Source organism: Oncorhynchus nerka, linkage group LG24 (genome assembly GCF_034236695.1).
Source record: "Oncorhynchus nerka isolate Pitt River linkage group LG24, Oner_Uvic_2.0, whole genome shotgun sequence".
In the NCBI taxonomy this organism is placed as follows: domain Eukaryota; kingdom Metazoa; phylum Chordata; class Actinopteri; order Salmoniformes; family Salmonidae; genus Oncorhynchus; species Oncorhynchus nerka.
The window spans coordinates 35,819,781-35,959,198 of NC_088419.1; the positions used below are offsets into that span (position 1 = coordinate 35,819,781).

At 42.5% G+C, this 139,418-nt stretch overlaps 2 protein-coding genes across 2 annotated transcripts; one reads left to right on the top strand and one right to left on the bottom strand.

Annotated features, from left to right (window-relative positions):
• Positions 1–6,015: 6,015 nt before the first annotated feature.
• On the top strand, positions 6,016–14,758 carry LOC115107330 (transmembrane protein 121). Its single transcript, XM_029630730.2, has 2 exons — positions 6,016–6,097; positions 12,134–14,758. The coding sequence occupies exon 2, from the start codon at positions 12,916–12,918 to the stop codon at positions 13,879–13,881; it is 966 nt and encodes a 321-aa protein (XP_029486590.1). The 5' UTR covers positions 6,016–6,097; positions 12,134–12,915; the 3' UTR covers positions 13,882–14,758.
• A 33,671-nt stretch (positions 14,759–48,429) lies between these two features.
• LOC115107909 (sodium/potassium/calcium exchanger 4-like) lies at positions 48,430–118,514 on the bottom strand. The gene is made up of 17 exons (XM_029631670.2): positions 117,649–118,514; positions 107,915–108,025; positions 80,162–80,238; positions 67,543–67,617; positions 67,113–67,197; positions 65,518–65,621; positions 63,847–63,921; positions 63,568–63,593; positions 63,326–63,379; positions 62,532–62,629; positions 59,316–59,485; positions 58,891–59,035; positions 55,787–55,953; positions 55,286–55,400; positions 55,063–55,175; positions 52,886–52,951; positions 48,430–49,877 (listed from the first exon to the last, which is right to left on the bottom strand). Exons 1-17 carry the CDS (start codon positions 117,803–117,805, stop codon positions 49,728–49,730), a joined length of 1,788 nt encoding a protein of 595 aa, XP_029487530.1. The 5' UTR covers positions 117,806–118,514; the 3' UTR covers positions 48,430–49,727.
• Positions 118,515–139,418: the final 20,904 nt, after the last annotated feature.

Here is a 139,418-nt window from a genome sequence, read left to right on the forward strand (position 1 = left end):
GCATTAGGAGCAAGGCTTAGGCCCGTGAGGGCCCTGAGTCCTGCAGTTTGCAGATGTGAAGTAAATAGATTGCCACACATACAGTAATGCAATATGGGTAATCCCATTGTATTTGCTTTCTCTGATGTCATTGAACTGTGTTCCACTGAGCTTGCCTGAGCTTGTCTGGTGCAATGGAACCCATGGAAGAGTCCCAAAAGACATGATCCAATGATAACCACCCTGTCAGCATCCTCCTCCCCTTCAATAAGACATTAACAGGGAGGAGAGAGAGCTGTGTGCAAAGTTCCTCTGTGTTCCACTGGGAGGGTCTGAGGCAATCTGCCACCTATCAGCAAAACTGGCAGAGTGTTCACTGCTCAGCCCAAACACAAAAGGACGTCAGAATCAGAAAGCACCTGCTGGGAGGGATAGCGATGGCGGAGAGCCAGGCCGACATATGGATCTCATTTTGGAGACTAATGAAAACAGCGAGACATAAATACAGTTGAAGTCGGAAGTTTACATACACTGAGGTTGGCGTCATTAACACTAGTTTTATACCACTCCACTAATTTCTTGTTAACCAGAAGGGGGTTATGGTACCCATTTGGGAACGAACCCTCCCACGTTCAGCTGGAACGTGGCGCAATGGAACGCAAAAATATTCTTCGAAATATTTAACCTCCACACATTAACAAGTCCAATAGCTCAAATGAAAGATAAACACCTTGTTCATCTACCCAGCAAGTCAGATTTCTAAAATGTTTTACGGCGAAAACATAGCACATATTTATGTCAAACCACCACCAAAGACACAGCTAATTTGAATAGCCAAGTTGAACAAAATATGCAATCAACAAACGCAGGATTAAAAGAAAAATAATTCACTAACCTTTTGAAAATCTTCATCAGATGACAGTAATATAACATGTTACACAGTACATTTATGTTTTTTTCAATAATATGCCATTTATATCCATAAATCTCTGTTTACAATGACGCCATGTTCAAAAAATGCTACTCAAATGTCCGGAGAAATTATGATAACTCCGTCAGATAACGTCAGATAACAAGCAATACACATCATAAACTTTAACTAAATATTGATGTTCTACATATAGATAGAAAGATACACTTCTTCTTAATGCAACCGCTGTGTTTCATTTATTTTTAACGTTACAGAATTCGTTCACTAGGCTATAATATGAGACGGCGCTCAGAAATTAGCATTACGTCTCCTCTATCTTGGAGTCCACAGAAACCCAAATTTACCACATAAATATTCCCTTACCTTTGATGTTCTTCCATCAGAAGACCTGGAAGGAGTTATACTTACCAAAAACATTGTTTGGTTTTGAAGTCTGTGTCTTTAGGTTATCAAACGCGACAAATTCCGGTCGAAATGCAGCCAAAATTCTAGTGGATGCGCACCAAAACTTCAAAATTACATATTATATGTCGACTAAACTGGTCAAACTACGTGCAGAATCAAGCTTTAGCATTTTATAAACGTGGAAAACAATCCTTAGCACGAACAGAAACACCGACATCGTTTGGTCAATCCTGGAAGAAAGAGAGCTCCGGACCCGACGCGCGCATGAAAGTACTTGTTTTTTCGCGTGACCCGAAGGTTTCAGCCCGCCAAAAGTCTCGTGGGCGCGCGATTCTCACAATGGCAAGCCCCATTGAAAGCAGACATCGCGCTGAAGACATAGAAACTGTTCCCAGGTCTGTAGCTGCTTGGGAAGGGTGGGGGCGATGACGTCAAAGTTGGGCCAACTTTTCTGATGACAAGAGAGAGTTTGGGAGAATGGCTGCCCTGAGAGTTCTGCTTTACATACAGACATAATTTGAACGGTTTTAGAAGCTTTAGAGTGTTTTTTATTCAATAATAATTATTATATGCATATATTAGCAATTTTGGACAGATTTATTTTCTGTTTACTATGGGCATGCAATTCCTCCAAAGGGGACAGTAGTCAGCCCTATCCTTAACAGGTTTTAACAAACTATAGTTTTGGCAAGTCTGTTAGGACATCTACTTTGTGCATGACACAACTGTTTACAGACAAATTATTTCACTTATAATTATCTGTATCACAATTCCAGTGGGTCAGAAGTTTACATACACTAAGTTGACTGTTTCTTTAAACAGCTTGGAAAATTCCTGAAAATGATGTCATGGCTTTAGAAGCTTCTGATAGGCTAATTGACATCATTTGAGTTAATTGGAGGTGTACCTGTGGATGTATTTCAAGGCCTACCTTCAAACTCAGTGCTTCTTTGCTTGAAATTGTGGGAAAATCAAAAGAAATCAGCCTAAAATGTTAGACCTCCACAAGTCTGGTTCATTTTTGGGAGCAATTTCCAAACACCTGAAGGTACCACGCCTATCTGTACAAACAATAGTATGCAAGTATAAACACCATGGGACCACACAGCTGTCATACCGCTCAGGAAGGAAACGCATTCTGTCTCCTAGAGATTAATGTAGTTTGGTACAAAAAGTGCAAATCAATCCCAGAACAACAGCAAAGGACCTTGTGAAGATACTGGAGAAAACAGGTACAAAATGATCAATATCCACAAATGAGTCCTATGTCGAAATAAGCTTAAAGGCCGCTTAACAAGGAAGAAGCCACTGCTCCAAAACCGCCATAAAAAAAGCCAGACTACGGTTTGCAACTGCACATGGGGACAAAGATTGTATTTTTTGGAGAAATGTCCTCTGGTCTGATGAAACAAAAATAGAATTGTTTGGCCGTAATGACCATCGTTATGTTTGGAGGAAAAAGGGGGAGGCTTTGCAAGCCAAAGAACAGCTCCTCAGTCACTGCAGATCCAAGCTGTCCCCCCCACTGCAGTGTTTTGAGCATTGAAGTAAGTAAAGTAGTAAAACACAGAATTAAATCAAAACACTGAAGCGAACACTCTGTATATTCCACCTGAGGTATTTTGAGTGGGAGGCGGAAGCTGGTTTGCGGTTGTAGCCAAGCTGCATACTATGATAGTTATTTAATGCATGACAATACATCTTCCCAACAGCATAAACATCACGACTCCGATAAAGGAGTAGGCCGTTTTTGAAGACACCGAGCCACAGGTAAAGAGGCAGATGCTCAAAGCTTTGACATGAGGGATGGAGTTTCTAAGGTGCTGGCGCCACAAACGCACGTCTATCTCAAGGCAACAGTTCACCAAACAAACTTTACGAAAGAAAACATTTACTTCTGTGGAAACTACTCCTAGTAGTTTTCAAAGACTTGAATGCCCTTGGCCACAAAGCTAACATACTGTATACGCCAAACAATCAAGTGTAATGAAAAGTGCAAACGGAAAACGCACTCATCCAACAACAAAGGAAAAACCTGAAATGAAAATGTAAAAAATAACTCAAATAAGCTACCTGTAAATCCTTTTCTAAACCCCTGAAGTCCCGTGTTCGATAAACCTAGATGGCTAACTATTAAAGCTCTGCAACCTTTCTGTCGTCTTCTTCTCCCTCATCACCTGTTACATCTGTCCTGTCTTCCCTTCTCCAGGCAGTGGTGTTTTAGAGCAGTTGGCAAAGAAACAAATTGGTGCTTTACTACCACTGTCTGCCCCGACCTCTGTCACTGGTGTGATGCATAGCTGGGCCTGAGGAAGTGTCTTGATAGGACCCTGGATGTCTGGAACGACAAACAAGATAACAAGGCTGTGGCTGCCATGTACACTGAGTGTACAAAACATTAGGGATACCTGCTCTTGCAATGACAGACTGACCAGGTGAATCCAGGTGAAAGCTATGGTCACTTATTGATGTCACTTGTTAATAAATCCACTTCAATTCGTGTAGATGAGGAGACAGGTTATAGAAGGATGTTAAAGCCTTAAGAGAACTGAGACATGGATTGTGTATGTGTGCCATTCAGAGGGTGAATGGCTAAGACAAGAGATTTAGGTGACTTTGAACAGTACTATATAGTACTAGGTGCCAGGCGTGCCGGTTTGAATGTGTCCAGAACTGCAACGCTGCTGGATTTCATACGCTCAACAGTTTTCTGTGTGTATCAAGAATAGTCCACCACCCAAACACAACTGTGGAAAGCATTGGCCTCAACATGGGCCAGCATCGCGGAATGTTTTCCTCAGTGTAAATAGAATGGGTAAAATAGATATTGTGTTCCATAGTATTGTTGTTGCATGAAGAACAAAGCATTCTGAGAGATGATGTGATAAGCATAGAGATACAGTGCCCTCAGAAAGTATTCATCCCCGTTGACTTATTCCACATTTTGTTGTGTTACAGCCTGAATTCAAGATGGATTGCATTGTTGTTTCTCACCCATCAACACATAATTCCCCATTTTTTTTGCACATTAATTGAAAATGAAATATAGAGTTTACACCCCGAAGTTAATACTTTGTAGAAGGGCCTCCCGAGTGCTGCAATGGTCTAATTCACTGCATCGCAGTGCTAGCTGTGCCACTAGAGATCCTGGTTTGAGTCCAGGCTCTGTCTTAGCTGGCCGCGACCGGGAGACCAATGGGGCGGTGCATAATTGGCCGAGCGTCATCCGGGTTAGAGGAGGGTTTGGCCGGCAGGGATGTTCCTGTCCAATCGCGCACTAGCACGATTGGATAGTTGTTAATTCATCAAACGTTTTAAATAATACACCCAATATGGCTGCCAATCCACATAATGGATCATTGTCCTGGAATGTCCATTCTACTTATTCTAGCTCTATGCTAAACCCCAAGATGGATCTACAGTGGATGAGAGCAACACATTACGGATGTGCTAATAGAATTGATATGCAAAGCGCTGCCACACACGCCTCACTCAACGTTTCTGCAGACTAAGGCGGTTTAGCAGACAATGTGACAGAGTAGATTAACAATCATCCATTACTGCCAAAATGTATCACCATTTTCGGTTCTCGCTTCACTACGTAGCACTGAAACATTGATGACATCTCACGGTTCTCCCCATTTAATTCCTGAAGAGGTCCAAATCGTCCAGACGGGCTCATGTTATCACGAGCATATAGACGCTAATCCGTTCATTAGGAAAACAAATCTCTGACAAAGTTTATAATTAACGTCAGTTAAACTATTATGTGATATATATATATATATATGGGCGCACTGTCCCTTATAGCATGAGAATGACACACAGGCTTCAGCTAATCAGTCAATTAAACAACATTTTATGAATTTAATCTCTCACTTTGGCCCTGTTCTACATAATAGGTATTAAACATTCAAACACTCGATAGGATTACAAACGAGGTGCACAGTGCCCTTACAAGGCTTCTTCTATCCACTGTGTTGTCCAAAACCTACCACATTCCTTTCATTCTGTTACCATGTGTATCTATCGATTTCTTCCAAACAAAAAGAACTAACAAGAAATAGGGCTCGACACAAGGCAAAGTTACTTTCATAAACCACAAACTTGTCAGAAATGAAAGATTAGGGAACTTGGTCTTTGCAATATCAGTCTATCGATTGGAAAATCATAGGGGTTCAACAAATGAATAGTCCTGTCAGAGCCAACTGTCCGAAGATGTATATCAAAACCTGAGCCCTACGTGAACCTCTGGTTGAGGCTTTGGGTCTTCGGTCCAATTAAAAACCATTAAAAAAACGAAGATATAAAGTCAATTATCCAACAGAAATCCAATAGGTCTAATGGAAATGGATAGCTCTGTCTATTTTCCACTAAAGCAGTCTGGAATATGAGAGAAAAGTGGCCTAAAATCACGATTTTTAGCAAACAATGCTAGGCTCACCTTTGCCCCCAAAAATCTGACTTTGATACATATACAGTCTGAAACAAAGCACTGCAAAATAGAGGACATTTTCCTTACAAGACAGAATGTTTTATAACATTACATTTGAACTACCTCTACCGGTTGGTCCTTCAGCTGCTCAACATTTAGAGTGCCAGTTGGCTCAGGTACAAAACCATGTAAGCGCCTGTTAGTATGCATGCATCGCGTGCATGTACTTTGGTCATGAGCAAACATTTTGATTGCCACACACACACAAAGTCAGTTTAATAATACTGAGGATATTGTGTCTACATTTTCGACCAGCTGAAGAATCAACGCCAGGGACAATCGACAGAGTAAGTTCAAATACCTGTATTCAACATTCGTGACAGAGAAGGGACATTTAGTTGGGGGGTTTTCGATGTGAATGTGCTTGGCGTTGCCAAGACAATCGAGGCATCGTGACAAGGCTCTCCTCAAACAATTGGTTGTTACTAGTAACCACAGCCTATAAATACAATTTATCTTCTTAAAATATGGATTTAAACCTAGCCCTTACCACTGCTAACCATATGCCTTACCCTACCCTTAAATTAAGACCAAAAAGGACATTTTTGTTTTCATACATTTTTACTATATAGCCAATTTTGACATTGTGGCTGTGGAAACTACTGACCACCCAAACATTGGGCTTGCAGCCCAATTCAAGATGGCACCTGTGAGTTGGACACACCTCCAACCACATCTATCGCTTCAGCCTTGAAGGCCTACTATTCAACAGGCAATTATCATCACAATACAGTGTGTTAACATATTCTTGGCCAGGTACATACAGTAACAAAATTATTATTCCATTTCTTTTAGGGGCAATGTCTCATTTAAAATGTTCACTTTATCCTTTCATGCCAATGCATGTTACACAGTCAGCTTCAGGATGCACACATTTGTCTGGCTGAATGTGTCCCTAATGATTTGTAGATCAATGTTCGGTTAATACTGCCTGTTGAACATCCCTCCCAGCATTAACACATTCTGATTTTCAAAAGCGCATAGCAGCGTGGCCTTGTGTTTCTCCTGAACAGACGTGAAACTACAGTACTGTCTGTATCACCAGCTGGTCTTGGCTTGAAGCTTCCTCTCGCAAGTGGCAATCTACGTTTGTGTCCAACGCAGCTCTGAGTCTCAACATATAGTGCTGAGATATTCTGTCTTGCAGTGTCAAACAAAGAGGGTATGTTATTGGAAGAGTATTTTATTGATTTATTTATTTTCACCTTTATTTAACCAGGTAGGCTAGTTGAGAACAAGTTCTCATGTGCAACTGCGACCTGTCCAAGATAAAGCGTAGCAATTCGACACATACAACAACACAGAGTTACACATGGGAAAAACAAAACATAGTCAATAATACAGTTGAACAAAAGAAAACAAAAAGTCTATATACAGTGAGTGCAAATGAGGTAAGTTAAGGAAATAAATAGGCCATGGTGGCGAAGTAATTACAATATACCAATTAAACACTGGAATGGTAGATAGGCAGAAGATGAATGTGCAGGTAGAGATACTGGGGTGCAAAGGAGCAAGATAAATAAATAAATACCAGTATGGGGATGAGGTAGGTCGATAGATGGGCTGTTTACAGATAGGCTAAGTACAGGTACAGTAATCTGTAAACTGTTCTGACAGATGGTGCTTAAAGCTAGTGAGGGAGATGTGAGTCTCCAGCTTCAGAGATTTTTCCAATTCGTTCCAGTAATGGGCAGCAGAGAACTGGAAGGAAAGATGACCAGAGGAGGAATTGGCTTTGGGGGTGACCAGTGAGATATACCTGCTGGAGCGCATGCTACGAGTGGGTGCTGCTATGGTGACCAGTGAGCTGAGATAAGGCGGGGCATTACCTAGCAGAGACTTGTAGATAACCTGTAGCCAGTGGGTTTGGTGACGAGTATGAAGCGAGGGCCAACCAACGAGAGCGTACAGGTCGCAATGGTGGGTAGTGTATGGGGCTTTGGTGACAAAACAGATGGCACTGTGATATACTGCATCCAGTTTGTTGAGTAGAGTGTTGGAGGCTATTTTATAGATGACATCACCGAAGTTGAGGATCGGTAGGATGGTAAGTTTTACGAGGGTGTTTGGCAACATGAGTGAAGGATGCTTTGTTGCGATATAGGAAGCCGTAATGTAGGATATGTACAGTATATGCACTTATATTCATTTTCTTGACCACATCATTTCAATGTTGAACAACTTTGTTAAAGAGTAGTTCAGGTATATATTTTTGAATGCTGCATTGTACATGAAATTTAAATGCTACATACAATACATGACTAAAAGTATATGGACACCTGCTCGTCGAGCATCTCATATCATTAATATGGAGTTGGTCCCCCCTTTGCTGCTATAACAGCCTCCACTCTTCTGGGAAGGCTTTCCACTAGATATTAGAACATTGCTGCAGGGACTTAATTCCATTCAGGCACAAGAACATTACTGAGGTTCCGGGGCTGATGCTGGGCGATTAGGCCTGGCTCGCAGTCAGCGTTCCAATTCATCCCAAGGGTGTTCAATGGGGTTGAGGTCAGGGCTCTGTGTAAGCCAGTCAAGTTCTTCCACACTGAACTCAACAAACCATTTCTCTATGAACCTCGCCTTGTGCACTGGGGGATTGTCATGCTGAAACAGGAAAGGGCAGAATCATCTAAAATGTTATTGTATTCTGTAGCGTTAAGATTCCCCTTCACTGGAACTAAGGGGCCGAGCCCAAACCATGAAAAACAGCCCCAGACCATTATTCCTCCTCCACCAAACTTTGCAGTTGACACTATGCGTTCGGGTAGGTAGAGTTCTCCTGGCATCCGCCAAACCCAGATTCATCCGTCGGACTTCAAGATGGTGAAGCGTGATTCATCACTCCAGAGAACGTGTTTCCACTGCTCCAGAGTCCAATGGCAGCGTGCTTTACACCCCTCCAACCGACGCTTGGCGTTGTGCATGATGATCTTAAGCTTGTGTGCAGCTGCTCAGCCATGTAAACCCATTTCATGAAGCTCCCAACGAACAGTTATTGTGCTGATGTTGCTTCCAGGGGCAGTTTGGAACTCTGTAGTGAGTGTTGCAACCGAGGACAGATTATTTTTACGTGTTTAAGTGTTTCAGCATTCGGCGGTTCCATTCAGATTGTGTGGCCTACCACTTCGCGGATGAGCCGTTGTTGCTCCTAGACATTTCCACTTCACAATAACAGCACTTACAGTTGACCGGGACAGCTGTAGCAGGGCAGAAATTTGACAAACTGACTTGTTGGAAAGGTGGCATCTTATGACAGTGCCACGTTGAAAGTCACTGAGCTCTTCAGTAAGGCCATTCTACTGCCAATGCTTGTCTATGGAGATTGCATGGCTGTGTGCTCGATTTTGTATACCTGTCACGGCTGTCGGACGTAACAGTGTGACGACTGACGCTCCAATTATAATTGAAGAAGACACTTCTGCTCGATTAACCCGTTCTGTTTCTTCTCCCTTCTAGCATTTATAAACTGGTGTGTTATTTATGGATAAAGCGACTAAGATCGAGTGGCGTATTCTGGTAATGTTTAGCGCCCAGCATTATTTTTCTTTTTTTACAAAGTGCAGTAAATTTCGGAGCAGACGGTTGACGAGTGCACCTGTGACCTCACCTGTCATAGCGCTCAACGTGCATGTCAATATGAATACTAAGCAGGTCAAACCACACGCACCTTCAAACATCATTCAATAGAATCAGAGGGAAAGCTTGATACATTATCGATATATTAAGTAACACTCTGCAGGATGGCTGAATGCTCTAACGTTATTGACTGGCATTGAGACCTATTGGACTTAGATAGACATATCCTGTCTATTTAACTTGTGAAAGTGTGTATTGAGAAGTCTATTCAATGATATTGTGTACCCACTTCTAATCACTTGGGATTAATGCAGATCCTGTGAATGATCTAGGAGTAAATGGGGCAAAGGTCCAAACAGTTATGAAGTTATTGTAGTACGAGCTATCATCTTTTGTCACAATATGATAGGGGAGACTGAGGGCAATTTTGACAGTTTTTGTATTTTACTCTTTTGCTCAGAGACCACTTGAACAAGTCTATTAACTTTTTACATCTGTCTCCTAATCATTCATACCATTTCTATGTCTATACATAAGACGGTCAGCTCACAGTATTGATTTGAATCAGAAAAGTCCAAAAATCTGCTACATTTGCCCTGGTGCCAGGGGTAGCTGCAGTAGCTGGGTTCAAATGTAGCAACAAAAAAATATGAATTGTCTATTATCATAGACACGTAATGATTTTGTAAGAAATATGAGTATGTCTTTGTACGGAACCAATAATTATAGTAAACACCCATTATTTTGCATGGTCATTCGTTCCTCTGAAAACATCTGAATTCTCTGATGGTGCCCAGATTATATGTGTTTACAACTTCTTTGTCACTCTACAGGACCCCAAGGCTATTTAAAGTTATTATTTGGATAGTTCATGTACAGTGCCTTCAGAACGTATTCAGACCCCTTGACTTTTTCCACATATGCTAGCCTTATTTAAAATGTTATTTAAAAAAAATGTTTCCCCCTCAATCTACACACAGTATCCCATAATGACAAAGCAAAAATGTATTGCAAATGTTTTAATAAAAAGCCAACTGAAATATTACATTTACCTAAGTATTCAGACCCTTTATTTACTCAGTACTTTGTTGAAGCACCTTTGGCAGCGATTACAGCATTGAGTCTTCTTGGGTATGACACTACAAGCCTGGCACACCTGTATTTGGGGAGTTTCTCCCATTCTTCTCTGCAGATCCTCTCAAGCTCTGTCAGATTAGATGGGGAGCGTTGCGGCACAGCTATTTTCAGGTCTCTCCAGAGAGGTTCGATCGGGCTCTGGATGGGCCACTCAGGGACATTCAGAGACTTGTCCCGAAGCCACTCCTGCGTTGACTTGGCTGTGTGCTTAGGGTCGTTGTCCTATTGGAAGGTATACGTTCACCCTAGTCTGAGATCCTGAGTGCTCTGTAGTAGGTTTTCATCAAGGATCTCTCTGTACTTTGCTCCGTTCATCTTTGCATATATCCTGACATCCCCACAGCATGATGCTGCCACCACCATGCTTCACCGTAGGGATGGTGCCAGGTTTCCTCCAGACGTGACACTTGGCATTCAGGCCAAAGAGTTCAATCTTGGTTTCATCAGACCAGAGAATCTTGTTTCTCATGGTCTGAGAGTCTTTAGGTGCCTTTTGCCAAACTCCAAGCGGGCTGTCACGTGCCTTTCACTGGAATGTTCTCCCATCTCCACAGGGGAACTCTAGAGTTCTGTCGGAATGACCATCGGGTTCTTGGTCATCTCCCTGACCAAGGCCCTTCTCCCCCGAATTGTTTGGATGGGCGGCCTGCTCTAAGAGTCTTGGTAGTTCCAAAATTTTTAATTTAAGAATGATGGAGGCCACTTTGTTCTTGGGGACCTTCAATACTGCAGATATTTTTTCGTACCCTTCTCCAGATCTGTGCCTCAACACAGTCCTGTCTCGGTGCTGTACGGACAATTCCTTTGACCTCATGGCTTGGTTTTTGCTCTGACATGCACTGTCAACTGTTGGACCTTATATAGACAGGTGTGTGCCTTTCCAAATCATGTCCAATCAATTGAATTTACCACAGGTGTCCTCCAATCAAGTTGTAGAAACATCTCAAGGATGAGCAATGGAAACAGGATGCATCTGAGCTTATTTTCGAGTCTCATGGCAAAGGGTCTGAATACTTCCATAAATAATGTCTTCCTTTTATTAATTTTAGAACAAGGCTGTAACGTAACAAAATATGGAAAAAGTCAAGGGGTCTGAATACATTCCGAATGCACTGTACAATTGCCCCCAACCCAACAGCCATGACAAAACCTCATATGCCTAGCAAGAGACAACAAAATTGACACCTGTCATTCATGTCAATGTTTGGCCAACATAGAGTGATGAAAGTTCTGGGTATGTACCGTGTGAGTTGTATCACTCTAGCTTGTGTTACACTTGCCCCCTGTTACAATTTCCCCCAGTCTCCCCTACCTGCCATTCTAAGTTATTTTAACATGGTCTTCAGGCACTCCCTATTACACAGGGAGATAGCGATGACATACGGTCTAAAATGATCCTGAGTGATGCAGCATCTTCCTCCCTCCCTACACTGTAACAAACAAGACCCCATCTTAACCATGCTAACACACTTCCTGGCTTCTAGCTTGTGGACAGCCTGCTGTCTTTGGCAATGAGCGCTGCATTATATAGCCCAGTTACACTGACAGTTATCTTTCTTTCTCCCTTTCCCCATCCCCCTCTCTACCTTTCACTCTCTCTCCCCCAGGCAGTGGCGAAGCCGGCACGTGGCGTTAGGCGAGAGGATGTTGTGTCTCTGGCCCAGTGTGAGAGCCTCCCTCCGGGAAATCTGGCGTTGGACGCGGGGCCCAACGGGCCGCTGACCCCCCCCTCCCTTGTCCCTGTGATTTATGGCTACTGGGGATCTGGCCACTGCAGAATCCTCTTTCGCTTTCACATTCACAAACACATACACTGCACCACTGGACAGAGCCACACACACTGCACCACCTTCGCCAGTGCTGCCCCACAGGGTGATTCTGCCACACACTGAATAACAGAATCTCTCTCAGCCTCCACACGCACTGAGGGACTGAGCTGCACAAACACACTGCTTTTTTCTACCCCATAGAACCTCACATTGCACTCTGTGTCCTATACATGCCCCTCACACACCCCTCTGTGTATCTTCCACTCCCCCTCAGTGTGTGGATTAGCATCCCAGTATCAGTCATGGACCGTCAGCCATATAGCACCTCACTGTGGCGCCTGCTTTACTAGCAGGGGGGGATCAATGGAACTGCGCTGAGTGATGAGATGATGTTCCTGTGTTCGCATGGCCTGAGAAATGACCTACCAGCAGCCCTGCAAAGACTGACACACCCTCCCCGCCCCTCCCCCACTACTTCACTGTTTTTACTCACTGGACTGACTCTCAATAGATTAACTGTATGACTCACTGGTGTTCCCATAGGAACCCATTATTTTTCTAAACTCGGACACCGTGAACTGGAGGTGAGGGCCAGCAGGCGGTCGGGTCCAGTCCTCGCCATGGTGTTGCCACCTCCGGACAAACGCCACGTGTGCCTGACCACCATCGTCATCATGACCAGCATGGCCTTCATGGACGCCTACCTGGTGGAGCAGAACCAGGGGCCCAGGAAGATCGGCGTGTGCATCATCGTGCTGGTCGGGGACATCTGCTTCCTCATCGTGCTGCGCTACGTGGCCGTGTGGGTGGGCGCCGAGGTACGCACGGCCCGCCGCGGCTACGCCATGATCCTCTGGTTCCTCTACATATTTGTGCTGGAGATCAAGCTCTACTTCGTCTTCCAGAACTGCAAGGCGGATAGGAAGTCTCTAGAGACTGTGGCCCGGAAAGCCTTGACTCTGTTACTATCCGTGTGCGTCCCAGGGCTTTACTTGGTTCTAGTGGCTCTGGACAACATGGAGTACGTGAGAACCTTCAGGAAGAAGGAGGACATGCGGGGGAGGCTCTTCTGGGTGGCTCTAGATCTTCTGGATCTTCTGGACATCCAGGCCAACCTGTGGGAACCTCAGCGGACCGGCCTGCCAATCTGGGCCGAGGGACTGATGTTTTTCTACTGCTACATCCTCCTCCTCATCCTGCCCTGCGTCTCGCTCAGTGAGATCTCCATGCAAGGGGAGCACGTGTCGCCCCAGAAGATGATGCTCTATCCCATCCTCAGCCTAGTCACCATCAACGTGGTCACCATCCTGATCCGTGGGGTCAACATGGTCCTGTTCCAGGACAGTAGAGTCTCGACCATCTTCGTGGGCAAGAACGTGGTGGCGATCGCTACGAAGGCGTCCACGTTCCTGGAGTACCGGCGTCAAGTGAAGGAGTTCCCCCACCCGCAGAACACCATGGCATTGGAGCTGCAGCAGAACTCTGTGTGCCATGGACATGCGCCCCACACGTCGCACTCACAGACCCTGCCCAACTCCACCAACCTGCCCCACGAACCCTCGCCAGCTCGCGACATAGACACATGACCGCCAGACACATGAGTCACTCCACCGTTGTGATCAGTGACTAACCAAAACCCTAAGTTCTGGCTGGACTTGTTCTATCTATCCAGCCGTGGAGATGTTGGTGTTAAGAGAGAAATGGGTTTCAAGACAGGATTGTATTGTTCTTCCTGTCATACAACTGTGAACAACTGTGGATATAACAACTAGAGGGATATTTATAGCCTAGACTGTCTGTTGAAGAAGGAGAAAGATTCACCTTGATTCTGACAAGAAGGAACTGACATGGTTTTTATTGAATTGTGTATCGAATTGTGTTTTTAAATTAACCGTTTTAAAACTTTATTAATAATATCGGACAATCTCCATATTCTGCAGCTCAGTGATGTACGTATGTTGTGTAACAGTAAATTGGAAAATGTGTTCCTCCCTGAATATATATGGGATTTTTTTCAAATGCCCCTTTTTCGACCGTCCATTGCGTGGCTTTTATTCTTTGTTGTCCTTAGAAACGGAGGTACACCCCTCGCTCTGAAGAAGTGGAGAAAGAGAGGATGGAGAGAACGGGAAGGAGAAAGGGGTCAATAAGAAGGTTTGTTTGAGCCGCGGTGGGGGATGGGTGCCAATAGAAGAGTGAAATTCAGCCTCTGCTTTAGTTCTGCTGAGAAAGGAGCCTGCTGCCTCTGTCAGTGTGATGTTTTATGACCAAATGTCTGATAAAAGCACCAGAGCTCAGCACTATACACTCCACTCAAGGCAGCCAACTCTCTGTGTGTGTGTGTGTGTGTGTGTGTGTGTGTGTGTGTGTGTGTGTGTGTGTGTGTGTGTGTGTGTGTGTGTGTGTGTGTGTGTGTGTGTGTGTGTGTGTGTGTGTGTGTGTGTGTGTGTGTGTGTGTGTGTGGGTGTGTGGGCGGATGGGGGGGATGCGTGTGAAACTGTATTTTGATGTACTGTAAGCGTGTGGCTTAACAAAAGTGGGTGTGAAAGAAACAACAAAGGGGAGAAGAGATGTGTTCATGTCAGAAAAACAGAAGGGAGAAAGATCATGTTGATTTCCCTTACTGAAGTCAAATAATGCAGAGAAGTGCAGACATGGCCTCGTTGACAAACGTTGAAATATAAATGTACCATCCAACCTGAAAACTGCAAACTATTTCTACTTAACTGATGAAGTGAGTGTTAAAGTATTATTCATATGATTAATAGTGTTATTATGTACATTCTTTACAAAAACGTTATGTTGGAGGCAAGTAATGTTTTAATAAAAGTATCCAAAGAATGTGAGAGATTTGTCTTTCTCTTAACCCACAGACTCTGACTTGGAGGCTACATAACCGAGGACGTGTTGTAGTACTCAGCATTATACAGAAGAGGAATGTATAACCTTTAAAGAGCCAGGTTAAAAAGGATCCAAAATGTACTTTTGTCTACAAGAAAATTGATTCAATCTCTTTTCAGTTTTTCTAAAGAGAACCGATGTAAAAAAAAAATAAGACAAATTAACAATTCCACTGAATGCACTTTTTCCAAATAGCACTTTAATATTCCCCCCCCCCTCTCATGTTGTATTCTCTATTTTCTCCTATTGTCTGAACTCTTCCATGGCCCCTGTCAAATCACACTTCAAACGCTATGTGAACTCTGATGTTGCCATGGAAACATTGTCTCATGGGCCAACCCTGGCATTACAGAGAGAGTTCAGCCACGTGAACAATGTACTATTATGTAACCGGAATGATCCATGCACAGGTCAACCACAGGTAACAGCACTCCAAGACACAATGGAGAATCCTCAGGGCCCTTTGACCCTATCAACAATAACTGACTGGAACTCAGTGACTGTGCCCTTTAACCTACGGAAAGGAAAGAAAGGCGGCACCTGACGACAGCAAATGGAAGAATGACAATTCTCTTTTTTCCATTCTTTGAAAATGAGCAGTGCCCTTTCAACTTGACACTATTGCTTTAAGATGAAAGAGGATACATGAACAGAAATACTGTTGTGAAGTTCATTCAGCTTCCTAGAAGGTATAAATGTGGGTTCGTTACATCTAAGCCTTGCTCTCAGTGTGTCTCCAGCTCAGGGCACAGTTGTTCCAATAACACACAACACCACAGATTGCCATTATTGTTTGAATAAATCTTGTCAGAGGGGAGAGAAAGTAAATGGCAAACTTGGAAATAGGAATAAATTACCTGTAGCCGCATCAGCAGGAGCTCACCTTAGCGAGAACTCTTGCAGGGCGAGACTCATTCACAAATCAACCAGGAGCCTGTGCATCTGGAAATTAACTGTGTTCCCTCCATACGTAATAAGGTTTGTGAAGCACTTTCTACCTCTACCTACCTGTGATTTATTTTGCATCCATAACTTTGTGAAATATTCAATTTCGAGAACATTAATTCAGGACGGCGTGCATAGAGGCGATAAGGGGACTCAGGCGAGCTACTGTAGTGCGGGTGTTGTGGGTGTTGACCAACCTTGCTGACTCGACTGTTTCTCCAATCTCCATGCGGCTGGTCTATCCTCTGCTCTACTACGCCCCAAACCCTCGAATCACTTAGCCAGCCACGCTAGCTGCCCTGAGCCCAATACCACTTCCCACTGTGTGAGAAGGAGCCCCATCTATATGGAAATACAGGTACTGGAGCTCTGCCTCTGGTGGGTACATGTCATTCGCACTTTTGCCACTAGAGACCTCATCAACAAATTGAGAGAAAGGGAGGGTTATTCCAAATGACGCCTTGTTCTTTTTATAGTGCACATATTTTGACCAGGGCAATAACACACGCACAAGGGAAATAAACAACACTGTCCCCGAAAAGTTTTCAAAATACATCAAGACTTTACCACCTCACCCAACACACCTTTTCCTCCTGTAGGCCTAGTCAGAAGCCATTTCTCATTTTCAATGCCTTTCTCTGGAGCCTAAACCAATCAAAACAATGCTTGAATCCCCGTGAGCGACACAACACATAACTTTAACACTAATGAAATGTATACTGAAGCAAACATTTCACCCACCTTTCAGATCAAATATCTGCATACCTTTCAGTTATGTCCATCCCAATGAAATAATTCCATGCGCCTGCTTGGCTTTTGTCTTCATAAACTTTCACTCAAAATGCAAAGCACACTACTAGAATTCTGCCCAGACATTCCGTCTAACCTTGCAGAAACCGCTGGAGTTCATCACTCAAGATTAGTTCCTTTCTCGAGGTCGCGTCGGGTTGTCAGATTAGCTCAATCGCCAATTTCTCAGCCTCTGGGTTTCGCAGAAACACAACACTTTTAAATGAATGATGTGACAAATGTTCCTAACAAGTGTCTATGGGTGAAATGCATCAAAATATATTTTCAAAACATGAAAAAATAGACCAAAATGTATATATTTCTTCAACTGCAACAGAGGGCGCCCTAGCAGTGGAGGTATTTTAATGCAGTGGAGCATATTTTCTTGCCCAGAGTGAGGCTTTTATTTGCAAGTGGAGATACTAGCCAGTGACTGTACAATACTTACTAATAAAAACAGAACACGGGAGTATACTACAAAGCAGGTTCAATGACTTAGCCAGCTAACATCAATAGACAGCCAGAAATAACTCTAGATTTTCGGGTTCATTAAGAAAGCTAAACTTGGTTGTTCAGATAACTAGACCATGCCCATTTCATTCTTATCTTTCTGTATCAGTCGTCCGTTCTAAATATTCCATTGCCATACTGGCTGGCAAATGTCTTATCCCTTGCTCGCTAGCTAGCCATCTACGGCTAATTTACAGTCACGTCAAACAGTGCAGACAGAATGACAGTTTAAGCTGTTTTCTAGTGACATTTGGATACATCCATAACAATGAGCTAATAAGTAGCGATTTCTCCTGGCATATATGTACTCTCTCGTCAGGAAGGAGCTAGCCAACTTCAAACTGAAGCTGGAAAGACTGCAAACTAGCTGCACTTTGTTTCATTTTGACCTTTTCTTCCAATTCCATTTCTTTGTATATCCATAAAAAGGATGCCAGCTGATTCATGATTTCGACTGGCTGAAATACGATGCCTGTCTGTCTGTCTTGTCTACACTACCGACGCCGACACGTTCATTACTATGGGACAGCTGGAGATCGAATTTGAATATTGAAACAATGTTGCAAATGTTGGAGAGACAGACAGCAAGGTTTATACAAATCTCTTCGTTGTTGAAAACTAAATGTTAGTCTCAAAGAAATGTGAGATAATGTCTAGATGCTTTTTAAAGTGGAGATCAAGTTTATAACTTGCCTGGTGGGCTGATGAGACAGTGGATTGCGTGTCAGATGGAACAGAGTAAATAGGCATTTTGACGTCATAGATTTAGCCAGTGGTAACTTGTGGAATAGACAACAAATCCACATTCAGGATTAGATCCGCCCATTGTATAAACAATGATTAATTAACAAACAAAGGCAATAATTGTTTTATCAGTAAGAAGTGGTCTTTTGATTGGTATAGTTATTGATATATTTTCTCACAAGCCTTAGATTAGATTTGTATTGGAAGTACATTGTAACATTTGTTACAATGAACCCCTTACCTAAAATGCAATGGTATTTAGACACATTCACATAATGATATAAACTGTCACTTCTTTACATCAAGTTTGCCAATACAACTAAGATAATACCCTAGAAAAAGTATATTCATATTCAAGTCATATTCATACTTTTGAATTGTAAAAGTATATTCGACTACTCTGTTTTAGGGCAATATTACATGCATTAAAGATCAAAGGAAAATACTTTTCTATCAGATTCAAATCAGAGAAGATTTCAATTACCTCTAATTTTTGCCATTGAAGACCGTGTAATAATTAACCCTGCAGCCTGTTACAATTAGCCATGTGAGAAATACATGGGGGCATTTTACCACCACTTTTGGTTGAATTGTAAACGACTGGTATGTCCTAGAAATGTTGTTACAGTGTGTAATGTTGGCTAACACCATACTCAAACCGGCCGCGCGCAAATAGATTTTGTCCCCCCACACCAAACATGATCACGACAAGCACGTTGAAATATGACTTCTATTTAAGCACTTGGCAACACAGATGCTCGTTTTCGCACGCAAGCAGTGTGGGTGCAATAATTGAATACATGTATGTTTAAATGTATTTTGCAGCGCTCACGCACACGACGCGAGCAGTGTGGTCAGCATGTTAGATATGTTGTATGTTGTTTGTGTACAAATATTATGAATCTACATCAAATAATATTTTCTAAATAAGCAAAACCTATAAGTGTTACTTTGTGCCCCGGTCTCATGAAGAACAAACAAGGTAAACATTTGCATTTCTTTAGATTTGCCTTCAAGTTGTAATTGGTAAACAACAACCCTGTGAAACAAAACCTCTGGATAGTGAAGCGCATGGTACATAAACAATTATATTAGTGGGAGACGCACAAGGTGCGGGTAGGTAACAACAACTCCACCCCGCTGATCCTCAACACTGGGTCTCCACAGGGGTGCGTTCTCAGCCCTCTCCTGTACTCCCTGTTCACCCACGACTGCGTGGCCATGTACGCCTCCAACTCAATCACCAAGTTGGCTTGATTACCAACAACTACGAGGCGGCCGACAGGGATGAGGTGAGGGCCCTCAGAGTGTGGTGGCAGGAAAATAACCTCACATTCAATGTCAACAAAAGAAAGTAGATGATCGTGGACTTCAGGAAACAGCAGAGGGAGCAGCCCCCTATCTACATCGACGGAACAGTAGTGGAGAGGGTGGCGTTTTAAGTTCCTCAGCGTACACATCATGGACAAACTGAAATGGTCCACCCACACAGACAGCGTGGTGAAGAAGGCGCAGCAGCGCCTCTTCAATCTCAGGAGGCTGAAGAAATTCGGCTTGTCACCAAAAACACTCACAAACTTTTACAGATGCACAATCGAGAACATCCTGTCGGGCTGTATCACCGCCTGGTACAGTTGCTCCGCCCATAACCAGAAGGCTCTCCAGAGGGTAGTGAGGTCTGCACAACGCATCACCGGGTGCAAACTACCTGCCCTCCAGGACACCTACACCACCCGATGTCACAGGAAGGCCATAAAGATCATCAAGGACAACAACCACCCGAGCCACTGCCTGTTCACCCCGCTATCATCCAGAAGGCGAGGTCAGTACAGGTGCATCAAAGCTGGGACCGAGAGACTGAAAAACAGCTTCTATCTCAAGGCCATCAGACTGTTAAACAGCCATCACTAACATTGAGTGGCTCCTGCCAACATACTGACACAAATCTCTAGCCACTTTAATAATGGAAAAATTGATGTAATCAAATCACTTTATATAATGTTTACATACCGTACATTACTCATCTCATATGTATATACTGTACGCTATACCATCTACTGCATCTTGCCATCTTGATGTAATGTATCACTAGCCACTTTAAACAATGCCGCTTCATATAATGTTTTCATACCCTACATTACTCATCTCATATGTATATACTGTACGCTATACCATCTACTGCATCTTGATGTAATGTATCACTAGCCACTTTAAACAATGCCGCTTCATATAATGTTTTCATACCCTACATTACTCATCTCATATGTATATACTGTACGCTATACCATCTACTGCATCTTGATGTAATGTATCACTAGCCACTTTAAACAATGCCGCTTCATATAATGTTTTCATACCCTACATTACTCATCTCATATGTATATACTGTACTCTATACCATCTACTGCATCTTGCCATCTTGATGTAATGTATCACTAGCCACTTTAAACAATGCCGCTTCATATAATGTTTTCATACCCTACATTACTCATCTCATATGTATATACTGTACTCTATACCATCTACTGCATCTTGCCTATGCCGTTCGGCCATCACTCATTTATATATTTTTATGTACATATTCGTATTCATTCCTTTACACTTGTGTGTATAAGGTAGTTGTTGTGAAATTGTTTGGTTATATTACTCGTTAGATCTTACTGCATGGTCGGAACTAGAAGCACAAGCATTTCGCTACACTCGCATTAACATCTGCTAACCATGTGTATGTGACAAATACATTGATTTGATTTGACAACCAAAGCTTTCGGTGCCAAACACATTGCCGATGCTCCCAACTCAATCTCTAATACATGTCTCTTCTTGTTCACAGGGGATCAACGATCAAAAGACATGGCGTTACACATAATGTTTACTAAAATAAAGGTGCACTCATAGTCCAATAAACCACGTCAGATGTCGGTTATTTAGAGTTTATTGGTACACCCGTTAGTCAATCTATTTAACATAATAAAAACATCCACATCAAAAATCCGTCAGTTTAAACTAGAGATATCTGTTTTTTGCATGGGCTGTGTCTCAATCCACCACATCCGCCTGTTAGCCTTTCGTATCTGTGGTGGAAAGTGGCAGCGATGTTTGTCAGACCAGGAGACATCCGAAAAATCGGTCTTCTAACAAAAATGTCTGTAGCGTCCATACGGTTTGGCCGACTAACTAATATGATATTCGGTATTCTCCGTTTTGGGACTTGTCTGGTTTTAACCCAGTACCCGTTAAAACAATTTGTGGAATATGGAGGTAGTTTAGTTCCAACAAAAAAGGGGTTAAATATGTGTCCCTAAAAATATCCTAGATATAAAACAGACACTTCACAACCTTCCTCCTAATGATTTTTTTGTTGACTCTGTTTTTCCATTGAGGAATGTGCTATCCATTGCATTTTTATGGTCTATAGTAATAAAGCCCAAATTCAACATTTTATCAGATCATTTGTAAATATGCAGTACCAGTCAAAAGTATAATGAGTAGGTGGACACGCCTACTCATTCAAGGGTTTTTCTTTATTTGGACTATTTCCTACATTGTGGAATAATAGTGAAGACATCAAAACTATGAAATAACACATATGGAATCATGTAGTAACCAAAAACGTGTTAACTTCACTAGGGTAGGGGGCAGCATTCAGAATTTTGGATGAAAAGCGTGCCCAAATTAAACTGCCTGCTACTCAGGCCCAGAAGCTAGGATATGCATATAATTGGTAGACTTGGATAGAAAACACTCTAAAGGTTCCAAAACTGTTATGTCTGTGAGTATAACCGAACTGATATGGCAGGCGAAAACCTGAGGAAAATCCAACCAGGAAGTACTGTTATTTTGAAAGGCTGTTATTCCATTGAAAGCCTATCCACCATACACGATCTCTATGGTTTCTTCTACATGTGGCCAGTCTTTAGGCATTGTTTCAGGCTTTTACTCTGGAAAATGAGGGATCTACAGCACTTTCAATGAGTGGACAGTGGAAATTTCCAAACATGAGTCCAGCGTGTGATCGGGAGCGCGCATTTGTTGTTTCTCCTTTTCTATTGACAAAGCTTTTGTCCGGGTGAAATATTATTGATTATTTATGACAAAAACAACCTGAGGATTGATTCTAAACATTGTTTGACATGTTTCTGCAAACTTTTATTGTACTTTTTTAAACTTTTCGTCTGGATGTTGTGCCTTTGGATTATTGAACTAAACGCACCAACAAAACGCACCAACAAAACTGAGGTTTTTGGACATAAAGATGAACTTTATCGAACAAAACACACATTTATTGTGTAACATGAAGTCCTGTGAGTGCCATCTGATGAAGATCATCAAAGGTTAGTGATTAATTTAATCGCTATTTCTGACTTTTGTGAGCCCTCTCCTTGGCTGGAAAATGGCTGTAGGGTTCTCTGTGACTAGGTGCTGACCTAACATAATCGCATGGTGTGCTTTCGCCGTAAAGCCTTTTAGAAATCGGACACTGTGGTTGGATTTACATAAAGTTTCTTTAAAATGGTGTATAATTTTAATTATGGGATTTCTGTAGTTTTGAATTTGGCTCCCTGCAATTTCACTGGCTGTTGTCGAGGTGGGACGCTACCGTCCCACTGGTACCAGAGAGGTTAAACAAATCAAAATATATTTTATATTTGTCAGGTCTACTCCCGCTTCTCCCATCCAGTGTTCGACATCGCCAGTTTTCTAACCACCGGTCCTGGCAACCATCATTACGCACACCTGGCATAAATCATTACGCACACCTGCACTTCATCATGAGGCCCACCTAGACTCCATTACCTCACTCATTACCTCCCTTTATCTGGCACTCCCTTAGGTTCATTTCCCATTGCTTCTGTCTTTCATGTCAAGATGCTACTCCTATGTTCTGATGATCCATGTTCTTTGTTGTATTAAAATTTTCTCATCTCCAAGCATTAAGGTTACAAAATACTACCACAACAAATGGAAGCAGCAGCAAATCAGAACATCTCCCAGATGGTTGACAAGCAGGGATACGTACTTCATCAACACCACGACCAGCTGGCGCAACTGAGGACGGCTTTGGAAGAGGTTCTTCGCAGTGTTCAATGTATCGAACATACCCGAGAGGCATTCCCTTCAACTAGCGGAGGATACTCTACCACCAGTCGGACAGCGAGCCAGCACACCAGCCCATTCAGCAACCCACCCAGGTCAGCAGTGCCCGTTTGTCTGGATTCGTATGAGGGGTTCATGACTCTGTTCAAAGGTATCTTTGATCATCCACCGGAGGGCAGAGAGGGGGGTGAGGGCCTACTCCAACTATGGCAGGAGGACCAGACTGCTGCCGAGTACGCGCTCACCTTCCAGACAGTAGCAGCATCCCAAATGAGCCGGCGCTTCGTACTCTATTCAGAAGAGGACTGTGCGAGGAGGTCCAGACGGAATTGACCTGTCGAGATGACAACCTCTCCTCGCGATGGCCATCTGTCTGGATAACCTACTTTGGGAGCATTGGTACTCTCATTGCTTCTTTCCCTCCCTCAGTGAAAACTTTGGATCAGAGCCTGAACCCATGGAGGTAGGGGTCACACGCCGCCCCGCGGCGCAGCAACACAACCAGAGACAGCTGGGTCTCTATTGTGGTTAAGAAGGGAACCAGCTCCAGCAGTGTCCGAAACGTCCCAAATCACGATCCACGAGAGCAGAGGGACAGCCAAGTGATCTTCCACCTCCTGGGGCAAGTGTGAGTATCCCTTCATCACTTTCTGACAAACCCTTTTGGTGTCAATCACCAAAAAGTGTGTCCCTCATACTGTTTTTACAGCGTCAGTGGATTCCGGTGCCGCGGGGAACTTTCCTCCTCTCTTAACATCACCTCATACCTGCTCTCCTATCCTTTCCCGGTTTAAGCCTTTGATAATCCACTAGGTTCCGGGACCCTTACACACATCACCAAACCACTCACCCTCACCATGGAGTCCATCCATCAGGAGAACTTTCCCTTCTTCAAGCCTCCCTTGGCTTCAACACTCTAACCCCACCATCTCATGTTCAAGGATAAAAATCACGGACTGGGCACCCAAATGCCGGAGGACCTGCATTCCCATCCCCTGTGGTTCCACGTCGGTTGAGTGTCCTGTGGTTGCCCTTCAGCCCAACATCCCGGAGGTATACCATGCCCTGCTGGAGGGATTTTCCAAAACCCGCGCCACCTGTCTCCCTCCTTACCGTCCGTGGGCAGAGAAGTGGCAGTTTCATCAGGAGAATGTAGCCTTCCTAGGCTACCAAATCAGCCCGCAAGGAGTGAAGATGGATGTCAAGAAGGTAGACGCGGTAAGAACATGGCCAATCCCAACCACCATAAAGGGGGTACAGCGTTTTTGAGGGTTTGCCAACTTCTACCTCTATTTCATTGGGAACTTTAGCTCCATCGATGCTCCTCACACCTCTCTCCTCAAAGGTGGTCCCTATAGGTTGGTGTGGAGTCCAGCAGCTGACTAAGCCTTCTGCCAACTGAAGGGATGTTTATTAACCTCCGCCCCATTTCTCAAACACCCAGATCCCACGATACACTTTGTGGTGGAGGTGGACGCTTCAGAGTTGGGTGTGGGGGCAGTTCTGTCTCAACGACAAGGTAATGCACAAAAACTGCATCCTTGTGCATATTATTCTAAGAAAGGGTGTCCGTGGGGCGACGCACAATTGGCCTAGCTTCGCCCGGGTTAGGGAGGGCTTGGCCGGTAGGGATATCCTTGTCTCATCGCGCACCAGCGACTCCTGTGGCGGGCCGGACACAGTGCGCGCTAACCAAGGTTGCCAGGTGCAAGGTGTTTCCTCCGACACATTGGTGCGGCTGGCTTCCGGGTTGGATGCGCGCTGTGTTAAGAAGCAGTGCGGCTTGGTTGGGTTGTGTATCGGAGGACACATGACTTTCAACCTTCGTCTCTCCCAAGCCCGTACGGGAGTTGTAGCGATGAGACAAGATAGTAGCTACTAACAATTGGATACCACGAAATTGGGGAGAAAAAGGGGTCAAAATTCAACAAAACAAAAAACACACAAAAAAGTAGCCACCCTTTGCCTTGACATATTTGCACACTCTTGGCATTCTCTCAACCAGCTTCATGAGGTAGTCACCTGGAATGCATTTCAATTAACAGGTGTGGCTTGTTAAATTAATTTGTGGAATTTCTTTCCTCCTTAATGCATTTGAGCCAATCAGTTGTGTTGTGAAAAGGTAGGGGAGTATACAGAATATAGCCAAGTCCAAATAAGTCCAAATTATGGCTCAAATAAGCAAAGAGAAACAGTCCATCATTACCTTAAGACATGAAGGTCAGTCAATCTGGAAACCATCAAGCGCTATGATGAAACTGGCTCTCGTGAGGACCGCCACAGGAAAGGAAGACCCAGGTTGTGGTTTGGAGAAAGCTTTCAGCATGCCATTTGAATACGTTAATCATTGCTTTAAGCCACACCCCGCCACACCAGACGGTGCAAGCGTACCTCAGTCTGTTCAAGAACATTGGTGAAAATTTGCCCCAAAATTTGAACTGAACGGACAGGTAGTGATGGCTTCCAGATTAATAATACAGATTCATCTGGAAACCAATCTGTGTTATAGGTGTGGCTAAGAAGTGACATGGGCGAAGCCCAAAGCCTAAACACATCTCAAGGAACCATGGAACACATTTTCTGTTGCAGGACGGTTTAAAAACGTTTTCTGTTGCAGGACGGTTTAAAAATGTTTTCTGTTGCAGGACGGTTTAAAAACGTTTTCTGTTGCAGGACGGTTTAAAAACGTTTTCTGTTACGTGCCCTAATATAAATCGAGCTCGGAGAGTCACACACTGCAGTATCATGTATTAGCCTATTAATTCAGTGTCATGGTCATTTCTCCCTGCATGTGGGATCTAAATGCCTAAATTGGAATGTCATAAACACAAATAAGAATTAATATGGCATGTGTCTCTGTTAATCTATCTTTAATAAATCAACTTTTCAAAATGGGTGCCACAATCACTGACCTCAACTGTTTTGCTATTTCTTTTTAATGTAATCTAAATGCAAGGTTCCCATGCAGTTTTAGAAGGCGCTTAAAGGTCAAATTGGAATTTTAAATGGAACAGTATTCAGACCCGGAGACACTTAGGAATTTTTGGAGGTAGTCGAGAGACCTTGAAGGTGCCAGAAAGAGCACTGTTCAGAATACTGAGTGAGATATTGGAAGAACGGTTAAGTCCCTGAGAGAAAATGTACCCTTCTGTCCTTATTTGAACATCAAAGACAAAAAATGTATAGTTCAAAGTCTGCTCTGTAAAATAATTATTTGGGTTGACATTTATATCAGTAGTTGTAGTAGTATCAATCAATCAAATGTATTTATAAAGCCCTTCTTACATCAGCTGATGTCACAAAATGCTGTACAGAAACCCAGCCTAAAAGCCCAAACAGCAAGCAATGCAGGTGTAGAAGCACAGTGGCTAGGAAAAACTCCCTTGAAAGGCCAAAACCTAGGAAGAAACCTAGAGAGGAACCAGGCTATGAGGGGTGGCCAGTCCTCTTCTGGCTGTGCCGGGTGGAGATTATAAAAGAACATGGCCAACATGTTCAAATTTTCATAGATGACCAGCAGGGTCAAATAATAATAATCACAGTGGTTGTCGAGGGTGCAACAGGTCAGCATCTCAGGAGTAAATGTCAGTTGGCTTTACATAGCAGATCATTTGGAGTATCTCTACCGCTCCTGCTGTCTCTAGAGAGTTGAAAACAGCAGGTCTGGGACAGGTAGTAGTAGTAGTAGTAGTAGTAGTAGTAGGTTTCATTGGTTTCTCTCGGTCATAGACTGAATGGTAAACCGATTTACAATCATACAATTATCAAATAGTAAAATCCTAAACTATCAAAACGCTTAATATAATACAACATTAAATATGCAATATAATGTACGCAAAACAACAGTACTACAACAACAAGGTTTGAGGTGGAATTTTAGAAAATACATATTTAAAGTACTTAGGGAGTGTCGTGGAAGGATCAGAATTTGTTGGTAACATTTGTAAGTTGTTTTATATTTATCAAATGTGTGTAAGTTACTTCTCATCAGAATGGTATTTTTGTATAATACTGTGGCGAGGTTGCAGTTATCTGTTCTATGTCAAGACTAAGTTGCATGGGCCGCAGAGAGGGGAGAGGTCAAAGTGTCATCATGTGTAAACATATCTTTTACTCCCTACCTTTTTCTTGTGGGGAAAGGAGGGTGGCAGTGTCTGGAATCATTCTCATGCTCCCTTTTATTTTAACCTATAGCCTCATTCTCCTCTCCGTGAGTTTGTCCAGGTTTGGTTGTATTTAGAGTTGGTTGTATCTAAATGACTATTTGATATATGCCTGTTGATTTGGAGGATTGGTTTATGGTTCTGGGGTTTGAGAAAGGAGACAAAGCTGAACGATGAATTATGTCTATGCTTTCTGACTATGTGTGATCTTTGCTATAAAGGATCCCATTTTGCCATTGTGTGGGGACTCTCAACTTTTTCATTAGAGATACTGAACTGTTGAAAGTCAAAATGCTATAGAGCTGATATAATTAAAGATGGACTTTTATAAACTCTGACTTGTGTGTGTGGTTTGCTCCCATGATTTGGTAAATAGAGGACATTTCCACAACAGGAGGCATTTCTAAGGCCCCTGGGCTATATGGTGTGCATTGATCAGTTTAGTAGTAAACTATGGAAAGGAATTTACAATCTGTTACGGATGAATCTGTATTAATGTAAAGATTTATATAAAACAAAACGTATATCTAATTTTTTTTAAACAGGTTTGAGGAAAGTTTAAAATATATCCTCTGCAAAAAAACAATATACTGTATTATTGTTAAACAGATACCTGGAGGTATCCATTCCTTTTCTCTACTCTCTGACGAGGTTTTCAATACACTTCCAGTCAAAAGCTTTAAAATACATACTCATTCAAGGGGTTTTATTTATTTTGACTATTTATTCATTTAAATATTAATTAATTAAGTATATTTAACATTTTGGTGTACTGCCCCTGTAGATGGCTGTCGTTTTTCAACATAGTACCAGTCAAAAGTTTGGACACACCTACTCATTTCAGCATTTTTCTTTATTTTTATTATTTTCTACATTGTAAAATAATAGTGAAGACATCAAAACTATGAAATAACACATATGGAATCACGTAGTAACCAAAAAAAGTGTTAAACAAATCAAAATATATTTTATATTTGAGATTCTTCAAAGTAGCCACCCTCTGTCTTGATGACAGCTTTGCACATTGTTGGCATTCTCTCAACCAGCTTGATGTGCCTTGTTAAAAGTTCATTTGTGGAATTTCTTTCCTCCTTAATGCATTTGAGCCAACCAGTTGTGTTGTGACAAGGTTGGGGTGGTATACAGAAGATAGCCATATTATGCCAAGGACAGCTCAAATAAGCAAAGAGAAATGAGAGTCCATCATTACTTTAAGACATGAAGGTCAATCAATATGGAACATTTCAAGAACTTTGAAAGTTGCTTCAAGTGCAGTCGCAAAAATCATCAAAGGCTATTATGAAACAGGCTCTCATTAGGACCACCACAGGAATGGAAGAGATGCTTCTGCTGCAGAGGATAAGTTCATTAGAGTTACCAGCCTCAGACATTGCAGCCCAAATAAATGCTTCACAAAATCTAATCAAAATGTATTGGTCATATACACGTTTAGCAGATATTATTGTGATTGTAGCGAAATGCTTGTGTTTTAAAGAACTTTCTTCCTACACTCGTCAGCCAATTCTTGTACAGAGAAATGAAGGCTATTCCATGCGAGAAATTGCCAAGAAACTGAAGATCTCATGCACTGCTGTGTACTACTCCCTTCACAGAACAGCGCAAACTGACTCTAACTAAAATAGAAAGAGGAGTGGGAGGCCCCGGTGCACAACTGAGCAAGAGGACAAGTACATTAGAGTGTCTAATTTTAGAAACAGACACCTCACAATTCCACAACTGGCAGCTTCATTAAATAGTACCCGCAAAACACCAGTCTCAACGTCAACAGTGAAGAGGCGACTCCGGGATGCTGGCCTTCTAGGCAGAGTTCCTCTGTCCAGTGTCTGTGTTCTTTTGCCTATCTTAATCTTTTCTTTTTTTATTGGCCAGTCTGAGATATGGCTTTTTCTTTGCAACTCTGCCAGGAAGGCCAGCATCCCAGAGTCACCTCTTCACTGTGGACATTGAGACTGGTGTTTTGCAGGTACTATTTAATCTCAAATATATTTTGATTCCATTTGTTTTACACTTGTATATGTGCTATTTTATGTGTTATTTCAAATGTTTGTTTTTTATATTTGCTACTTTGAGTGTAGTTTCCCTCAACATCAGCCCAGTATGCCTACCTACCACCCACCATCCATCCATCACTGTGAGCAGATTAATTAGTAGAAACAGTAGGAATGAGTCAGAAATAGCAGGGAACAAACATGAAACAAAATGCTCCAAAATACTAACACAGATGGCTGGAAGAACATAGTTTTTCCTCCAGAACTCTAAAATGGCAGTTGGACTACTAGCTAGATATGTAGGCCAAAACCTGTATAGGCCATTATTTCATGAGTGATATATTCATGAGGTAAAGCAGTCTGAATGGAACACTTGTTAGGGGCATTAACAAGAAGAGGCTCATCAGAGCACAAGATAATGGTTGAGAGAGAAGAGAGGACATTTGGTCCATTTGAATTTTCTCTATCATTTAAAACATCTTATACACAGTGCATTTGGAAAGTATTCAGACCCCTTCCCTATTTTCCACATGTTGTTATGTTACAGCCTAATTCTAAAATGGATTAAATGAATGCATTTCCTCATCAATCTACACACAATACCACTTATTTACATAAGTATTCAGACCCTTTGCTATGAGACCCGAAATTGAGCTCGTGCATCCTGTCTCTGTAATGTAACTGTCACGTCTACTCCCGCTCCTCCCCTCCGGAGTTCGACGTCGCTGGTATACTAACCCCAGGTCCTGGCATCTATCACTATGCGCACGTGCACTTCATCATGAGGCACACCCGGACTCCATTACGTCAGTTATTACCTACCCGATATCTGGCACTCTCTTAGGTTCTTTCCCCAGTCAGAATTTCTTGTGTGTTTATGTGAAGACGCCACTACTATGTTGTCTCGTTCCATGTTTGTTGTTTTATTAAACATATCACCTGCTTCTCGACTGTCTTCATTACAGTATCAACATGTGGGAAAGGTCAAGGGGTCTGAATACTTTCCAAATGCATTCTACATATTTTTTTATTTATGAGTGGGACATACAGACTAACAACATGGAGAAATTTGATAAAACGGAGGGTATAAATGTATTTAGCTTGTTTTCCCACCAAAGAAATTGTGACACTTCCTGAATGTGGTGTCATTGTAGGAAGGGGTTGTTTTCTAAAATGGACGGGGTTGAAAGTGAAATCAGGGACACACAGAACATTTTAAATAAAATATGGTCAATGCAATAATCATGATGGTGTGTTATTGATGAGAGAGAATTTAACTATTGAACTGTAACATAATTAAGAAATATTTTGAATAATAAAAGTTGGATTTCCTGTGGACAGAAAAGGCACAGCATTGTAGGAATGACTCAACTGGCATTTGCCCAGGCACTTTTCAATCAGGTTCATTTCGTTTTCAAAATATTGAAGCGTTGAAAAGAGGGACAATGTAGGCTAGTGTTTTTTACTTGCCTCGTGATTTGTCACCTTGTGCACCATCTATCTGTCCTTCACATTGAAGTCCTGCAGAGTCTGTGTGTCTTTGACCAATCAGATTCACGGAAATCACAGGTCTCGCTAGGCTACCTAGACCTTCAATCCAAAATCATTAACTGGGATGAATCAATCAACACAATATTGATGACATCCCTACATAGGCTGTGTGAGTAGGCTAACTTTTGAATTATAGTTGCATAGACCTGCCTACACGATACAAACCTGCATAAAGCATGATCAGCCCTGCATGGTTTATATTGTCGAATCGCAGTTGTTGTTTCAGTGTCTGTAGTCTGAGTACAAAGAAAGCCCAGCTGTTAGTCTCGTTTTAAAATATAATTCATATGAACAAGTTCGAGGTTGCTGCAGACAGTTTGACAGGGTTTTCATCCTCCCTAACCTGATTAGAAAACTCTAGTCTCATCATAGTCCATATAAAACCTTTTTACAACTGATTAATCAGTCCAAAGAAAAAAAATCACCCCACAACTCTTAAGACCTGTGGTGCCACCTCTAAACAGAAGGGGGGAGAGGGAGAGAAGCTTGTTAACAGTAAGGTGACTTGGGGGAAAACAGCCCTGTATTAACGGGAAATGTATATTTTGTGAAAGAAAAAAAGCTACGTTTGGTCATTTTTACTCAATAAAAATAGAAACTTTAGAAAGGGGTAGTTTTGCCCTGTATTTGTGGTAAACCTGAAGATTAGTCTGCTAAAATCTATTTACATGTTTTATTTCAGCTTTTTTTGGGGGGGGGGCTTCGGAAGCAAACGTCCCATTCTACACTGAACAAAATATAAACACAACATAACAATTTCAAATATGTTACTGAGTTACAGTTCATAGAAGGAAATCAGTCAATTGAAGTAAATTAATTAGGCCATACTAAATGGATTTCACATGACTGTGAATATAGGTATGCCTCTGTTGGTCACAGATATGTAAAAAATGTAGGGCCGTGGATCAGAAAACCAGTCAGTATCTGATGTGACCATCATTTGCCTCATGCAGCGTGACATCTCCTTCGCATAGAGTTGGTAGGCTGTTGATTGTGGCCTGTGAAATATTGTCCCACTCCTCTTCAATGGCTGTGCGAAGTTGTTGGATATTAGTGGGAACTGGAACACGCTGCCGTACACGTTGATCCACAGAATCCCAAACATGGTCAACGGGTGACATATCTGATGAGTATGCAGGCCATGGAAGAACATGAGGTGATGGTGGCAGATGAATGGCACGACCATAAGCCTCAGGATCTTGTCACGGTATTTCGGTGCATTCAAATTGCAATCAATAAAATGGAATTGTGTTTGTTGTCCGTAGCTTATGCCTACTGTTCTGGACCTGTTTTAGCACCCCCTAGTGGTAGTTTAAGCGCAGCAGTGCAGAATTGACCTGTTTGTGTCATGTGACAGGAAGCAGTTCCAGAAGTGAAGCAATTTGAAAGATGTGCAAGTCTGACAGAGTAGTTACAATCCTTCTTTATAAGCTTTGTAAGACAATGTCTGTATGTACATTTGTTTATTAACACAAGATTAATGTTTATCAACCATTGTTTTGAAGGTTCTGGCAGTATTATGAATTTAGTTAGCTACTTAGCATCAGCTTCTGCTGTTTCTCCATAGGGGGGACACCTAGCTTAGCAATATCAAGCATACATTTGCATTTAATAACTTTATTTCATACATTTAGTACAGTTATTGTGTAAGATATTCTGTGCATTATGTCCTTCTGCTTTTGTTGCAGTTTCACACTTATTTAAGTAGACTTGCAAAACGGCACCCTGCTGGAGTTATTGGAATGAGTGTTTAGCCAACTGGATAGCTGGCTAAGAGCTACTGTACATTTAGCGAGTCCAGTATACCTGCCCATACCATAACCCCACCACGACCGCGGGGCACTCTGTTCACAACATTGACATCAGCAAACTGCTCACCCACACAATGTACACGCTATCTGCCCTGTACAGTTGAAACCAGGATTTATCTGAAGAGCACACTTTTCCAGCGTGCCAGTGGCCATCAAAAGTGAGCATTTGCCTACTGAAGTCGGTTACGTTGCCGAACTGCAGTCAGGTCAAGACCCTGGTGAGGACAACAAGCACGCAGATGAGCTTACCTGAGAACGTTTCTGACAGTTTGTGGAGAAATTCTTTGGTTGTGCAAACCCACAGTTCAATCTGCTGCCCAGGTTGCTGGTCTGACAATTCCGGTGAAGAAGCCAGATGTGAAGGTCCTGGGCTGTTGTGGTTGCATGTGGTCTGAGGTTGTGAAGCCGGTTGGACGTGCTGCCAAATTCCCTAAAATGATGTTGGAGGCAGCTTATGGTAGAGAAATGTACATAAAAGTATCTTGCAACAGCTCTGGTGGACATTCCTGCAGTCAGCATGCCAATTTCATGCTCCCTCAAAACTTGACACATCTGTGGCATTGTGTTTTGTGACAAAACTGCACATTTTAGAGTGGCATTTTATTGTCCCCAGCACAAGATGCACATGTGTAATGATCATGCTGTTTAATCAGCTTCTTGACACACCTCTCAGCTGGATGCATTATCTTGAGTAAGGAGAAATGCTCACTAACAAGGATGTAAACAAATGTGTGCACAATTTGAGAGAAATAAGCTTTTTGTGCATTTGGAAAATTTCTGGGATCTTTTATACCAACTCATGACTAAAATGAAGTGTGCTTGTATACATTTTGATATCTTTTATACTTTTTAAACTATTAAACTTTGTCCTTTTTTTTGTCCATCTTAATTTACTTTCATGGCATTTCCTCAAGGTTGTAAGGGGCCCCATTGTGACATCGTCACTTCCAACATTCCATTCACTGTAAATGCAACAATCCAACTTGACGCAAATCAGCTACTTTGACCACTTTGCCAACAACTTTTAAAAAGGTTAATGTATGAAATCTGTTATTCAAATCTGACGTTTGAACAAAAATATCTTATTCCGATAAAAAGTTACAGCTGTTTTAGTAACCGTATTAACAACATTTTCTGTAACTTTCTATAAACATACATTTTGACCATTTCCCCAACCAGTTAGACAAAAAACTGTAGGGTATGACGTCTTCGTCTACTTATCTGCTATTGAAATCTGATCGCAGAACAAAAATACTGTATATCCTACGGGTCTAACGTTACAGCTGTTTTAGTAACTGCATTAACACATTTTCCCCAAACAACTGCCATTTTGACCACTCCCCCAACAAGTCAGCTACTTACTACAACTACTGACCACACAATCACAACTACTAACCACACAACCACAACTACTAAACTACTGACTTTTTTATTTTACCTTTATTTAACTAGGCAAGTCAGTTAAGAACATTTTGTTATTTACAATGATGGCCTACCAGGGAACAGTGGGCTAACTACCTTGTTCAGGGGCAAAATGACAGATTTATACCTTCTCAGTTTGGGGATTCAACCAGCAACCTTTCAGTTATTGGCCCAACACTCTAACGACTAGGCCACCTGCCTCCCCAAATGACCACAACTGCTGACCACAACCACAGCTACTGATCACAACTACTGAACCACACAGCTACTTACCAAACTATTGACCAAGACTACTGACCACAACCACACAACTAGACCAAACTACTGACCAACACTACTGACCACAACCACACAACTACTGACCAACACTACTGACCACAACCACTGAACCACACACCTACTTACCAAACGACTGACCACTACTGACCAAGACTACTGACCACAACCACGCAACGCTGGTTCTGCTCACACTGCCCTACCCTGTGCTCTGACCTCTTTCTCCCCTCTCTCTCCAGATGAAATCTCGCGTCTTGTGACGGCCGGCCGCCCAACAACCTGCCCGCTTGACCCTATTCCCTCCTCTCTTCTCCAGACCATTTCCGGAGACCTTCTCCCTTACCTCACCTCGCTCATCAACTCATCCCTGACCGCTGGCTACGTCCCTTCTGTCTTCAAGAGAGCGAGAGTTGCACCCCTTCTGAAAAAACCTACACTCGATCATGCTCCCTCCGATGTCAACAACTACAGACCAGTATCCCTTCTTTCTTTTCTCTCCAAAACTCTTGAACGTGCCGTCCTTGGCCAGCTCTCCCGCTATCTCTCTCAGAATGACCTTCTTGATCCAAATCAGTCTGGTTTCAAGACTAGTCATTCAACTGAGACTGCTCTTCTCTGTATCACGGAGGCCCTCCGCACTGCTAAAGCTAACTCTCTCTCCTCTGCTCTCATCCTTCTAGACCTATCGGCTGCCTTCGATACTGTGAACCATCAGATCCTCCTCTCCACCCTCTCCGAGTTGGGCATCTCCGGCGCGGCCCACGCTGGATTGCGTCCTACCTGACAGGTCGCTCCTACCAGGTGGCGTGGCGAGAATCTGTCTCCTCACCACGCGCTCTCACCACTGGCGTCCCCCAGGGCTCTGTTCTAGGCCCTCTCCTATTCTCGCTATACACCAAGTCACTTGGCTCTGTCATAACCTCACATGGTCTCTCCTATCATTGCTATGCAGACGACACACAATTAATCTTCTCCTTTCCCCCTTCTGATGACCAGGTGGCGAATCGCATCTCTGCATGTCTGGCAGACATATCAGTGTGGATGACGGATCACCACCTCAAGCTGAACCTCGGCAAGACGGAGCTGCTCTTCCTCCCGGGGAAGGACTGCCCGTTCCATGATCTCGCCATCACGGTTGACAACTCCATTGTGTCCTCCTCCCAGAGCGCTAATAACCTTGGCGTGATCCTGGACAACACCCTGTCGTTCTCAACTAACATCATGGCGGTGGCCCGTTCTTGTAGGTTCATGCTCTACAACATCCGCAGAGTACGACCCTGCCTCACACAGGAAGCGGCGCAGGTCCTAATCCAGGCACTTGTCATCTCCCGTCTGGATTACTGCAACTCGCTGTTGGCTGGGCTCCCTGCCTGTGCCATTAAACCCTACAACTCATCCAGAACGCCGCAGCCCGTCTGGTGTTCAACCTTCCCAAGTTCTCTCACGTCACCCCGCTCCTCCGCTCTCTCCACTGGCTTCCAGTTGAAGCTCGCATCCGCTACAAGACCATGGTGCTTGCCTACGGAGCTGTGAGGGGAACGGCACCTCAGTACCTCCAGGCTCTGATCAGGCCCTACACCCAAACAAGGGCACTGCGTTCATCCACCTCTGGCCTGCTCGCCTCCCTACCACTGAGGAAGTACAGTTCCCACTCTAAAATGCGCAGCCCAGTCAAAACTGTTCGCTGCTCTGGCCCCCAATGGTGGAACAAACTCCCTCACGACGCCAGGACAGCGGAGTCAATCACCACATTCAGTCGGAGACACCTGAAACCCCACCTCTTTCAGGAATACCTAGGATAGGATAAAGTAATCCTTCTCACCCCCCTTGAAAGATTTAGATGCACTATTGTAAAGTGGCTGTTCCACTGGATGTCTTAAGGTGAACGCACCAATTTGTAAGTCGCTCTGGATAAGAGCGTCTGCTAAATGACTTAAATGTAAATGTAAATGTAAAAAGCATCAATACAGGACTAAGATCGAATCCTACTACACTGCCGAGAGCTGCCCAGTGACGCAAGCCTACCAGATAAGCTAAATGCTTTCTATGCTCGGTTCAAGGCAAGCAACACTGATTGAGAGCACCAGCTGTTCCGGACGACTGTATGACCACGCTCTCCGTCGCCGATGTGAGCAAGACCTTTAAATAGGTTAACATTCACAAAGCCACAGCGCCAGATGGATTACCATGGCGTGTCTGTAACCCAGTCTGTAATACCTACATGTTTTCAAACAAACAACCATAGTCTCAGTGTTTAATAACACCAAGGTAAAACCTGTCTAAATGACTACCACCCTGTAGCATACACATCTGTATACATGAAGTGCTTTGAAAGGCTGGTCATGGCTCACATCAACACCATCATCCCAGAAACTCTGGAACCACTCCAATTCACATACTGCCCCAACAGATCCACAGATGACGCAATCTCTATTGCACTTCACACGGCCCTTTCCCATCTGGACAAAAGGAACACCTACGTGAGAATGCTTTTCATTGACTACAGCTCAGCGTTCAACACCATTGTGATCTCCAAACTCATCGCTAAGCTAAGGACACTGGGACTAAACACCTCCCTCTGTAACTGGATCCTGGACTTCCTGGCAGGCCGCCCCCAGGGGGTGAGGGTAGGCAACAACACATCCACCATGCTGACCCTCAACACGAGGGCCCCTCACAACTGCGTGGCCGCTCACTACTCCAACAGAGGAGAAAATAATTAACTTTCTGTTTCATCTACTGTTAGTTTGATAATGTTCACTTAAATACGTTTTTCCACATATAATTGATGAAATTAGATTTTTATTCTATAAAGATTGTAATTGTGTCAATATGTTGTGAATATTGTAGAAAAATCCTCCATGTGAAGTACAACCTTGTGCGCACCAGCTTACCATGTACAATAAGGCCAACTTGATGTGAGTCATCAAAATTACGATCTTGCGTTCGGGCCTTTCTGGCAGTTTTCGTGGTTTTCATATTTCAGGGAATATAAATTGTACATTGTTCAAGTTAGAACCAATGTATATTAGTTAATATACAGCACCAACAACACAAATGTGTGATAGGGTCCATTATCTGCAACCTGGACTATAACAATCCCTTGAATACGGGCATGTAGCGAATTGTCAATCATTTCAGCGGAGCTGGGGGTCTCCTTTTCCCCCAGCAGCCAAATCAAACGCTCTGCACCATATTCTGATGTTTAATTCATAACCTATATTCAAGGACTTTGAGAGAAATGTACAGGAATTATTTTGCCATTTAATTTTTTTTCACATTATTGCTTTACAGTAAAATGCATCGGTTGGATATGTCCAGTACAGCAAGACAATACATTCATATAAGTTATACAGATGTCCTCGATAATGTTTTATAGTAACTAACTTTACATTAAATATACACTACATGACCAAAAGTATGTGGACACCTGCTAGTCGAATATCATGGACATTAATATGGAACTGGTCCCCGCTTTGCTGCTATAACAGTCTCCACTCTTCTGGGAAGGCTTGCCACTCGATGTTTGAACATTGCTGCAGTGACTTGCTTCCATTCAGACAAGAGCATTCGTGAGGTCGGGCACCGATGTTGGGCGAATAGGCCTGGCTCGCAGTCGGCGTTCCAATTCATCCCAAAGGTGTTCGATGGGGTTGAGGTCAAGGCTCTGTGCAGGCCAGTCAAGTTCTTCCACACTGATCTCGACAAACCATTTCTGTATGTACCTTGCTTTGTGCATGTGGGCATTGTCATGCTGAAACAGGAAAGAGCCTTCCCCAAACTGTTGCCACAAAGTTGGAAGCACAGAATCGTCTAGAATGTTATTGTATGCTGTAGCATTAAGATTTCCCTGCACTGGAACTAAGGGGCCTAGCCCGAACCATGAAAAACAGCCCAAGACCATTATTTCTCATCCACCAAACTTTACAGTTGGCACTATGCATTGGGGCAGATAGCTTTTTTCCTGTCATCCACCAAACCCAGAATCGTCTGTCGGACTGCCAGATGGTGAAGCATGATTAATCACTCCAGGGATTGTGTTTCCACTGCTCCAATGGCGGAAAGCTTTACACCACTCCTGCCATCGCTTGGCATTGCTCATAGTAATCTCAGGGTTGTGTGCAGCTGCTCGGTCATGGAAATCCATTTTATGAAGCTCCTGACGAAAAGTTATTGTTCTGTCATTGCTTCCTGAGGCAGCTTGGAACTCGGTAGTGAGTGTTGCAACCGAGGACAGACGATTTTTACGCACTTTAGCACTCGGCGGTCCTGTTCAGTGAGCTTGTGTGGCCTACCACTTCGCAGCTGAGCCATTGTTGCTCCTAGACATTTCTACTTCACAATAGCAGTAGTTACAATTGACCGGGGCAGCTCGAGCAGGGCAGAAATTTGATGAACTGTTGGAAAGGTGGCATCCTATGACGGTGTCACGTTGAAAGTCACTGAGCTCTTCAGTAAGGGCATTCTACTGCCAATGTTTGTCTATGGAGATTGCATGGCGGTGTACTCGATTTTATACACCTGTCACCAACGGGTGTGGCTGAAACAGACGAATCCACAAATTTGAAGGGGTGTCCACAGACTTTTGTGTGTGTGTGTGTGTATATATATATATATATATATACACACACACATATATATATATATATATAATAGTGTATTATCATAATAATAATAATAATTAATATGATTATTATTATTATGTTTTCCCATTTTTATTGGTTGACAAATGACTCCCACATCACATTGAGCTCACAGTGCATCTGGTCGCATTCATTCAAGAGAATTACATATGGTTCCACTCCGGTGTTCAGTACTTATAGTTATTAAACGTTTGTGTGTGTGTGTGTGTGTGTGTGGGCAACATTTTCATAGCGCAAACAAATTGTGCAAAGAGCAAAAAATACCGTAAACCTCAATCGAACAGCGTGACAAAGTGAAAAGTGAAACTTCTTCACCATCAAGTGACATTTTGACCCTAATAAGAAATGATTCATTAACAATCACAGCAAAATATCACCTTATTTATTATCAAAACATCATTAGACATGTCATTAATGTTATCTGGACTATTATTTTAGCAATATTACAGTTAATTTACATATTTTGCAAAAAGAAAACGTATTTTTCCTTCATATAATGTGCAGCTTTTTTCCAAAGTACAATTAGTACTGAAAAGCTAATTTACCATTTTACTATAGTATCATTTAGTTTTCAGTTTTTTGAAGAAAATATTAATTTGTGGTAGAATTGACTGCCATTTAAAGGGGTCAGTACACCAACATTTGAAATAATTTAACCCTGAGAGACATTGACCAAAACAATGGCTTAGTTTTCTTTATCTACTTACCCCACAGCCAGCGTTAGCATCTATGTTAGTGAAACAATGGGAGTGGTAGGGGCTATGGCAGCATGCTTCAAAAAGCATGCCTGAATCCTTTCAGTTACTTTAAACCAAAGGGTATAGCATCTAGAATATCATAACAACTTGCACATAAAGTATATTGGTTATCATAGGAATTCTGGTATTTATAATATTTTCAGTATAATAGTTTTTGGGGGAGAATACACACCAATAGGTCATTATTAATAAAACCTCACAATAAGATGCAGAGCATTCAATTTGCCTGCTGGGGAGGCAAGGAGACCCCCAGTTCCACTCAAACCATTGACAACTGAGCGCCGTTTCAAAGGGATTGTTAAATACATGTTAACTATTTGGTTGTAATATCATCACCTTTTGAAGAGCATAGTGAGAACTACACATTTCAGATTATTCCATGCAAAACAATTGAGAACATTTTAGCTCTATCATCAGAGCTATACAGCAAGTAGCTGCCTGCTTTTCATGATCAGTAAACATCAATTGATCATGACATTTCAGTTACATGAGGTTAGCCTCACAATATCTCTCAATATTGGCTACCATTAATTAGATATAACTGATATAAAATATAAGTGAACTATACCTGACAAGTATGAGTGGTTAAGGTTCATCCTTTGTGGGGTCTGCCTGGCAAGCAGCAGAAGGGTACAATTGCCAATGTACTGTCAGTTAGCTGATCATGTTTACTTTGCAAGCTACCGGTAGAAACTTTGTAGTTGGCTAAACAGTGATAAGTATGTACTTTTTTCTCCAACCAACATAGACCTACCTAGCGAAGTTGGCTAGCATTATCCCCTTTTCAACATTGTTTTTAAGTGTTTAATCACGATTGCTGCTGACAGACAGGATAGGCTATATTAATGGATGGACCACGTCAGATTGGCTACCTAGCTAAGAATAGTTCACGTCAATATGGCTAGTTAACAAGCTAACTTTCAGGGGATAAACTTGATGGCTGTGTATTCAAATATGTGACTTGTTTCAGTAAACTAGGCATATGTCGTGCGTCACTGCTTCCCAGGAGAAGCATTTGAACATAAACCTAAAAAGAAAAATCAAAACCTGTTTTTTGGTAGAAATGCCTTCTGGAACTTCTGCAAACTTGAATGTGCCTTAATAGCAAACTTGTATGCTATCTGTAAACACAAATAAAATTGTTAAATTACGAGCCTAGTTGGTTTAGCCACAGAAAAAGGCAAGAACCTTCCCGCTAGCCATGATTGGCTGAGATAATGGATGGGCTGGACATGCCGAGAGATGAGTTTGGATTGGTCTGCCATGTAGCACCCTTCTGTCTATAACATGAGCTGGTCAGTATGTGTAGGTAATCCTTTCCAACACGTCTTTAAAATATATATATCACGTAGTAGAATTGCAAAAGTATGTGTTTAGCATAAACAGTAATGTGAAGAACATGACCTGCACCAAAGTCAAATTAGTATTTAACGTTAGGCCAAAGAGACAGTGTCCAAGTTCAAAAATTATCTGGTAGAAAGATATTTTTTGTAATTGGCTCACCATTAACTTATAAATAATGATATTGTTGCGAGTTTATTTTCCTGTAATAATGAAGACAAATGAGCTAAAGTGAAGACATTGTCAGCTATATACATATATATATGTTTAATTGTTTAGAAAGTTGCTTTAAGTTGCCTGGTTTGCTAGATTGACATATACTAAATAGATTTTTTTAAACGGGTGGGTTTATTGGTGTTAAACTACATTAGTTATGCTATTTTGGACCACCAGGCTGCTGATGTCATGCAGCTTGTAGTTTTTGTGCTCATACTTTTTCACAACGACAAGTTTGATGTTAAACAACAATAGAATGTTCACGATGTCACTGTGACCACTGTCGACAGACGTCGTATAAACTAGCCTTTAGTCTTGAACTCTTTGGTTGTTTAGCACATGGCCTGACATGTGAATCCTTAAAGAGATGGGTGGGGCTAAGGCTTAAAGAGGGTGTGGACGATGCTGAATGAGTGTAGACAAAGAACAGCTCTCCAGTAGGTTTACCAAAACATTCAAGGGCCATTTTCTCAAAAGTGAGCTTACAAGTTTATCAACTTTCAAAGCAGAATTACTTTCCCATTGTTCCTCAACTGTAGTGTATGATATACAATTTTCTAGCTCTGAGTCTCTATTTTTATCCAATGTAAAAAAATTAAAAATTAAAATTGCTACACAAGACTGAATCAAGCCGGTCGGTCACATACTTATTGATTTGCTTACCATCTATAGTGGTGATGACAGTAGTCTAATTGACAACTTTACCAGGACAGGGACTTGCCAATGTCAAGCTCTTTCCAAAAGCCTAATCTCTGATGAAGCAAGCTAAACTACACGTTGTTTGCTTATCTAGCTACATGCCAAATGGATAGGCTCCCCTCACGTATCTGACAATACATGATCAATTGATGTTTTCTGATCATGACAAGCATGCAGTTACTTGCTGTATAACTCTGATGATAGAGCTACATGTGGAATAATCGGGCATGTGTAGTCCTGACTATACTCTTCAAGAGGTGATGATATTAAAACCAAATAGTTATAAAATGGATTAAACATTCCCTTCAAAACAGAGCGTAGTTGGTTTTAGCGGAGCAGGCAAATCAAACGCTATGCACCTTATTGGGATGTTTCATTGATAACGGCCTATACAGCACTATGTGTACATTCAGAGGGTACCTGGTTTATATTGAAGTTAATTTTGATTTTGTACACGGTCATACCTAGTTATAACCATAGGCGAGTGAGTACATAAGGCCCCCCTCCACCCTCTGATGATATGTGGAACTTCATGTTTGCAGAGAAACCTGGATTTAAATAAATACGTTAGATTTGCCCTAGAATAACAACTTTTCGGAGAATACACACCAATACAGCTCTCTATGTAGATTCAGAGTGTATCCGAGTTCTGTATTGTTACCTCTGGCAGACTTTGTATACCATTGGCAGATTTTTATATGCACAAAAAGAAGGTCATTTGGGTTTTGTACAGTCATACGATATGTGGTATAGAAAAGTACAATCTTAGGTGAGTACATGGGAAGCTATATGTCTGCAGGTGATCTGTCTATCTGGTCAAAATCCATGATAAAGGTCCCCCTCCACCCTTTGGTGGTGTGGATAACTTGTTACCATGTCTCCAGAGAAACCTAGATTCAAATAAAGGTCCCATTTATCAAATTACTATAAGCAGAATAGGGTGTTTTTGCCTGGGTGTCTTTAAAAAGTCCATATTCATACATAAACACGAAACAATGATTTAGATTTGTTAAGAACATGTTGATCGACAGTCCTGAAATATTCGACAATGACCCCAGTCAGTAGCTTGAGGGTTAAACAATGCGTGTTATAAAGAGGCGGTTATTTAACTAGAGTTTAGTTACCCGAGCAATACATAAATAGGGGTCTCTTTATACACACATTGTTGAAGAAAAGTTTTTAAAATGTCACTCAGATTATAACGAGGTGTATGGTATTTTTTTTGTCTTTGCACAGCTCGTTTGCACTATGATACATTTCAAATTAAATCACACTACCAGATTATAATTAACACGGCCTGAGAGAGTGTGGTATATTAGCCAATATACCACGGCTAAGGGTTGTTCTTACGCTTGACGTGAAGTGGAGTGCCTGGACACAGCCCTTAGCTGTGGTATATTGGCCATATTCCACAAACCCCCGAGGTGCCTTATTCCTATTATAAACTGGTTACCAACATAAATAGAACAGTAAACAAGTATTTTTACCTCACTCCCGTGGTATATTGCCTGATATACACACGACTAAATGCTGTTTAAGCCAATCAGCATTCAGGACCCAAACTACTCGGTTGATAATGAGGTTTACGGTAATTGTTACACTTTTTATAATTATTTTGCACTAAGTAAATGTTGCCCTGGGTGTATGTGGCTGTGTGTGCTCTTTTATTTTGTACAACATGGTTTCCATGTATTTTTAATGCAGAGCTATGACATGATTTATGGTATCTGAATTCGACTTATTTAAAATTAAAATATTTGATAATAAACGTTTGCGGCAGATAAACTGGTAATGTGTGTGGATGTGTGTTGGGTGAGTTGAAATAGTCAAACAGTAGGAGGAGTGTGAGCTGCTGTGCCGTTGTTACTTTCAGGACCTGGCAACCGGTGCCCAATTCCAAGGCAACCCCTAGACCCTATGCTCTCTTCACTTGTGGAGACCCAAGGATTTTATTGGTATTGTTACGTTCCCCAAAAAATAAATACAAATCGTTGCTCAAAAGAAATAGGGCACGAACAACTGACCCGCTGACAACCAGAGCGAAACAGGTTTGGTTTCAAAGTGTGTTTTGAAAGGCATCCATGTGGGTGCCTACTGACTGGTGTGCTGGCCAAGCAAACCACCCGAGTAGCGTCTTAGTACCCGCAATGGACGCCCACTAGACTTGCCTGATATCAGACAAATTAAAAGGAAGAAAACGCACACAACTTAGGTGAGACACAAGATACAGTAAAAAGCTTTGTTTACAAACTTAAAGAGGAATAGCAGTGGAGGCTGGTGGGAGGAGCTATAGGAGGACATTGTACTGGCTGGAATGGAATAAATGAAACGGTATCAAACATATAGAAACCACGTTTGAAACCGTTCCATTCATTACAATCCAGGCATTACAATGACCCAGTCCTCCTATAGCTCCTCCCACTAGCCTCCACTGCTAAACAGCCGTACAGCTCTTCCAAAATCTCCATTTCCACTGGAACACTGTGCCAGCACAGGTGAAACTATTGGCTGATTAACAAGGCGACAGGTGCAACACATCCTGACCAACAAGGATGATTCAATCAGGGCAAGCCACACCCAAACAGAATCAACCCTCGAAATCGAGCAAAACCTCAAAGCCTGTAACAGTATTGGCCCAATATAGTGAAACTTGCACTGAACCTGGACGTCAGGTGGCTATGTGGAGCTATTACTGATTGCTTACACCTGTCGAACCCTCTCAGATCTCCACAAGTGCATAATGCGTAGGATCTAGGGGTCCATTTGGGATTGGTCCAAGGACACGACCACACAGGTGTTAACCCAAACCCACCACTTAAAACCAATGACTAACACAAATGTAGAATGGAAAACAACAAACCCCCAATAACGTTTGACATTCTGAATCAACTCAGGTATATGCTTGTTCCTTTGACCCAAAAAGCTGTTCAAAAATGTACAGTTCAAGTCGGAAGCTTACATACACTTAAGTCATTTAAACTCATTTTTCAACCACTCCACAAATTTCTTGTTAACAACCTATAGTTCTGGCAAGTCGGTTAGGACATCTACTTTGTGCATGAAACACGTAATTTTTCCAACAATTGTTTACAGACAGATGATTTCACTTATAATTCACTGTATCACAATTCCAGTGGGTCAGAAGTTGACATATACTAAGTTGACTGTGCCTTTAAACAGCTTGTAAAATTCCAGAAAATTATGTCATGGCTTTAGAAACTTCTTATAGGCTACTGCACATGGGGACAAAGATCATACTTTTTGGAGAAATGACCTCTGGTCTGAAAAAAATAGAATGTTTGGCCATAATGACCATCATTATGTTTGGAGGAAAAAGGGGGAGGCTTGCAAGCCAAAGAGCACCATCCCAGCTTTGCTGCAGGAGGGACTGGTGCACTTCACAAAATAGATGGCATCATGAGGGTTGAAAATGATGTGGATATATTGAAGCAACATCTCAAGACATCAGTCAGGAAGTTAAAGCTTGGTCACAAATGGGTCTTCCAAATCGACAATGACCCCAAGCATACTTCAAAATGTGTGGCAAAATGGTTTAAGGACAACAAAGTCAAGGTATTGGAGTGGCCATCACAAAGCCCTGACCTCAATCCTATAGAAAATTTGTGGGCAGAACTGAAAAAGTGTGTGCGAGCAAGGATGCCTACAAACCTGACTCAGTTACATCAGCTCTGTCAGGAGAAATGGGCCAAAACTCACCAACTTCTTGTGGGAAGCTTGTGGAAGGCTACCCGAAACGTTTGACCCAAATTAAACAATTTACAGGCAATGCTACTAAATACTAATTGAGTGTATGTAAACTTCTGACCCACTGGGAATGTGATGAAAGAAATAAAAGCTGAAATAAAATCACTACGCTATTATTCTGACATTTCAAATTCTTAAAATGAAGTAGTGATCTTAACTGACCCAAGACAGAGAATTCTTACTAGAATTAAATGTCAGGAATTGTGAAAAACTGAGTTTAAATATATTTGGCTAAGGTGTATGTAAACTTACCACTTCAACTGTACATATGTACCACGGGGTCTGAAATGATTGACACCCTTGATAAAGATGAGATAAAAATACTGTATAAAATAAATAATTAAATATAAGCTATATTGTATGCAAACAAATAATTTGGAGATTATGATTTTATACTGATATACTACCAATTGCTCAGAGAAAGAGATTGTTTAATTAACAAAAGTCATATTTTTTGATGAAAATAGCAGGGGTCCGATTTCACAGTTAATAAACTTAGTTCCTTCTAACAGGAGGCTGAAACTTTGCCGCAAGTGGATGTTCCAGCAAGACAATAACCCAAGCACACAAAATCCACAAATAAAATGGTTAATCGGCCCCAAAATCTACATTTTGCAATTGCCATCTCAGTCTCCGGACTTGAAACCCCATTGAAAACCTGTGGTTTGAATTGAAGAGGGCCGTCCATAAGCGCAGACAAAGGATATCAAGGATGTGGAAGGATACTGTATGGAGAAATGGTCTATGATTCCTCCCAATGTGTAGAACAATTATCAGTGCCGTTATCCTCACAAAGTGAAGTATTGAAAACAGGGGTGTCAATCATTTTGACCATTACTTGCATTACTTGCTAAACAAAATCTCTTTCTCTGAGCAATTATATTAGTATAAAATCACATAATATCAACTTTTTTTTGCATACAATTTAGCTCAGTATTTGAATGATTTATTTTATACTGTCATTTTTATCAAGGGTGTCAATCATTTCGGGCCCCACTGTATGTACAGTTAATAACAACAAACGAAAAGATTGAGAATGCGACAATCGTTAACAAGAAGGAAACAATGAGAATCAAATCCAAATGGCACTAGTAGAGAATACTTTTACACTCTTCTACAGGGAAAATACCCACTGGGGGGGCCATTCTGTGCAGTGAGGGTAACTGCTATAAATTGACAGTCGAGCAGGGTGGAGGACACACGATATGGGTAGCATTGATGGCATTGGGATGTGATGAGGAGGATGGGGAGGGGGGGGGGGGGGTTGAGAGTCTTGAGGACCTATGTGGTCACCTCCTTCCAAGAGAACGCAGCTAATACCTCCCCCGGGAGTAGCAGCTTAGGGGTCCAACTCCTAAAATGTCTGCTACTCAGGTTCATCACTCACACACAGATGAGATCTCATCTCACAAAGTTGTCTTTCCTGGAGGAGAATTTCCAGAAAGTTCAGAGTACACTGGACTAAACCATCTGTAGCCTGGGGGTGTTTCCCAGCTGGTGTCCTTCCCCTCTGGTCTGGTCTTCAGGTAGAGTTGGTGGTTGAATAATGCCCTTGTGCCAGGAGGGTCGGACTCCCCCGCACACACAGAATCCCCCATTCCAGAACGTTCCATCAATGTCCTCTGGCTCGGTTCCTCAGCTGTCATTCACACAAGCGAGCTTAAATGTTCCCCTAACATTATGGCAACCTCCATAGGGGCCCTTCTAATTCCAACACACAGAACGCATAACATTGAGATTGCATATACAAGTACCTGCTGCCAACACAAAAAGGGAAGGTCATGTTTTTGGCATTAACACTCCCCTATTAAAGCAAATTTTTCCAGCTTATTGTAGACTCGGTCTCCGCAGGTGTTTTTGCATGATGTCTAATGTTTCAGATTGCAGTAGCTTGTAGCTGCCGTTTTTTGTAAAGTGGGTCGGGGGGTGGGGGGAGGCATGCACGCACGCACGCCCCTCAGCCTATCACTTTTCGTACAGCTGAGGAGCCTGCGTTTATACTCCCAGTAAGTACAATGCACTGCAGACAGACTGTTGTGTGCTCACGGGTGTGTCCCCACCCCACGCACGCACACTCACATATAATGTACATACATACACTCAAAGGAAGCACTAGTTGACTCAGAATGAGAGGACGGCTTTGCTTGTTTTAAAGTGCAATATCTACATGTAATTAACATTGAGCGAACACCACCAATGGCGCCACCTACTGGAACTTCAGAGGCTCCAAATATTCCCTGATAACCAAACAGCTGTGGTTGCTTAAGACCCCTGCCATGCACAGACAGATCAGAGTGAGGGGGCAGCATTGCCCCCTAGTGGTCAAAGGGGGGTCAATGCCAGAAGATGAGAAGAACAGACCGATTCCGATCATCTGTGATACAATACACATTTCTCCATGCTGCTGTGCGAAGATGTCCTAATATGGACACCATTCCAAAGATGACACCGTACCCCCCCCCCCACCCCCACCCCACCCACCCACCCACCCATTCAGTGACGTATCTGTCACATCTCCCCAAGATCCGGAGTGAGTTGTTTCTCTCTTTAGTGTTTTGCAGTTGGAGGGTGCGTGTGAGAGATATCAGTCTCGGATCGAGGGAGAAAAAAAACAACAGCTGAACTTTCAGCACAACGGCTTATAGAGTCGCCTCCATCAGCCAGACGCCCTGCCTTTCGAGGAGGGCCAAATCTCCTTACAGCAAAAAGCAAGAAAAGCATTTTGTCTGTGCACAATTCCTTACTGTGAAACAGGCAACGTCCTTTATGATTGCAACAAGCGCTCCTCTACATATTTCAGAGTCCTTTTTAAACTCCCGTTTGAAAAACAAAAACCCACACGGTACAAAAAGAAAATGGAAAAAAAAAAAAATACATGTTTACAAGTTTAACACTGTGCAGTGCTGCAAATATACATCATATGCGCTCTTCTTTCAGTCTCAGCTTTGAGTTGACTCATTTTACATAAAGATTCCTGACAAAATGTCCTTCTTAAGAGGTGATGGGGAAAAGTGAAGATGAGTGTCTGGTGCAATGGGGTGGGACGTAGTGATGTGGAAACAGGAAACTATCACAGCCTGGACCATGTCAGAGGGGTCCAGGCCAGAACGAGTAGAAGTAGAAAAAAAGTTCCTCCTCCAAAGGGTGGGGGCACAAGCGGGATTTGGGGGAGAGGTAGAGATTGAGGGCGGGGTTGTGTTTTTTCTTCCTAGGGTCTTTGGGTAGATCTGTGGTGTGGGGTGGGGAGGTTAAGAGAAGAGGTTTTGATGGGGGAGAGTGGGAGAAATGGTCGAGTGTCAATGTTGGGGTTTACGACTAACCCTAACCTGAGGTATGTGTGGGTTGTTGTGAGAGGGAGACTGTAGGTATTGTAGGATCCCCTTAATTCTAAAGCCTTTGATGGAATGCTAATGAAAGCACAGTAAGACTAGAGATAGTTGGAGGGGTTAAATGGAAAATAGAGTAGTCTGACACTGGGTCCAGTCTGTTGGATGAGAGAGGGGAGGAAGTTTGAGGCATGGAGAGGCGTCCATCCACTCCTCAGAACAAAGCCTCATGGGAAAGTGAGTCCAAGCACAGGGAGAGACAGATTTAAAGACAATGAGCAGATCAAGAGGTCAACAGGTCTGTTATGACAATGAAAGATGGAGTCAGACAGACAGGAGATTCAGTTACAAGGGTTAGTAATGTAGTGGATGACGGCGAAGAAGGTTGATTGTGATTGGTTGCTCTCTGGGATTGAGGGGATGGAGCATCCTGGTTCAGAGGTCAGCGTGGGTGGGCAGGGTCTAGCTACTCCTCCATGCACATCGGCAGGTTGACGAAGGTGAACACGTTGTACTCGATCATGATGGAGAAACACAGGAAGACAGCGTAGAGGACCAGCGTGTAGATACCCAGCTTCAGATCCAGCTTCCAGTGGTTCACGTGGATCCCCCCCACCTGCAGAGGTGGAACACACACACAGCACACCATACTTAGGGTGTGTTCCTATGCCCAGGCGTAGCTGGCGCATGCCAGATCTTACAATGCCTTGATGCCTTACAATGTCTTATCTTACAATGCTTGATATCATGTATCAGCTAACCACATCATATGTTATAGCAAACTGGTGGCCCGACTGTTGATGACATGGCACGCAAACCTTGGTTGATGCATGCAACGTCCGAGCAGGGGAACGCAACCGATAGTCAGAGGTACATCAGACCTCTGTATGTACACCTGAATAGTGGCTGATGGTTCATCAAGAAATGACTGGCAACACTTTTGTTCATCTGTCTCTGCCACACACACACACACACACACATGTGCAAGAAGGCAAGCGCGCATACACACGGTTTAGAATGGGACAGAAATATTTACATTTATAAAATGTTCTAAATTCTTAGACCTTATTTCAGCATATGATCATAAAAAAATGGGAAACTATTAGCTAATTAAATTAAGACACCTGTTCATGTAAATAATCAAATGATGATGATTTCCATTCGTGTAATTGAGCTTATTAGACACCTTTTTCAATAACACCAATTTAGCACTTCAAGCTGCAATATGTCACGTTTTGGGCGACCGACCAATGGTGTTACAGATCTGCCATTAACATTGAAAAGGAGGTCTAACAACCGGTAGATATGTTCTATGTTTCTATGGGTCCTGTTCTTCAGTTTCATTTTTGTGTCTTTTGCTTTTGTACACCAGCTTCAAACAGCTGAAAATACAATATTTGTGGCTATGGAAAATATCACAGCGGTTTAGACGGTAGAATGATTATCTCCACGATACTGGCTTGTTTTGTCACATACTGTAGAGTGCCGTGAAAAGGTATTCACCCCTTTCTCATTTTCTCTACTTTTGCATATTTTTAATACCGAATGTTATCAGATCTTCAACCAAAACCTCATTTTAGATAAAGGGAACCTGAGTGAACAAGTAACACAACAATTACATAATGATTTAATAAACAAAGTTATGCAACATCGAAAGTCCCTGTGAAAAATTTCCCCATAACACTCACTAACTGGTTGTGCCACCTTTAGCTGCAATGACTCCAACCAAACACTTCCTGTAGTTGTTGATCAGTCTCTCACATCAATGTGGAGGAATTTTGTCCCATTCATGCATGTAGAACTGCTTTAACTCAGCAACATTTGTGGGTTTTCAAGCGTGAACTGCTCATTTCAAGTCCTGCCACAGCATCCCTTACAAAAAAAAGATTGCCGTTTTGCAGAATAACTGCAGTTATATTGTAGTTGAACAGCAGTTATAAACTCTAACTGCAGTTACAATGCAAAATTACTGCAGTAAAACAACGTTGGATGCAGTATTTGCAGCATACTGCAGTTACACTGCACTTTGACTGCACTCTATTTTCGTAATGGATCTCAATTGGGATCAAGCATGAACTGCTCATTTCAAGTCCTGCCACAACATCTCAATTGGGATTAGCTCTGGACTTTGACTAGGCAATTCCAAAACTTGCTTTTTAGCCATTTTCATGTAGACTTGTGTGTTTTGGATCATTGTGTTCAGTCATCAGCTTCAGCTCAATGAAGGATGGCCTGACATTCTCCTGTAGAATTCTCTGCTACAGAGCAGAATTCATGGTTCCTTCTATCAGGCAAGTCGTCCAGGTCCTGAGGCAGCATAGCATCCCCAAACCATCACAGTCTACATGAAAATGAGTAAAAAGCAACACATTTTACGTTTTGGAATGGCCCAGAGCTAATCCCAATTGAGATGTTGTGGCAGGACTTGAAATGAGCAGTTCATGCTTGATCCCAATTGAGATCCATTACGAAAATAGAGTGCAGTCAAAGTGCAGTGTAACTGCAGTATGCTGCAAATACTGCATCCAACGTTGTTTTACTGCAGTAATTTTGCATTGTAACTGCAGTTAGAGTTTATAACTGCTGTTCAACTACAATATAACTGCAGTTATTCTGCAAAACGGCAATCTTTTTTTTGTAAGGGATGCTGTGGCAGGACTTGAAATGAGCAGTTCACGCTTGAAAACCCACAAATGTTGCTGAGTTAAAGCAGTTCTACATGCATGAATGGGACAAAATTCCTCCACATTGATGTGAGAGACTGATCAACAACTACAGGAAGTGTTTGGTTGGAGTCATTGCAGCTGAAGGTGGCACAACCAGTTAGTGAGTGTTATGGGGAAATTACTTTTTCACACAGGGGAATTGGGTGTTGCATAACTTTATTAATTAAATATATAAAATATGTATACATTTCTTTTGTTATTTGTAAACTCAGGTTCCCTTTATCTAATATTAGGTTTTGGTTGAAGATCTGATAACATTCAGTGAGAAAATCAGAAAGGTGCAGGTACTTTCAGCAACCAGGAAATGAGCGATTTATGTATAGTGCCTCTTTAAATCGAACACACACACGGAAGAGTTTGAGACAAAACAGTAGCATTATTCATATCCACAAAACAGAACCGTTCCAATAAATATCTAAGGCCACACAGATGTATATGCGTTCATCAATTGTCCGTTTTTGTCCGTCAACTCAAACTTGCATATGTACATTAAAAATATATATATTTTATTTATTTAAACTAGGCAAGTCTGAACAAATTCCTATTTACAATGACGGCCTGAGTGTTTTTTGTTGGACAATCTTCTCCGTCGTCTATCATCAGTCAACTGATGACTCCCTTTGAAAAACCATTGGTTCCATAGCCGAATACACTGGCAGACTGTTCAGTGGCAGAGACATAGATACTGTGGTCTCTATACAAAGTAAGACTCTGGTCAGTAGTATAATGTAATACATGTATAATATATGCCATTAAGCAGATGCTTTTATCCAAAGCAACTTAGCCACGCGTGCATAACAGTTTTACTTATGGGTAGTCCTGGGAATCGAATCCACTATCCTGGCGTTACAAACATCATGCTCTAACAACTGAGCTACAGAGGACAGACTCTTCTCACCGTTAAAGCCACAGAACCCAGCAGCAGCACCACAGAGTAGAGAAGTCCTCGACTGTTGATAATGACCTAGAGGGGAAGTCATAGTTAACATTACATGGGGAATATTTAAAAATATAATTAACTTAATGTACAGTTGAAGTCGGACGTTTGCAGACACCTGAGCCAATTACATTTAAACTCAGTTTTTCACAATTCCTAACATTTAATCCTAGTACAAATTCCCTGTCTTAGGTCAGTTAGGATCACCACTTTATTTTAAGAATGTGAAATGTCAGAATAATAGTAGAGAGAATTATTTATTTCAGCTTTTATTTCTTTCATCACATTCCCAGTGGGTCAGAAGTTTACATACACTCATTTAGTAATTGGTAGCATTGCCTTTAAATTGTTTAACTTAATTGTTTAACTCAAACATTTCGAGGTCAGGGCTTTGTGATGGCCACTCCAATACCTTGCCTTTGTTGTCCTTAAGCCATTTTACCACATCTTTGGAACTATGCTTGGGGTCATTGTACAGTTGGAAGACCCATTTGTGACCAAGCTTTAACTTCCTGACTGATGTCTTGAGATTTTGCTTCAATATATCCACATAATTTTCCTACCTCATGATGCCATCTATTTTGGGAAGTGCACCAGTCCATCCTGCAGCAAAACACCCCCACAACATGATGCTACCACTCCCGTGCTTCATGGTGGGATGGTGTTCTTCGGCTTGCAAGCGACCCCTTTCTCCTCCAAACAGAATGATGGTCATTATGGCCAAACAGTTGTATTTTTGTTTCATCAGACCAGAGGACATTTCTCCAAAAAGTACGATCTTTGTCCCCATGTGCAGTTGCAAACCGTAGTCTGGCTTTTTTATGGAGGTTTTGGAGCAGTGGCTTCTTCCTTGCTGAGCGGTCTTTCAGGTTATGTCGGTACTACTCGCTTTACTATGGATATAGCATCTTCACAAGGTCCTTTGCTGTTGTTCTGGGATTGATTTGCACTTTTCGCACCAAAGTACATTAATCTCTAGGAGACAGAACGCGTCTCCTTCCTGAGCGGTATGACGGCTGCGTGGTCCCATGGTGTTTATACTTGCGTACTATTGTTTGACAGATGAGCGTGGTACCTTCAGGCGTTTGGAAATTGCTCACAAGGATGAACCAGACTTGTGAAGGTCTACAATATTTTTCCTGAGGTCTTGGCTGATTTCTATTGATTTTCCCATGATGTCAAGCAAAGAGGCACTGAGTTTGAAGGGAGGCCTTGAAATACATCCACAGGTACACCTCCAATTGACTCAAATGATGTCAATTAGCTTCTAAAGCCATGACATCATTTTCTGGAATTTTCCAAGCTGTTTAAAGGCACAGTCAACTTAGTGTATGTCAACTTCTGACCCACTGGAATTGTGATACAGTGAATTATAAGTGAAAAATTGTTGGAAAAATGACTTGTGTCATGCACAAAGTAGATGTCCTAACCGACTTGCCAAAACTATAGTTTGTTAACAAGAAATTTGTGGAGTGAAAAACTAGTTTTAATGACTCCAACCTAAGTGTATGTAAACTTCTGACTTCAACTGTATAGATTAAAGCAATATTCAAAATTATAAAAGTTGGAACAACTATCTAAATACATGGCTGTGGTCATAGTTAACCTACGGGGTGCGTCTCAATAGTCTTATGTGGCTTCCTCTCTGGCCAGGAGTATGCTTTATACTATTGAGATGCACCCCTAGTTGAAGTGTGGGAGAGGAGGAGAGAGCTGGAGAAACAGTAGGGTCAAGGACTCAATCACACAGTACTGAAACACTTGTTGTAGTAGTCCTTAAAAAATGTGTTATTCCCTCTCCAAAACATGACTGATGAACACTTCCAACTCAAGTGCTCAGAGTCAACATCACTTGACCTCATTTCAGTGTATACGCCTCCTGAAAGATGACTACTAAACTACACGTATTTACCGTGCACATGGAGTTACAAAGTCGTACGTCAAGCAAAGCAGTAATCTCTCAATGCTCCCTACAAGGAAAGCTGTTCCCTATGCTCCAGGGTGAAGATACAGATCTAGGATCAGCTTCCCATCCCCCTATTCTAACCTTAAACATTTGTGGGGGAAATGCTATACTGATCCAAGATCAGCGCCAAGGGGCAACTGAACCCTACTCCGTTCCCTATAGCTGTTCTTACCTCAGAGCCATAGTTGACCGCCATGGTCTGTAGCGCCCAGGGCAACCCCAGTCCAACCAGGATATCAAACACATTACTGCCGATGGTGTTGGACACTGCCATGTCACCCATTCCTAAACAGAAATAGTTGTCATTCAAATACAAGCATTGTACTTAAAAGCAACGCCCAGAATTTACTTTGAAAAGCCTTAAGACAAGATTATTATAGAAAGTAGAGTCGTACCTTGCCGAGCAACGATGAGACTGGCGATGCAGTCTGGTACACTGGTGCCCGCTGCCAGGAAAGTTATGCCCATAATGACGTCTGGGATGCCAAGGGTGTAGCCGATGATGGTGACCTGTGACCACACCCACATTACAACTAATCAGTGACCAAAACAGCCAGACACAACTCCCACACACACCCCTCCTCCACACACACACCACACCACACACAGTCTTGTTAAGCTAACCTTGTGGGGACATTCAAAATCCTATTTTCCATAAACCTAACCTGTACTCTCATCCTAACCTTAATCCTAACCTTAACCCTAACCCTAGCTCCTAACCCTAACCATTAATGTAATTCTAACCTTAACACTAAACCCCCTATAAATAGCATTTGACCTCGTGGAGACTAACAAAAATGTCCCCAGTTGGTCAAATTTTTGTTTGTTTACTATTCTAGCGGGGACTCCTGGTTAAGAATAATTAAACACGTCCACTACTGTACCCTGACACTCACCATCCAGACCATGAAGTAAGAGAAGACGGCGATCCAGACAGTGGAGAGAATGAAGGAGAGCATAAAGAACTTCTCCCATCGAGGCTTGGCACAGTTGGGGATGGTGAAGAACAGGAGGAGCAGCAGGGGCCACGCGATCAGCCACTTACACTTGCTGCTGATGCCCGCTGTAGGATTGAAGGGGCAGGTAAAAATCAACCACATGTATTCATAAGGCCCTATTAATATCAAGTCAAAGTGCTTTACTGTAACAAAGCCCAGAATTTCAAAGAGCAAAGCAGAAGCACAGTGGTGAGGAACAACTCCCTAGGAGAACGTACGACTCATTCTAGAACAGCTTTCTGGTCCTGGAAAAACTAGGTCAAATCTCATTTTACTGGTCACGCACACATGTTCCTGTGTGTTCCTAGCTCCAACAGTGCAGTAATACCTAACAATACACGCAAATCCCAAAAAAATGAAAAGGAATTAAGAAATATTAGAATGAGCAATGTCAGAGTCCGGAATATAAATATACATATGCATTTGATGTTGTGTAAAGGCATTATGGACAGTATATGAATAGAAAAGGTGTACAGCAGTAGTTATATGGGATGAGCAATGACTAGAATACAGCACATACAGTGCATTCGGAAAGTATTCAGACCGCTTGACTTTCTCCACATTTTGTTACATTACGCAGGGGTGGGCAATTCCAGTCCTCAAGAGCCTGATGTCACAGTTTTGCCCAAGCCAACACACCTGACTCCAATAATCACCTAATCATGATCTTCAGTTTAGAATGCAATTTGATTAATCAGCTGTGTTTGCTAGGGATGGAGAAAAAGTGTGACACCAATCAGCTTCTCAAGGAATGTAGTTGCCCATCCAAGCTTTACAGCCTTATTATGAAATGTACTAAATTATTTTTTCCCTCATCAATATACCCCACAATGACAAAGTGAAAACAGTTTTTAATTTTTTACTGAAATACTTTATTTACATAAGTATTCAGATATTTCCTATGATACTTGAAATTGAGCTCAGGTGCATCCTGTTTCCATTGATCATCCTTGAGATGTTTCTACAACATGATTGGAGTGCACCTGTGGTAAATTCAAGTGATTGGACATGATTTGGAAAGGCACACACCTCTTTATATAAGGTCCCATAGTTGGCGGTGCGTGTTAGAGCAAATGAGGTCAAAGGAATTGTCCGTAGAGCTCAGAGACAGGATTATGTCGAGGCACAGATCTGGGGAAGGGTACCAAAACATTTCTGCAGCATTGAAGGTCCCCAAGAACAAAGTAGCCTCCATCATTCCTAAATTGAAGAAGTTTGCAACCACCATGACTATTCCTAGAGCTGGCCGCCCAGCCAAATTGAGCAATCGGGGGAGAAGGGCCTTGGTCAGAGAGGTGACCAAGAACCCGATGGTCGCCCTCACAGAACTCCAGAGTTCCTCTGTGAAGATGGGAGCACCTTCCAGATCAGTCAGGCCTTTATGGTAGAATGGCCAGACAGAAGCCACTCCTCAGTAAAAGGCACATGACAGCCCGCTTGGAGTTTGCCAAAAGGCATCTGAAGGACTCGTAAGAAACAAGATTCTCTGGTCTGATGAAACCAAGATTGAACTCTTTGGCCTGAATGACAAGCTTCACATCTAGAGGAAACCTGGCACCATCCCTACGGTGAAGCATGGTGGTGGCAGCATCATCATGATGTGGGGATGTTTCTCAGCGACAGGGAGACTAGTCAGGATCGAGGGAAAGATGAACGGAGCAAAGTACAGAGAGATCCTTGAAGAAAACCTGCTCCAGAGCACTCAGGACCTGACTTGGGCGAAGGTTGTTATTGAAAATCTTGAGTCAAATATTTGCACAGATACCGGAACCTGTAGATTCAGTTAGACTTTATTACAAAGTAACAGAGCCGAGCAATTCCATGAAACAGGTACAATCTGTTATCACAGAGCCCTGCCTTTATAGTATTCTGTCTTTGCATAACGTATTGAGTCCCCTCCCTCTATATGAAAATAACTCCCCGTGACCTTTCATCACCATTGTCTTTCAGTCTCAGTTCTTGCTTGTTAACGCCCACATCTGACAGCTGTATAGGTTATAATGGTAGCGGGGCCCTGGTCCTATATGTTCCATTCCTTATGTAGCCATTCTGTCTCAGCACTTTACAGTGGACAGTCTAGATGCTGCTAATAATGGAAATCTTATCATAGTCATGAGTTTAGTTCCCACAAGGTTCCCCTTCCAACAGGACAACGACCCTAAGCACACAGCCAAGACATTGCAGGAGTGGCTTCAAGACAAGTCTCTGAATGTCCTTCAGTGGCCCAGACAGAGCCCGGACTTGAACCCGATCGAACATCTCTGGAGAGACCCCATCCAACCTGACAGAGCTTGAGAAACTCCCCAAATACAGGTGTGCCAAGCTTGTAGCGTCATACCTAAGAAAACTTGAGGCTGTGATCGCTGCCAAAGGTGCTTCAACAAAGTACTGAATAAAGGGTCTGAATACTTATATATTATATATATATATATAATACAAAAAACTGTTTTTGCTTGTCATTATGGGGTATTGTGTGTAGATTGATAAGGGAAACAAACAATTGAATACATTTATAATAAAGCTGTAACCTAACAAAATGTGTGAAAAGTCAAGGGGCTTGAATACTTTCCGAATGCACTGTACATATGAAGTGGGTAAAACAGTATTTAAGTGACCAGTGTTCAATGACTGAACATTGGGCAGCAGTCTCGAAGGTGCAGGGTTAAGGTGCCGGTATTTGGTCTAGCCCAGCACTAACACAACCAATTTAACTCATCAGCTACTTCAATCATAAAGCACTTGGAGGTTTCATACACACATTGGAGCAGTGTCTGTCATGTACATAACTCTCTGTCAAAGATCATTAGAATTAGTCATGATATGATAGTCACTGGATAATTTGGGTAAGGGCACCGCGTCTACTGAAGTGCAAGCACATGTTTAAATTTAATGAGCCATATCCACAATAATGTCCAGCTCTGTCTGGATAAACAACACACACACAGCAAATGCAAATACACACACACACACACACACACACACACACACACACACACACACACCAGGGATATGAAAGGGGGAGATTGTCTCATTTTCGGCCTCCTCCTCTGCAGGCTTGTCCTCGGGCACGTTGCCGTTCTCAACATCCACCTTCCCCTCCAGCACCTGGGTCTCCACTCCGTTGGCACCCTGGACCAGCTTCTGACGCTGTCACAGGAAGAGGCAAAACAGGGAGTTGTTCATTAAGGCACACGTCGGAAAATGTTGTTCAATGAAAAATGAAAGGGAGTGTTTGGTATTGGACCAAGTCCAGATATTCCCCCCTGATTCAGTCTGTTTTTTTCTCGTTTGATGCCTAATGAACACGACCCAGGTAGTCAACAGTACAGCAATGACAGCACTATCAAATCTATACAAATGAGATCATTGCCTTCTCTAACATTGAAAAAAACCATCTTCCTGCAGTTGCATCACTCTCTATCCATACCTCAGTGATGATGAGGCGACTGGCCATGCGCAGTCGGGTCTTGGGTCCAAAATGGCTGGTGATCATGATGCGGAGGCCGGCCTCGGGGAAACGCATCTTGGGAGGGTTGGCATGCATCATCTCATCGACCATGACCACAGACCCACGACTGTAAGCCTTACTGGGCTTGACTGGAGGTGGACAGACATGTTAGACATTCAAAACTGACACACACACACACACACACACATACCAGGGTTTCTGTTAGGAAAGTGTAGCGCTGGACATTTGAGAAATGTACCGGACCCATATGCATTGGGTGCATAACAAGATTAGGGCGTTCACCACGGTGCTCAGAATGACAGAAATCGCAATTAGATTATGGTAATTCAGATGAACAGAACATGCAAACCGAGGATGCAACGATGTCCTTCTTACTGAATTCTGATGTGCACTTTGAAGATGAAGAATAACTGTCCACATTTGGTTTCCTCAGCCAACAAGAGGAGTAAAATCACTACCCTATGTCAATATACTATCCCCCATAGTAGAAAAGTTGACCTATTCTATTTGTCAGCTTGTCGAGAAAGAAATAGCCTATTCCAAACAGACTCTGGAAACAGTTGTGGGAGGATAGATACCAAATTCATATAACCAGGAGCCAAAGCTACATGAAAAAAAGAAGTTCAAAAGCAATGAGTCTGATGCAACAGATCAGAACGTTTAGCTTAAATATGTTGACCACCTATTATTTCTTCACGTTATAAGGGCGGCAATGCTCACAAGGCCGTAGGCTACGTGTGAATGTTTGTTCCATCATGCAATTAACGGGAAAACCCCGTCGACAAAGTGCACCGCACAAGCCAGCGCTTTCATGTGACAGAGATGAAAACACTGTTAGAAATGTAAGAAAGAAGGGAGATCTGAGGAAACAACTAGGATGGGTTGTTAAAAAGACTAGGATTGTGCCTTTGGCTACTGGACAATGAAAGTCTATAGAAAATAATTGCCTCCACGGATATGGTCTGATTTCGTCTAGGCTGTTTTGAAGGTAAGACATGCCTCATAATATGTCGTAAAACGTTCGGGTTTCAAACAATTAGGTATATGTTTTCAAAATGCATATGCTGCCTCCAGCTCATTGATAAGTGGTGTTGAAGCATGCCTGCGGTTGGCTATTCATTTTCTGTTTTTTTATTTTTTATTTTATCTTTATTTAACCAGGCAAGTCAGTTAAGAACAAATTCTTATTTTCAATAGCGGCCTAGGAACAGTGGGTTAACTGCCTGTTCAGGGGCAGAACGACAGACTTGTACCTTGTCGGCTCGGGGGTTTGAACTTGCAACCTTCCGTTACTAATCCAACGCTCTAACCACTAGGCTAACCACTAGGCTCTGTCTGACAGATTTTCAGCTCAAAGGTTCTGTGTCTGTATGCTGTTCGCGTGTGATTAATAAGATGCATAACGAAAGTACTGTACACGGACTCATTTATTTCCACAGAATTATGCAAATATACCTATAGACCGATAAGCATGACCAGTCATGTATTTACATCGACTGGTATTTCCATCATTGAAGAGGCTATAAAGCATTATTTCACAATGTGATTTTATCTTCTTCTCCCGGACAATTGGCCAGCAGCAATTATCTTAATCTGCTTTTCAATTAATTCATTTTATTAGCCAAATGCCGGCTATTACCAGCTAACAGAAACCCTGACTCACACACAAACATGCTAGCAAAAAAACATCAAACACCAAAAATCCATTTCAGGTGTAAAAACACCTTGCAGTGAGAAGTTTCCTCTTGTTTTTGACACCTATTTCTGGTCAAATGGCCCGAATTCAGAGTCTGATAAGTGTTCTATATTCAACTCTTACGTTTATGAATTATATATAAATTGACATGCATACTAAGAAAACAAAGCTGACATAAACATTCCCTATATTTTGATATTCATTTACCACAAGTTACCTCAAGAGGCAAGCAGAGAAACACTGCAATCTAGCGTGCAGAAACACAACACACATTAAGCAACAGTCGGTTTGGTAAGACTAAACAGACAGGCGCTTTGACATTAGTGGAAAGAAAGTGGAAGATATGGCCGCATCTATACAAGTTACTGATCTGACCTTTGAACTGTTTGTTTGTCTATGTCTGACTGTTATTTTCATGTGTTTAGTTGCTGACATTAATACCAACGATAAGGCGGCCAGGAAGAGAGAGAGGGGTAGATATCAGAGGCGGCTGGCGGGAGGGGCCATAGGAGGACAGGCTCACTGCAATGGCTGGAATGGAATAAATGGAACCGAGTCAAACGTGGTTTCCATATGTCCGATACGTTCCACATTTCCATTCCAGCCATTACAATGAGCCCATCCTCCTGTAGCACCCCCCGCCAGCCTCCTCTGGTAGAGATAGAGAGCCAAGTGCTGTGGTTGAGCTGAAGGTTACCTATTACCCATTGTCAATCGGCACAGTACAATGGAGATTGTGGAACTGCAACACCTCCACCACACTGACCGAGGAAGTCCTACCCAACTCCCATGGACCCACAAGTTCATATTCCTGCCCAATTTATAGACTTAGCTCCAGACATATAGTGTCCAAAAGCCTGTTAAAGCATGGGCAACCGCATGGAGGACTTATACCATGTTGAAGTAGTCAACTCAAAGATGGTGGTTAATGAGGATGTTGCATAAAGACCGCCATTGAATAAATGGCCGCGGTTCCTGTCTGTATAAGTGGGCGTTCCCTCTTTAGCTTGCTGTCATTCCATAACTGCAGGTGGCAGTAAATTGCCAACCTTGGCTTTATACCTGTTCAAACAACATACTCCAGGTGGCAGTATTCACCCTTTCAGTTGGTTTGTTGGAAGGAGTAGCAGAAGAAATTTGACTACTTCAAAATGGAGATCGATTCAATGGCGCTGCCCGTGCTCTCAGATGCCAGAATGGGACAGATGCAAAGATAAGTCAAAGTTAATGACATTTGAACTAGAATGCCCGCCATTCCCTCAACCCTATTTGATCAGAAAGGACCAATAGTTCATTTTAGTCTTCTTCAACTTTTGGGGTTAAAAGAAGACAAGTAAAGAGACAGAGAATAAGCCCGTGTCTCGAGAGAAGCCTTGGTGTGTACTACAGCCTGCCTGGTTAGCCTTACCTACTGCCGTGCTGAGTATAGGCAATGACGGGCTCGGCATCCCACACACTGTCATCATAACTAGCATTACCATCCTGCATCTCGCTGCTGGCCGCTGCGTTACCATTGGCCTGATTCTTGTCCTTGTCGTCTTTACTCGCGAATAACTTCTGCAAGCTCTGGTTAAACCTGGGAGAAGAGCGGAGAGGGGGACACCGGTTAATGTTTTTCATCAACACCCAATAAACAATAACTGAACTCTATGCAGTGGTCTGTAAACTCTAAGGAACAGTTTCCTGAACACCGATTAACAAACATACTTCATCTCAATTCAAATATCTTTGTATTCAACCACGAGGTTAAATCTGGGTCCGGGAAACTGTCCCCGTGTATACGGTGAACTGCAGCAAAACGTTTGCGATTGTTCACGTGTACAATAACTGTGGCAAACTCAGTCCTGCAACTTCCGGTAAATGTGAAACCACGCTGTGTATTTGACATAATACCGTATGTATGCACACATAGGTTATACAGCGAACCGTATGGGCAAGGTAGGATGATATCTGAAATGGTCAGCGAGTAGTAGGCTATTCTCTGAGTGGCATCATAACGGGTCATAGAAGGGCGGTCGGAGCACAAGGGGAGTGACCTGGACGAACCAGGGCAGACACACGGCCAGACAGAGACAGACAGGTGAAAATCTTCCACCCCACAGAAACTCAGGGGGCACTCAAATTCAATATCATTGCATTGAGTCTATGTATATTTCTTGGAAATATAGAAGATACCTTAATGACGTCAATCGGTCTCCCCCACCAGATCAATGTCATTGGGCGTGACGCCTTGAGTTTTGTAAAGTCCCTGACTCAGTAGTGCAGCACTTACTTCATGATGAGGATGTATCCGCAGTACATGACCACCAACACCAGGCTCTCCCACCTGAGACGGACACAACGGAGAGACAACCACTGAAATCACATCGTATCCCAGTTACCCAATGTAGCCCAATTAAATCCTATCACATCACCCAATAAGGAGCCCCACAGTTCAGATAAGCAACTAATGCAAATTCCATCACATCAAGGTATTATTTAAGGACCAATCGAAAAGAGGTGGGGCTCGCTTACCATACTACCTTCCCATCGTAGATAAACTGGGGGGGAAGAGCACAGGCAGAAATGAAAATAATGGCAGTTCGGAATTATTCAACATGTACTTCTGTCCTTGAGCTGTTCTAGTCTACTAATGTTCTGTATTATGTCATGTTTTATGTTTTGTGTGGACTCCAGGAAGAGTAGCTGCTGCTTTCAGAAAAACTAACGGAGATCCTAATAAAATACTTAAATAAATATATCGTTTATGGTCGCATACAGTACATGTAATGTGCATTCTACTTTCAGACTTACCGCAATAAGAGCGAGGATCGACAAGACGTAGTAGAATGAATCTCGGAAAACAGACCACCAACCCAACACTACAACCTAGAAAGAGAGAGAGAAACAGTCAGTCAGGAAAGAGATCACATCCCTGCAGATACACTACATGACCAAAAGTATGTGGACAAAAGTTGGTCCCGCCTTAGCTGCAATAACAGCCTCCACTCTTCTGCGAAGGCTTACCACTAGATGTTGGAACATTGCTGCGGGGACTTCAGCCACAAGAGCATTCGTGAGGTCGGGCACTGATGTTGGCCGATCAGGCCTGGCTCGCAGACGACGTTCCAATTCATCCCAAAGGTGTGTTTGATGGGGTTGAGGTCAGGGCTCTGTGCAAGCTCAGTCAAGTTCTTCAACACCAATCTCGATAAACCTTCTGTATGGACCTTGCTTTGTGCACGGGGGCATTGTCATGCTGAAACAGGAAAGGGCCTTCCCCAAACTGTTGCCATAAAGTTGGAAGCACAGAATCATCCAGAATGTCATTGTATACTGTTGTGTTAAGATGTCCCTTTAATGGAACTAAGGGGCCTGAACCATGAAAAACAGCCCCAGACCATTATTCCTCCTCTACCAAACTATACAGTTGGCACTATGCATTCAGGCAGGTAGTGTTCTCCTGGCATCTTCCAAACCAAGATTTGTCCTTCAGACTGCCAGATGGTGAAGCGTGATTCACTCCAGAGAACGCATTTCGACTGCTCCAGAGTCCAATAGCGGCGAGCTTTACACCACTCCAGCTGACGCTTGGCATTGCGCATGGTGATCTTAGGCTTGTACGCAGCTGCTCGGCCATAGAAACCCATTTCATGAAGCTCCTGACAAACAGTTATTGTGCTGACGTTGCTTCCAGTGGCAGTTTGGAACGCGGTACTGAGTGTTGCAACCAAGAACAGACGATTTTTACGCACTACGCGATTCAACACTCGGCGGTCCCGTTCTGTGAGCTTGTGTGGCCTACCACTTCACTGCTGAGCCGTTATTGCTCCTAGATGTTTCAACTTCACAATAACAGCACTTAGTTACCCAGGGCAGCTCTAGCAGGGCTGAAATTTGACAGACTGACTTGTTGGAAAGTTGGCATCCTATGACGGTGCCACGTTGAAAGTTACTGAACTCTTCAGTAAGGCCATTTTACTGCCATTGTTTGTCTATGAAGATTGCATGTCTGTGTGCTTGATTTTATACACCTGTCAGCAACGGTGTGTTAGAAATAGCCATATCCAATAATTTGAAGGTGTGTCCACATACTTTTGTATATATAGTGTATAAAACATCTCAGACTAGAAATGCTGATCTAGGATCAGGTCCCCCCTTTCCATGGAATCTTATTCATTATGATCTAAAAGTCTAAAATGATCCTAGAGCAGCACTCCTAGTCTTCGTGAATACAGGACCAGAAATATGCTTTCCAGAGACTAACGACAGCTGGGAGAGATTGCTAACTATCAGACATGTAGACATGGTTCCCCATAGGAGAACTCAATCTTTCAATTTACTTCTCAGCCCATAAGTGACCTAAATGCATATGCTGCACTAAACGAGACCCACATGCACGCACACACACACACACACACAGACACACACCCACAGAAACAGCCACGTGTATGTGCATGTGCATGTGCACAGAAACACACACACCTGTCCGGCGAATATTCCGCATACGCCGATGATGCACAGGATATTGAAGACCGCTGAGCCGACGATTGTCCCCACCCCCACGTCACCGTGGGTGATGAAGACACCTGTACAGGGGGAGTTAGCCAACCACAATCAGCCTCGACAACAACTATCTGGGAGAGTGTGTGTGTGTGTGTGTGTGTGTGGCAGGGCTGGGGTCAATTCGAATTGAAAGCAGTCAATTCAGGAAGTAAACTTAAACACCAATTCAAAATAACAAAAAAACTGCAGCTATTTTCAATGACTTCTCAATAAACTGAAGAGTAGCTATTTATTTCATATGTTTTTGCATTTTGGAATTTTCAATTAAAATATCTTCCCGAATTGACTGCCTTTAATGTTAATTGACCCCATCCCTGGTGTGTAGGTTTGTCTGACTTTTTGTTGAATGTTGACGTTGGTGTGTTGGTTAATCTCTAGTGGACAGAAATAGGGTGCCTATGGGTACCATTGTGTGCACACTGCCTGCCCTCCAGGACACCTACAACACCAGGTGTCGCAGGAAGTCCAAGAAGATCATGAGGGACCTAAGCCACCCAAGCCAAGGCCTGTTCTCCCGCTTCCATCACTCAAACGTGGGCAGTACAGGAGCATCATGGCTAAAACTATCAGACTGGACAATAGCTTCTACCCTCAGACCATCAGGCTGCTGAATAGCCACCATAGTCAGCGACCTGCTCCGACTGTCCCCCCCCCCGGACTTCCTACACCTGCACTGTTGTAGCTCGGAGCTTAAGAATTTCACTGTATACTGCAACTACATTGTGTATGTGACCAAATAAATGCTATCGTAGTGTCGGTCAGCAGACTGTGGGATGTGAAGACTAAAGACAAATATTTTTGTCACTGGTCATTTGGACAAATCACACATTCGCAGGTGTTCACGTCTTTTAAAATGTCGGGCGTGGATGGGACATGCTTTGGCTGAATATCCATTTAGGGAGGTGGAGACGTCGTTAGTCTCGTTAGTGTCTTTTATCATACATCTCCCCCAGAACCAAATCAAGCATCTGATGTAATTACACCCCCACACAAAACAAAACCGACACACACTACACACGCGCACACACATACACGCACATCAGCAACACAAACACAAATACATACAATTCTTACACTCATCGTTTGCTGCTGCTACTCTGTTCTTTATTTCACTCTTATAATTATCTATCCTGATGCCTAGTCACTTTACCCTGCCGTCATGTACAAATCTACCTCAAATACCTCGTACCGCTGCACATTTGTACTGGTCCTCCCTGTAATATATAGTTCTTTTCTTGTGTATTTTATTGTATTCCTTGTGTTACTATTTTATTTTTGAAACTCTGCATCTTTGGCAAGGACTGGTAAGCAAACATTTCACGGTAAAGTATACACTCGTTGTATTCGGAGCATGTGACAAATACAAATCCGATTTGACAGGATTTTAATTCTGGGTTTCCAAGTTTTCTGTGTTGTGTAAAGGTGCGTGTGAGTGTGCCGGTGTGTATTGGTGTGTGTGTGTGTGTGTGTGTGTGTGTGAGTGCGCGACGGCGTTTGTGCGTGTCATATCTTACCAATGACGGAGGCAAACAGCTCGGGAGCAGAACTCCCAGCTGCCATAAAAGTGGCTCCGGCAACATCCTCACTTAGGTCTAGTTTCTAACAGACCGGAAGAGAGAACGAGAGAGGAGACAGGAGTGGTTAGTTAGGCTGAGCTTCCCAAAAGCTTTGTAGGTTACTGTGGCCCTTTTGTCATCATCTTGACAACCAAGACCACTCATAGAATAGCAAAGTACTTTGTTAGAAAGATTTGACTCAGTTCACGCAGAAAATATTGATTATCAAAAGCATTGCTCGAGAGAAGCAAAGTGCCGTCCTAGCTACTAAGTTGGCAGAAAACTCACCCGTGGTAAGGACATAATGCTAGAGCCACGGTGGGCCTATGCTAATATCTCAGACCAGTTTCACCAGATTAGATTGTGTGTCCTGACAAGAGTCTCTCACCTCACAGATCTTCTCCAGCGACGGTACAAAGTAGTCGTCACAGATTATAGCGAGGGCCAGGAACATATAGAGGGCCTGTCGAGACGGGAGAGAAGAGTCAGTGTGTATGTGTGTCTGAAACGTTAACTTGGCTGAACAAATAGGAACGTTGGAAGATCTCAATGAAGGAATAAAGGAGAGGAGAGGATGAACGTAAAGAGAACTAGATCAAAGAAGGTGAGATACAGAAGAGCACTAGATCAAAGAAGGTAAGATACAGAAGAGCACTAGATCAAAGAAGGTGAGATACAAAAGAGCACTAGATCAAAGAAGGTGAGATACAAAAGAGCACTAGATCAAAGAAGATGAGATACAGAAGAGCACTAGATCAAAGAAGTTGAGATACAGAAGAGCACTAGATCAAAGAAGGTGAGATACAAAAGAGCACTAGATCAAAGAAGGTGAGATACAAAAGAGCACTAGATCAAAGAAGATGAGATACAGAAGAGCACTAGATCAAAGAAGGTGAGATACAGAAGAGCACTAGATCAAAGAAGGTGAGATACAGAAGAGCACTAGATCAAAGAAGGTGAGATACAGAAGAGCACTAGATCAAAGGTGAGATACAGAAGAGCACTAGATCAAAGAAGGTGAGATACAGAAGAGCACTAGATCAAAGAAGGTAAGATACAGAAGAGCACTAGATCAAAGAAGGTGAGATACAAAAGAGCACTAGATCAAAGAAGGTGAGATACAGAAGAGCACTAGATCAAAGAAGGTGAGATACAGAAGAGCACTATATCAAAGAAGGTGAGATACAGAAGAGCACTAGATCAAAGAAGGTGAGATACAGAAGAGCACTAGATCAAAGAAGATGAGATACAGCTATGATTAGATACATCAAGTAAGAAATGTGGTGAAAATGCTACCTATCATATCTGGCGGAAAGATGGAACAGCTACTACTGGATTAGGTAGAATAATACCCTTCCAATCCTCTCAGATCTAAACAACTGACTAGTTGGGTAGGGGCTAGTTTAAAAATATATATATATTTCACCTTTATTTAACCAGGTAGGCTAGTTGAGAACAAGTTCTCATTTACAACTACGACCTGGCCAAGATAAAGCAAAGCAGTGTGACACAAACAACAACACAGAGTTACACATGGAATAAACAAACATACAGTCAATAATACAATAGAACAAGTCTATATACAGTGTGTGCAAATGAGGTAGGATAAGGGAGGTAAAGGCAATAAATAGGCCATAGTGGCGTTATAATTACAATATAGCAATTAAACACGAGTGATAGATGTACAGAAGATGAGTGTGCAAGTTGAGATACTGGGGTGCAAAGGAGCAAGATAAATAAAATAAAACACAGTATGGGGAACACCGGGTTGATCTGGGATTGATCCCATCACTTTGAAAACTGTATTTATTGGTTAAACATTTTCTGCAGTGCATCGTATTCTCCTAGCCTGGTGCCAGATCTCGGTTTGTGCTGTATAGCCAACTCCTATGATCATTGTCATGCCAAATAACCATGTCAGTTGGGAAGACCACACAAAGAGATCTGGGACCAGGCTATTGTTCCTTACCATTGTTTGAGAGAATATAATCCTATTTTGGTACACTTGACGTGATAAACTCAGCATACTCAGCATACTCAGATAACTCAGCAAAAAAAGAAACATCCTCTCAGTGTCAACTGCATTTATTTTCAGCAAACTTAACATGTGTAAATATTTGTATGAACATAACAAGATTCAACAACAGACATAAACTGAACAAGTTCCACAGACATGTGACTAACAGAAATGGAATAATGTGTCCCTGAACAAGGGGGGCGTCAAAATCAAAAGTAACAGTCAGTATCTGTAATGTAAGAGTCAGTGTCTGGTGTGGCCACCAGCTGCATTAAGTACTGCAGTGCATCTCCTCCTCATGGACTGCACCATATTTGCCAGTTCTTGCTGGAAGATGTTACCCCACTCTTCGGACCAAGGCACCTGCAAGTTCCCGGACATTTCTGGGGGGAATGGCCCTAGCCCTCACCTTCTTATCCAACAGTTCCCAGAAGCGCTCAATGGGATTAAGACCCAGGCTTTTCGCTGGCCATGGCAGAACACTGACATTCCTGTCTTGCAGGAAATCACGCACAGAACGAGCAGTATGGCTGGTGGCATTGTCATGCTGGAGGGTCATGTCAGGATGAGCCTGCAGGAAGGGTACCACATGAGGGAGGAGGATGTCTTCCTTGTAACGAACAGCCTTGAGATTGCCTGCAATGACAACAAGCTCAGTCCGATGATGCTGTGACACACCGCCTCAGACCATGACGGACCCTCCACCTCCAAATCGATCCCGCTCCAGAGTACAGGCAGGTAGCTACCTGGGGCAGCAGGTAGCCTAGTGGTTAGCGCGTTGGACTTGTAACCGAATATGTCGTTCTGCCCCTGAACAAGGCAGTTAACCCACTGTTCCTAGGCTGTCATTGAAATTAAGAATTTGTTCTTAACCGACTTGCCTAGTTAAATAAAGGTACAGGCCTCAATGTAACGCTCATTCCTTTGACAATAAATGTGCACCCAACCGCGACTCATCAGTGAAGAGCTATTTTTGCCAGTCCTGTCTGGTCCAGCGACGTTGGGTTTGTGCCCATAGCCGATGTTGTTGCCGGTGATGTCTGGTGAGGACCTGCCTTACAACAGGCCTACAAGCACTCAGTCCACCCTCAGCCTATTGAGCACTGATATAGGGATTGTGCATTCCTGGTGTAACTCAGGCAGTTGTTGTTGCCATCCTGTACCTGTCCCGCAGGTGTGATGCTCGGATGTACCGATCCTGTGCAGGTGTTGGTACATGTGGTCTACCACTGCGAGGACGATCAGCTGTCCGTCATGTCTCCCTGTAGCGCTGTCTTAGGCATCTCACAGTATAGTATGGACATAGCAATGGCCACATCTGCAGTCCTCATGCCTCCTTGCAGCATGCCTAAGGCACGTTCACACAGATGAGCAGGGACCCTGGGCATCTTTGTTTTGGTGTATTTCAGAGTCAGTAGAAAGGCCTCTTTAGTGTCCTAAATTTTCATAACTGAGACTTTAATTGCCTACCGTCTGTAAGCTGTTGCTGTCTGTAAGCTGTTGAAGAGGCACTGTTGCGCCCTCTTCACCACACTGTGTGTGAGTGGACCATTTCAGTTTGTCTGTGACGTTTAAATGTCTTACTCACATCAGCCAGGGAGAAGGAGGGGGGAGGCACTATCCTTGTTAGCAAGCCGCAATGGTGGCACTGTATTTATTTATTTTATTTATTTGTTTCACCTTTATTTAACCAGGTAGGCTAGTTGAGAACAAGTTCTCATTTGCAACTGCGACCTGGCCAAGATAAAGCATAGCAATTCGACACATACAACAACACAGAGTTACACATGGAATAAACAAAACCTAGTCAGTAATACAGTAGAACGAAAGAAAACAAAACGTCTATATACAGTGAGTGCAAATGAGGTAAGTTAAGGAAATAAATAGGCCATGGTGGCGAAGTAATTACAATATAGCAATTAAACACTGGAATGGTCGACGTGCAGAAGATGAATGGGCAAGTAGAGATACTGGAGTGCAAAGGAGCAAGATAAATGAATAAATATAGTATGGGGATGAGGCAGGTAGATAGATGGGCTGTTTACAGATGGGCTATGTACAGGTGCAGTGATTTTTGAGCTGCTCTGACAGCTGGCACTTAAAGCTAGTGAGGGAGATGTGAGTCTCCAGCTTCAGAGATTTTTGCAGTTCGTTCCTGTCATTGGCAGCAGAGAACTGGAAGGAAAGACGAGCAAAGGAGGAATTGGCTTTGGGGGTAACCAGTGAGATATACCTGCTGGAGCGCGTGCTACGAGTGGGTGCTGCTATGGTGACCAGTGAGCTGAGATAAGACGGGGCTTTACCTAGCAGAGCCTTGTAGATAACCTGTAGCCAGTGGGTTTGGCGACGAGTATGAAGCGAGGGCCAACCAACGAGAGCGTACAGGCAGCAATGGTGGGTAGTGTATGGGGCTTTGGTGACAAAACAGATGGCACTATGATATACTGCATCCAGTTTGTTGAGTAGAGTGTTGGAGGCTATTTTATAGATGACATCACCGAAGTTGAGGATCGGTAGGATGGTCATTTTTACGAGGGTATGTTTGGCAGCATGAGCGAAGGATGCTTTGTTGCGATATAGGAAGCCGATTCTAGATTAAATTTTTAGATTGGAGATGCTTAATGTGAGTCTGGAAGGAGAGTTTACAGTCTAACCAGACACCTATGTATTTGTAGTTGTCCACGTATTCTAAGTCAGAGCCGTCCAGAGTAGTGATGCTGGACGGGCGAGCAGGTGTGGGCAGCGATCGGTTGAATAGCATGCATTTAGTTTTACTTGCATTTAAGAGCAGTTGGAGGCTATGGAAGGAGAGTTGTATGGCATTGAAGCTCGTCTAGAGGTTAGTTAACACAGTGTCCAAAGAGTGGCCAAAGGTATACAGAATGGTGTCATCTGCATAGAGGTGTATCAGAGAATCACCAGCAGCAAGAGCAACATCATTGACCACTACCTTGTATCCTTTTCCCTCTCGCTCTCATCCAACACTTCCCACACTGCCCCTACTCGGATGGTATCGCGCCGTCCCAACCTTCGCTCTCTCTCCCCCGCTACTCTCTCCTCTTCCATCCTATCATCTCTTCCCTCTGCTCAAACCTTCTCCAACCTATCTCCTGATTCTGCCTCCTCAACCCTCCTCTCCTCCCTTTCTGCATCCTTTGACTCTCTATGTCCCCTATCCTCCAGGCCGGCTCGGTCCTCCCCTCCCGCTCCGTGGCTCGACGACTCATTGCGAGCTCACAGAACAGGGCTCCGGGCAGCCGAGCGGAAATGGAGGAAAAATCGCCTCCCTGCGGACCTGGCATCCTTTCACTCCCTCCTCTCTACATTTTCCTCCTCTGTCTCTGCTGCTAAAGCCACTTTCTACCACTCTAAATTCCAAGCATCTGCCTCTAACCCTAGGAAGCTCTTTGCCACCTTCTCCTCCCTCTTGAATCCTCCTCCCCTCCCCCTCCTCCTCTCTCTGCAGATGACTTCGTCAACCATTTTGAAAAGAAGGTCGACGACATCCGATCCTCGTTTGCTAAGTCAAACGACACCGCTGGTTCTGCTCACACTGCCCTACCCTGTGCTCTGACCTCTTTCTCCCCTCTCTCTCCAGATGACATCTCGCGTCTTGTGACGGCCGGCCGCCCAACAACCTGCCCGCTTGACCCTATCCCCTCCTCTCTTCTCCAGACCATCTCCGGTGACCTTCTCCCTTACCTCACCTCGCTCATCAACTCATCCCTGACCGCTGGCTACGTCCCTCCCGTCTTCAAGAGAGCGAGAGTTGCACCCTTCTGAAAAAACCTACACTCGATCCCTCCGATGTCATCAACTACAGACCAGTATCCCTTCTTTCTTTTCTCTCCAAAACTCTTGAACGTGCCGTCCTTGGCCAGCTCTCCCGCTATCTCTCTCAGAATGACCTTCTTGATCCAAATCAGTCAGGTTTCAAGACTAGTCATTCAACTGAGACTGCTCTTCTCTGTATCACGGAGGCACTCCGCACTGCTAAAGCTAACTCTCTCTCCTCTGCTCTCATCCTTCTAGACCTATCGGCTGCCTTCGATACTGTGAACCATCAGATCCTCCTCTCCACCCTCTCCGAGTTGGGCATCTCCGGCGCGCCCATGCTTGGATTGCGTCCTACCTGACAGGTCGCTCCTACCAGGTGGCGTGGCGAGAATCTGTCTCCTCACCACGCGCTCTCACCACTGGTGTCCCCAGGGCTCAGTTCTAGGCCCTCTCCTATTCTCGCTATACACCAAGTCACTTGGCTCTGTCATAACCTCACATGGTCTCTCCTATCATTGCTATGCAGACGACACACAATTAATCTTCTCCTTTCCCCCCTCTGATGACCAGGTGGCGAATCGCATCTCTGCATGTCTGGCAGACATATCAGTGTGGATGACGGATCACCACCTCAAGCTGAACCTCGGCAAGACGGAGCTGCTCTTCCTCCCGGGGAAGGACTGCCCGTTCCATGATCTCGCCATCACGGTTGACAACTCCATCGTGTCCTCCTCCCAGAGCGCTAAGAACCTTGGCATGATCCTGGACAACACCCTGTCGTTCTCAACTAACATCAAGGCGGTGGCCCGTTCCTGTAGGTTCATGCTCTACAACATCCGCAGAGTACGACCCTGCCTCACACAGGAAGCGGCGCAGGTCCTAATCCAGGCACTTGTCATCTCCCGTCTGGATTACTGCAACTCGCTGTTGGCTGGGCTCCTCATTAAACCCCTACAACTCATCCAGAACGCCGCAGCCCGTCTGGTGTTCAACCTTCCCAAGTTCTCTCACGTCACCCCGCTCCTCCACTCTCTCCACTGGCTTCCAGTTGAAGCTCGCATCCGCTACAAGACCATGGTGCTTGCCTACGGAGCTGTGAGGGGAATGGCACCTCAGTACCTCCAGGCTCTGATCAGGCCCTACACCCAAACAAGGGCACTGCGTTCATCCACCTCTGGCCTGCTCGCCTCCCTACCACTGAGGAAGTACAGTTCCCGCTCAGCCCAGTCAAAACTGTTCGCTGCTCTGGCCCCCCAATGGTGGAACAAACTCCCTCACGACGCCAGGACAGCGGAGTCAATCACCACCTTCCGGAGACACCTGAAACCCCACCTCTTTAAGGAATACCTAGGATAGGATAAAGTAATCCTTCTCACCCCCCCTTAAAAGACCTAGATGCACTATTGTAAAGTGGCTGTTCCACTGGATGTCATAAGGTGAAAGCACCAATTTGTAAGTCGCTCTGGATAAGAGCGTCTGCTAAATGACTTAAATGTAAATGTAAATGTATTGATGTATACAGAGAAGAGAGTCAGCCCGAGGATTGAACCCTGTGGCACCTCCATAGAGACTGCCAGAGGTCTGGACAACAGGCCCTCCGATTTGACACACTGAACTCTATCAGAGAAGTAGTTGTTAAAGCAGGCAAGGCAATCATTTGAGAAACCAAGGCTGTCGAGTCTGCCAATAAGAATGTGGTGATTGACGAAAGCCTTGGCCAGGTCGATGAATACGGCTGCACAGTATTGTCTCTTATCGATGGCGGTTATGATGTTGTTTAGAACCTTGAGCGTGGCTGAGGTGCACCCATGACTAGCTCTGAAACCAGATTGCATAGCGGAGAAGGTACAGTGGGATTCGAAATGGTCGGTAATCTGTTTGTTAACTTGGCTTTCGAAGACCTTAGAAAGACAGGGTAGGATAGATAGAGAGGTTGAACTGGCTAGTAATAGGGGTTGCAACAATTTTGGTAGATAATTTTAGAAAGAGAGGGTCCAGATTGTCTAGCCCGGCTGATTTGTAGGGGTCCAGATTTTGCAGCTCTTTCAGAACATCAGCAATCTGGATTTGGGTGAAGCAGAAATGGTAGGGGCTTTGGCGGATTGCTGTGGAGGGTGCCGGGCAGTTGACCGGGGTAGGGGTAGCCAGGTGGAAAGCATGGCCATAGTGGATTTATCGGTGGTGACAGTGTTTCCTAGCCTCAGAGCAGTGGGCAGCTGGGAGGAGGTGCTCTTATTCTTCATGGACTTTAGTGTCTCAGAATTTTTTTGAGTTAGGTTGCAAATTTCTGTTTGAAAATGCTAGCCTTAGCTTTCCTAACTGCCTGTGTATATTTGTAATTAACTTCCCTGAAAAGTTGCATATCACGGGGGCTATTCGATGCTAATGCAGAACACCACAGGATGTTTTTGTGCTGGTCAAGGGCAGACAGGTCTGGAGTGAACCAAGGACTATATCTATTCCTAGTTCTACATTTTTTGAATGGGGCATGCTTATTTAAGATGGTGAGGAAGGCACTTTTAAAGAATAGCCAGGCATCATCTACTGACGGGATGAGGTCAATGTAATTCCAGGATATCCCGGCCAGGTCGATTAGAAAGGCATTTGGGAGCGTTTGACAGTGATGAGGGGTGGTCGTTTGGTCGCAGACCCATTACGGATGCAGGCAATGAGGCAGTGATCGCTGAGATCTTGAGTGAAAACAGCAGAGGTGTATTCGGAGGGCGAGTTAGTTAGGATGACATCTATGAGGGTGCCCATGTTTACAAATTTGGAGATGTACCTGGTAGGTTCATTGATAATTTGTGTGAGATTGAGGGCATCTAGCTTGGATTGTAGGATGGCCGGGGTGTTAAGCATGTCCCAGTTAAGCATGTCCCAGTATAGGTCACCGAGTAGCACGAGACTTGATTCTGGAAAGGTGAAAATTTAGAAGTAGAAGCTCGAATTGTTTGGGTACAGACTTGGATAGTAATACAGAACTCTGCAGGCTATCCTTGCAGTAGATTGCAACACCGCCCTCTTTGGCAGTTCTATCTTGGTGGAAAATGTTATAGTTAGCAATGGAGACTTCAGGGTTTTTGGTGGTTTTCCTTAGCCAGGATTCAGACATGGCTAAGACATCCGGGTTGGCAGAGCGTGCTAAAGCAGTGAGTAAAACAAACTTAGGGAGTAGGCTTCTAATGTTAACTTGCATGAAACCAAGGCTTTTACGGTTACAGATGTCAACAAATGAGAGCACCTGGGGAGTGGGAGTGGAGCTAGGCACGGCAGGACCTGGATTAACCTCTTCATCACCAGAGGAACAGAGGAGAAGTAGGATAAGGGTACGACAATGCTATACGAAATGGCCGTCTAGCACGTTCAGAACAGAGGGTAAAAGGAGCAGGTTTCTGGGCACGACAGCATAGATTCAAGGCATAGTGTACAGACAAAGGCAAGGTAGGATGTGAGTACATTGGAGGTAAACCTAGGCATTGAGTAATGATGAGAGAGATGTAGTCTCTAGAGACATTTAAACCAGGTGATGTCATCGCATATGTAGGAGGTGGAACAACATGGTTGGTTAAGGCATATTGAGCAGGGATAGAGGCTCTACGGTAAAATAAGACAGTAAAATCACTAACCAGGACAGTAAAGGACAAGGCATATTGATATTAGAGAGAGACATGCATAGCCAAATGAAAATATGGGTCCAGTGAGTGGTTGGGCTGACTGGGGACACGGCGATTCAGACATTTAGCAGGCCGATGCTAACACGCTAACAGTTAGTAGGCCGGGGCTAAACAAGCTAGCAGTTAGCAGACCGGGGCTAGCAAGTTAGCCTATGGGGGACATCACGATGGGGGTAAGTCTGTTTTTGCCTCTTCGTGCGGTGGCGTCGATAGACCAGTCGTGGAATTAGTAGGGTTCCAAGAAGCTCTAGGTAGCTAGCAGGCCTAGCAGGTTAGCAGAATGGGCCTTCAGCGCATGTCGCGCCTGAGGGGGCTGTTGGAATCCTGCCCGGAACATTTCCCAGTCCGCGAGATCAAAACCATCTTGACGCGTGGATTCCGATTGGTCAGACCAGCATTGAATGGTTCTAGTCACAGGTACTTCCCATTTGAGTTTCTGCCTATAAGACAGTAGGAGCAAGATGGAGTCGTGGTCGGATTTGCCGAAGGGAGCGCGAGGAAGGGCATTGTATGCATCGCAGAAGTTAGAGTAGCAGTGATCGAGTGTATTGATAATGCGAGTGCTGCAATCAATATGCTGATAGAATTTAGGTAGCCTTGTTCTCAAATGTGCTTTGTTAAAATCCCCAGCTACAATAAATGTAGCCTCAGGATATATGGTTTCCAGTTTACATAGAGTTCAGTGAAGTTCCTTGAGGCCCGTCGTGGTGTCTGCTTGAGGGGGTATATACACACAGCTGTGACAATAACTGACGAGAATTCTCTTGGGAGATAATATAGCCGGCATTTGATTGTAAGGAATTCTATGTCAGGTTAGCAGAAGGACTTAAGTTCCTGCATGTTGTCATGATTACACCATGAGTCGTTAATCATGAAGCATACACCCCCGCCCTTTTTCTTCCCAGGGAGGTGTTTATCTCTCGGTGCGACGCATGAAGAAGACTCAATAACGCATTGAAGCCAAATTAAGTCAGTTAAAGATGGCATCTCAGAGAAATAACATGCACAGTTTGAGTTGACTCAAGTTGAAGGTCAACCAGGGTACTGCAGGCTCTCATTAGCAACTAAATTATACTTTTACAGTAAAACGTCAATTAAACATAGTCTCAAATAAGTGCCTGTCCCTTTTAATTGCCGTGCAAAAAAGTGCATTTTTCTAAATAAACGCAGGGTCTAAATGAATTGTTTACAAGGTTACCATGTATTATTTACGAGGTTTAATGTTTAATTTGTGACATAAAAAAAATTCAGCAATGACTTGAAAAAATGGTAATTATACATTTTTATTGCCAGGAAGAAACTGCTTGCCATTTGCTGCTAACAGCTGAGAACTGCTGGCAAGCACAAAAACAGTCAACAACTTCAGGAGCACAGACCCTTAGAAATAGCCTGAACTCCATCTAGTGACCAAAGTAAGAACTGCCTGAAAATGCACAGTCAAATAGGAGAATCATTATTCTGTCAAGGAAAAGTGTTGTTAAAAAAAATAGAGGCATACTAAGATGAAAGAAATGTGACAGCGTGTAAATGACAACACATTAGTGCAGGAAATGAAGAAATTGATTAAAATGCATGTAATTAAACAATTAACTATGCAATTGGTATCATGATTGTTTTCCAAAAAAAATTCATTCACTACAATGGGGGATTGTGTTTTCTGCTAACAATGCCTGGAGTACCGCGGTCGGCCTTGAGAGGGGGAAAAGGGGGAAGTAGTTCTCCCCGGTGTGAGGTCAAACTGAGGTGTATTGTTGTTAAAGGAGTTTGAGGTATGCCAGGCCAAATTCAAACCTTAGCCTCCTACAGAGACACCTCTTGATCATACTTGTACATCTGAAAGAATGTGTGGGGGGGTACTAGATTGAAACCGAGGGGTCCTATGACCCTTAAATATTTTACATTTTCATTATATGAAAAAAATATTTTTAAAACTATTAATGTGAAAATATTGAATAATGCCATCAGTGCCCCCACAAACATTTGTTGTGCATGACACCACTGGTGGAAACTCCAGGACATTGTCGTGCCTTTGGCTATGCCGGATTAAGTGATATGACATGCTATTCTATAAAATAATTTCTCCGTAATTAATATCACCTGATTGAGCTAATCATGTAAATGTAATTAACTAGAGAGTCGGGCACCACAAAATAATATTTATAGAGCCATTATAGCAGTCAATATCAATCGTCATCTTACTTCAGTCTCATTTGAAAGTTGTACATTTTTGGTTATCTGCACGAACCCTGGCTAACAATTTGAATCAGCAATACAAAAATTGGGTTTAATTATTTATTTACTAAACACCTAACTAATCACACATACACATAATTAAATCATAACTTGATTACAAATTACGTCATAAAGGAAAACGTCCCTAGCGGGCGGACCAGATATGACAGCTTGTTACACAAAAGAAAAGGGGCTGGGTTTGAGTGAAGGAGCGGGAAGACTGAGGGACAAAGGGAAGAAGTTGGGCTATCGTAAATACAGTATCTTATGCATTCTAAATTACCGCCCATTTGGAAAAGGAAAATGCAATAAATATTTACTCTGAGCTGCGCTTCGGTAGGTTGGTGGTAGATGGAAGGCCGTGTTGCCAAACCGAGTCCTTTGAAGAATGTCTCTGGTTGTCAATTGGATACGTTGTAGTAACGTCGTTGGGTGATAGACGGGATACTCTGTCTGTTCCTTCCTAACCCTCGTTGCATCTGCTGTTGCTAACTCAACGGCTAGGAGGTATCACTTCTGTAGTGAATAAGAGTTCAAAGTTCATACCATTCGCAACCAAAGCTCACGCTGATGTTGGCTTCGTTCTGTAGTTATTATCTGAACTATTCTGACATAGGACCGTCGTCCTCACATCTTTGGAACCGATAGTAATATTGTCGTCAAGGGCTTATATAGGAAGGCAGAGGAGGGCGTGTTCGAAAAGTTCACAGGGCTGATTGAGCAGAGCCATATCTTATGAAAACCCAAATCTCACATTTTAGAAGCTAAGATCACATTTCATCCCATCACGAATAATTTCATCTTCAAACATTTCAATTGAACAACAATTCCATGTGAATCCGATAACTCTGATGTGTAGACTTTCCACTGTAGAGTTTGTCATCTTATCATTGATGAGAATGTCTCAGATGACAACCGGACATCATATTCATTTAATTACTACCGCATATGTTCAATTGTTCGGATTACCAGCATATAGTTAATTTCCCCCCACCTACTGATGTTCCCAGAATCTCTATGTTAACAAAGGGTTTTGCAAATGTAACCTCAGTAGGTTGGAGAGAGGAAAAGGGGGGGGAGGTATTTATGACTGTCATACCCCCCAGGCCAACGTCATGACAACATCATTCTAAGAGTAAGGTCTAGGTGGAGTCATTCTTATATTGCTTACACCTTTCATACCTACAGTATTAGGAGCAATCAATAAGTGTCCACTAACTAGGTGTGGCAACAAGAGGTTGATTTTGACTGGGCTAGTGATAAAAGAGTTGTACCTAGTAATAGAAGCATTCAAAGCGCTCTCTTACCGCCACGATGTGCAGCAGGACGGCCCCACTCTTGCGCTCGTAGTTGGAAAACATGTCTTCAGGGAACTCCTTGATAGCTGAGAAGAGAAAACAACATCATCACGGTGTGTCAGTAATGTGACTGATGTCCCAGATTCCCCCTTGTCCACAACCAAGGATGAGTTCACCTTGTGTGGTGGCGGCACTGACAAAGAGCTTGGTAAGACTTTTAAATGTTCAAGTCAACATTACTTCATTTGCAATACGTCACCAAAGGATCCTCCTCAACCCCTAAAAAAAGACAGTGAGGTAATACTTAAAAAGCATGAACCGGGTCTTGTGTTCAGTAGGGAGTAAACGTTTGGAAACCTATAAAGCCGGGATGAACTACCTGAACTTGTCCAATAGGGGGCGGATTGGCCATCTGGCAATTCTGGCAAATGCCAGAGGGCCGGACCATTATTTGTTGGGTGGGCTGGTCGAAATTGACACACAAATAAAATGTTATATATATATTCAGAGTACCAGTCAAGTTTGGACACTCACAGTTTGGATACTCATTCCAGAGTTTATTTCCTTTGACTATTGTCTACATTGTAGAATAATAGTGAATTGTTAAATAAATCAAATATATTTTATATTTGAGAACCTTCAAAGTAGACACCCTTTGCCTTGATGACAGCTTTGCACACTCTTGGCATTCTCTCAACCAGCTTCATGAGGTAGTCATCTGGAATGCATTTCAATTAACTGGTGTGCCTTGTTAAAAGTTCATTTGTGGAATTTCTTTCCTTCTTAATGCCTTTGAGCCAATCAGTTATGTTGCGACAAGGTAGGGGTGGTATACAGATGATAGGGCTATTTGGTGAAAGTCCATATTATGGCAAGGACAGCTCAAATCAATACAGACAAATGACAGTTCATCATTAAGACATGAAGGTAATTCAATGCAGAACATTTCAAGAACTTTGAACGTTTCTTCAAGTGCAGTCCCAAAAACCATCAAGCGTTATGATGAAACTGGACCATCACAGGAAAAGGAAGACTCAAGAGATACCGCTGCTGCAGAGGATAAGTTCATGGTAGTTAACTGCACCTAAGATTGCAGCCCCAAAAAAATGCTTCACAGAGTTCAAGGAAAACTTAACCAGCATGGCTAGCACAGCATTCTGAAGCGATTTTCCATCCCATCTGGTTTGCGCTTACTTGGACTATCATCTGTTTTTCAACAGGACAATGACCCAACACACCTCAAGGCTGTGAATGGGCTACTTGACGGAGTGCTGCATTGGATGACCTGGCCTCCACAATCACTCGACCTCAACCCAATTGAGATGATCTGGGATGATTTGGACCGCAGTGTGAAGGAAAAGCAGCCAACAAGTGCTCAGCATATGTGGGAACTCCTTCAAGACTGTTGGAAAAGCATTTCAGGTGAAGCTGGTTGAGAGAATGCCAAGTGTGTGCAAAGCTGTCATCAAGGCAAAGGGTGACTACTATAAAGAATCTCAAATATAAAATATATTTTGATTTGTTTAAACACTTTTTTTGGTTACTCCATGATTCCATGTGTTATTTCATAGTTTTGATGTAAGGGAAAGGTCTTCGCTATTATTCTACAATGTAGAAAATAGTGAATATAAAGAAACACTCTTGAATGAATAGGTGTCCAAATGGTACTGTATATATATATATAAAATCACATTTGTGGGAGGAAACCCGGATTACAGGCTGACCGCTGACTCTATTGACCCCAGTACTGACCCCTGTACTGCCCAAGACCGTGGTCACTCCTATCAGCATCTGGCCGCAGCAGAAAGAAACAGACTGGCCCTCCATGGGAGCCGCTAGTGTCTGTATTAGGAATGGTGTTAAGTCCACCAGAGGTCAGATGTACACCTGCATGTGCCTTCTCTTCCTATCTCTTACATAATGTACAACAATGTGGCAGGCAGCAAGGATACTAGAGCATAAAGTTATATAATCATAGATTGTCCAAAATACACAGTAGGCTACATTTAGATCAGATAGACAGTATGGATTTGTTTTGATGTACTGGTGCATTTGCATGTGGCTTGAAAAAAATGCTTACCACAGATAATTGGAAAAGAAACTGAAACAAAAATGCATTACCATTCACACAGAAATACTATGCACAGTATAACACAGAACGCACCGATGCATTTTGATCTTCTGACGCATATGGACCCATGAAATGACAATATACGCCTGAGACAACGAACGCCTAATGCAATCCACCGCCTATTAACATTAGATGGCGCTCATGACTGATTTACGAAACCAATTTCGGACTCCTCCTTGGCACCGCTGCTTTGGCCCAACTCTTCAAAGGGACATCATATGAGATGTACAGTTTGACATCCCTTCCCCCAGTAGGCATACCGGTAAAAAGAGGGACGAGGTAAAACATCTTTTAAAAAGGACCGTTAACTTCCATGGTAGTGACTCTCCACTAGCAGCGTGATTTGTTTATATTAGCACAGGTATCGGTCCTTTGCCACGTGACACCACACCCCCTCTGAAATCTCTGTAAGGCAGGGAGCCTTATACAATCTATGGAGAGTCTTCCCAAGGTCAGATGCTGCATGTCATTACAAATATAAGCAAAGAAAGCAATATGTGGAATTCAGTGTGGAAAAACATTTCATCGTGCATTATATTTTGCTCATTTTATTTATGAAACCATGTCATGTGGCAAAAGCGTTGCGTAGGCTCCACTGCTCACGAGATCACAGGTGCAATTACTTGAACATGACAGCTGCGCACAAGTGTCTTTAGGCAACTTGAGCGACATGCAACGTAACAATAATACACTGTGTTTTCACAGACAGCCCAATTCGGATCATTTTTCCACTAATTGGTATTTTGACCAATCACATCAGCTCTTTTCACATCAGATCTATTTCAGGTCAAAATACCGATTAGTGAAGAAAAAAAACATCAGAATTAGGCTGCCTGTGTAAACATAGCCTTAAATAGGCCTATGCTACTTCAGAAAATACAGTAGGTAGCCTATCAATCGCTTGACTCATTCGGCAATGATGACTAAAAAGCTTAGAGGAATCGAAAAATAGAGCTGCCAACCAAGTAAACAAGAATATTTTCCCCTTTCTTATAGTGCACTTTAACCCGCTCTGTTGCCTAATCGCCCACATTTTCCCTTCCTTGTCTGATGCATCTTTTAAATTACAGACTCACGAGATCTGTGAATCAATCAATAATTGAATGGCTCTACCCGCCATCCCGCTCGGTCCCTTTCTGTAGTTAACGTCACAACCCCTTAGTGATACAACACAATCAAGTCTGGCTGTGTGCGTGGTATAATGCCACGATCAAAACAACTGGGAACCATGAACTCGGAAATTTACGACTTCCGACTTCAGTGTGTTCAAGAGAACTGGGAACTCTGGGGGGGAAAACAAGCTACGACGGGGAGCATTTTTTGGAACCGTCACCCAATTCGGAATTACAAATCGGAAACTCGTCGAGTTCCCAGTTGCCTTGAAAGCACCCACCCAGAAGTATGATGGCAAAGGTACTAAAAGCCTTATTCACATTAGCAGTTTGAAGTCAAATCCTATCTGTTTGCATATCTGATTCGAATCTGTTATTTTTCCTGTAGTCTGAACAGCCAAAAAGCACATGGGTTTGGATATTTCAAGCATGTGGTGGTTTGAAGTCAAATACAAATCTGATTCCTGGCCATGCAACTTGTGTCTGAACAGTCAAATCTGATTTATTTGCCCTCAAGTGGTTTATAGACTGTTATTTAGCATATATTGTTGCTTGCTAGCTACACTGTTGACAGTTTGTCAAGAACATGTGGAAAGTAATTAGCTTGATAATTGTTTACAAACAAATTAGTGAATGCTCTAGAAAGCTAAACAGCTACCTAGCTAGCTAGTTGACTGCCTTGGCTAGCCAAAAAGGACACATTTTAAAAGTTGGATAATCTTATCTCTTAAGGCTTTAAAAGTGTTCTTACACTATGATTTTGAACATTCAAATTAACTGGGAAAGGTCCATGGCAGGCATTGTGGTCACCTTACATAACTTCTGAGTGATAAGAAACAGGAGCACCACCACCAATCAGCCTACACCACTGCGCACACACTTGTTGTTACTATGACAACTAGCATAGCCATGCCAGAAAATGACTGCTGTCTCAACACACACAAATCCGATTTGGTCACATGTAACATGCTGTTTGGACAGTCAGTATTCCAAAAGGCTTTAGAGCACTCAGAGAACTGGGAGCCAGCGCACAGTTGGCGGGCAGAGGGGGTCTGGTCACCTCTCTCCCGCTCTCAAAGCGGTGTAAACAGTGAACCAGACACCATCTGCACACAGTTTGCCCTTGTACCTCCCTGCAGAGGTCTGTCCAGACATGAACATGCTTCAACAGACGTTTCCACACGGGGATAGGCAGGGAGATCGCTTGATTACCACTACAGCAGGCAGAGCACAGCAGCGGCTGAAGGAGGGTGCTCCAGTGCAGCTTGATTAAATGTCGCGTCCCAAACCTAGCCAAAGAACTGAATCATATAGACAGGTTAATTGACGTTTTCCACTAGTGTAGGCTTGAGGTTTAAAAAGGTGGCACATTTGACAAGTCAGTGGATCAGAGTTGATGGTATTTTTGCACAGGAAAGTCTGCTGCGTTCTGCACGTTGTTGCAGTTCCTTAGTGTGAAACAATGCGTCAGTGTGTGTCTGTGTGGCAACCTTGTGGGATACCTTTGAGAGTAGGCTATGTATCATTCAGTTTCAACATGAGTCAACCTTGAAATAGCCTAATGTTCTTGTTGGATTGGAATCAACATTCTTGAACATGGTCAACAAAAATCTAATCTCAGTCTCTCACCACCTAGCCATACATAAAATAGGAATATCTGGGTAGCACCTAAATGTCCAAAATTGGCGCTGATATAAATGTCATGTGGCACACCATACATTTGTGTATTGCCATAGTGTAACTTCAAATCACATACAGTGAGTCAACTAGGCCCCATACCAGACCTGGGCAGAACATTTTTGTATTTTTTAGTTTATTTGAAAATACCAACTTTTCAAATACTCATGGTAGTCGAATATAGTTTTTATAGAGTTTCAACTAAAAGGTAACCATTTTCTTTATTCAAATACAGGTCTCAGAATCAAATATTATTTAAGTGTTTTGAATACCTCTCAGAAAACCCAATTATATTTGAAGGTATTTGAACATATGCTAGTTATTTGAAAACAAAAAATATGTATTTGATGGCTGCCAAATATTTGATTAAGAACCAAAAACTACAACAGTTCGTTGAATTAGTCTAACAACGGTTTGGAGGGCTTTCAGATATTAATCTTATAATAAAATACACGAGGGACATGGAATCATCTCATCATTCGAGTAGACCACTTGCGCAGCTTCAAAATGACTAACAAATATATTTTCAGAATGAGTGGCATAAGGTAAAACTAACACTTTACATCAAGTTCTTATACATGTGTATTAACTTGGTTACATTGCAACATTGTTACATTGCTTTATAATTGCATAATAATCAAGTTATTACATAAGTGGAATAAGTAACAGTGACTATTCCTTGTGTACAGTAGTTACAAAAACTCAGCTCATTGCTATGCATTTAAAAATGCAATTACCAAAGTATTATGTAACAACACTAATAAAATGTTGCTCCAAAACTAATGACTAATGACACAGACACAATTAACAGTTTAATGTTATGTTACTGAGAATACTGACAGTAACAAAATATGGCTATTAAGTTTCAAAGGAAACAATATCCAAAAATGGCGTCTTAAATAAAGCCATACATAAAATAGGAAGAAAGGTAGAAAATCATGTTAGTTTGTATTCTGATAAACTATCCTTTTAAAGATGGTATTGTGCAGGGGTATTCAACTCCTACCCTATAAGGTGAGGAGCCTGCTGGTTTTCTGTTCTACCTGATAATTGCACCCACCTGGTGCCACATCCCTGATTAGAGGGGAACAATTAAGAAAATGCAGTCCAGAGTTGAGTTTGAGGGGTATAGTGATTGAAACAAGAACACTTTCAAAGTTGTTTTTGCTGAGCATCCAGCTAGCTGTTTGCAATGGATATCATAACATTAATTGCAGCTTTCAACCTTTTCAGTGGCATGTTGATAGAGTCATTTAGAAGTAAAATTTTAAACAAATCAGAATATATTTTGTATTTGAGATTCTTCAAAGTAGCCACCCTTTGCCATGAGGACAGCTTTGCACACTCATGGCATTCTCTCAACCAGCTTCATGAGGAATGCTTTTCCAACCATCTTGAAGGAGTTCCCACATATGCTGAGCACTTGATGGCTGCTTTTCCTTCACTCTGCAGTCCAACTCATCTCAAACCATCTCAACTGGGTTGTCAGGTGTTTGTGGATGCCATCTGATTCAGCACTCCATCACTCTCCTTGGTCAAATAGCCCCTACACATCCTGGAGGAGTGTTTTTGGTCATTATCCTGTTTGAAAACATATGATAGTCCCACTAAGCGCAAACCAGACGGGATGGCGTATCGCTGTAGAATACTGTGGTAGCCATGCTGGTTAAGTGTGCCTTAAATTCTAAATAAATCCCAGACAGTGTCACCAGCAAAGCACCTCCACACGTAATAGTCTTCTCTATTATTCTTCAATGTAGAAAACAATAAAAATGAAGAAAAACCCTTGAATGAGTAGGTGTGTTCAAACTTTTGACTGGGACTGTATATACACTGCTCAAAAAAATAAAGGGAACACTTAAACAACACAATGTAACTCCAAGTCAATCACACTTCTGTGAAATCAAACTGTTCACTTAGGAAGCAACACTGATTGACAATCATTTTCACATGCTGTTGTGCAAATGGAATAGGTGGAAATTATAGGCAATTAGCAAGACACCCCCAATAAAGGAGTGGTTCTGCAGGTGGGGACCACAGACCACTTCTCAGTTCCTATGCTTCCTGGCTGATGTTTTGGTCACTTTTGAATGCTGGCGGTGCTTTCACTCGAGTGGTAGCATGAGACGGCGTCTACAACCCACACAAGTGGCTCAGGTAGTGCAGCTCATCCAGGATGGGACATCAATGCGAGCTGTGGCAAGAAGGTTTGCTGTGTCTGTCAGCCAGAGAACACCAAGATTGGCAAATTCGCCACTGGCGCCCTGTGCTCTTCACAGATGAAAGCAGTTTCACACTGAGCACCTGTGACAGAGTCTGGAGACACTGTGGAGAACGTTCTGCTGCCTGAAACATCCTCCAGCATGACCGGTTTGGCGGTGGATCAGTCATGGTGTGGGGTGGCATTTCTTTGGGTGGCCGCACAGCCCTCCATGTGCTCGCCAGAGGTAGCCTGACTGCCATTAGGTACCGAGATGAGATCCTCAGACCCCTTGCGAGACCATATGCTGGTGCGGTTGGCCCTGGGTTCCTCCTAATGCAAGACCATGCTAGACCTCATGTGGCTGGAGTGTGTCAGCAGTTCCTGCAAGAGGAAGGCATTGATGCTATGGACTGGCCCGCCCGTTCCCCAGACCTGAATCCAATTGAGCACATCTGGGACATCATGTCTTGCTCCATCCACCAACGCCACGTTGCACCACAGACTGTCCAGGAGTTGGCGGATGCTTTAGTCCAGGTCTGGGAGGAGATCCCTCAGGAGACCATCCGCCATCTCATCAGGAGCATGCCCAGGCATTGTAGGGAGGTCATACAGGCACGTGGAGGCCACACACACTACTGAGCCTCATTTTGACTTGTTTTAAGGACATTACATCAAAGTTGGATCAGCCTGTAGTGTAGTTTTCCACTTTAATTTTGAGTGTGACTCCAAATCCAGACCTCCATGGGTTGATAAATTTGATTTCCATTGATAATTTTTGTGTGATTTTGTTGTCAGCACATTCAACTATGTAAAGAAAAAAGTATTTAATAAGAATATTTCATTCATTCAGATCTAGGATGTGCTATTTTAGTGTTCCCTTTATTTTTTTGAGCATTGTATTTTATTTTCTTACTTGCTTGCTTATGTACACCTGAGGCAATGGACATTCAGGAGAATGCAAATTTACAGAATGTTCAGATATAAATGTGTTGTGTAGATCAAATATGACTGTCAGATATTTGTGTTCTATTAATTATATTTCTATGTTCAACATGCAGTTCCAGATACAGTGGCTTGCGAAAGTTTTCACCCCCCTTGGCATTTTCCTTAGTTTGTTGCCTTACAACCTGGAATTAAATTAGATTTTTGGTGGATTTGTATCATTTGATTTACATAACATGCCTACCACTTTGAAGAGGCAAAATATTTTTGATTGTTGAAACAAACAAGAAATAAGACAAATTCTGAAACGTTGGGCGTGCATAACTATTCACCCCCCCCCCCCAAATCAATACATTGTAGAGCCACCTTTTGCAGCAATTACAGCTACAAGTCTCTTGAGGTATGTCTCTATAAGCTTGGCACATCTAGCTAATGGGATTTTTGCCCATTCAAGGAAAAACTGTTCCAGCTCCTTCAAGTTGGATGGGTTCCACTGGTGTACAACAATCTTTACGTCATACCACAGATTCTCAATTGGATTGAGGTCTGGGCATTGACTAGGCCATTCCAAGACATTTAAATGTTCCCCCTTAAACCACCCAAGTGTTGCTTTAGCAGTATGCCTAGGGTCATTGTCCTGCTGGATGGTGAACCTGCGTCCCAGTCTCAAATCTCTGGAAGACCAACAGGTTTCCCTCAAGAATTTCCATGTATTTAGCGCCATCCATCATTCCTTCAATTCTGACCAGTTTCCCAGTCCCTGCCGATGAAAAACATCCCCACAGCATGATGCTGCGGGGATGGTGTTCTTGGGGTGATGAGAAGTGTTGGTTTGGGCCAGACATAGCGTTTTTCTTGATGGCGAAAAAGCTAATGTTAGTCTCATCTGACCAGAGTACCTTCATCCATAAGTTTGGGGAGTCTCTCACGTGCATTTTGGCAAACACCAAACGTGTTTGCTTATTCTTTTCTTTAAGCAATAGCTTTTTTCTGGCCACTCTTCCGTTAAGCCCAGCTTTGTGGAGTGTACGGCTTAACGTGGTCCTATGGACAGATACTCCTATTTCCGCTGTGGAGCTTTGCAGCTCCTTCAGGGGTGTCTCTTTGTTGCCTCTCTGATTAATGCCCTCCTTGCCTGGTCTGTGAGTTTTGGTGGGCATCCCTCTCTTGGCAGGTTTGTTGTGGTGCCATATTCTTTCAATTTTTTAATAATGCATTTGATGGTGCTCTGAGAATGTTCAAAGTTTGATATATTTTCATAACCCAAACCTGATCTGTACTTCTCCACAACTTTGTTCCTGACCTGTTTGGAGAGCTCCTTGGTCTTCATGGTGCCGCTTGCTTGGTGGTGCCCCTTGCTTAGTGATGTTGCAGACTCTGGGGCCTTTCAGAACAGGTGTATATGTAATGAGATCATGTGACACTTAAATAAAGTCCACCCACGTGTGCAATCTAATTACATGACTAATTACATGACTTCTGAAGGTAATTGGTTGCACCAGATCTTATTTAGGGGCTTCATAGCAAATGGGGGGGGGATACATATGCACACACCAGTTTTCTGGGGGGGGTTGTTTTGTTAGCTAAAACTATAGTTATCCCAGGTGTGCCCAGTAACCATTGTGCAGTGTCTCCACAAATCCTGTGTAACATTTATTGTACAGAAAAACCCTTTGTGTCACAAGACACAACTCTTGGGTCAAATGTGTTTCACATCAGTTGCACAACTTGTGTGTACAGGGTCCTAGAGCACAAAGTTATACTCATGCAAATCCATTTCAGTTGGAAGACCTTTGTGTTGTTTTGTCATAACAAACCACAAAGTAGTTGGCTAAAAGAGACACAGTCTTAGTGACATATAGAACACATGCAAGGTTAAAATTGTATGGTTCCCTTAAATAATATGTTAACTATCATATTACTTTACATGCCAACAATAGTAGCAGTTCATGCTGTCACAGTTGCGTTACATCACTGGAGCTGAGCCGTCTGACACAGCAAAAAATGTAAAAATAACGCAGGAGGTTTTTATGACCTTTTAACAGCCGATTAGTATGGGGTGGTAGGTAGCCTAGTGGTTCGAGCGTTGGGCCAGAAAACGAAAGGTTGCTGGATTGAATCCCCTTTAGTTCTGCCCCTGAACAAGAAAATGCAGTGGAACTGGCTTTCCCGGTAGGCTGTCATTGCAAATAAGAATTTCTTTATAACGGACTTGTAATTTTTGTTTTGTTTAAGTAAGTCTACAAAATGAGCATTATATTGACATATTTATCCAAAATGTCAGTCGGCGTACACCTGCACTACAATGTCTGGCATAAACAAGCAAGCTACATTCTACTTAAACCAAGTAAATACATCCTATGTTCAAAGGACATTCTGAAAAGGACAACAGTAGAATAACTAAAAAAAAGTCACTCCTCCTTTCTCACATTTGCTTGGGATTGTTTCTTTGGGAAGTCTAACTGATAGGCCAGAGATAGAGAGAGGGAGAAAGAGAGAGAGAGAACCACAAAATCATCTAAAGAGACTAAACTACACATCTATAAATAAACCACTGGATTCTCTGTTTGGACACCTGACTAGTGGCGTCTACTTATGCAATAAATGGCAACACTTTTGTTCATCAATCTTCTCTATGCACACACACACACATAATCAGCTCCAGGAGTAATCCACGAAGTCCAAGCAGAGGAAATGTTGGAGGGTTTACCAGATAAAGTCTCTGCCTGCTAGTGCTAACCATGTGGACATTAGGGCATCCTAAGTTTCTGAGTCATAAACCAACCAACTGATAGGTCAATAAGGTCGTTATCCAACAATCTCCTGCCGCATACTAGATCCTATAGGCCACAACTGTCTGGGCATTAGGCCTGTGATCCTAGGTAGTGCTCTCCTCACTCCCACATCTCTCTTTCTCACATGCACAACAACTCCATTTGTCAAGCTTGGACTCATATGCATTAGTACATCAACATACCTGAATAGGCTACAATATGTGTGTATATCATGGATGTTTTGTGCATATGGTCTGCCCTCTCTGCCAAATTTATGGGATCCAAAGATGTCCCCCCTAGGAAACACACATGCCATGTTCGGTTTCAGAATCCAATTTACGGGAGATTCGGAAACAATTATAGTAATGCATGCATTTTATGTTTTATACTGGCGCACCTTTCATAATATTCAACTGGAAAATATAAATGATTAAACCTGCAAGTAACCGATCACGAAGCAGTGACTCATTATTTGTAGATTTTTTTTGTAGATAATTACTCATTGTGTCACCAGACAGACAGCATTGGCAGGCATGACGAATGACATACACTCCTCCGTATTTATTTGGACAGCTAAGCTAACATTTTTATGTTCAGCTCTACATATATTATGATGAATGATTAGTGAGAAAGTTACAGAATCATACCCCCGCAAAAAATGAAACCAATAACCGGAGAGGTTAAGAGGTTATTTTCTGGGGGGTATGATCTTTGACCCTCTAACTTTCTCACTAATCATCATTCATGATTGATTATCGATAACCATGGTCGCATCCACATTAATGTAGAAGTATCGTGAAACATTTTCTATTCTTATTTACAATAAAGGTGACTCTAAAATGATAATACATGATTCACCATTCAGTTCTTATTGGGCAAAAATGAAAATACCCTCAAATAAAAGGTGACAAAAAGTTGCTGGTCAGGGTCAGGCCTCACATTGAGTATGTTGCCGTGACACCCAGATACCATGTCAATAACGCAGTGCTTCCAAATGTTGGCATGTGGCAGTTGACGTACCAGTCCAAGCTGTGCCTCTGTCACATTCCAACCTTCCCTCAACCTCCCCACCACATGGCTGGGTAACACACACACACACACACACAGCTCAAGTACAGTGCCTTCAAAAGGTATTCACACCCCTTTATGTATTCCACATTTTATTTGCGTTACAGCCTGAATTCGAAATTGATTAAATATATTTCTCACTCATCTACACTCAATATCCCAAGTGAAAACATGTTTAGCAATGTTAGCAAATTTATTAAAAATGAAATACCTCAATTACAGTTGAAGTCGGAAGTTTACATACACCTTACCCACGGCGCAATCTGTTTTCAATACAGGAAGTAAACAAACCATGCTCCTTTTTACGTCTTGCGCAACTCTCAATAGTGTAACGTTGTTCCTGGATGTGTTTCTTCTTCATTGCACAAATGAATAACCTCAACCAAATTCCAAAGACTGGTGACATCCAGTGGAAGCGGTAGGAACTGACAACAGGTTCCCAATAAATATCCCATGGCAATGACAACACAGGGAACAGTCAGAGGCAAAAAAGAACAGTTAGTCCTCGGGGTTTTGCCTGCAACATAAGTTCTGTTGTACTCACAGACATGATTCAAATAGTTTTAGAAACTTCAGTGTTTTCTATCCACATCTACTAATAATATGCATATCTTATATTCCTGGCATGAGTAGCAGGAAGTTGAAATTGGGCACGCTATTTATCCAAAAGTGAAAATGCTGCCCCCTATACCTTAACAGGTTAATGCATTCAGTTGTGCAACTGATTTGGTATCCCCTTTCCCTTTTACCCTCTTTTTTTCAGCGGAAGAGATGGACCAGGAAACCCTCTTACTTTTGGATGGCTTGACTATGGCCTGAAGTTAAAGAACATAAATGCCTTACAAGCAGTGAGTATTCTATAAACAGCACCTTTTTTATACACGAGGAGAGGTCCACGGGACACACACATGAATACATAGGACTGTGGACACACCAAGCGACACACTGAGCTTGAGCAGTAGAGGGGTCTTGCCAGGTATATGTTGAAAGATTTGGGTATTTTGAAAACACATTTTTGAAATAAATGTATAATTAATTGAATACTTCGTGCTCACAACAGTCAAATGTGAGACGGCAGCCCACGTGACCAAGTGGCACAACAACATCTGGCCGGCAAACAAGGTTGCGGAGTACCTGAAGGAGTCCGCAATCAGGAGTTCAGTGGACCAGCCCGAATGGGGCCAAGCCAGTCGAGATAGTCTGAGAGTATCCACGTTTGTTAATACAATATTTGCTAAAATATTATGCTATTGGTTCTCTCAAATGCTGTTTTTTCCTCTTAGGGTTGAGACCTCTGATTGTTTGGATTTTAAAATTAGAAACAGCATTGGGTGTGGCTACTGTGTGAACATGTGGATCTGAGCAAGTGTGATGTCATACATTTTTGTGGATATGTACTGTATGTAAATGTTAAGTTGTGTATTGTTTTTGTCAATGTATGTTTTTGTTTGTCAAAAGAAAAAGATAAATAACATATTACAAAAAAAGTAATTATCTGTCACTACAGATTGCTCAGGACTTCTACAATTTAAAGCCGGACTGCACCAGGAAACTGACTAATAGCTGGATCGCGGTCTACAAGGACAAAAAAAAAACTTCGCTTCGCCAGCCCAGAGAGAAGCAGGCTCAAGATCTTCTCTTCGAAGTGCAGGTATAGTTTGAAATTACCCTGTTGGTGGTGCCTCAGATGCTAATTTATTTATTAACTATAAGTTATTCACTAAACATTCTTCTCTTCAGATACACAAGGTGATGTGATGGAAAATGTTATGAAGCGTGAGGGAAATTTCCCGTCTGACCAATGAGGACATGTAACGGAATGGAATGCCCCGCTGACAGCTGTCTGTGGGCATTCATAAGAGAAGTGTTTACATGGTCTGCAGCCACTGATCATAGCACGAGGTGTATATAAAGATATATATTGTGCATAGGAAGTAACAAAAGGAGAATCGTTGAAGATGCTCATGGGGTAATAAGGGAGATTACCGAGTGTGTTTGGGAATAGTACTAAGTGAATGTGGATGTGAGAGTTGTGTGCATGTGAAAGTTCTGTAACCTGAGTTTATCTATAATGTTAGAGTTATTATATGTATAGGAAGTAGCAGTAAGCTAGTCTTAGGCGAAGGCTGTGAAGGCTGTGTTTCTGTATGCATGTTTGTTTTGGGTGTCTCCAAATCCTTTATACCAGCGTGACAATGATAATTATCACAGATTGAGTGATAAGAGGACGAAATGTGATGGAACATATTATGTTGGTGCTTTTCTATTAACCAATTTCTGTGTTCATGCAAGTAACTAATGGAACGAATCCTCACTATCAATATCTGCAATTTGGTATTACGCCCTGACCCTTGTTTTGATAATGAAAGATCTCAGTTTCAAGGTCTCAGATTAGAGAGAAGAAGCATCATGAGGTATTGGTCTGTCACATGCATGACCCAGTATTGGTCAGTCACATGAATGAAGCAAATGTTAATTATTAATTCATTATGAATGATGAATAAGCTAAATCATGCTAATGTAACTTGTCTGTATATAAAAGATCTAACGGGACTGCCCCGATAGAGCTCCTGATCGACATGTGTACTTGGTGCATTGAGTTGGTTGGAACCACTCCAGTGTGCTGATAATAAACAATGATTAATTTAAGATTTACTTCTTTTTTTCACCTTTATTTAACCAGGTAAGCTAGTTGAGAACAAGTTCTCATTTACTGCAACTGCAACCTGGCCAAGATAAAGCAAATCAGTGCGACAAACAACACAGAGTTACACATGGAATAAACAAGCGTACAGTCAATAACACAATAGAAAAAAATAAAGTCTATATACAGTGTGTGCAGATGGACACTTCAAGTGTCCCTCTAGAATTTCCACAACAGTGACATTGCTTTAAGACTTCTGCCAGTGGTCATCCCAACACCAGTCTTCAAGATCGGCTGGAAGTAATTCACATAGGGAAATTTTTGGGATAATTAGAGCATGGCATTTTGTAAACCTTGAATGAAAGGAACAGCATTCCAAAATCTGTTGTGCATTTTCCCACTGGAGATGTTTCCAGCAAACTGACTTTTGCGGAGAAAAGGCTGTGCTTGATGATGTAGTGTACATAAAAATGTATGTTGCCGTTAAATTCCCATGTATCGAATTTCCATCATTTTCAACTCTACTGGTGGTTTTGTCACAAACTGTTGCATTATATAGCGAATGTGCCCACTCTGGTCTTGACACATGAGCTCTAGTCAACAGCTCGCACATACAGTTGTGGTAGGCTATCTACATCATGAGATTATTACGGATAAGAAAGAGATTTACATTGTCAAACGGCCACCAAGCATCGATCATCATGTCACCAAAATTAGACTCTCAATATTTATTGGAAAGGTGCATCAAGCTCATCACCTTGCACTTTTACGATCCTGCGAAGTTCATAACTTATTTCATCTGTAGCTAATAAACTGCTTCCACTGCCATTTCTCGCATAATTCATTTTAACTACACAAAAAGATCCCACCATGTCAAACAAACAAATTGTCTGTAGGCATTTATAAAATTGCACCAGCATTTCATGTTTCCACCAGCTCTGACTTTTTTCATGCATCAGGTAATTCATCTGCATGAAATGGTTGGATGGAAACATGGTTCGTGTTGTGTAAATGAACCTATGAGCTCCAGCCCAAAATGAATGGAAGGTGTAGGCTTTAAAACAGGGATTGGGTGTTGATTGACGTAAATTGCAATATATATATACACAAAATACAATGTGTGATGGCATTGTCAGTGTGCCTCCATGATTTGCACAAGTCCTCATATTGTAAAATCAAATGATTTCACCAACAGGATAGGACCAACATGGTTGAGTACGTGCACCAGGCGGAGGTGTCCTGACCCTAACCATTTGTGTTGACTCTTGGGGACTGCTTACAGGTGTTTTTGATCATTAGTGGACGGGCATTGGAGCAAGGTACACTGCTTGTGGCACTGGATGTGTGCTTCAAGCCCTATTATGTGCTTCATAACAACTTTCCCACTGTGCCCCAGCATGGGACCTCCTACAGACCACAGTGTATTGGCTACAGAATAGCTCACAGGAACAGAATAGCTCACAGTACGATGGCTGCGCGCATGTCTTTTTTCCACTGAACAATAGTGTACACTTTTCTGCTCTTGTATGTAGTGTGAGAAGTGACAGGAGGAAGCACAGCCCTCCGGCTGATGTGTTCCTGTGAATGATTAGATCGATGGCTGGATGAGCCAGAAGTGTCTCGTTCCGATGCTAATATGCACTTAAGGCACTATTTATAGCTCTGTTGAATTGACTTTTATTTTGTTTTTTAATACATTTGTGCCTGCTTTTTGCTTACGATATTGCTTATGATATTTGTCTCGTTTGCCTTTAGTTCAAATACTGAAGTGCGTTCTGGTACACGTTCATTCTATTACAATTAATTTTAAATACAAATGTTACATTGCGGATTGTGAAAAGTGCTTTATGAATGAAATACAGTTATTAAGTAATGACTCATTAGTCCAGGTCCTTAGTAGTGACCTTCAAATGTTTATTTTACACTTGTGCTGTGTAAGAATGGTTTTAACTCGACCCAAATGTAGACCATTATTGTATGGCAAAACAGCATGGTGTGTGTGTGTGTGTGCTGTCACCTAAGATAGCTGTAGTGTGTCAATGAATGTGAATATCCATTGATTAGCTCTGGCACCGTCTGATAGACAGATCTGTGTTACTACCACCTAAAACAGAGAGTGTCACACGCATGCAAGCTTTGTTTTTCGGAGATTGCAATCGAAGTGTTCACATCAATTTCAACTGAGGCTTTATTCTGATGTTTGAACTTTTCGGGGTTCATGAAATAATCAAAATCAATTATAATAAACAATCCTATCTTGTGAATTAATACATATTTAGACAATAGGGCTTTGTTTCAATGTGCTATTTAAAAATATATTCTTGTACATTGTCTGACATGATGTATGCTAGGGAGTTTTTCCTAGCCACTGTGCTTCTACACCTGCATTGCTTGCTGTTTGGAGTTTTATGCTGGGTTTCTGTTACGGCACTTTGAGATATCAGCTGATGTAAGGGCTATAGAAATACATTTGATATGTTCTGAAATGCAGGCAATAGAAATTAATTATTTTAAATTCAACATTGTATCTTAAGTGTATGGGATGGTAGAGAAGGCTAAAATATGCCTGCAAAATTGAAATTAGAATTACCTCTGGGTCAATCCCCCTACCCAATGTGCTGGGTTTGTCACAACCCAACACACTGGGTTGTTTTAACCCAGCAATAAAGTCTCATTTGTTGGGTTAAAAGCACAACCCAAGCCTGCTGGGTTGAATTAACCCAATGCTGTGTTTGCCCAATATTGACCCAGTACTGGGTTGTCAAAATTACCCCACATTTTTTGCACTCTGTTAATTAGGTTAGTATTGTGGAGTAACTGCACTGCTGTTGATCCATCCTCAATGTTCTCCTATCACAGCCATTAAACTCTGTAACTGTTTTAAAGTCACCATTGGCCTCATGGTGAAATCCCTGTGAGGTATCCTTCCTCACCGGCAACTGAGTTAGGAAAGACAACTGTATCTTTGGTAGTGACTGGGTGTATTGATACACCATCGAAAGTCATTAATAACTTCACCATGCTCAAAAAGGATATTCAATATATGTTTATGCTTTATTTTTATCCATCTACCAATAGGTGCCCTTCTTTGCGAGGCATTGGAAAACCTCCCTGGTCTTTGTGGTTGAATCTGTGTTTGAGATGCACTGCTCCACTGAGAGACCTTACAGATAATTGTATGTGTGGGCTACAGAGATGAGTTTGTCATTTAAAAATCTTGTTAAACACTATTGCCCACAGAGTGAGTCCATGCAACTTATGTGACTTGTTATGCAAATTGTTAGTCCTAAACTTATTGAGGCTTGCCATAACAAAGGGGTTGAATACTTATTGACTCAGGACATTTCAGCTTTTAATTTTTATGAATTTATAAACATGTTAAAAAAATATATAATTCCACTTTGACATTATGGGTTATTGTGTGTAGATCAGTGAAACAAAATCAAAATGGAATCCATTTTAAATTCAGGCTGTAACACGTGGAGAAAGTCAAATGGTGTGAATCATTTCTGAAGGCACTGTAGGTAGGGGTAAAGTGGCTAGGCAAAAGGATAGATAATAGACAGGCGCAGCAGCGTATGTGGTGAGTGTGAAAGTGTGTGTGTGAGCGTGTGTTTGGCGTCAGTATGCATGTGTGCGCATGTGTGTGTGGGCGTATGTAGTGTGTGTGTTGGGGTGTCAGTGTAAATAGGTGTGAGTGTGTGGGTAGAGTCCAGTGTGTGCGCATATAGTCAGTGAAAGAGAGTCAGTGCATAAAAAGGCTCAATGCAGTTAGTCTGGGTAGCCATTTGATAAGCTATTTAGCAGTATTGCTTAGCAATCTTAAGGCTTGTGGGGTAGAAGTTGTTCAGGGTCATTTTGTTTCCAGACTTGTTGCATTTGTATGGCTTGCTATGAAGTAGCAGAGGACAGTCTTGGGTGACTGGAGTCTTTGAAAATGTTTTGGGACTCTGAGCTCTGACACCATCTGGTATAGAAGTCCATGATGGCAGGGAGCTCGGGCCCAGTGATGTAGTGGGCCGTACTCACCACTCTCTGTCGAGCGTCGCAGTCGGTTGCCTTGCAGTTGCCGTACCAAGTGGTGATGCAGCCAGTCTCAATGGTGCAGCTGTAGAACTTTTTGAGGAGGGCCCTTGCCAAATCTTTTCAGCCTCCTGGTACACTCACTCATTCACCCATTCTCTCTACTGGGTTCTGTTCAATAGAGCACCCAACATTTTAAAACGTTTTGCAACGGAAAAAGGAAATGAGCGTTTGCAATAGAGCAATGTTTTGTTTATCACACTAACGCTGATGCCGAGACCTTGACAAACTTAAGTGACAAACATGAAAACACTAGAGAATAATAGTTATAGCTATGTTCAACAAGTACTCTAAGTGTACCAAACATTAGCAACAACTTCCTTGCCATCTTTCTCGGTACTCAATCCTCAGATGACATCTGCGATCTGATCACGTGTTTGTTAACTTGCATGAGCTGGACTTGAAGTTGCACGTGATCATGTCCACTGCTAGGTAAACAACGAGATTTCTGATTACGAACTGCGTGCGCAAACTTTTGCTGACGGGGCCGGGAAATGATTCCGTGTAGCCACCTTCACGGAATCGCTGCAGTCCACTTTCTCCCGTTTGGTGGCAAATGAACAAGGTCCTGTATTGTTTTTCCTGTTGGCTTGCGAGCAAGAAGCAGAAGCAAGGTCAGGTTCCATTACGCGGTAGCAGCATAATCCTCTGCTTGTGTAATTCCCCTTTTAAAATGCCTTCTGGTGTTTCCCCAAAATGGACAAACCTGCATGACTCGCCACCAAGGGAGGGTGAGCAGGGAGGGTGGGCTGGAGAGCAGACTACGGCTTCTCACCGCCACACGTCTCTGGCTCTGGCACTCAACCCTTAAATCAATTATCCCAACACTACAGCCTCTACAGTACCTCATTTTCTCCAGCCCTGTCTCTCTCGCAGACACACACACACACACACACACACACACATATATATATATATATACACACACACACATACACACACACCTACATATATACAGTGCCTTCAGAAAGTATTCAGAAACCTTTACTTTTTCCACATTGTTACATTACAGCCTTATTCTGAGGAGTGGTTTCTGTATGGCCACTCTACCATAAAGGCCTGATTGGTGGAGTGCTACAGAGATGGTTGTCCATCTGGAAAGTTCTTTGATCTCCACAGAGAATCTCTAGAGCTCTGTCAGATTCACCATCAGGTTCTTGGTCACCTCCCAGACCAAGGTCTCTTCTCCCATGATTGTTCAGTTTGGCTCGGCGGCCAGCTCTAGAAAGAGTATTGTTGGTTTGCTCTGACATACACTGTCAACTGTTGAACCTTCTCTTGACAGGTGTGTGCCTTTCCAGATCATGTCCAATCAATTGAATTTACCGCAGGTGGACTCTAATCAAGTTGTAGAAACATCTTAAGGGTGACCAATGGAAATAGGATGCACTTGAGCTCAATTTCGAGTTTCGTAGCAAAGGGTGTGAACAGTTACGTAAATACGGTATTTCTGTCTATTAATTTTAATACATTTGCAAACATTTCTACAAACCTGTTTTTGCTTTGTCATTATGGGGATTGTTTGTATATTGCTGAGATGTTTTATTTTATTAAATCAATTTCAGTAAAAGGCACATGAAAGCCCATTTGGGCACTTAAAGACTCTCAGACCATGAGAAACAAGATGCTCTGGTCTGATGAAACCAAGATTGAACTCTTTGGCCTGTTCAGGAGTCTTATGGCTTGGGGGTAGAAGCTGTTAAGAAGCCTCGTGGACCTAGACTTGGCGCTCTGGTACTGCTTACTGTGCGGTAGCAGAGAGAACAGTCTATGACTAGGGTGGCTGGAGTCTGACAACTTTTAGGGACTCCCTCTGACACCGCCTGGTATAGAGGTCCTGGATGGCAGGAAGCTGGGCCGTACACACTAACCTCTGTAGTGCCTTGCGGTCGGAAGCCGAGCAGTTGCCATACCAGGCAGTGATGCAACCAGTCAGGATGCTCTCAATGGTGCAACTGTAGAACATTGAGGATCTGAGGACCTATGCCAAATCTTTTCAGTCTTCTGAGGGGGAATAGGCTTTGTCGTGACCTCTTCATGGCTGTCTTGGTGTGTTTGGACCATGATAGGTTGTTGGTGATGTGGAGAACAAGGAACTTGAAGCTCTCAACTTGCAATTAACAAGTGTGCCTTGTTAAAAGTTAATTTGTGGAATTTCAAATCAAATGAATTTCTTTCCTTAATGCGTTTGAGCCAATCAGTTGTGTTGTGACAAGTTAGGGTTGGTATACAGAAGATGGCCCTATTTGATAAAAGACTAAGTCCATATTATGGCAGGAACAGCTCAAATAAACTAAGACAAATTACAGTCCATCAGTACTATAAGACATGGTCAGTCAATATGTAAAATTTCAATAACTTTTAAAGTTTCTTCAAGTGCAATCGCAAAAACCATCAAGCGCTATGATGAAACTGTCTCTCTTGAGGACCACCACAGGAAAGGAAGATCCAGAATTACCTCTGCTGCAGAGGATAAGTTCATTAGAGTTACCAGTCTCAGATATCAGCTATTAACTGCACCTCAGATTGCAGCACAAATAAATGCTTCATAGAGTTCACATATCAGACACATCAACATCAACTGTTCATAGGAGACTACATGAATCAGGCCTTCGTGGTCAAATTGCTGCAAAGAAACCACTACTAAAGGACACCAATAAGAAGAAGAAGAGACTTGCTTGGGCCAAGAAACACAAGCAATGGACATTAGCCCGGTGGAAATCTGTCCTTTGTTCTGTGCATCAAAGCTGGGACCGAGGAGACTGAAAAACAGCTTCTATTTCAAGGCCATCAGACTGTTAAATTACCATCACTAGCACAGAGAGGCTGCAGACTAAATACACATACTTGAAATCATTGGCCACTTTAATAAATGGAACACTAGACACTTTAATAATGTCACTTTAATAATGTTTACATATCTTGCATTACTCATCTCACATGTACAGTTGAAGTCGGAAGTTTACATACACTTAGGTTGGATTCATTAAAACTCGTTTTTCAATCACTCCACAAATTACTTGTTAACAAACTATAGTTTGGCAAGTCGGTTAGGACATCTATTTTGTGGATGACACAAGTTATTTTTCCAACAATTGTTCATAGACAGATTATTTCACTTATAATTCACTGTATCACAATTCCAGTGGGTCAGAAGTTCACATACACTAAGTTGACTGTGCCTTTAAACAGCTTGGAAAATTCCAGAAAATTAAGTCATGGCTTTAGAAGCTTCTGATAGGTTAATTGAATCATTTGAGTCAATTGGAAGTGTAGCTGTGGATGTATTTCAAGGCCTACCTTCAAACTCAGTGCCTCTTTGCTTGACATCATGGGAAAAGCAAAAGAAACCAGCCAAGACATCAGAAAAAAATAGACCTCCACAAGTCTGGTTCATCCTTGGGAGCAATTTCCAAACACCTGAAGGTACCATGTTCATCTGTACAAACAATAGTATGCAAGTATAAACACCATGGGACCATGCAGCCGTCATACTGCTCAGATGTCCTCTGGTCTGATGAAACAAAAATATAACTGTTTGGCCATAATGACCATAGTTATGTTTGGAGGGAAAGAAGGGAAAGCACGGGGGTGGCAGCATCATGTTGTGGAGGTGCTTTGCTGCAGGAGGGACTGGTGCACTTCACCAAATAGATGACATCATGAGGCAGGAAACGTTTGTGGATATATTGAAGCAACATCTCAAGACATCAGTCAAGAAGTTAAAGCTTGGTCGCAAATGGGTCTTCCAAATGAACAATGTGACAAAATGGCTTAAGGACAACAAAGTCAAGGTATTGGAATGGCCATCACAAAGCCCTGACCTCAACCCTATAGAAAATGTGTGGGCAGAACTGAAAAAACATGTGCAAGCAAAGAGGCCTACAAACCTGACTCAGTTACACCATCTCTGTCAGGAGGAACGGGTCAGAATTCACCCAACTTATTGTGGGAAGCTTGTGGAAGGCTACTCTGAAAAGTTTGACCCAAGTTAAAACATTTAAAGGCAATGCTACCAAATACTAATTGAATGTATGTAAACTTCTGACCCACTGACAATGTGATGAAAGAAATAATAGCTGAAATAAATCATTCTCTACTATTATTCTGACATTTCACATTCTTAAAATGAAGTGGTGATCCTAACTGACCTAAAACAGGTAATTTTTTACTAGGAGTAATTGTGCAAATCTGAGTTTAAATGCATTTGGCTAAGGTGTATGTAAACTTCCGACTTCAACTGTATTCTATACGATCTACTGTATCTCAGTGTATGCCGCTCTGACATTGCTCGACAATATATTTAAATATTCTTAATTCCATTCCTTTACTTAGATTTGTGTGTATTAGGTATTTGTTGTGACATTGTTAGATATTACTGCACTGTCGGAATTAGAAGCGCAAGCATTTCACTACACCCGCAATAACATCTTCTAAACACATGTATGTGACAAATAAAATGTCATTTGAGATTTTTGGTTCCAACCGCCGAGTCTTTGTGAGACGCAGAGTAGGTGAACAGATGATCTCCGCATGTCTGGTTCCCACCATGAAACATGGATCAGGAGGTGTGATGGTGCTTTGTTGGTGACGCTGTCAGCGATTTATTTAGAATTCACAGCATACTTAACCAGCATGGCTACCACAGCATTCTGCAGCAATAGTGGGACTATCCTTTGTTTTTCAACAGGACAATGACCCAAAACACACCTCTAGGCTAGTTGACCAAGAAGGAGAGTGATGGAGTGCTGCATCAGATGACATGGCCTCCACAATCAACCAACCTCAACCCAATTGAGATGGTTTGGGATGAGTTGGACTGCAGAGTGAATGAAAAGCTGCCAACAAGTGCTCAGTATATGTGGGAACTTCATGAGGTGAATACCTCATGAAGCTGGTTGAGAGAATGCCAAGATTGTTCAAAGTAGCCACCCTTTGCCTTGATGACAGCTTTGCACAATCTAAAATAAAAATATATTTTGATTTGTTTAACACTTTTGGGGGAGTTGCTAGATGATTCTACATAGTTTGATGTCTTCACTATTATTCTACAATGTAGAAAATAGTTTTTTAAAAATAAGAAAAACCCCTTCAATGAGTAGGTGTACTAAAACTTTTGACCAGTAGTGTATATATATATGTATATACACACACGCACACAAACACAAATGCAGACACAGCCGTATCAAGGCTGCCAGCGCCATAACGTGTCAATTTTGGGGGCAGTGTGACTCACCTTCTCCTCTCGCTCCATGCCAAAAACACGCAACATACACTCACCTCTCCCCCTCCACATCCCTCCCTCCCATGTTCCTTCTTCCAGATTAGTGTGATGCAGTATCTAAAACCACTGTAATCAAAAAATCCCCCAGGGGATTATTACATACTAGAAACTAAAGCCATAATAACCTTTGCTTTATTTTTCAGTTCTACTTTGCTTTTTAGCATTCAAATCTTTTATATATATATATTTTTTTTTTCATTCCAGATACAAACTTAAACGAACAACAACTTGCGGAGACGCACACAAACAAGGACTCATCTGCCTAGACCCGCATGTTCACACCCCCACCCCCTAGTGCTTGAATTATTGTTTGCCACTTGGCCTTAAAATTGTACCAATTTGTTTTTTCAAATAAATAAATCATTAGATTGTGTCATTGATGCTTTTAGTGTATGCTTTTTTCAAGTTGAGTGACGAGAAGTGAAGCGTCCAACCCATTGGGTATCTCACTACACTCCCATATGCCATGTCTTGAAATATGCAGACTGGCAGAATAAAGGTTTACATTGTAATACTTCTAACAGCCAACTTTCTAGCCCCGCCCATAACTTTTGGACTTTATAGCATTCCCAGAAAGCACGGATTATTGAGTCATTATTGGTTTTATACTTAAGACATGACTCTGCCGTTGTGCTGTAGAATTTGTGAATTTTGTCTCTTGTATAATAAATTCTGTAGTTTATACTGGATTAAGTGTATATTTTTGTTAACTGTAATTTATGCTTCAACTTTCCCTCCATCTTGTGCCATTGTCAGTTCTTTTCAAGTCTTAATTCCAATAGTTAAAAAAAAGTCTAAAACATTGTCCGTTGGATAGGCTCTCTGTAAGGTTTTATATATCTTCCCTATCATATGAACACCCTTTTCTGACTCAAATAAGATTCCCTCGAGGTTTCTCTTATTTCAAAAATATATTTTTAATTTGCATGTATTTGAAACTAGCATTCAGTTCTAATGTACCATAGAATATTAATTATGCTACTGGAAAAAAAAGAGTAAATGTACAGTATTTGGCCAATATATTCCTACTGCGATTTAACCTTGCATTCCTTCTCCCCCCACACAAAAACAGTGTCAAGTCTGCAGCTTTAAATTAGCATTGGGGGCCTGAAAGAAATTCAATCGTTTAAAAGACCCGCAGCATTTGAGTAAGTGCCTGTAACAAAGTACAAGTGACAAACAAATTGTTCCCTCGCCAATTTGGATCACGTCACCGTGTAAAGGCTAATAAAACATGAGTTTTGCAATAAAACACTACTGCTTTCAAATTAAGCAGAACTACAGCTACAGCAGTACAACAGTTCGCATTCCTCATTAGGACAGTCAAAGGAGAAATTACATCTCTAAAACACACGTTTTAATTAGATCAGAGTGAGGGTTAATGACTCAAGTGAGTGACGGGTCAAAAAAGAAAAAATACGGAAGCATTCCAGTCCATATAATGATTCTGTGAATGAAGTAAAATATCATTATATATTGTTTTTTATTTGATCCCTGTGCTTCATAGTCTAGTGTACCAGCAACATAATTTGTAGCTTTTTGTTATAGAAAAAAATGTATTTCTAAGAACGTAATATTGCTGAATGGCCAATAAACCTAATTTACGACAACGGTCATCATTAAGCGTCATCCAGCTCTGATCAACATTAGCACCTCTGGTGAACCCAGAACTACTAAGCGAAGAGATAATGATGAGGAGGAAAGAGAAGACCAAATCAGGCGGAAGATAATCTATGCATCTCACAAACACTGGCCTAATTACGTGCAACTTTAGATGGGGTACATACTCAGGATTTTTTAAAAACTAGAATAATAATAATTAGCATCCATCCATATAGACTAACCTGGTGCCATCCCCAGCCCACATCTCCATGCTCTGCCCCAGGTGGCCGAGGCTGAGGAGGAGCGCATGGGGAGACTCTAGGAGGTTAGGTGGGCGTCTCGGTCACACTGAGCTTATTCCTGGAAACAAAACTGTGCTCTCATATGAGCAGAGCATGTAAAATAGCCATGATTTTAGATTATAAAACATATTGTTTGCCAGGAGAAGGGTAGAACAAAAGGAATGGGATGGAGAAAAGAGGAGAGGAGGAATGAGTGGGGCAGTCTGCCTGCAGTGGGCAAGAAGACGTAAACAAACAAAAAATTAAATAATCCCCCTCTGGATTAGAAATCGTAACATTTTCAGCACATAATCTTGTCAACTGGCACTCGTCTCAAAAGGACCCTACTGCATTTAAATTAGTTCATGCTCTAAATGTTCAAAGTGCTTGACAATACAAATCCAGTATACTTTGAGAGTTAATATAAAAATATAAATAAATTACTCATCCTCAAATTATAGATAGGAAAAGGGGAAACACTTGTAGAGTTAAAAATGTGTTATTTTTAACACTAAGTGTTAACTCATATTCCAATCATGGAGGCCTAGATTGAAGTAAACACTTCCAACACTTAACACTGACAAAACTTCCTCTTATAAAACGATGCTTCAACCCTTAACACTTTCAGTGAGGCCCCCAAAGGATTCTGCTAGCTGTGGCTGGTAATGAGAAACAGACACTCAATCTCCATTGGGCCAAATGTGTCACAAAGAAACTATAAATAGCCGGAAACACAACCTTCCAAAGTGTCTGTTACCTTGTGTCACCCTCAGAGTGTTTAAAGATGCAAAGTCCCCTGTTTTAGGGATCTGCGTTTTTCTGTTACCGGTTCCGACTGACATTTTCGCTTATAAATTCATCTGTGAACACCATAGATGGAAATGGCTTGCTTGAGCGTTAGCCCTGATTCTCATGGACCCAGGAGTATGTCTCTTCTGCCTTTGTGAAGCAGGATGGGAAATCTGACACCATTTGAAGCTGGGATGTCCCTCCTACCATTTCATTCACTCTTCCGACTGTTCATTAACTACTGGCTGAACCCTTCATCACAGCCACTAACATCGCAGCGCAGCAGGAGAGCGTGATTTCGTCGCTGTAACACATTCAGGGGTTAAAGTAAGGGGGTACGGTTCGGTACGGCGTCCCGGTAAAATAAATAGAGGGGATATGCTGTACCAGTAAAACGTGAGCCTGTCACAATTAATACAACACCATTATTTAACATTATGGCATGTCAGCAGGGATCCTCAACTAGATTCAGTGAGCGTATGGTCAGGTTGCCGGAACATAATTACAAATCATTTGTAGACTGCAAGAATCACAAATAGATAACATTTTTGACAAACACATGATCATTTCAAACTTTGCTTACATTTGTATATGATCATGTGTCTCCATTTAGAATGGGAATAATTGGGAACAGATTTGCTAAATTAAAATAACTGGTGTTTTTACAATCTTTTATGTCCAGCGAGGAAAATTAAAAAATATATATATATATACACACATCACTTTTTGTTCAGAAGACTTGGTGGGGACAAATAAAACGGCCACAAGTTGGGTAACCCTGATGAATACTACAGCAAAGCCTGCAAAAATACTACAGTGAATACTATAGTATTTATACCATAGTATACGAAAGCATTTTTCCATGTGGGTATGTTATCAAAACAAGAACATAAAGCATAAAGGCTTCATAATTCATAAAGATCATGTTAACTGACTGATATTCTCTCAGATCAAAACGTAAAAGATCTCCTAAGCCTGTGTTAACCTCAGACCTTATTTTCTGTATTTATCCCAAAACCCCATTCTTTCCCCATGAATTTCCCCCATAGGAATGGCTGAACGAACCAGAGGTAACTCATGGTAACTCATATAACAGTAATCAGGGTTCAAATAATAAATACAAAAGTATTGCCATGGTCGACAGTAGTTTTCTCCAGTGATGGGAGCAATACCTGGCTCTGTGCAGTTCTTCGACTCGGTCTCGTTGTCGGGTTCATGTCCCATGAGCTTCCTTCCCCAATGTTCATGCTTCTCGTGTCCATTTTTGAATGTTATTCCGTACCCTGGAAGAAAAGAGGCATCCTTGCTCACAGAAAATCATAGCCATGTTACATAAAGAAGTTGAGTAACATCAGTGTTATTAAGTACTTAATTAAAAATACTTTAAGATACCCCAAAAAACTGCTTAAGTAGTATCTGTACTTTACTATTTATATATTCTACTCCGCTACATTCCTAAATGACATGTTTTACTCCCATACATTTTCCTTCACACCCAAAAGCCCTTTTAACATTTTGAATGCTCACGCAGGAGAGCAATATGATTGTATTCACACACCTAGCAATATAACGTCATCCCTACTGCCTCCGATCTGGCGAATTCATCACTAAACACAAATACTGCCTTTTTGTAAATAATGTCAGAGACTTCCCCTGGCTGTCCGAAAAAAAACAACGTGCCATCTGGTTTGCTTAATATAAAGAATTTGATGTATAGCATTTACTTTTTACACCACTGTACTTAAGTACATTTCAAACCAGATACTTTTACAATTTTACCCAAGTATTATTTTACTGGGTGACTCTGAATCATTTTCTATTAAGGTATCTTTACTTTTACTCACGTATGACAATTGAGTACTTTTTCTCACCACTGAGTAACATTGAACAATGTATCTGTGAAAAAGGTGCTGAAAAATACAGATGCATTCATGGGGCGGCAGGGTAGCCTAGTGGTTAGAGCGTTGGACTAGTAACCGGAAGGTTGCAAGTTCAAACCCCCGAGCTGACAAGGTACAAATATGTCGTTCTGCCCCTGAACAGGCAGTTAACCCACTGTCATTGAAAATAAGAATTTGTTAACTGACTTGCCTAGTTAAATATAGGTAAAATAATAATAATCATGACAATGATTGTAAAATTGATCATTTGAAACTAAATGGATATGCATGGAAATTCTACCACAAACTAGATTGATAACTAAATGCATTGTAGGATGGAGTAGGCTTCAATACAAAAATCTCTGAAACTGGAAACACTTACAGTGGGGCAAAAAGGTATTTAGTCAGCCACCAATTGTGCAAGTTCTCCCACTTAAAAAGATGAGAGAGGCCTGTAATGTTCATCATTGGTACACTTCAACTATGACAGACAAAATGAGAAGGAAAAAAATACAGAAAATCACATTGTAGGATTTTTTATGAATTTATTTGCAAATTATGGTGGAAAATAAGTATTAAATACTTTTTTGCCCCACTGTATCTCCCTCACTAGCTTTACGCACCAGCTGTCAGAGCAGCTCACAGATTACTGCACCTGTACATAGCCCATCTATAATTTAGCCCAAACAACTACCGCTTCCCCTACTGTATTTATTTATTTAGCTCCTTTGCAACCATTATTTCTATTTCGCACATTCTCCCACTGCAAATGTACCATTCCAGTGTTTAACTTGCTATATTGTATTTACTTTGCCACCATGGCCTTTTTTTGTGCCTTTACCTCCCTTCATTTGCTCACATCATATATATAGACTTATTTTTCTACTGTATGATTGACTGTATGTTTGTTTTACTCCATGTGTAACTGTGTTGTTGTATGTGTCTAACTGCTTTGCTTTATCTTGGCCAGGTCGCAATTGTAAATGAGAACTTGTTCTCAACTTGCCTACCTGGTTAAATAAAGGTGACATAAGTAAATACAATGAATTTCCCCCATCCTTTCAGGTTTGAATGTTAAGTGTTTCAAGTGGGATGAATACAAAATGAGAACTGTTTAATTCCCGATTACTGGATGCAAATCACCCATACACAGGGCCAACTTGCGACGCTTCTGGCTTTCCATCAGTCATTTCTCGAAGGTTTTCAATGAGATTGGAATGTGCAAAGAACCCAGATTTACAAACTGTCAGTGTTTGTAACCCCAGTTAGATTATGGGCTCACTGATTTCAACCACCAACAGAAAAGGATTAGCGTCTTAACTGAATGACTGACTAACCTTTCCCTTGGGCTATTGATTTTTGGTCAAGTCACGGTCAAGAACTGAACAGGCCATTCAGACTCGAGCTTTGAGTTAAGACATTAAGATGTGTTACGACATCTGAATTCTATAAGAGATAGCAGCCTCGGGATGAAACCATGATAATTGCGAGGCAGAACAAGCTAGGTGCTTGAAAACCAAAACGAATTTGCTTCCTTGAAGCAGATGAAGACATTACCCTATGTCAGTTTGACATGGGTAATTGGGTAATATTTGGTTGAGACGTTGATCAATGAGATGACAACCTATATTCACCCACTCAAAAATGTAGTTAAATCTCCAATGTGTTGTCACTATGCTTTCAACCATCTAAAAAGCACAACCAAATTCCAATGGAAAAACAAAAAAAGTCTGATTTTTGGTGTAGTTGTCACCCAAATGTCTATCACTGCGTTTCAACCATTTAAAAGCACAGCAAAGTTCAAATGAGAATACAACGTCAGATATTTTGGTTATTTATACAGATATCACAGGGCTTCATCTAATAAGAGAAGCAAATGTGTATTTTTCTATCCTTTATTTAACTAGGCACGTCAGTTAAGAACAAATGCTTAATTACAATGATGGCCTACCCCAGCCAAACCCTAACAACCCTGGGGCAATTGCAAGCTGCCCTATGAGACTCCAAATTGTGGCTGGTTGTGATACAGCCTGGAATCGAACCAGGATCTGTAGTGGTGCCTCTAGCACTGAGATGCAGTGCCTTAGACCACTGCACCACTAGGAAGTTTAAAAAAAAAAGCAATTTGTTGTGTTTCAAAAGTGATGTTGAATTGTGTTTGGTTGTCAACGCAACCAAATATCAACATTTGAAGGAGATGTATTTTCTGCTTGAATAGTTCTCTGTGCCACTGATTTATTATGGCATTAATTCCAGTTTGACTACAAATTAATAAGTTATAGAGTAGGACTAAATCAAATCAAACTTTAAATGCACTTTTAAAACAGAAGTTTGATTTGATTTAGTCCTATTCTTTAACTTCGATTTTTGGTTGAGATGGAGATGTGAATCCAACATACACACTGTATACAAAACATTAAGAACACCTGCCATTTCCATAACAGACTGACCAGGTGAAAGCTTTGATCCCTTATTGATGCCACTTGTCAAATCCACGTCAAAACAGAGTAGATGAAGAGGAGGAGATCGGTTAAAGAGAGTTTATTAAACCTTGAGACAATTGAGACATGGATTGTGTATGTGTGCCATTCAGAGGGTGAACGGGCAAGACAAAACATAGACGTGCTTTTGAACGGGGTATGGTAGAAAGTGCCACACGTTGCGGTTTGCGTCAAGAACTGCAACGCTGATGGGTTTTTCACACTCAACAGTTTCCTGTGTGTATCAAGAAGGGTCCACCATCCAAAGGACATCCAGCCAACTTGATGACTGTGGGAAGCATTGACGTCAACATGGGTCAGCATCCCTGTGGAGCACATTCAACACCTTGCCCCGGCGAATTAAGGTTGTTCTGAGAGCAAAATGTTGATATTTTGTTGTGTTGACAACCAAACAACTCAATAATATCATTAAATATCATCAAATTTGAAATCAACCAGAGCTTGAAGCCCTAGGCCTATTGTATTGTCCATTTTTAGTTGATTTCTGGGTTGAATTCAAACAATTGCTGTTGATGACGTTTCAAATGCTACAGTATATAGGCCTAAATAGCATCATTGATGATTGATACAAGTGTGGAGAAATTGAATTTGCTCTGTTAAACTTATTACCCTTGAGGATGACTTTGATAGTAGCAGTGAATCTATTTCGTTTTTAAGTGATGATCTCTCAATCACTCTCACAATAGCACATTGGTAATAGTCAGTAACAAATGTCATAGCCAAGCAGAACTGAGCTTGGTTAAAACCTTGAATGGGAGACCAAAGGGTAGCTGTAGATCAGGTATAGGCAAATGAGATGGGAATGTAATTCTGTGCGTTTTGCTGCAATTTTACATATTTTGCAACAGTGCGAAGAGATAAAGTAGCAGTTTTACAGGTAATTTCCTGCAATTCTACACATTTTGCCAAAGGGTGGAGACAAATGTTTGCAATTTTTTTACGTTTTTAACTTAGTAAGAAAAAAAACTAAATACATTGAAGTTATTCAAAAGGTGCATTCATTTGCTCAAGTTAATCATAATGCATTAGTGATTCATATTTACATGCAACCTTCTGAAACGGAAAAGGAATGCCCCCATCGGTGTGTTGTGCGAGGTGTTTGCCTGCTTATGTCTAGTCTTCACTTTGTGTAGCCGTTAGCGTCAATGCTAATGATAACTGTCTGCTGGTAGATGGAAAAGCTTTCCCAAAAACCTTCTCAATTAAATGCTAACTACAAAGTAGCCCATGTCTATATGGCAGAATGATATCATGACTATTTGCATCAGTCCAGTGGCCATTTGTTTTGCAAACTCTGCAATCACATGAGCGCTACAGAAACGCTTGTCTCTGGCTGGTGCTCACGTACATTAAAGGGTAACTACACTCAAAATTCAACATGTATTTTTTTTCCCCAGACCTCAAAGGTGGTCTCCTGATCTGGTTTAAGCATTGTTTTGGACCTAGAACATCCAATTGTTTTGTTTTTCTCAAAATGGTGTCAGCAAAAAAGCTGACAATACTAGGAAAACTGAAACCAGGGAAAAACAAAACGGAATTTTGGAAAAAGATTCACAGAATCAGGAAAGAAATCGAACAGATTTTATAGGGCCCTATTAGGACTACAGAGAGAGAGAGAGAGAGAGAGAGAAACAGAGGGCATAATCATCCTGCAACTCAGTCCAATTAGCTGGCGAGTGAGATGAACCAATGACACCCATCAATCTCTGCCAACTTCCTGTGCCACGAACGGCTCCCACACAAACACGGCTCCTCTCTGCCTTCCTGCCCTGACACTGCTGAGACATCCCAGTGCCATCTCCCTCACCATCACCCTACAACACACACACACACCTGTCAGACCAGGCCCTAGCTCTGTAACCACCTGGCGTACTCTCAAAAGTACTCAACCTTCCCCATCTCCATTATGGAGACATATCCTGCTCCAACCAAAATGGGTGAGAGAGACATAACCCTTAAGTAATCCATCACTCAATTCCCATCCATCTGGCCATATTCTGTTGGCACTACATTTGTCACAGACAAACAACCCCAGAGTACTCCCATCCATAAAAACAGGAGTCAGAAAAGAGACATGGGCATATTATGACATTACGAATGCCTGGTTCCTATTCTTATGGTGATTTGGGATTGAGAGCAATATGGAGAGCAGTCAGATGCGTTCAGAGGGGATTAGGGAGGGGGGAGAATTAAAGAGATAATGGAGGGGAGGTGAGGGGTTACACCTGTATTTCTCTTTGATCAAACACCTGCCTCCAACATCTGCCTCGCCTCACAAAAGGTGATGGTCAAACATGAGACGTGTTCAATCATGGTAGGGATTCACACAGCATGCTCTCTTATCAAATACCCTCTTATGGTGACAATCACAGCACACGGTGCACAGGTCATTCAACCTTGATTAAATGCAAAAAAAAGGCAAGCCATTACTGACCATAAAGCTTTAACTTTGGTCCCCTTAGAGCCCGCCTTTTGGAAATAAGAGATTTGCGGCAAGCTTGTCTGTATATCACTCCAGAATAATCTTTTAAGCCTCTTGTTGTTTTTAATGTAATTAATAAAAACTCCAACATATCAGTGCAGTCGGACATAGGCCTAGAGTACATAACATAATGAGGCGATTTATGGTGGGTTTCTGCGCTCAGGGGCCTGAGTGGATGCAGATGGGCATGTTCCACTACTGGGTTGGAGAGGTGGAGGGTCACGGCAGAGAGGAAGAAGCGAAGGGAGAGGTTTCTCCGCCCAAAATCTGTCGACAAAAAATAAGCCCACGAAGTAAGGAATTTTTGAATGGAGGTCAATGAGAGTGTTGAATTTGGACAGCAAAATATGTCATTACTAATTTACTAGGTGAGGCTTATTTGATCGAATAGAAGTTTCAAAATTGTTAGGACTGTTGTCGCATTCAAAATAACTAGGAACTACAGTAGGAACTCTGAACTAGGAAATCTCCGACATCCGACATCAGTGCGTTCAAGACAACTGGGAACTGTCTTTCAACTCGGAATTCCAAGTCAGAAACTCTGGCATCTTTTTAGAGCTCAGATTTCCGACATGAAGATCACTGACGTCATGATTTAACCTAGTTTTTTTGTTGTTGTTCCGAGGTGTCTTGAAAGCACCATTAAGGCTCATGTGGTGTTATTGTGAAGGGTAATGTCACTCTACAGGACTCCAAATGCTACCAATTACCCTAGGCCACACCCCTTCCGACCACACCTGTTCCCACTCTCTTAATCACCTGTCCTCTACATGTTTCACTCTCCAGTTCCCTTTGTAAGCCGCATGCTTTAGTTTGCCCTATCCTTCCACCGGCCATGACTGATAAAGTGCCTTTTCATTTACAGTACCAGTGAATAGTTTGAACACACCTACTCATTCTATTGGTTTTCTTAATTTTTACTATTTTCTACATTGTGAAGAAAATAGTGAAGACATCACAACTATGAAATAACACATGTGGAATCATGTAGTAATGAAAGAAAAGTGTTAAACAAACCAAAATATATTTTATATTTAAGATTCTTCAAAATTAGCAACCGTTGCCTTGATGACAGCTTTGCACAGTCTTGGCATTCTCTCAACCATCTTCATGAGGCCTCCACAATCACCTGACTTCAACCCAAGTGAGATAGTTTGGGATGAGTTGGACCGCAGAGTGAAGGAAAAGCAGCCAACAAGTGCTCAGCATATGTGGGAACTCCTTCAAGACTGTTGGAAAAGCATTCCTCATGAAGCTGGTTGAGAGAATGCCAAGAATGTGCAAAGCTGTCATCAAGGCAAAGGGTGGCTACTTTGAAGAATCTGAAATATATTTTGATTTGTTTAAACACTTTTGGGGGGGGTTACTATATGATTCCATTAATGTTATTTCATAGTTTTGATTTCTTCACTATTATTCTACAATGTCTAAAATGGTTTTAAAAATAAAGAAAAACCATGGAATGAGTAGGTGTGTCCAAACTTTTGACTGGTACTGTATATATTTATTCTCTGAGAAAAGTGTTGAATACAATGTATGTTATGCTGTTTAAACTGGTCATATCCCTTATATCCATGCGAATGCTCATTTGTTACGCTTATCCTGCCAGTCTCCTAGGTTATATGTTAAGCCTATTCCCCATAATCACTTGACACTACTTTGTCATGTCTGCACCTTTTATATTGTGTTCTTAATGTTACCCTTTTGTATCTCTATTCCAGACCCTCACATCCTAACTTTTCTCCAAGGCCTCACAAGACACTTCCTAACACATTATTCCTATCCAACCTAGAGGCCTTACAATCCCAACACTTAACCTCCATCCAACCCCCCCCTCCATGTGCCTCTGTTCAACTGTGTATACTAATTACCCTTAAAACTGCATTTCTCATCTCTCTCTCCTTTATTGCATTCTGACCGATGTGCCAAGGTGACAGCAGAAATCCTAAACCAGACAGTCCTTCAAAAAAAACTTCCAGTCCTTTGTTTAAGTTGTGCTCTCAGAGCTTAGTGTCAATCCTAAACACTACTGCCCATAGAAAGGATGACTGACATCCATTGGTCATTTGTAATTGATCGAGGGTGAAATCTCTATTGCTGTCATAACAAAATGTCAGTGACAGTGCTCATCAGTCACATGTTCTGTTCAAAAGCAAACGGACAGGGCTACTTGTCTGATTACATATTCCTAATGTGTTGGCAACTCATGCTGAATGTTCACACGTGCCCGAGGTGATTTATGACAGGTGCGTGGGGACCCATGACCTTTGGTTTTTGGGCATGTCACACACATGGTCAGCCATCCAACTTAAAGAGCGACTGAACACAACTAATTTCAGTCTTGGGTGTGGTTTGATGTGGCAGTTAAATAAAGGTTTGTCTCTCATGAGACACCATATGAAAAAAGACAGTATAATTTCCACAAAACAGTCCATGAATATAGGATAACTCCAGAAATGGAGTATTTTGCTGAAATGTAATTTGCACAATTTTACATGAAGGTGTTTGGTGCAGTATTTCTCAAGTTAAATGCATGATGTGTTTATGTATCTGTTGTGCTGATGAGCAAGTCTGCCTCACACGGTTCTGCAGTAGGATTGGATAGAGTCCAATCATTTCAGCTGTGTATCCCGTGAGTGGGCAAATGAGCTATGTCCAACTAAACCTACCCCTCAAGTCAAGTCATGACTAACTCACTAAACTCTTTTGGACAAGACTGACTTTCTGAACAAAATTATCCTATTTACACTTGTCTCTTTTGACACGAGAATAAATGTGTCTAATAATCAATGCCACAGGCTAAATTGCCACGGTGTACAGCCTACCATATAGCCCAGGAATGGGCAACTCAGTCGGGGTCTAAACTTACTATTGAGTTAGAATAGTAGAATACACAAGGTGCAAGTTTTGAAATGTGGTTGTGCATCAGCAGATTCTCTTATTTCACTCACTCAAATAGTCAATGTCAGCTAACATTTTTTTAGATTGTTAAATTAGTCTAGCCAACTATCTAAACTTGTAGTAATCACATCCAAATTAACGACCAGGCATGAAGGGCAAGAGCCCAGGGGCCCAGACCCCCATAGATTTTGTTAGTCACTCGCTCAGATAATTTTAACTTGACATAAGTCATGGCAAAATGTGTAGAATTTCAGGAAATGTTATAAAATTGCTAAATGTTCTCGCAGCCCCATGGTAAAAATATACACAATTGCTGTAAAGGAGGGCCCAAAAGGCTAGAGCCGGCCCTGTCCAGTGTGCAATGAGGTGTGAAGCCCAGGGCGAGACACGATGATGCCAGCATTACCACAGCCTACGCTCATTCTCTCTCAAACGCTGAGCGACTGATGCGCCAGGTTGGTTGCTCTCGTTTTGCCATAGGGTGACAACGCTCAAACCAAATGTTACCAACACACACAATAACATATTGTTGAGGTTCTATGACAGCCTACATCCGAGGTGATGTATATGGTTGTCGAGGTGTAAACCACCTTGCACGTTTCTTAACGTGTTGCAGCCGCGCACACTGCGGCATACGGAAAGACCAACGCATAATCGTACACGATGAAGAAAAATTATAGTGACCCATATCACAGAGGTATCCTCACAATTAATATGAGTGTTGTCATGAGAGCGTTGGGTCATAATGCCGAGGCAAACAGCCACTGCGTCGACATTGAGACTAAATGCAGAGTTTTTCAAAACCTCTCGACATTGTTATAAACCATCACTTCACTAAGCATTTTGCACTGAATAATTATGAGCAATAACCATGCACTTTATCAGTGGTTCCAATTTTATCTCAACATGGTTTGATGCAGATGAATATCTAGAAATGCTGGGGGGGGGGGGGGCACCATAAATGATTCGGACAATGCTTTGCTTGCATGTCCTTGAAAATGTATTTTTATAAGCGTGGTGAAAGACAATTCTCGGTATATAACTAATGGCTAGCTGGCTAGAGGGTGCACTATTACACCGCAGAATTCTCAGCTGTCCTCCCTGCCCCGCGTTTCTCAGCAGTTTCCCCGGCTCACACTCACCTGTCTTTGTCAGCAATACTGACATGCTCCATGCCATGCAGAGGACACTGCAGAGAAAACACACTTGCACGAAAAGCATCTCTCTCCTCCTGCGAACTTTGAAAATCTTTGTGATTATGGTCTTTTTCGAGACGCTCTTGTTCTCGTCCCGGTCCATGGCTGCAGCACGGCCAAACGGGGACTTAATGTCCTTGCCTCACTGCGGACGGGAGATACGGAAGGAATTGCCCGTTTTCGCGGCTTCACACAGAACAGGCTCGGGACGCGGTCCTCATTTCAAGTGGCCGGGGCGCAGATGCGAAGTAGTGGGGCGGTCAGTTTGGATGAGCAACCTAGACAATGTTGTTCAGCTGTTGGATTGCTAGAACAGCGCGTGAAAATTCCGTGCCTACACAACAGGCAATGAATGACAAGGCGGTCAATTCCGAAGGTCTCCAATCAATTCAGCATGTATCTCGCAAACCCCAGATTCTGACCTTTACGTTTAAGCAAATAAACTACCATGGCATTTGAAATTAATTGGGGGCTATTCCGGGTTGCCTTCAAAGTAGCCTTCAATGTTCTACTGAATGTACATTTAAAGCATCCTCTTCAGTTAAATGATTCAACTACATATGGCCGCAGAACTGTGCGCACCCGAGTGGTTCCAATTAATACACGGCGGAAGAGCGCAATCGGATTTCATCAAGGTTAGACTAATTGTTACATTCGGGTAGCAGTCATGTCACATCGTTCGAAAACCTCCCCTTATTTTCGTAGAGCAGAATAATAAGCGTGCGGATGATGGGACTATCGTCAACTCCGTCGCTCCAGGTGCAGTTTTCCTTTAAGCTACAGTCTACGGTCCATTTAAAACACCTCGCCGGATTCCTCCAACTGCAACTTTTCCGAGGGTGTCATGTGCAGACACGTGATAGTTTGCGGCAATGGATAATATTATTGTCTTTTGCTCGGTTACAACTGAACTGAAAACACTGGACTATCGACCTTGAAATCCTGACAGCAGCTCATCGACCACTCCGAAATAAAACTTATGTTTCTTTGACCAAAAAAAACACCTTTATAATGAATCATTGCATGCGTATCATCGTATTTGCGTAGTGGAATTGAGCGGTAGCAGTGCTTACAGAAGCTGCGCATCTTTAGTAGCCTAGGTCCAGGAAAGAAATGGCTTTTTTTCAATGAACACATTTCATGCACTTCTATGTAAATTTGCATAACTGGAGACTTTGGCATAATATTTTTAATAGCCTACTGCACAAATTATTGTAATGACAGGCTACTTTGACAAACTGAGATCAAACAAAACAACCTCCTCTTGAATCCATCAACAGCCTACTGTAGGCCTAGGTGTGTGTTGACAATTATTGTACAATATGAGGAAGAATGTATCATCCCAAAAAAGCTTTCCAGTTTCACTGACTCGCCCAATGATGTGCTGCTAACTGGCCTTACCGATGCGCTTTTCCAAAATACTCTCATTTGAAGACTAAACAATGTTCGCTCAATAGGCCTATTTGGATGTTGATAAAATAATTTGGTAGCTTACATCAGACAGATTCACATTTTATTTTCAGCAGGAGTCATTTCCTTTCCAACCTGTGTTTTCCCTTCAATTGTATTTGAAATATTACGAAAGGCCTGTTTTGTCAGAATGCTGCTCACTGACAGTTTTAAGGTGCAATCCCGACTGCAGGATATGCCTTGTTATTGGGAGACAGGCAATCCACAGCTAGGCTATTTTTAAAAGAAGCTATTGATCCTCTGTGGCTAAATTATTGCCCTACATATGGTGTAGTAGGTTATTCCGAATTATTACATTTCTTTCAGACTGCAGTTATTCTATAATTTTGACACATTTATTTCAATTTATCAGGGGTGCTGCAGCACCTCCAGCCCCTTTCTCCCGCTATGATTCTATAAGGAAATCAATTATGAAGCGCTGCTGTGCATAGGCTATCAGCCAACCAGACCGAATGATGTAAATCGAATGTTAATCATATCTTATGCTGCTGTGGCAGTACTGTTTATATTTAAACTAGATAGCTTGCAACACACACACACACACACACACACACAAACGGTGACCCGCGTCACAATGCATGTTTGGATACCAGGCTGCAATCTCCATTCAGGGCAGACCAACGGACGGGATAGGGGTAGACTTTGGTGCAGTGAGTTCAGAACAACGGAACAAAGAAATGTATACCAAAAATATATAATTATATCACTACCCAAAAGGGCACTTGGCGAGTGGGAGAGCGAAAGTGGAAGGTGCCTGCCCGATTACATAGTGCTGAATTTGAAAAACCCAATCTAATTTCTGTCTGCATCTATCCTGAGCAGCATCCACCCTTTACTAACTGACTGACCCTGGCCACTGGGATATTCACAGTTTGATATACTAAACTCAGCAAAAAAAAGAAACGTCCCCTTTTCAGGACCCTCTATTTCAAAGATAATTGGTAACAATCCAAATAACTTCACAGATCTTCATTGTAAACAACGTCACCTATGGGCACAAACCCACCGTCGCTGTACCAGACAGGACTGGCAAAAAAGTGCTCTTCACTGACGAGTCGCGGTTTTGTCTCACCAGGGGTGATGGTCAGATTCGCGCTTATCGTCAAAGGAATGAGCGTTACACCGAGGCCTGTACTCTGGAGTGGGGTCGATTTGGAGGTGGAGAGGGGCGGTGTGTCACACACAATCCTGACCCCCGGGGCCAGGACTGAGCAGCTAGGAGTTGCCTAAATAGGTGTCTCCCCTGACGTGGGCATGTTTAAAATAGAGACTGCTTTTGATGTACAGTATTCCATATGAAGGCAAAATATAAAGTGTGCCTAACCTAGAATATTACATTTTGGCATTTCTCTTACATTTCAAAGATGATTTTTTTAAAAACATGTTTACTTTGTATTATCTTTTACCAGATCTAATGTGTTATATTCTCCTACATTCATTTCACATTTCCACCATCTTCAAAGTGTTTCCCTTCAAATGGTATCAAGAATATGCATTTTTTTATGTCTCAAGGGAAAGGTTTGGAAAACAAAAGTTTAATGAAAACACATACACCTTCATATTAACACACAGAAACAGTTCACCCTCCATAGAATTCATATCATAGGCCTAATAGTACTGTAGAGTTCTTTTGACTTGCACACAATATACAGTGGGGAGAACAAGTATTTGAAACACTGCCGATTTTGCAGGTTTTCCTACTTCCTACTTGCAATAAAATGCAAATTAATTACTTAAAAATCATTCATAAAAATTCTGGACTTTTGTTTTAGATTCCGTCTCTCACAGTTGAAGTGTACCTATGATAAAAAATTACAGACCTCTACATGCTTTGTAAGTAGGAAAACCTGCCTAAATAGGTATCTCCCCTGACGTGGGCATGTTTTAAATAGAGACTGCTTTTGTTGTACAGTATTCCATATGAAGGCATCCAGACCTTATGAAAGTTGGACACTATATCCCCTAATCTTAAAACAAATCTAGTGATGCTATACAGAACTTGACGTCTTCCATCCATTGTGGGAGGATAACCATCCTTACAATGAATGGCAATGCATTTATTAGCCACTCTAAATGCTAGGTTACACAGTTTCTTCTGATAACAGTCTCCAGTATCAACATTTCCAAGCAAACAAAAACAGGGAAAAGGGAGAATCTGTAGACAAGCCCCAAAGGAATAATACAATTTCTGAATGCATGATATTCAGTTTCACTGGCATATAGTATGTTCTATGGTGCAACACGATTTTGATTATTTAGTTAACATGGATCTAGTTCAGTCTTATCAATTGCCTAAACATATTTGATAATCTCTTACCTAGCTTGATGACTGTGGGCATTTTTGCTTACTTTTTGTTGTTCTAAAGAGAGATGACTAGAAGGGCCATGGGTCATATTAGATTGTGTAGAAATTATCTTTCGATGCCCCAGAAAATGTGAGGACCACCAGACCCCCTGCCAAGTTATGTCCACCTCTGCAAATAGCACTGATGGGTGATTTAAAAAGTCATAGTCAAATCGATCAATAATATAATAATACTCTTAGCAAAAACATTTTTTAATTTTTTATTTACAATATGTAGAATCTATGAGAATAGAAGTGTTCAGAACTTTTGTGAAACATCACAGCACAAAACTGGCTGGTGTTCAGAGATAGATGGGAGGGGTTGTGTGGAGCTGAAGGATGGGACTGGATGGTGTTCAGAGATAGATGAGAGGGGTTGTGTGGAGCTGAAGGATGGGACTGGATGGTGTTCAGAGATAGATGGGAGGGGTTGTGTGGAGCTGAAGGATGGGACTGGATGGTGTTCAGAGATAGATGGGAGGGGTTGTGTGGAGCTGAAGGATGGGACTGGATGGTGTTCAGAGATAGATGGGAGGGGTTGTGTGGAGCTGAAGGATGGGACTGGATGGTGTTCAGAGATAGATGGGAGGGGTTGTGTGGAGCTGAAGGATGGGACTAAAAACAAACAAAAGATAACTATTGTAAAATATACGGTGTCCGTAAAATGTATATAGTATATATAAGATGAAAGTGGAAGCCTAAGAGTTGTTGTCCATTCGTTCATCCCATTTAGGGGAGGGATGGTAGGGTTAGTGGGAAAAAATGAAGGTAAATATATTTAAACAAAACAAATATGGGTGATTGGAAATGATGCAGACAATTACATTGATGGAAGCCACAATCTATCTGCAATATTAAAGCTGATCTACCCCCTACACTTCTAAAACCAAACTTGTGCCCCTGGTAAATAATGTATGACGGTGTTTATGTGCATGACAAAATCATTTAGGAAGTGTGTGTTACTGAATGTAAAGGGGTGTGCCCAAGCATTTATGTGCACCTGTGTGCTTGCCTGATGACTCAAACTGAATTCTTCCGCTGCTACATGTTCACCACATACTGTACTTCTGTCTGAGTCTGCCGTCGCTGAAGTCATTTTTGGTAATGTCCAAGTGAGGGGCCTTGTAAAAAAATAAAAAAAAGTCATCAGCAATTGGATCATCCCGTAACCACACACCATACAAACTTGTCTCATAAGGGTAGACCGCCATAGACCGCAGCCTTGATCTTGAGGCGCTGAGGGATGGAGATTGCGCCCCTCCCACTGGGCCCCACAGGTCACCTCAACTACCAAGATAACAGGCAGGAGAGGAGAGATGCCGCACGCAGCCACAGACCAATCCGCAAGGGGGCAGGTTGACATGTCAGAAATCAGCCTGTCAGATTTCAGCTTGTCAACTTCCGCCAGGACTTACTGCAGCCGCCCACTTAGTCGAAAACACCAAGGAGGATATAAAGATCAAAGGGTCAAGGCACTCGCCTCACAATATCTGGTGGACATGCATTATGTCAGATCACCCTCAACCTCCAAAACACACTCTTTGCATTAAGGGATGTACTGCAATGCCATGTATGTTTTCTGAGGGGCCTGTGTCTGTGCCAGCTGGTCAAGTGTGAATGGAAGGCATCTCTGTCATTAGCGAGGGCTTTCTAACCCTGTGAGACCAAAGCATAGATCCAAATTAGAGCAAGAACATGGATTACCCTTCATAAATACTTACTTGGCCTCTGATTATGAAAATATGTTTTTTTCAATTTCAGGTTTGTAGAACAATTTTATGGAATCGTTGCAAAAAGGCCACATGGCTTCAATGGTTTTACAATTGTGCTAAAAACAACTGAAATGATATACAAATCCCATTCAAATGGAGCAAAAGCATTGACGTGATGGGAAATATTGTCTAATGGTATATACACATCTGAAATGGCAAAATGTACCAACTTGACCAATTCAAATGTTTGTATTTCGCTACCAAAAATGTATATTTATGAAAGGATCAACTATTTGGGGTGTTTTCTACGTATGGAGAACATCTGACTTACTTTTAGTAATATTTGGTTGTCCTGACCTCTTTTAGCATACATTTAAAAATATATTTACTTTTGGTCATTTGACATGTCTGTAAGACAATGAAATACATTTTATATTTTGCCTGTAAAGGATGCAATTTAGGTAACGTGGTTCTCACAGGGTTAATCTGGCCCCAGGTCCTTCCATCCTGCAGCATGGGTCACCAGCCAGCCAGCAACACACACATGTCAAGGGAGGCCACGGCCCACAAAGCAGGCAGGCCACGGCCCACACAGCAGGCAGGCAATCGGGGAGCCGTGCCAGGGCTTGCTTACAGGACTTTATCCACTGTGCTACATCTACACATATCGCCTGCTTGCTCCCTCCTGCTACTTTTTTTCTCCCCAATTTTGTGGTATCCAATTGGTAGTTACAGTCTTGTCCCATCGCTGCAACTCCCGTACGGACTGGGGAGAGATGAGGGTCGAGAGCCATGCTTCTTCCTGAAACACGACCCAGCCATGCCGCACTGCTTCTTGACACAATGCCCACTTAACCCGGGAACCAGCCGCACCAATGTGTCAGAGGAAACACCGTACACCTGGCGACCGTGTCAGCGTGCATTGCGCATGGCCCGCCACAGGAGTTGCTAGTGCACGATGGGACAAGAACATCCCTGCCGGCCAAACCCTCCCCTAACCCGGACGACGCTGGGCCAATTGTGCACCGTCCCCATGGCTTTCCCGGACGCGGACGGCTGCGACAGAGCCTGGACTCAAACCAGGATCTCTAGTGGCACAGCTAGCACTGCGATGCAGTGCCTTAGACTACTGCGCCACTTGGGAGACCCCTCCTCCTGCTCCTTCTGTGGGACCCATCGCAGTGTATCTGACCTGCAGCAGAGAAATAGAGACAGAGAGAAAGCTGTGTGTGTGTGGACTTGGATGCAAAAGCAACAAAAAATACTAACCTCATTGTGGGAAGCTTGTGTCATGTCCTTACCCGGGAAAGACAAGTGTTGAGGGCGTTGACAATGGACTGAGTGACACACATAACAATACAGCAGTTTCTCCCCCTGCCTACCTCAGCAGTGGGGTGATTCATGCCCCACTATTCACAATTCAAATGAGCAATGCCTGCATCGTCATGCTACATTATTTAGCAATTCTAAAGTTGGTAGCAGGCTTTACGTAAACTGCATATGTAGTGTGGAGAAAGAAAAAGGATGACGGTGATATGTTCTTTTGGATGGGTTCAGATGTCAAGTTGCTAGGGTGAGCTGGGATATCCCATACTGTACATGAGTGGCAAATTCTGCTGAGGCCACCAGCAACACACAGACAGCCGAGCGAGCATACGTGTCCATCTCTCTAGAGGGGGCAGGGGGGGCGGAGGAGAGGCTGCCTGGGCCTGGGTGTCACAGAGCTGAAGGAGGAAGTCTGACACCTTGCATTAATGCCTCGCGGGCATTGTAAATTATATTTTTCTAACTGTTTGGGAGCTGGTGGAGGAGAGAGGGAGGGAGTCCGGTCTGAATTAGTCTCCGCTCTGTATTAGTCTCCGGTTCTGTAGCCACAGGGTTCAATTCTCAGGCCGACTTTTTTCTCTGTATATATCAATGATGTCACTCTTGCTGCTGGTGATTCTCTGATCCACCTCTACGCAGACGACACCATTCTGTATACATCTGGCCCTTCTTTGGACACTGCGCTAACAAACCTCCCAACAAGCTTCAATGCCATACAACACTCCTTCCGTGGACTCCAACTGCTTTTAAATGCTAGTAAAACTAAGTGCATGCTCTTCAACTGATTGCTGCCTGCTCCCTCCCGCCCAACTAGCATCACTACTCTGGACAGTCCGGACTTAGAATATATGGACGAATACCTAGGTGTCTGGTTAGACTGTAAACTCTCCATCCAGACTCACATTAAGCATCTCCAATCCAAAATTAAATCTAGAATCGGCTTCCTATTTCGCAACAAAGCATCCTTCACTCATGCTGCCAAACATACCCTCGTAAAACTGACTATCCTACCGATCCTTGACTTCGGTGATGTCATTTACAAAATAGCCCCCAACACTCTACTCAGAAAACTGGATGTAGTCTATCACAGTGCCATCCATTTTATCAGCAAACCCCCATATACTACCCACCACTGCAACCTGTATGCTCTCGTTGGCTGGCACTCACTACATATCCGCCGCTAAACCCACTGGCTCCAGGTCATCTATAAGTCTTTGCTAGGTAAAGCCCCGCCTTATCTCAGCTCACACCAAAGCAAGCGCTCCAGCAGGTATATTTCACTGGTCATCCCCAAAGCCAACACTTCCTTTGGCCGCCTTTCCTTACAGTTCTTTCCTGCCAATGGCTGGAACGAATTGCATCTCCCTCTCTAACTTAAAGCATCAGCTGTCAGAGCAGCTTACCGATCACTGTACCTGTACACAGCCAATCTGTCAATAGATGACTTCCTCATCCCCGTATTATTACTTACCCTCTTTCTCTTTTTGCACCCCAGTATCTCTACGTGCACATCGTCATCTGCACATCTATCCCTCCAGTATTAATGCTAAATTGTAATTATTTTCGCCTCAATGGCCTATTTATTGCCTACCTCCCTACTCTTCTACATTTGCAGACACTGTACATAGATCTTTCTATTTTTCTTTACTTTTGTGTTACTGACTGTACGCTTGTTTATGTGTAACTCTGTGTTGTTGTTTTTGTCACACTGCTTTGCTTTATCTTGGCCAGGTCGCAGTTGTAAATGAGAACTTGCTCTCAACTGTCCTACCTGGTTAAATAAAAGTGAAATAAAATAATAATAATAACAACAACAAAACAGCACCTGACAGCCTTGTCGTGTACATGGGGCGTCCCTATGAAAGTGCTGAATTTACTTCTTGCTGCAGGAAAAATGTAATATTCATCATCAACGTAGAGCGTTGGTTCTGTGGCAGCAGCAGCGCTGCAGGTCTGTTTGTATGCCTGGTCGGGTGTGAAGTGTAAACAGCACAGAAAGAGAAGCAGCAAAGAGCCTAGTCTATGCATTCTGGAGCCAGCAGTCATCTTCAGCACTATGCCTGACTGATATCAGCTCCTTAACAATTGGACTCAATCACCCATTGAGTGTCACCTCTGATATAGCCAGGCCAGGCAAACACACCTTGCCCATAAAAGGTTTATATCTCAAACACTGGGAGATGTAATGTGCCACAATGACATATTGACAAAGATCAACATATTTTTTAATTGAACCTTTATTTAACTAGACAAGTCAGTTAAGAACAAATTCTTATTTTACAATGATGCCCTACCCTGGCCAAACCCTCCCCTAACCAGGACCACAAATAACACTTAAAAAATTACAAATACATGTTTTTGTTTATATTGAACTGCTTATCAATAATTAATCATGAAAGTCCTTTATACTACAATAATTTTTGTTTATGCGTTGTTTAAAGTGCTTAGGGAAAGAAAAACGGCTTGTCCCAGCAGTGCTTTGTGGAGTTGTAGTGACATTTAGATAGAGATATCTATTATTTTGAATGTTAGAAAGTGAAAAGTATTTAATATATTGTATAGATCAATAAGAAATTATTTAAAAACATACACTACCGTTCAAAAGTTGCCAGTTAAGGACTTGTGAGGCGTCTGTTTCTCAAACTAGACACTCTAATGTACTTGTCCCCTTGCTCAGTTGTGCACCTGGGCCTCCCACTACTCTTTCGATTCTGGTTAGAGCCCGTTTGCGCTGTTCTGTGAAGGGAGTAGTACACAGTGTTGTACGAGATCTTCAGTTTCTTGGCAATTTCTCGCATGGAATAGCCTTTACTTCTCAGAACAAGAATAGACTGACGAGTTTCAGAAGAAAGCGCTTTGTTTCTGGCCATTTTGAGCCTGTAATCAAACCCACAAATGTTGATGCTTCAGATACTCAACTAGTCTAAAGAAGTCCAGTTTTATTGCTTCTTTAATCAGAACAACAGTTTTCAGCTGTGCTAACATAATTGCAAAAGGGTTTTCTAATGATCAATTAGCCTTTTAAAATGATAAACTTGGATTAGCTAACACAACATGCCATTGAAACACAGGAGTGATGGTTGCTGATAATGTGCCTCTGTACACCTGTAGATATTGCATATTCCAGGATTCAGACAAGGGATGGAAGACAGAAGCACAGAGTGGGCTATCTCGGTGAGGGCACAGGGCATTTGTAACGAGCCTCATATAAGTAACTTCATTATGCTTCTGTCTGCCAAGCAGAAAGGAAGGGCAGGGAAAGGAAAGACTAACCTTTTGCCCCTGCAAATCACTGCAAAGAATCCCATTGAGGAAGATCACAAAGGTTATTCCTGCAGTTCGTCAAGCCCATTTACTCTTGAGAAGATAACAGAGTTTTGGAAACAGGATCCTAAATATGATGCGGCTCGACTGGGAAACGTATAGGACAAATGCGGGAGTGGAGAGGTTTGCCGAAGAAGGACTTCTCTATACGGTGATGAAATAAAGCAGATGAGCCACAGGCTTTTTAAATACAATTTCAGTTGCTGCAGATTAAAAATGTGCCCACTTGTCCAAAGGTTTGATGGTATTAAATTGTTCCCCACAAGGCCCTTATCAAATTGATATATGAATTTTTTTAAAGAAGCTTTCTATGTTTTTCACACCGTAATATATCTTGTTGTATGGGAGCCTATACAATAGAATGTTCACAGGCTGATAAAAGAGTGTTGACAAGTTGGAATGCTGACATGCTCATTGAAAAATATTATCAGTGGATGCTCCTCAGAGGAGGAAGGGGAGGACCAACCTCCTCAGTGAATTTCATTTTTTTTTTCATAGTGAAATATGGAAAGCTATCCTTTTTAGATCAAATGGAAGACTTTCCGTCCTCCTATGTGTACATTGACTTCAATACAAAACCTAGGAGGCTCAGGGTTCTCTTCCCCTTCTATAGACTTACATAGTAATTATGACGCCCTCCAGGAAGATGTTCTCCAACCTATCAGAGCTCTTGCAGCATGAACTGACACGTTGTCCACCCAATCAAAAGATCAGAGAATGAATCTAGTATTGAAAGCATAGGCTAACTAGCACTGCAGCGCATAAAATATTGACTCAAAAGAGAGAAAGCGAATAGTTGAACAAATGAACTTTTTTAATGAAGGAAAGCAAGAGATAGAGTATCTATATTTCATCATTTTTTTATTTTCACTCCAGCTAGCTAGATTAGTTTACGCAAACACCCGGAGCAAACAGAGAGGGATGCTATGTTATCTAGCTGGCTATGGCTATCTAACTCTGAAACTATTCCAAGTCAAGGTAAGCTTTTGGTTTTATTAATTCATTGCCACCGGGGCCCGCCGGTGTAACTGCTAAATAGCTTGCTGACTGTACACCTTACTGCATCATTGTAGCGGCTTTACTAACACGTTAGTTCTAGTAGCTATGTTGTCTATGACGTTAGCTGATCCATGCCCCTACCTTTAAAGGTATCTGTGACGAACAGATGCATATCTGTATTCCCAGTCATGTGAAATCCATAGATTGGGGCCTAATGAATCTATTTCCGTTGACTGATTTCCTTATATGATCTGTAACTCAATAAAATCTCAGAAATTGTTGTATGTTGCATTTATATTTTTGCTCAGTTTATTATGGAAGATCGGAGAATATTAAAACTTCTTTGATGCAAAGTCTCCTGTTTAAGGGACCTGCGTGGTACTGGTTCCGACTGACATTTTCACTTAATTCGATCTTTAGACACCGATCTCTGATAATAAATGCATTAGGCCCTAATCTATGGATTTCACATGACTGGGAACACAGATATGCATCTGTTGGTAGGGAAACCAGTCAGTATCTGGTATGACCACCATTCAAGCTGTTGATTGCAGTCTGTGGAATGTTGTCCCACTCCTCTTCAATGTCTGTGCGAAGTTGCTGGTTATTGGCGTGAAGTGGAAGACGCTGTTGTACACGTCGATGCAGAGCATCCCAAACATGCTCAATGGGTGACATGTCTGGTGAGTACGCATGGAAGAACTGGAACATTTTCAGCTTCCAGGAATCGTGTACAGATCCTTGCGACCATTTTGGCTGTGCATTATCATGCTGAAACATGAAGTCGGAGGATGGCCGGATGGCGGCGGATGAATGTCACGACAATGGGCATCTCGTCACGATATCTTTGTGTATTGAAGTTGCCATGGATAAAAATGCTCGCCCACACAACGCCATACACGCTGTCATCCATCTGCCCGGTATAGTTGAAACCGAGATTCATCTGTGAAGAGCGCACTTCTCCAGCATGCCAGTGGCCATCGAAAGTGAGCATTTGCCCACTGAAGTCAGTTATGATGTTATAATCAGCTTCTTGTTATGCCACACCTGTCAGGTGGATGGATTATCTTGACAAAGGAGAAATGCTCACTAACAGGGAAGTAAACATTTGTGCACAACATTTGAGAGAAATAAGCTTTTTGTGCGTATGGAACATTTCAGGGATCTTTTATTTCAGCTCATGAAACATAGGACCAACACTTTACATGTTGCATTGATATATATTTTTCAATATAGATGGTTCTAAACTTTGAGAATGAAAACATGAGTTTACTTCAGTTTAGGCACACCCACCAACTTTACCATCTGTCTTTTTACAGCTTTAATTTGGTTAATTGTGTGCAACGGTCCAAAGATGAATGGAAAATTGATAAGGATGTGGCCTTGGCTGATGCCCTGATGTGACAAAAACAAAACCATATTAAACCTTCATAAAATTCCTTTTTACTTCAGTTCAGCCCCCTACTTTACTGTGTTGCCATCTTTTGTTTTACAGCTTTTTAAACTTTACTGCTGCTTTGAAACAGTCCAAAGATTAATGGAAAACTCTTGAGAAAGATGAAGCCTTGTCAGACCAGGTACAAAGCAGAAATACATCTTATTGCACAATGAATGGGGAGGGAACCAGTAGTGAAATCATTGACACTTTTTAAAAGTTGGAATCCTTAGTTGCAACATCCATTTTTGGACTTATAAATTAATGGTATATACCCATTGATTCTTAAAGAACATAGCTTAGAAATGCCTCGTGAGCTTTGAAGGAAAGGACTGGGACTAGGGTGGACTGTAAACTATGTTCAGGACTGTTCCTACCACTATTGCACATCGGTCAGAATGCAAATGAGGTGATGAAGCAGCAATACAGATTTAGCGGTATTACACACACAAACAAACAGGAGTTGGAGATAGGAATGGTGTGGATACCAAGGATATGCTTTAGGATGTGGTCTGGAAGGGAGATGAGGGAAACATATTAAGATCAACATAAGGTGCTACAGACAAAACAAAGTAGTGGCAGGTGACTAAAAGGAATAGGAACTAAGGGCATGGACATACAAAGGGATAGAACATAGGGCAGCAAGTATATATTATTTAGGACTTACAGTTGAAGTCGGAAGTTTACATACACCCTAGCAAACACATTTCAACTCAGTCTTTCACAATTCCTGACATTTAATCCTAGCAAAATTCCCTGTCTTAGGGCAGTTAGGATCACCACTTTATTTTCAGAATAACAGTGGAGAAAATGATTTATTTCAGCTTTTATTTATTTCAACACATTCCCAGTCATCGCCAAAAGTTTTGAGAATAACACAAATATTAATTTTCACAAAGTCTGCTGCCTCAGTTTGTATGATGGCAATTTGCATATACTCCAGAATGTTATGAAGAGTGATCAGATGAATTGCATTTAATTGCAAAGTCCCTCTTTGCCATGCAAATGAACTGAATCCCCTAAAAACATTTCCACTGCATTTCAGCCCTGCCACAAAAGGACCAGCTGACATCATGTCAGTGATTATCTCGTTAACACAGGTGAGTGTTGACGAGGACAAGGTTGGAGATCACTCTGTCATGCTGATTGAGTTCGAATAACCGTCTGGAAGCTTCAAAAGGAGGGTGGTGCTTGGAATCATTGTTCTTCCTCTGTCAATCATGGTTACCTGCAAGAAAACATGTGCCATCATCATTGCTTTGCACAAAAAGGGCTTCACAGGCAAGGAAATTGCTGCCAGTAAGATTGCACCTAAATCCACCATTTATTGGATCATCAAGAACTTCAAGGAGAGCGGTTCAATTGTTGTGAAGAAGGCTTCAGGGCGCACAAGAAAGTCCAGCAAGCGCCAGGACCATCTCCTAAAGTTGATACAGCTGCGGGATCGGGGCACCACCAGAACAGAGCTTGCTCAGGAATGGCAGCAGGCAGGTGTGAGTGCATCTGCATGCACAGGGAGAATAAAACTTTTGGAGAATGGAATGGTGTCAAGAAGGGCATCAACGAAGCCCGTTCTACAGAAAAAACATCAGGCACAGACTGATATTCTGCAAAAGGTACAGGGATTGGACTGCTGAGGACTGGGGTAAAGTCATTTTCTCTGATGAATCCCCTTTCCGATTGTTTGGGGCATCCGGAAAAAATCTTGGTGAGGTGAGCGCTACCATCAGTCCTGCGTAATGCCAACAGTAAAGCATCCTGAGACCATTAATGTGTGGGGTTGCTTCTCAGCCAAGGGAGTGGGCTCACTCACAATTTTGCCTAAGAACACAGCCATGAATAAAGAATGGTACCAACACATCCTCTGAGAGCAACTTCTCCCAACCATACAGGAACACTTTGGTGACGAACAATGCCTTTTCCAGCAAGATGGAGCACCTTGCCATAAGGCAAAAGTGATAACTAAGTGGCTCGGGGAACAAAATATCAATATTATGGGTCCATGGCCAGGAAACTACCCAGACCTTAATCCCATTGAGAACTTGTGGTCAATCCTCAAGAGGCGGGTGGACAAACAAAAACCCACAAATTATGACAAACTCCAAGCATTGATTATGCAAGAATGGGCTGCCATCAGTCAGGATGTGGCCCAGAAGTTACTTGACAGCATGCCAGGGCGTATTGCAGAGGTCTTGAAAAATAAGGGTCAACACTGCAAATAGACTCTTTGCATCAACTTCATGTAATTGTCAATAAAAAGCCTTTTACACTTATGAAATGATTGTAATTATAGATTCAATATTCCATAGTAACACCAGACAAAAATATCTAAAGACACCTAAGCAGCAAACTGTTTGAAAATGTATATTTGTGTCATTCTCAGAACTTTTGGCCACGACTGTACACTCAATTAGCATTTGGAAGCATTGCCTTTACATTGTTTAACTTGGGTCAAATGTTTCAGGTAGCCTTCCACAAGCTTCCCACAGTAAGTTGGGTGAATTTTGTACCATTCCTCCTGACAGAGCTTGTGTAACTGAGTCATGTTTGTAGGCCTCCTTGCTCGCACGTGCTTTTTCAGTTCTGCCCACAAATATTCTATAGGTTTGAGGTCAGGGCCATGTGATGGCCACTCCAATACCTTGACTTTGTTGTCCTTAGGCCAATTTGCCACAAATTTGGAAGTATGCTTTGTCCATTTGGAAGACCCATTTGCGACCAAGCTTGAACTTCCTCATGTCTTGAGATGTTGCTTCAATATATCCACATACGTTTCCTTCCTCATGATGCCATCTATTTTGTGAAGTGCACCAGCCCCCCCTGCAGCAAAGCACAACCCACAACATGATGCTGCCACCCCCGTGCTTCACAGTTGGGGTGGTGTTCTTTGGCTTGCAAGCCCCCCCCCCCCCCCCCCCTTTTTCCTCCAAACATAACGATGGTCATTATGGCCAAACAGTTCTATTTTTGTTTCATCAGACCAGAGGACATTTCTCCAAAAAAGTATGATCTTTGTCCCTATGTGCAGTTGCAAACCGTAGTCTGGCTTTTTTTTATGGCGGTTTTGGAGCAGTGGCTTCTTCCTTGCTGAGCGGCCTTTCAGGTAATGTGGATATAGGACTCGTTTTACAGTGGATATATATACTTTTGTACCTGTTTCCTCCAGCATCATTACAAGGTCCTTTGCTGTCGTTCTGGGATTGATTTGCACTTTTCGCACCAAAGTAGGAGACAGAAGGCATCTCCTTCCTGAGCAGTATGACAGCTGCGTGGTCCCATGGTGTTTATCCTTGCATACTATTGTTGTACAGATGAGCGTGGTACCTTCAGGCATTTGGAAATTGCTCCCAAGCATGAACCAGACTTCTGTAGGTCTACAATATATTTTCTGAGGTCTTGGCTGTTTTCTATTGATTTTCCCATGATGTCAAGCAAAGAGGTACAGCGTTTGAAGGTAGGCCTTGAAATACATCCACATGTACACCTCCAATTGACTCAAATTATGTCAATTAGCCAAACAGAAGCTTCTAAAGCCATGACATAATTTTCTGGAATTTTCCAAGCTGTTCCAAGTCAACTTAGTATTTGTAAACTTCTGACCCACTGGAATTGTGATACAGTGAATTATAAGTGAAATAATCTGTAAACAATTGTTGGAAAAATGACTTGTGTCATGCACAAAGTAGATGTCCTAACCGACTTGCCAAAACTATAGTTTGTTAACAAGAAATGTGTGGAGTGGTTGAAAAAACAAGTTTTAATGACTCCAACCTAAGTATATGTAAACGTACGACTTCAACTGTACATTCTCCAAACAGCATAATAGGGCCTGATGTTACTTTTGATACCGGAGCTTCGAAACATTGTGCCGATGCTTGTATCCTTTATCAGAAGCACGTGATCAATGGCGTGCGAAGCTTGGTTATGTCGAATAACCATCTGATTGGTTTGGTAGAAGACAAAAAGGCTACACTGCACACTTTTATTTTTTATTTCACCTTTATTTAACCAGGTAGGCAAGTTGAGAACAAGTTCTCATTTACAATTGCGACCTGGCCAAGATAAAGCAAAGCAGTTTGACAGATACAACGACACAGAGTTACACATGGAGTAAAACAAACATACAGTCAATAATACAGTATAAACAAGTCTATATACAATGTGCAAATGAGGTGAGAAGGGAGGTAAAGGCAAAAAAGGCCATGGTGGCAAAGTAAATACAATATAGCACAATAAAACACTGGAATGGTAGTTTTGCAATGGAAGAATGTGCAAAGTAGAAATAAAAATAATGGGGTGCAAAGGAGCAAAATAAATAAATAAATTAAATACAGTTGGGAAAGAGGTAGTTGTTTGGGCTAAATTATAGGTGGGCTATGTACAGGTGCAGTAATCTGTAAGATGCTCTGACAGTTGGTGCTTAAAGCTAGTGAGGGAGATAAGTGTTTCCAGTTTCAGAGATTTTTGAAGTTCGTTCCAGTCATTGGCAGCAGAGAACTGGAAGGAGAGGCGGCCAAAGAAAGAATTGGTTTTGGGGGTGACTAGAGAGATATACCTGCTGGAGCGTGTGCTACAGGTGGGAGATGCTATGGTGACCAGCGAGCTGAGATAAGGGGGGACTTTACCTAGCAGGGTCTTGTAGATGACATGGAGCCAGTGGGTTTGGCGACGAGTATGAAGCGAGGGCCAGCCAACGAGAGCGTACAGGTCGCAATGGTGGGTAGTATATGGGGCTTTGGTGACAAAACGGATTGCACTGTGATAGACTGCATCCAATTTGTTGAGTAGGGTATTGGAGGCTATTTTGTAAATGACATCGCCAAAGTCGAGGATTGGTAGGATGGTCAGTTTTACAAGGGTATGTTTGGCAGCATGAGTGAAGGATGCTTTGTTGCGAAATAGGAAGCCAATTCTAGATTTAACTTTGGATTGGAGATGTTTGATATGGGTCTGGAAGGAGAGTTTACAGTCTAGCCAGACACCTAGTTATTTGTAGTTGTCCACATATTCTAAGTCAGAACCATCCAGAGTAATGATGGGCAGTGATCGGTTGAGGAGCAAGCATTTAGTTTTACTTGCATTTAAGAGCAGTTGGAGGCCACGGAAGGAGAGTTGTATGGCATTGAAGCTCATCTGGAGGTTAGTTAGCACAGTGTCCAAAGAAGGGCCGGAAGTATACAGAATGGTGTCGTCTGCGTAGAGGTGGATCAGAGACTCACCAGCAGCAAGAGCGACCTCATTGATGTATACAGAGAAGAGAGTCGGTCCAAGAATTGAACCCTGTGGCACCCCCATAGAGACTGCCAGAGGTCCGGACAGCAGACCCTCCGATTTGACACACTGAACTCTATCAGAGAAGTAGTTGGTGAACCAGGCGAGGCAATCATTTGAGAAACCAAGGCTGTCGAGTCTGCCGATGAGGATGTGGTGATTGACAGAGTCGAAAGCCTTGGCCAGATCAATGAATACGGCTGCACAGTAATGTTTCTTATCGATGGCGGTTAAGATGTCGTTTAGGACCTTGAGCGTGGCTGAGGTGCACCCATGACCAGCTCTGAAACCAGATTGCATAGCAGAGAAGGTATGGTGAGATTCGAAATGGTCGGTAATCTGTTTGTTGACTTGGCTTTCGAAGACCTTAGAAAGGCATGGTAGGATAGATATAGGTCTGTAGCAGTTTGGGTCTGCAGTCTGCAGGTAGTATAACTTTTCATTACATTTCATTATAGTACAACGGTTTGATTTGTCTAATCTTAGCAATTTCTTCTTAGCTAGCTACATAGCCGTCTTTGTATCAAAGATAATTGCGTAATTATCGTATTTCGTCGTCCTAACGTAGTCTACACTGCTATCTGCCCAGCAGCTAGCCAGCTAGCTAACGTCCACCGTCTACCGACTAGCAGCACGGTAGAAACTATTACCCTCAACTGAACGACTTGATTAGTGTAGTGTTAGCTAGCTACATAGTTGTCTTTGCTGTCTTCGTATCCAAGATAATTGTGTAGTTTAGAGTGTGTAGTTTTAGAGTGATTATCTTAATTTACCGAGGTTAGCTAGCCAGCTATTTGTCGTCCTTAACGTAGGAGACACTGCTAGCTAGCCAACAGCTAGCCAACGTCTACCGAATAGAACTCAACAACCCGGTCGCATTCCGCCTCGCTCCACAGGTAGTATCACATTTTCATTTAATTTCATTACAGTACAACGGTTTGATTTGTTTGATCGTAGCTAGCTACATAGCTAGCTACATAGCCGTCTCTGTATCAAAGATAATTGTGTAGTCTAGAGCGATTTTCTAGGTTACCTAGCCAGCTATTGTCGTTCTTTTAACGCAACGTAACGTAATCAACACTGCTAGCTAGCCAGGTAGCCCCCAAATCAACAACGCAGCCACTGCCAGCTAGCCTACAAAGTCAACAACGCAGCCACTGCCAGCTAGCCTACTTCAGCAGTACTGTATCATTTTTAATCATTTTAGTCAATAAGATTCTCGCTACGTAAGCTCAACTTTCTGAACATTCGAGACGTGTAGTCCACTTGTCATTCCAATCTACTTTGCATTAGCGTAGCCTCTTCTGTAGCCTGTCAACTATGTGTCTGTCTATCCCTGTTCTCTCCTCTCTGCACAGACCATACAAACGCTCCACACCGCGTGGCCGCGCCACCTAATCTGGTGGTCCCAGCGCGCACGACCCACGTGGAGTTCCAGGTCTCCGGTAGCCTCTGGAACTGCCGATCTGCGGCCAACAAGGCAGAGTTCATCTCAGCCTATGCCTCCCTCCAGTCCCTCGACTTCTTGGCACTGACGGAAACATGGATCACCACAGATAACACTGCTACTCCTACTGCTCTCTCTTCGTCCGCCCACGTGTTCTCGCACACCCCGAGAGCTTCTGGTCAGCGGGGTGGTGGCACCGGGATCCTCATCTCTCCCAAGTGGTCATTCTCTCTTTCTCCCCTTACCCATCTGTTTATCGCCTCCTTTGAATTCCATGCTGTCACAGTTACCAGCCCTTTCAAGCTTAACATCCTTATCATTTATCGCCCTCCAGGTTCCCTCGGAGAGTTCATCAATGAGCTTGATGCCTTGATAAGCTCCTTTCCTGAGGACGGCTCACCTCTCACAGTTCTGGGCGACTTTAACCTCCCCACGTCTACCTTTGACTCATTCCTCTCTGCCTCCTTCTTTCCACTCCTCTCCTCTTTTGACCTCACCCTCTCACCTTCCCCCCCCCCTACTCACAAGGCAGGCAATACGCTCGACCTCATCTTTACTAGATGCTGTTCTTCCACTAACCTCATTGCAACTCCCCTCCAAGTCTCCGACCACTACCTTGTATCCTTTTCCCTCTCGCTCTCATCCAACACTTCCCACACTGCCCCTACTCGGATGGTATCGCGCCGTCCCAACCTTCGCTCTCTCTCCCCCGCTACTCTCTCCTCTTCCATCCTATCATCTCTTCCCTCTGCTCAAACCTTCTCCAACCTATCTCCTGATTCTGCCTCCTCAACCCTCATCTCCTCCCTTTCTGCATCCTTTGACTCTCTATGTCCCCTATCCTCCAGGCCGGCTCGGTCCTCCCCTCCCGCTCCGTGGCTCGACGACTCATTGCAAGCTCACAGAACAGGGCTCCGGGCAGCCGAGCGGAAATGGAGGAAAACTCGCCTCCCTGCAGACCTGACATCCTTTCACTCCCTCCTCTCTACATTTTCCTCTTCTGTCGCTGCTGCTAAAGCCACTTTCTACCACTCTAAATTCCAAACATCTGCCTCTAACCCTAGGAAGCTCTTTGCCACCTTCTCCTCCCTCCTGAATCCTCCTCCCCCTCCCCCCCCTCCTCCCTCTCTGCAGATGACATTGTCAACCATTTTGAAAAGAAGGTCGACGACATCCGATCCTCGTTTGCTAAGTCAAACGACACCGCTGGTTCTGCTCACACTGCCCTACCCTGTGCTCTGACCTCTTTCTCCACTCTCTCTCCAGATGAAATCTCACGTCTTGTGACGGCCGGCCGCCCAACAACCTGCCCGCTTGACCCTATCCCCTCCTCTCTTCTCCAGACCATTTCCGGAGACCTTCTCCCTTACCTCACCTCGCTCATCAACTCATCCCTGACCGCTGGCTACGTCCCTTCCGTCTTCAAGAGAGCGAGAGTTGCACCCCTTCTGAAAAACCTACACTCGATCCCTCCGATGTCAACAACTACAGACCAGTATCCCTTCTTTCTTTTCTCTGCAAAACTCTTGAACGTGCCGTCCTTGGCCAGCTCTCCCGCTATCTCTCTCAGAATGACCTTCTTGATCCAAATCAGTCAGGTTTCAAGACTAGTCATTCAACTGAGACTGCTCTTCTCTGTATCACGGAGGCGCTCCGCACTGCTAAAGCTAACTCTCTCTCCTCTGCTCTCATCCTTCTAGACCTATCGGCTGCCTTCGATACTGTGAACCATCAGATCCTCCTCTCCACCCTCTCCGAGTTGGGCATCTCCGGCGCGGCCCACGCTTGGATTGCGTCCTACCTGACAGGTCGCTCCTACCAGGTGGCGTGGCGAGAATCCGTCTCCTCACCACGTGCTCTCACCACTGGTGTCCCCCAGGGCTCTGTTCTAGGCCCTCTCCTATTCTCGCTATACACCAAGTCACTTGGCTCTGTCATAACCTCACATGGTCTCTCCTATCATTGCTATGCAGACGACACACAATTAATCTTCTCCTTTCCCCCTTCTGATGACCAGGTGGCGAATCGCATCTCTGCATGTCTGGCAGACATATCAGTGTGGATGACGGATCACCACCTCAAGCTGAACCTCGGCAAGACGGAGCTGCTCTTCCTCCCGGGAAGGACTGCCCGTTCCATGATCTCGCCATCACGGTTGACAACTCCACTGTGTCCTCCTCCCAGAGCGCTAAGAACCTTGGCGTGATCCTGGACAACACCCTGTCGTTCTCAACTAACATCAAGGCGGTGGCCCGTTCCTGTAGGTTCATGCTCTACAACATCCGCAGAGTACGACCCTGCCTCACACAGGAATCGGCGCAGGTCCTAATCCAGGCACTTGTCATCTCCCGTCTGGATTACTGCAACTCGCTGTTGGCTGGGCTCCCT

Bases quoted from the DNA above. Each gene is read 5' to 3' on its own strand.
- LOC115107330 (XM_029630730.2), top strand. From the start codon at position 12,916: ATGGTGTTGCCACCTCCGGACAAACGCCACGTGTGCCTGACCACCATC.
- LOC115107909 (XM_029631670.2), bottom strand. From the start codon at position 117,805: ATGGACCGGGACGAGAACAAGAGCGTCTCGAAAAAGACCATAATCACA. The intron at 108,026-117,648 runs GTGAGTGTGAGC...CTTTTCTTCCAG, and splicing joins AGTATTGCTGACAAAGACAG to GGTACGGAATAACATTCAAA. The intron at 55,401-55,786 runs GTGAGTGTCAGG...GTGTGGTCACAG, and splicing joins CTTACTTCATGGTCTGGATG to GTCACCATCATCGGCTACAC.